At 44.0% G+C, this 111,863-nt stretch overlaps 1 protein-coding gene across 2 annotated transcripts; it reads right to left on the bottom strand.

The window, feature by feature from the left end:
* Positions 1-5,466: 5,466 nt before the first annotated feature.
* On the bottom strand, positions 5,467-97,523 carry Mgat4a (alpha-1,3-mannosyl-glycoprotein 4-beta-N-acetylglucosaminyltransferase A). Of its 2 annotated transcripts, none has more exons than XM_034521797.2 (16): positions 97,437-97,523; positions 92,129-92,495; positions 55,085-55,252; positions 52,425-52,565; positions 46,792-46,925; positions 28,615-28,661; positions 26,563-26,676; positions 25,949-26,024; positions 17,477-17,591; positions 15,406-15,536; positions 14,303-14,410; positions 14,012-14,205; positions 12,077-12,155; positions 11,123-11,189; positions 5,809-5,921; positions 5,467-5,636 (listed from the first exon to the last, which is right to left on the bottom strand). In XM_034521797.2, the coding sequence occupies exons 2-16, from the start codon at positions 92,220-92,222 to the stop codon at positions 5,610-5,612; spliced, it is 1,608 nt and encodes a 535-aa protein (XP_034377688.1). In that variant the 5' UTR covers positions 92,223-92,495; positions 97,437-97,523; the 3' UTR covers positions 5,467-5,609. The 2 variants fall into 2 exon arrangements, with proteins under 2 accessions (XP_034377688.1, XP_076771159.1); XM_076915044.1 differs by having other exon boundaries at positions 12,077-12,140.
* Positions 97,524-111,863: the final 14,340 nt, after the last annotated feature.

Genomic DNA, 111,863 nt, shown 5'->3' with positions numbered 1-111,863 from the left:
CTCACTCTGTAGACCAGTCTGGCCTCGAACTCAGAAATCCGCCTGCCTCTGCCTCCCAAGTGCTGGGATTAAAGGCGTGCACCACCACCGCCCGGCCAGAGGGACTCTTGACTTGAGAACTGCCTGTGAATGCCTGTAGAGATGACAGCCACCATCTTACCAGGATGGCATTCTTACCTTTTAAAAAGATTCAAGAGAAACCAATAACTATCTGAAAGCAGATTAAGTAGACACCAGGTGTAGTAATAGTGTTACAGAAATTCTGTCCACTCATTAGTTTAAGCCATTTTATTAGAAAGAATCTTGATTCAACATAGCTTTTCAACTTCTTTATTTCAAATACACACGGACAGTTGTAGCACAGAGACAGTTATGAAAGGCACAGTCAACAGGACATTATTAGGTTTCAATTATAGCAGCAAACTTGAAAATAAATAATCTGCTTTTAAAAATTCAACCCATGAAGACATTGTGAGCAAAGTATGTGCAGAGGGAAAGAGAACCTAGTACAACCTAGCAGAGACTCCTTGGGCTGCTCCAAGAACGTCCCCCAACACAAAGACAGACTGTGGAGGAAGTGCTCCAAAGTACAATGGAGTCTTTGACTCCACTGGGGGAAACGGGTGTGAGGCTTAGTGGACTCAGACTGTACTGTCCCAGCAGCTGTCTTCAGGTGGACGGCGCTGGAACATTTCCAATAAGGAATGGAATGCCAAGCAAGCTAAAGGACCCTACTCCTCCTATTCTAGGACCGATTGCTGACTCAGCAGCAGAGCAGTTGCAGGAAGCAGCCTCCTTAGCATCACAAGGATTTAGCTGTCCCCACAACACTGGGGACCAGGGTCCACACTGCACACGCAGTGGCAGTGGCTCCCTGCATGGACACTTCCCTTCCCTGCTGAGGTCACTGCAAACGCGGTCACTTGCTGCCTGTCTGCTTTCACACGTGCATTTTTAGGTAGTGCAGAAACTGGAAAAGGGAGCACTTCAGAAACAAAGGTCCGTGTAGCTAGTGATATAGTGAGTATAGGGACACGGGGAACAAAAGCCCTGGGATGCTTTCGTTGTTTTACTTTTTCTCTTTGTAAAAGACTGTGGTCATCTTTGTAGCATTGTATGTTCACATGCATTAAATTTAGCATATTAGTTAGCATGTATGTTAATATTAATCATTTTAAGTCCTCACAACTATCAAGGTTTAAGTTTGACAAGCTGTAAATGTTGCTACGTAGCTCGGGAATGCACTTCTCTAGGAGTCTTGAACCGGGACTTGATCCCTTACCATGTGAAGATGACGACAGTGTTTAACCTCTGGGTTCCTTTCCTTCAGTTCTGTTCATTTTCCTTCAAGGCTATGGCAGCATGGTTAATTATAAGCATGAATGAGTGAACCGAGATAAGAAACCTCATTAGCAGTTAATGGCTCGGAAGTGGAGTTATTTTGGGAAACACATAAATACAAAACCTTGGTCAGAACATACAGGGTTTGAGCCGTGAGCTACTCAGCTAAGTGTTTTTTTTTTAAATTACACCTGTCATAGCCAAAGCTCTTGCAGGTATGTTCAGCCTGTGTCCCAGGATAGCAATGAATGGCACAATACAAAATTGTAAACTTACTCAAAGCTTTTTAACAGTTTCCTTGGTTTTGTAACTGGACCGTGTGTTCTTGAGCATGGACTCTGTAGGTGGCAGCCTCATGCTCCCACTTTCAGAAGGTTGGACACAGCAAGTCGACATGAAGGTGGGAATTTTTCTTCTCCTCAGTCTGGTCTAAAATACTGTTGCTCATCATTCTTGCCTCTGGCAGGCCTTTAAGTCAGTATAACTTAGGAGCATCTAGGGGGAAAAGATGCCTACAGCCCACACCTACAGCCTCATCCTGGCAGTTTTACAGAACAAAAAATAATGCAAGCCTGACTTGTGGAGACGGGTCCTGGCACCAAACATCTTAGCAGAGACCTGGGAATAGGGCTTGCTAGGAATGAGTTAGGTCAAAAACCATCAGTCAGCTGGGCATGGTGATGCCCATCAGCGCTTGAGAGGCAGAACCAGGAGAACCAGCCTGGGGTGCAAGGTGAGACTGTCTTAGAAACTAGTCTACTGCAGGCAATCACATACGAAGACTTCTCAGGACTGACTGAGATTCTGTTGCTTCTTACAAAATACCACAAATCTAGCCACATACAGCATCACCCATTACCTACTGCTGCACATCAGAAGTCGAGGTAGGGCCCCACTTAGAGTGAAGGTGTTTACCAGGCTGGCTGCTCATGCCAAGATTTCCATGTCTAAGTCTGGGTAGGTGTCCGGGTCAAACTGTTCTGTGGCAAAAGGTCTGTAGCTCCCACTTGGTGGGTAACAAAGCCTCTGGATCCTGAAGGCAGGCCACCCACAGTCCTTTAGTGGGACCCCTTCCACTTGGGCCAGCAATGCTGTTCAGAGTTCTGCTGCTGTTGTCCCTCACTTCTACCAGACTGACATGGCTCACAAGATTGGACCAGTCACCCACAGATAATCTCCCTTTTGTTAAGTAATAAGACATGACATGGTCAGAGTTCTCAATATACTTAGGAGGGGAGGATATTATACAAGGTCATGGGAGGGGTCGTTCTTAGAATGCTGTATATGATAGATAAGACACTTATTAACTGGAACAACCTTTGCCAACAACTCTTTCTACACAAGCAAACTTTTCCTTAAGGGACAGCACTGTTGGGGACTGTAGAACTCTAGTCTCCAACTTTCTTGACAGCTTTTGAAATAAGCACACCTAATCTTTTACATATAACCAATGATTTCAAGAACCTTTGTTCAAACTCTGATGGACATAACATATGTTTAACCTACAAGCTAAACCATCCATCTGCATTTACTTCTCATGCTTTTCAAACATACCTCTTGAGAATACTGAAACAATGCATGCTGGGAAGAATGGTGACACAAACACGTAGCTGGGCAATCTTGGCTAGCTCACCAAAATACCTGCACTACAACAAATCCATAGGTCTACTCTCAACCACAGGAGCAGGATGCATTACTCCTCCTTTCTACAATGCTCATGTTTACATGACCAGCAGAACCTTCCACCATGATGTCAATGTCCCATATTTCTGGGATCTAATATGGTGGCTGCTGGACACGTGGCCACTGAGCACTATGAAGGCTGCCAACAGAACGCAACTTTTCATTTCAATAGATGTGTTTTGTGGCTTCTGTAGAAGCCAACACTGCTTTAGAGTCTGAGCTATCTGAAATATACACTGTTTCACAGATACAATTTCACAGATACAATTAGTACTTCACTTGGCACTTTCGCCATTCACTATGTGGGTGAAAGTGGGTTGGTGGCCCCCAAGGTACAATGTGGATGGACACCTTGCAGTCCTAAGCACTCTGTCTTCATCGCCTCCAGTCTTTACCCTCACCAACCCCCAGGGCTCCCACAAAATCTTGCTTGGGGCAAGCACATCTGTTTCTGATAGTCTAGTGCTGAACTAGGCACAAAGGAGGGAACAACTAACACTGGGGTCAGAAGAGAGCCTGATGTGGTGGAAGACAGGACAGCTGGCCTCCAGAGCTTAGCGTGTGTTGAAGAACACACACCATACACAATGAAGACTAGACACAGTGTGTGCCCATGCATGGCAAGATAGCAGGCAAACATCGCTAGGAGAGAGATGGGAGCAACCTGGCTGGTTAATCGACTCATCCCGACGCCAAAAGAGCCAGCCAAGGCTCAGGCATATTCCAGGCACTGGGAACAAGCTCACAGGAAAAGGGAGGGAGTCCTTGAATGAAGGAAAGGACTTGGATAAAAGATCCCTAGAGGCAAGACAGAAGAGTAGAGCACGAGAGGATGTGCTCAAAGACACAGGCAGGAGACACTCAAACGGTCCACTGGATTTTCAAAGCTCAACCTTCCCGAACTCACAGCCACTGAGAAAGCCGAGATTTCAGGGGCCCCTGCACTCATCTGCATGGTTTCACATTCTGTTACCCTGCTGCACACTTGAGTGTGGGAAGATAGTGCTTACATTTTCTAAGGATTTGCTTGTAGGCACAGGGCATAGGAAAGCAGAGAAGAAATTTAAAAGTTGAAAGAAATGAGAGGGGAAATTTACAAAACACCAAGAAAAGCTTCAGCTGGGCTTTGGCATGCACAGTAGTGTTTATCTACATTTTCCCAGTCAGAACATACAAAATGGCTGCTGACTAATATTATGTGTTCCATACACTGGGCAACTAAGAAAGCTCCAGGATGAAGGCCACCAACTGGGACCTCCCACAGCCTAGGCCTCCACCACACCTGCTGGATATGCGCAGCTCCTGGAGAGACAGAGAAGACTGGCAACTGTTGCCCAGCCTTCCTAACTATAAGACTGAAGCACTTTTGCCAACTAGCGGTACTTGGGACTACAAGGTGAGGATGCACACACACTCTGTGGACACAGCATTCACCTCCACGTTCATGACACAGCAGAGCAAATCATGCTATGGAAACAGAAGCCCTACGGTTGTCTTTCACCAGAGCCCCATATTACAATTTTGGTTGTAAAATTATACCCAACAGCATATACCATAACTCACCCAACAGCATTACCCAAAAAACATTATCTAAACTCCAAAACCTACTACAGGTCTATAAAAGGACCAACCAGGGAGAAAAGACAGTGTGTCTAACTACTGATTAAAGACAGAGCAAAAGGGAAGGGAGTCTCATCACCCACATGGAGGAAACTATGAACAGTGAAGGAGTCTGTGGAGACGTGGCAGGGGCCTCCCACCTGGACACTGACGATCACACTGGTTTTCTGTGGCTACACACCATACACAGTACAGTAATATAACCCTCGAGAGGACATTGGTCTTTTAAAATCTTGATTTTTAGGAATGACAAATGCCTCTGAAAATATTTTGTTCAGAATTGCTGTGATTATAAAAGTACTTCAAGTTAAGAAACCCATCTAGAACCAATCTGGAATGGCAGTGCACTGGAAAAAATGGTGTTGATCTATAATGTCTGCATTTCCAAATAAAAATATAGAAAGAACTTAAAAAAGCCAGGGACCGCTTCTTCAAAAAAAGGTGTTGATCCAAAACTTTACTGCACAAAAATATGTACTTCTTAAGTGCTTCTAATAAATTAACTTCATAACATCTTCATGTGTATTTATATATTTATATATATATATATATATATATATATATAATATCCCTGATCATCTATAAAAGAGGGTCTATAATAGTAAAATAATTGAACTTCAAAAGTACCCCCTTCACAAAATGTATTTAACATCAGTTTTCTCAAATTTTAAGGAATGTAACAATATGTACAACTCTTGTGTATTAGTATAATACCAAAATAGTCTCAGTCATGTTAGCAGGCTGTCAGAATTGTAAAATGTTTGTCTCAAGTTCAAATTGGAAGACAGCCTAGCTTCAAATGAACGCAGTTATCCGTGGGAAGAGTCCCTGTCCGAGTGGAGATGACAATCATCTTATCTACAGTAGGCTTCACGAGAGGTAGTGTTCAAGTCCAAACAGAAGAGGACGTGCTAATTATCTTTAATCAAGAGTCATAAGAAAGGACGTGTTGGTTTCTAAGCAGATCAACTGGTGACTTTTTTAATATGAATCTGAAATACAGAAGAATATAAGATTTGATAAAGCAGTTATTTCACAATTCCCAGAAGTCTTCATTTGCAAAATTGAAAGTCAATTAAAAAAAAAAAAAAAAAAAAAAAAAAAAAAAAAAAAAAAAAAACCACGAAGCAGCTAGGCAGCTTCCCTGGCTGAATATACTCATACCTCATTAAGAATGGCCCAAACGGCGGAGTTCTGAATAACCGAAAGTCGAAAGGCTGAAATAGGGTTTAGACCAGGATCCACGATTCCCTCTGCAACACCGTACTCAAATTTTCCTTCAAAACAGAAGATATTTTTGTTGTTTAAGAATTGTTGGAGAGATCCTGGGCAGCAGCTATGTCCCCAATCTCACAGAACCCAGAGGAAGCAGGGCGCCCAGGTGCTTTAACCCGGGAAGTATCTTAGGTAAGCAGACAGCAATGCCTGCCCCAAATGGGGAATAACTGGGACCCACTAGGACCCAGGAAGTCACTTCTGGCACTGGTTCTTTCCTGTCTGCACCTGAGCACTGAGCAGATTTTGGGCCCCAGCTCTTACCCTAGTAGTAACACCCACCCCACACAGTTTTCTGATACAACCAAGATAATAGGAAAGAAAGACTCCAGTCAGAGGCAGGGCAGGTAGCACTAAGGCCACATGGCAAATGGCAAGCGCAAGAACATAAGCATCAGCAACCCGGGGTACTTGGCATCATTAGAACCTAGTTCTCCCACACAAGAAAGTCCTGAATCCCCCATTTTACTAGGAAAGCAAGATTCAGATTTAAAATCACTTCTAATGATAATGATAAAGGACTTTAAGAAGGACATAAATAACACTCTCAAAGAATTTGAGAACACAGGTAAACAGGTAGAAGCCCTTAAAGAGGAAACACAAAAATCCCTTAAAGAATTACAAGAGAACACAACAAAATAGGTGAAGGAATTGAACAAAACCATCCAGGGTATAAAAATGAAAATAGAAACAATAAATCACAAAGGGAGACTACCCTGGAGATAGAAAACCTAGGAAAGAAATCAGGAGTCATAGACGCAAGCATCACCAACAGAATACAAGAGATAGAAGAGAGAATCTCAGGTGCAGAAGATACCATAGAAAATATTGACACAACTGTCAAAGAAAACGCAAAGTGCAAAAAGTTCTTAACACAAAATATCCAGGAAATCCAGGACACAATGAGAAGACCAAACCTAAGGATAATAGGTATAGATGAGAGTGAAGATTCCCAACTTAAAGGGCCAATAAATATCTTCAACAAAATTATAGAAGAAAACTTCCCTAACCTAAAGAACGAGATGCCCATAAACATACAAGAAGCCTATAGAACGCTAAATAGACTAGACCAGAAAAGAAATACCTCCCGTCACATAATAATCAAAACACCAAGTGCAGAAAACAAAGAAAGAATATTAAATGCAGTAAGGGAAAAAGGCCAAGTAACATATAAAGGCAGACCTGTCAGAATTATACTAGACTTCTCACCAGATACTATAAAAGCTAGAAGATATTGGACAGATGTCATACAGACCCTAAAAGGACACAAATGCCAGCCCAGGCTACTATACCCAGCAAAACTCTCAATTACCATAGATGGAGAAACCAAGATATTCCACAACAAAACCAAATTTACACATTATCTTTCCACAAACCCAGCATTACAAAGGATAATAGCAGGAAAGCTCCAATACAAGGAGGGGAATTATACCCTAGAAAGAGCAAGAAAGTAATCCTCTTCCAACAAATCCAAAAGAAGATAGCCACACAAAGATAATTTCACCTCTAATAACAAAAATAACAGGAAAAAACAATCACTGTTCCTTAATATCTCTTAATATCAATGGACTCAATTCCCCCAATTAAAAGACATAGACTAATTGACTGGATACGTAAACAGGACCCAGCATTTTGCTGCATACAGGAAACCCACCTCAGTGACAAAGACAAACTCTACCTTAGAGTAAAAGGCTGGAAAACAATTTTTCAAGTAAATGGTCCTAAGAAACAAGATGGAATAGCCATTCTAAAATCTCCAGCCCAAGAACACAAAGGGAGGGACTCATGGCTCCACCTGTATAGGTAGTTGAGGGTGGCCTTGCCAGGCATCAGTAGAAGTGGATGGCCTTGGTACCTGAAAGTTTGGATTCCCTAGTGTTGGGGAATTTCAAGAGCAGGGAGGCAGGAATGGGAGGATGGTGGGAGCCCACCCTCATAGTAATTGGAGGAGGAGGGATGGGGTAAGGGGTTAAACGTCAGTGGAAGTGGATGGCCTTAGTGCCTGAAAGTTTGGATTCCCTAGTGTTGGGGAATTTGAGAGCAAGGAGGTGGAAATGGGAGGATGGTGGGAGCACACCCTCATAGAAATTCCCAGAATTATATGGATTAGACATGACAGATGCAGGCTGCCAGAAGACTAGATTCCAGAATTCAAACAAAAAAGTATCTTTATACTAAAATTTGTTTTGAGAATTGTATATTGAAGAATACACAGCCTTGGTGTATCTACTCATCAAGCAAGCTGAGCAGACCTGCTCGAACCTCTGATGTCCTGGAATTCCAGCTGGATGCAGTGAAGACACAGTGTCAGAGGCTTATCAATTTACTTTTCACGGACAGCAATGTCCCATGGCCATCATTTCTTGCTGGAAAGATAATGTCCTTCTTAAAATACAACAGAAATGATGTAAGAAAAAGTACCAAAAAATTAAATCAAAAAAGAAAAGATTAAAAAGAAAAAAAGGGAAGGCAGGAAGGAAGGTAAAATAAAATCATTCCGGGGCAAAGTTCTCCAGGCCAATGGTTAACCAACTATTCAGTGAAGAACACTCTGTGTAGGCCACAAGAACAATTGAGAATGCTAGGTGAAAAGGATTTCTGCCTCCTTTCTATAGACAAAACTCAATATACCTTAACACATGTGCTCAGGAACATGACGTAGTGGGGAGATAAATGCAATTCCTTATTCTTGAACAACATTCCACTTAAATAAAAGGTCCAGAGTTAGTTTTCCCTGTCATCAGAACTGGCTGCAAACATCTGTCATTGCTGACCTGTTAGTGATTGATGTTTTCTTGACTCTAACCTTGAGGCATCCCCTCACCCATCCCAGGTACCACCAAGCACCAGTACCAATCCATGCACGAATTTTTTAAAAATCACATTTGTGTTCTGCTTGTGTGGGGTGTGCATACCACAGCCTGGGTATACACACCACAGCCCATGTGTACATGTGTCGGGTGTGCATGCCACAGCCTGTGTGTGCATGTGTGGGGTGTGCATACCACAGCCTGTGTGTGCATGTGTGGGTGTGCATACCACAGCCTGTGTGTGCATGTGTGGAGGTGCACACCACAGCCTGTGTGTGCATGTGTGGGTGTGCTTACCACAGCCTGTGTGTGCATGTGTGGGGTGTGCATACCACAGCCTGTGTGTGCATGTGTGGAGGTGCATACCACAGCCTGTGTGTGCATGTGTGGGGTATGCACACCACAGCCTGTGTGTACATGTGTGGGTGTGCATACCCAGGCTGTGGTACAGCCTATGTGTACATGTGTGGGTGTGCACACCCCAGCTTGTGTGTACATGTGTGGGTGTGCACACCCCAGGCTGTGTGTACATGTGTGGGTGTGCATACCACAGGGTGTGTGTAGATGTCACACAGGTTTCAGGAGTTGGTTCTGTCCTCCCACTATGTAGGTCCAGAGACTTGAGCACAAGTCTGCAGGTCTGGGTGACAAGTGCCCTCACCCTCTGAGCCACGTCAAGAGCCACAGACACATGAGTGCAGTGGAGTATACTCTAGGTTGGAAGTTATTGACATATTTATTCTTTCTGCCTTATTACACTGTGGATGAATCACTGCCAGTTAGAGCAGAGAGCCTGTCCTGCAGTTAAAATGGATTCTGAAACACATCAATTCTTTATCTGCATTGAAGCATCTCCAAGTCTCTGCGGCCACTCGACGTCTGGCTTGGAAGGGGTGTCCTCTCTCCCTCTCTATGTGTGAGTCATGTTCTAAAGAAGCTGATTATACTATTAGTTGTTTATTTTCCTAAGAAAACGAGCTTAGATATTATATTAGCTTAAAAGAGTCCCAAGTTTCACAGTAGGTTTGGCTGTGACTCTCTGCCAGCCAATTATCAACAGTAACTTTTGTGCCTGTAATACCTACTACCAAAGTCCAGCATCGGCTATGGGTCTTTCTTCAAATAACTCCTTTTTTCTTCCTCCTTCTTTCTTTCCTTCCTTCCTTCCTTTTTCTCCCACAGAGTTCAGCCCAATAGGTAAGTATCAAATGACAGGAGGGGACAATAGGAGAGGCTAATGGCAGAGTGGCTACTAGCCACATACAAGGCAGTACCTTCAAGGGCATTTAGCTAAAGTTTAAGAGGCAAGCTGAGCAAGCCAAAGGCATTCCTGCCCATCGTGTTAACCTTATGAGCACATGTGCCATTACCCTAACCCGAGCTTGCTCAGAGTATAGTCCTAAACTGTGCATACTCACGAAGACAATCCGTATCAGGATATATGCTGGCTCACTAAATAGAATCCCCAACACATGTCCTTTATTATAAGAGAGCACTGTTTTGGGAAGCCCACGACCGTCACCTTGCTTGCTGCAGGTCATAGATCTGTCTCCATTCTCTTCTGTCTCGGGGTTGCACTCACCAAGAGGTGAACCCATTGCATTCCGTTAACAATTAAAAAAAATCTCAGACTGTGGGCACCAGAAGGGACTTCAAAGGTCCTATGGCTCTCCTTCCACACATGGGCCAGCGGTGCTTTCCCAGGGTCTGTCTCTCTACCAAAGGTTCTTTCTTCTGTCTTCTCATAACTTTAACCCACTGAAATAAATCTGTTTCTTTTCTCAGGACCACAGCACTTTCCATACCTACCCTCCAAATACACCCAGCAGTGGGCGCAATAACTGCCTGCAGGCTAGCTGCAGCCATGCTTTTTGGCTTAGAAACTCAGTTCAATTCTAGCCCCCTACAGGTTATTCAGGACCTATCTCTCTCCCTGGCTTTCCCCATTAAACATTTAGCTGAACCCCGATTCCATTTACCATCCCTAAGATCCTCCAAGGCTCTCTAGGTGCCAAATATCAGGCAGCCAGCACCCCAACATAGACTGTACACCCCGAGGGAGGGTCAGAACTCCAGGCAGACTGTCACGGTGACGCTAGCTACGGACATGAGAAGACAGTGAAGACCATCCAGAAAGAGGTGGACAGAAAGAGGCACCAAAGGAAAACCCCATGTCAGATACAGCCATGACACAGGTGACAGAGAAAGCTAACCAGACAGGGAATTCCCCCTGCAATCCAAACCCTGTGAAGATCAGAAACCCTCTCTGGTCAAGGGAACGTGACAGCTGGGCATGCTGCTGATGTAACCGTCAAGCTTAGCATTTGACAAGGAGTCAAGATGACTGTAGGACAGCTCAGGGGATAAGGGCCGTGTTATTAAGCAGACATTACCTATTCTGAAATAGCCATCTTCTAATCGTTTGTCTTTGGTTTCTTTGCTGATTTCCAAACTGTCACTCTAAAATTAAAAAAAAAAAAAAAAAAAGGCAACAATTGTATAAGCAATTAAGCCTGTTTAAGTCAAATTTAACTCTCTGAGAGTTGCATTTGTGGCACAGCTATGAAGAAAAATGGCATCTTAGTGAAGAACTCTGAAAAATCTGTTGGCAGAAGTTACTTCACGCTCAAAGAAAGTAAATGACTGTTGAGAAGATTTAAGCGTTACTTAGAGCGGTGAATTAACTGTGCCCCTCATCAGGCACTCAATGTGCACTGGGCATCATGGGACTCAAAAAAACAGTAAACCCTGTGCTAAAATATGAACCCATTTCCTAATACAAACAACCCCAGAAGCAAAATGAAGACTATGGATAAAACAAATGGGCACATTAATATCAGATATTCAACACTTAAAAAACTTAATACTGCTACCATTAAAGTCCTATTCCACATGAGAGTTTTTGTTCATCTAATAAGAACAACCTCTAAGTATCCATTGTGACAATTGGCTTTAACTGGCACAATTAGAGATCACCTGGGAAGAAAGCCTCAATGAGGGACTGTTTATATTGGGTTGGCTTGTGAGCATATCTGTAGGAAGTTCTCTTAGGAAGACCCAGTCCACTGGGGACAGAACCATTCCCTACGCCCTTACACGGTTCAGAACCATGTAAGAGTGAAGAAAATGAGCAGCGCACAAGCACGAATGTGTTTATTTCTTTCTGCTCTTGAGCATGGATATGTTGTAACTTGATATTTGAAATTCCTGCCTTGACTTCCCCACAATGATGATTAGAACCTGGGATTGTCAGATAACATAAGCCCCTTTCTCTTAAATTGCTTTGTGTCAGTGCATTTTATCCCAAATGAAACTAAGACCCTCAGAAGCAGCAGCAGCCGCTGTACCTTGAGAGGCAGAACGTCCACAGTTGTGTTCAGCAGGATGTCTCCTGGGTGCTCTTGATTGCCGCTGTGGAACAAATAACTGAAAATACACACCAAAGAATGAACACCAGAGTCAGACCTGAGTGTTAAAAGACCCAAGAGCACAGCCTCACCCCAGAGTGAGCTCTTGGAAGGTTTCTGAAGGCACAGGCTGACCATACCAGAACTTGCAACCACCCAGCTGACTCAAAAGCACTACAGGAACCAAGACTGAAGGATGCAGCCCCAGGCTATGTGTTATCCTCATCAGAAACCATGTTGCTTGCTGCTTAACTCTCAGCAGACACAGAACTGACCACAGGCGGACTGTTTCCAACACATCCTCTTCATCACAGTGCAGTGCCTTGAGTCACAGAGTTTTCAGGAGGACAGTCGTGCACCATGGCATGTCCAAAGCCTACCTTCAGGGTTATGGGTTTGGAGCAGTGGTAAAGCACACGGCTAACATGTGCAAAGGCCTGGGTTCAGTCCCCAGCTAGAACATACAAAGCATGCCTCATGGTAGCCAGGCGTAGTGGGACATGCCTTTAATCCCAACCCCCGGAGGAGACAGACCTTTGTGAGTTGGAGGCCAGCCTGCTCTACATCGTGAGTTCCAGGCTAGCCAAGACTTACACAGTAAGACCCTGCCTCAACAAACAAACAAACAAACAAATATACACCATTAATGCAGAGTGTGTGACCAGCCTGACAGTCAAAAATCAATGTTAGCCATCATACTAACCAGCTAAAGAAAAAACACAGAATCACATCAACTCACCAAGAAAGTGCATCTGGCAAAATTCAAAATTGGGACTTCCAAGATGGCTCAGTTAGTAAAAATCTTTGTTATGCAAGCACAGGGACCTGAGTTCGATCCCCAGAAACCTTGTTTTTTAAAAACAAACAAACAAACAAACAAACAACAACAACAAAAACAGCCTAGTTACATGAGTGAGTTCTAGGAAAAAATGAGAGATCCTGCCTTTAAAAAAAAAAAAAAAAAAAAGGTGGCGCAGGAAGATGCCTGAGGCTCATCTCTGGCCGCCATGTGCAGACACAAAATAAAAATAGCAAGTTGCACCAAAATTCCAGCCCCACTGACGAGGTCTGTGTCCTCGAGGCAGCAGGATGCCAAGTACAGCATACAAAGTCAGCGGGCATTCCTACGCCCACATCTGGATGGGAACTCCAGTACAATAAGTCTGCCGCTGACGTTCTAGTAAACAGGGGAGAGCTGAAGAGACCATGGATGCCAAATTTTAAAAACAGAAGAAAATAGTCCCAAATTTTATAAAATGGATGTGAGTCCCACAAAACCTAAAAGGGTTGCAAATGCCGCCCCCCCTCCCTGGGGGGTGATGCTAAAAATTACCTGCACCAGCAGAAGTGCTGATTAGAAACATAAACCAGTTTAACCAATTGCCAGTTTAATAACCTGCTCTCCCTGTGTGCAGAGATAGTCTAAGAAAGAGACGTGAAAATTATGAGATCTCAGGAAGACATCTAAATGAGAGCAACAAAAATTACAGATTAAGTTCAGGTCCAGAAATAACAGAATCTACTAACTAGAAGGCCGGGAAGATGGCTCAGCAGACAGGCACTTGCTACCAAGCCTGAAGGGCAAAGTTCAATCCTCAGTACCCACAAGGTAGGAGAGAACCCGTTCCCACATGTTCTCTGGCCTCCACATACAAATAAATGTAGTACTTTACAAAATGTATTCAGAACGTTAGAATAGACGCCATGCCTGGACAGACACGCATTCCTGGTACTCCACGGTGTGAAATTAACTTACAACCAAACGTTCTGCCACCTGCTAATCTCCTCAACCTACTGTCACAGAGCGTATGGCATCAGGAACCACGTTACAAGCAGGTCTGGGTTCGAGGGAAAATGTACCCCATGGTCACTGACCTCTCCACATTGACCGGTTTGTCGAATTTAAACAAGATGTAGTCTCCAGCTGTGGGGGTGATGGCCCAAAAGAAGTCCTCCCCCATGTAGGTCTTCTCCAGCGTGTGGCCTTGGTACACCTTCAGGGAGGTGGAGACCTCTGCAGGTGGGTTCACATGGATCTTGAGAAGCAATGGTTTCATGTAATCTTTATCCTAGGAGGACACGAGTGGGCCATGACGTAACATGTAGCTCATCTGCACACTACACAACAACCTGTATGGCTAGGAAAAACTACGTTAGATCACCAACCGTGAGTTTCTGAATTTTCCCCGACAGAGACGAGTGTAGGCCCACGTGCTGGAAGAGGGAGGGTCGGAAGCGGATTCGAAGGTTTGCCTTCTGTCTGTCGCAGTGTTTCTAGACATTTAAAAAAAAAAAATCTGATTTTACTATTCAATGACAAGGAGCAAGGCAGACACTGAGAGTCCTGTCAGATGGCATACTGATGTCACTGCTAGTCAGTCCTTACTTTCAGGTGTGCTGCAGTCTGACACTATCGCAAAGGAGTTAGACAAAGACCACAGACAGCACAGGAAGAAAGCAGTACGGCCTCCACAAGCCGGCTCTGAAGACCACCGACAGCCAATGGTAACAGGGCAACAAGGCTTTCAAGACCCCACCGGTGTTTCTCGGCCATGCAATGGGAGCCATCACTTAGAAACAAGCTTTGCTTTAAGGATCTTCTACTATTTTGTTTTTAATGCATGATAAGTTTGGTGCCCCCAGCACTGCGGGGGCAGGCAGATCCTGGTGAGTTTGAAGCCAGTGTGATATACAAAGCAAGTTCTGAGACAGCCAGGGCTACACGGAGAAACCCTATCTCGAAAACCAACAACCAAAAAACAAGACAAAACAAAAACCTTTAGAAATGCATCATATATGTATGCACACACAATTGTCATGACTGGAGAATGAACCAAGGGCCTTTATGCCTGCTGTTTAAAGAACTCTACCACTGTGCCAGAGAGAGAGAGACACAGAGACACAGAGAGATAGAGAAACAGAGACAGGGAGGAAGGAAGAAGGAGGAGGAGGAAGAGGAAGAAGAGGAAGAGGAGGAGAAACAATCTTTCTAACATTAGAACTTTAAATGAAGCCAAGCACATGAAGAATGGAACAGAGGAAACAGTTTCCCTGCCGTGGCTTGATTTAACTTGATTTCACTCGTTTAATTCCTTAGTGAGATTGCCTTCACACAAAGTTACTTTCAAAAACTAAACAGAATAGAAACTTCCAGGCCAGCTACCATGGCACAAGCACTCAGGCAGCTGCTGAGGCAGGAGGATCTTCAGTCCTAGGCCAGCCTGGGGCTACACAGCAAGACCCATGGACCCCATAAAGAATTAACTTACGGCATCTTTTTCGGGGTTGCAGACCTTCACCCAGAGAATGTGGTCCAGGAGCCAGTCAATGGGCTTCTCCTTATAGAACATAAGGATGAATTCCACAACCAGAGCGAGGTCCGGTGCCTGAAACATTTTTCCTGAAAAGACATTTCCAGTCAAAAGCTGTCACAAAGAACTGATCCTGGGGCCGCCTGCGGAAGTGACCTCGTGCGCTAACTATATTGAGGTTTCACTCCTAAAGTCAAAACTGAGTCACTTTAGCTGGACAGTCTCTTGACTTGTCACCCAGGTATAAACAGAAATACCCAATTCCCACTGTCAGCTACTACAAAGGCTAACACACAAAGCTGCTTAAAGGATTCAGAAATCAAGTCAGATTTTTTCCCCTTATCTTAGTAAGACTATTCCTATAAGTAAAAAAATTTGAGAGATTTACATTTAAAAAAAAAAAAGTATGTAGGATTGAGAATACAGCTCAATGGTCTCTCACTTTAGCATGTGTGAGACCCTAAGTTCAATCAAAGAAAGAAAGGGAGGGGGAAGGGAGAGGGGGAAAGGGGAGAGGAGGAGGGGGAGAAGAGGAGGGGGAGGAGAGGAGGGGAGGGAGGGAAAGAGGGGGGTCTAAATTGATCAAAAAGAGGAGGGACAGATACAGGAGGAGAAACAGGAGGAGGGAAAGGAAAGGCTTATTAATTTTGTCGTCACTGAAACTTTCACATATTTTTATTGAATCTTAAAACAGGTTTTGAGTTAAAGGATAAACAAGGTCAGAGACAGAGCCTATAGCATTGGGGGGGGGGGGGGGGGGGGGGCGGCAGCGGTTTGAACCCAAGACCTGAGCCTGAGCCTATAGTATCTGGGGAGGTTGGGTTTAACCTGAGGTCTCACACAGGCTAGACAAGAGACCTAGGACTGGGCTCACCCCAGTCCTTGCATTTGTAAGTCAGGATCTCAGACAGCCCAGCCTGGTCTCCTGGGTTTGAGATCCTCCTGTCTTGGCCTCTCAGATGCAAGCATCACAACATTCCACACGTGCACTGTCACACCTGGCTTGAGAAGTTATTTTTAAACCCTGTATATTGCATTCATTCATTCATTCATCCATTCAACTTCAAACATGTTTTGTTTTGTTTTTTCATTGACTGTTAGGGGCATTGTTCCCTCAAAGGCTTTAAAATAAGCACCCCAAATGGTTCATGAAAGAAACCAATGAACATGAAGTCCTTGTCACACAAGAGCTGCACGCTGCAGTGCCAATAAGAACCCATTAGGGCTGCGCTCCCGGGATGAACCCAGTGCTGTTCGCATAAGGGAACTGGGGGTGTCAGAGAACAATCATGCTCCCAGTTCCATGGCAGCCAGTGCGGCTCTCTAGGGGATCAGCTGTTGCAGGATATTTGAAAATGCTGTGAACCCTGGATTGTGTTATTTACTGGAAAACCCCTGTTTTTAGTTGTGGTGTGGCTCAGCCTTGGCACACATTTTTAATCCAAGAGCTTTCTGTTTGAATACTGTAAGCAAGATTAAATAAAGTCAACCATAGATCAAGAGGCGGAGCAAGCAACCAGTTGGCAGGAAGTGAATATAGGAAAAAGCCATACAGAGTAAGAGGAAGTCACGGCGACAGGTGGACAGGTGGAGGCACACATAAGAAGGGGGCGGGGGGGGGGGAGGATTGAATTTGAAGGGTTTTTTGAGATGGCGTGAGAGAGAGGATTCTTGGTGGATGTTGGCTGAGGAGGAAGGTGAGCTAGGTGCTCTCTCTGCCTCTCTGAGCTAGCAGCCTTTCATCCCAGCATCTGTCTCCCGAGTCTTCTTCATTGGTAACAACTAACGATTGAAACTTTGTTACAAAACAACGTGCTACTCCTCAGAAGTCAGAGTCTACAGGAGTTCACAATCACCTGCATAAGGAAATTTACCTACATTTAGTTTTCTCAACACTAAGCAATTTCTCTGGGGAAAGGTAACTTTTTGGTCAAAAAAAAAAAAAAAAACAAAAAAAAAACCAGTTGGTTTAAGATTCTGAGACTTGGCTGTTTTATAAAACAGATGAGACATCAAATGCTCTTCTTACCAATGAAGCCGAGCTGAGAAAACTCCAGAATCATCCATTCTTCTGAAGAAAGTTGAAGTGCAAAATTTTTTATGGTATTAAAATAGTTTTGTTTGACAATAATATCATCTTCAAGCTAGAAAAGAAAATTGAACAATCATATTTAAAAGTCAAAAGGGGAAGGAAAGGGATAAACGAGTATTATTATGACAAATACACAAGCGCGCTCCAGAAATCATGAAAACTATGGCTAAAATCAATTAAAATATAAAAACGGATGCTGTCAAAACAAAAGATATACCCTGCAGATTAACTCCCTCGTGTGAGGACAAAGAAAAGCCTGTGCCTTCCCTCACCTACCTCCCACCTGACTAGTAGAGAGAAACATGAAAACTGGGCATGCATCCATTTCATACCTTCTATATTGATACAGATGCCTCTGCAAACTTCTGTTTCTGTTTCTGTCTCTGTCTGTCTCTGTCCCTCTGCCTCTATCTCTGTCTTCCCTTATCTCTCTGCCTCTGTCTCTCTCTGTCTCTGTCTCTCTGTCTCTCTCTGTCTCTCTGTCTCTGTCTCTGTCTCTCTCTCTCACACACACACATACACACAGAGGTGATAAAACCCAGGGCCTAGCTCAAGCTAGGTAAGGGCTCTACCGCTGAGCCACACCCCTAGAACCCCCCCCCTTTTAATTTTTATGTATATGTACGTGTCTCTGTGTGAGTTTAGGCATGTTACGTGTGCAGGAGCCCATGGATGTGAGAAGGGGCACTGGCTCCCCTAGAACTGGAGTTGCAGGAGTTAAGAGCCACCATGAGGGGTGGGATATAGTGAGGAGGGCGGGGTGGGACCTGCAGCACCTGCCAGTGTTCCTGCAGGCAATCAGCACACTCCGAGTCACTTACTAAAGAACCCCTCCCACCCCCATGTTTTTTTTTTAACAAAGTATCAAAGGAATTTTACTCAAAGCTACGTGATACTACTGATCAGAAATTCACTGTCAAGAATGGCAGTGGGCCACAGGAGTGAAGAGATTCAAGTCTCTAGTTATTATTGCCTGGGGCACATGAAAAGGAGGAATTTGACTGCCAAAGGGGAGAAGCAAAGGTAGCTCTCTGTTTTGACTGACAGATTAAGGTCTATAGTCATTTCTCTACTGTGTATGTGTGTCTGATTTTGATCACATGCATGCCCAATTATGCACAGGCCTCAGATGTGAATAGGGGATTTTCCATAAGAGTCTTAATGACACAGTTCCGCCTTACTGTATATGCACCCCATAAACAGCTCAGCTCAGATTGACCTCTATGTTAGGAGTATGAATGGATAGAATCTGTTGAAGGGGAGAAGAAACTCACTTCATTGCTCCTGTGGAGTGTGCATAGAGCAGGTTGGGGTCCTAGGTTGCTCACAGGTTTAGGGGTACAGTGATAGCAAAGGAGCTTGTGTGCAAGTATGTGCACATAAGTGCCTCAGGCTGTCTACTGCAGTACTATTAGGAGTGTATGCTCAAACCAAGTAGAGTCCCAGGTCACTAAATTATTCCCTACGCTTGCCTGCATCAGTATTGGGATATATGAAGCACTTTGGGACACACTGTAACGGTAAATGTTCACAAAAAAAAAGTGACACTTGAGTGGAAATCTGAACATCATACTGAATGGGGGAAATGCTTGTGAGAGGTGGCAGAGCCCTGGGTCACCTACCATGAGAGCATGAGTTGACGATGGGTAATGCAGCCCTTTAAGAAATGGTTTGACAAGGCCACCGTAAAACATCCCACACCACGGGTATAACCCCAGGCTGGTTGGTATTTTCTTTAAGTATAAACCCTTGATGATGCAACTGACCTGGCTCTGCTCCTCTTTTTTGAAATTACCTTGTATTTTTCCAACGCTGGGAAATGAATACAGGGTGGTGTGTGGACTGGCCAGTTGGCCAGTACTCTCCCCTTGGACCACCTCCTGCCCACAGGCATCCTTTAGAAGCTGGGGATATGAAACCCCCATGTTTGCAACCATGGAGCCACAGCCCTAGGAAACATCTATGCCGAGTGAGATGAATTCCTTTGATTCCCGGTCTCTGGCCCTGTTTTCCTTGGATTTCCCTAGGCGATCCCTTTCCTTTGCAAACATTCCAAGCCCTCAATCTGAAGGCTTTTGAAGCTAGTGTGGTGTCAGTCCTAATATTCTGTAGACAGACAGCAGTGAACTCACTGAGAAGAATCTCATGCTGCCCAACTATGAAGACCAGAATATACAGCAACTGTTTCCTGAGGAGCAAGCTTTGGGGAAATGGATCATTTTTAGAAAAACATCATTAATCTTTTGAGACCTGAAAATTTAGACACAGTCTAAATGGCCAACAAAGGATGATGGTGCGGAATTGTGTTTTGAGGCTGTGCATGTGTGCATGTATGTACATGTGTTTGTGTGTGTATCCCTGTTAGAGATTTAAGACATCAGCAAAACAGTGAAATGGCAAACTCCAGACCCTCCTTTATCCCAGAGATATGGCTTTAAATCCAGATCGTACAGCAGCCAAAGCCCTCCCCTGGGCATGGTTCCCTGGATCTTGACTTCCCCCTCACCAGAGACATTAATTCCAAGTATCCAGAGCTGTTGACTTTCTGGCCTGCATTCTGAGAGTGTTGCTTCTGTCCTGTTTCAAACATGGCCAGCACCCAGCAGATGCCAGGAGTGAAGGCCAGGACTTGGTGCCAGCGACAGCAGTGTCGAGAAACACTCCGTCTGAGAAACCCAGAGAGACACAGGATTCCCATGCACACCCCAGACACAGTGATTTTGAAGCCTGTACAAGACCTGTATAAGCTCCTCCCAGACAAAAGACCCAGATAAAGGGAAGGGTAGGCATGACTCCCCCTGACCCATTACCACTAGCTAAGGAGCTATTGGCATTCTCTAGCTGCTGAGAGAGAACATGGCACTTTCTTTAATGATGTGACCCTCAGTAAGTCCACTACAGGCTCCACTCCCAAGACCAGTTGGTCAACACAAATTAGATTCGATGAGTTTAAAAAGAAGACTCAGTTGGGGGTGGGGCATGGGGAAGAAAAGGTGGAAAGGGTGGTTATGAACAAAGACAGGGGGTGGCATGTTCGAAATACATTTCAAGAAACTCAAAGAATTAGTAAAAATGCTGTTTTTAAACAGGACTCTGGGGCTACATAAATGTGTCAGTGGTGTAACCCACTTGCCACTCATCTAGAGAAAGAAGGTTCAGTTCCTGGCACCACACAATGGCTCACACCATCTATAACTCCAGTTGCAGGGGCCTGCCTGATGCCCTCCTCTGACCTGAGGTGACACCAGCACATATATAGTGCATGCACATGCATGAATGCACTCATACAAAGAAGAACACACACACACACACACACACATTATTTTTTTTAAGTAAAGATCAATATAGATGCAGATGCTTGCAGCCAACCATCAGACTGAACATGGGGACTCTAATGGAGGAGTTAGGGGAGGACTAAAGGAGCTGAAGGGGTTTACAATCCCATAGGAAGAACAACAATATCAACCAACCAGACCCCCCAGAGCTTCCAGGGACTAAGCCACTAACCAAAGAGTACACATGGAGGGATCCATGGCTCCAGCTGCATATGTAGCAGAGGATGGCCTTGTCTGGCATCAATGGGAGGGGAGGCCCTTGGTCCTGTGGAGGCTCGATGCCTCAGAATAGGGGAATGCTAGGGTGGTGAGACGGGAATGGGTGGGTGGGTAGGGGAACACCCTCATAGAAGCAGAGGGGGGGAGCATAGGACAGGGGGTGTGCGGAGGGGAAACTGGGAAAGAAGATAACATTTGAAATGTAAATTAAAAAATAACCAATTAAAAAAAAAAGTAAAGGGCTCCAGAAGCTCTTGCTGACATCATGAGAAGCAGAAGCAGGCCTTCCAGTACACAAGGATGGGGCTGGGGCTGGGGCTGGGGCTGGGGGATGGCTATTATCCCAAATGCCAAAATTCCAACAGTAACAACAACAATGACTCTGTGGTGAGGCTACATAGTAACTCACAAAGAGTGGGCAACTCAAGAAACTGTGCACCCGTTAAATGAGAGCATTAACAAAGAGACAGAAATGATGGAGCTGAAGCAGACGGAAACTGGAACTGAAGAATACAAAGCCCGAACGAGAAACTTCACAGCAGAGCTGGCCAAGCAGAAGAGTCAGCAAAGACAGAGTTTACAAAACTAATGGTGCAGAGGAAAAAAAGGACGAAGGGCGGTGAAGACAGCCCACGGAGCCTGAAAACACCATGAAGAGAACAGCGTATACACATTTACTTCAAGAAGGACAAAGGAGCTACCTGAAGAAATACTGGCTGAAAACTTCCCAAGAATATAAAGGCAAATGAATGTCCAGGTTCAGCAAGCTCAGAGACTGCACTCTGATAAATAGAGAGAACTGCACCAAGGGACGACAGTACAGTCAAGCTGTCAGCATCCTTGGAGAGAGGAAGGCTACCGAAAGCAGAGAGAAGTCACATGCACACATACGCATACATGCACACACGTGAGCACATACATATACACACTCACACACACATGTTCATACATGATCACACACACACTCACATATGCACACACGTGTGCACATACATATACACTAACACACATGCAAACATGCTCACGTACATGCGTATACATGTTCACGCATGATCTCTCTCACATACACACACACACACACACACACACACAAGCTCCTACCTGACTATCAGCAGATATCTCAGCAGAGACATTGCAGGCTGGTGGTGGATTTGAAATTGTAAAAGCAAAAGAATTATCTACCAAGGATACCACACCTGCCTAGCAGAACTGCCATTTGAAAGTATAAGAGAAATTAAGACTTTTTAATAAGTTCAACATTATTTCTCCTGCTTGACTTGCTGAGGGAAGTCTTTCATCTTAGAGTAAAAGGGTATAAAAACCAACAAAAGACCATACAAGAATGTAAAATTATCTGGTAAATGAAACACTCGGGCACATATAGAATCCTGTAGTAAGGTAATATTTGTGTGTGAGTCACTTTGGTTTCTGGGTAATGACACCAGGGCCAACAGTCATCGGTAGCCCATATGACAGAAATGTGGGCCTCTAAAATAGCTTGTAAATTCTTCGTTGTCACTCAGGAAAAAGCTCAGTAGCCTGGATCACATTTGGGTTACACTATAACTCAAAGTATGCCAAACAATTATATATTTATATCTATGGATATGCAGTATGAAAAGAGGCAGGGGACATAGGGGTATGGCTCAGCTGACACAGGGCTCTCCTAGCATGTGATCCCAGCACTTAGGAGGGTCAGGAGTTCAAGGTCAGCCTTGGCTATACAATGAGTTCAAGGTCAGCCTAGAACATGTGAAACACATAAAAAAGTTTATAAACAGGCAATTTGTGTCAATAACAAGGAAGAGACAGAGAACAGATATAACAAAGGTCATTTCCATGGCTTGAACTGGAGGTAAGAGATCAGTGTTAGATAAACTGTTGTAACTGTACTTACTATGTTTCAAGTAACTACAACGATCATATAAAGAAAATCAAAGTACGTAAGTATTAAAAAATCAGTAGAAACTAAGAATGTTTCTGTAAGTATGTGAGCAAAACTTTAGTTATGAGTAACACAGGAGAAGAAAGGCCTCAAAATTACATAGGAGAGGACATAAAAACTCATGACACAGAGTAAAAGCATTATAATTATGAGAGGCTGCCACAGGTATATGCCAGCGATCTGAATTAGCTTAGAAGAAAATACACATTCCTAGAAAGATGTAAATCACCCAGACTTAAGTACAGACAAATAAGTTTACACATGACTGCAACAACTAATAGGGGCTGGAGAGATGGCTCAGCAGCATAGAGCACTGGCTGCTCTTCCTGAGATCCTGAGTTCAATTCCCAGCAACCACATGGTGGCTCACAACCATCTGTAATGGGATCTGATGCCCTCTTCTGGTGTGTCTGAGGACAACAACAGTGTACTCATATACATAGAATAAAATAAAAACATCTAAGAAAATAAAAGTGTTGGGGGCCGACTTTTAGCAGAAAGCGGCTATCAGCTTTGCAGCCATCTTGAGCCATATACCCTGACATGAGACTTGGATTACAATAGCCTACAACAGCTGAGCACACTCTGATAATCTTGGTTTAGATACCTTGAGATTAAAGGTGCGTGAGATTAAAGGTGCGTGAGATTAAAGGTGTGTGACTTAAGAGTATGACTTAGAAGTATAGAGATCAGAGTTAGAGACAAGACCTAAGGGCATGATTAAAGGTGTAACTTAGAGGCGTGGCTTAGAATCAGAATATAGAAGACAGAACCAGACATCAGACTAGAGAGAGAGATTCATACACATCAGACATTAGGTAGAATCTGCCCTCACCCTCGCTCTTGCTGAAACCCGACCCGCAGACCGGAGCAGCTTGGGCCTGGATACAGTGGCCACCCAAACGTGGGTCGGCCCGGGCCTCAACATTTTGCCTGGGCTGCAACATCTATTTTGGCCACCCCAACGTGGGGCTAGATTGGACCCCAACATTATTTTAGCGCCCAACGTGGGGCTAGTGCGGTCCCCAACATAAAAGCAAAGAGAAAAACAAAGTAAAAGAAACAAAAACAACAAAAAACTTCTCGAAGGTCTGGGGATATGGCTTTGGTTGGTAGAACGCTTATCTGGCAAGCATGAAACCCTGGGTTTTATCCCCAACACCACATAAAACTGTGTAGCAGTAAATGCCCATAATGCCAACACTCAGAATGTGGAGAAAGAAGGATTTGGGTTTCAGATCATTCTTGGCTATCTGCTAAGCCCAGGGCCAGCCTGGGCCACATAAGACACTGTCTAGGATGACGACACAAGTGAAACCCTCTGTGACTTCCTTACAAGCTGAGTAGAAAGTCCAGGACCAGAGAGAACTTCACGAAAGAATTTTGAGTAACATTAAAGATTTAACTGATTTTTTTCTCAGTCTCCCAAGAAGATGACACAGAGAGAATTCTTTCGCACACAGTCTGTGAGGCCAGCATTCCCCTGAGGTGAAAATCCAAAGCTTCCCTCTGCTCACCAACAGGCAGGGCTGCCCACTAACTATCAGCAGAACACTGGAAACCCCAGTTGTAGCCATCAGACATCCAAGAGTTAAAAGTATCCAAGGACATTGAATTTGCCATCTAACTGTGTTGCTTCTTACACACACACACACACACGCACACGCACACGCACACGCACACGCACACGCACACACACGCACGCACACTGTGTAAGTGCGCTCAGCCCAGGCTCCCCTGCGCCTTGTCATAGTCCAGGCTGACCTCAAATTACATATCCTCTTGCCTCCTAATACTGAGATGGTAAATTTGTGCCACTACGCTCAGGTAAATTTGTAAAACATGATGCTGGTGTCACGTCCCTGTGTCATGCCTTATGTAACTCCACATAAAAACCACTATAAATAATAAATGATTTCAGCAAAATTACAAGATTAAAAAGAAAATCAACACATCATCTCTTCTACTCAGTAACAATAACCAATGCCCCAAAACTCAAATTTCATTTTAATATCAAGGTGGCCAATGGTGGCGCATGCTTTTAATCCCAGCACTTGGGAGGCAGAGGCAGGCAGATTTCTGAGTTTGAGGCCAGCCTGGTCTAAAGAGTGAGTTCCAGGACAGCCAGGGCTACACAGAGAAACCCTGCCTTGAAAAAACAAAATACCCGCCACCCAAAGAACAAAAGCAAAACCCAAGCCAAAAAATCATTTTAATCTCATTTAGGAGACTGCTTAAAAGGCTAAAATACTTAGAAATAACTTAAGGAAGTGAAAGACTTATTCCACAAGTGCTGCGTGCTTATAACCCCAGAAGTGGGGCAACCCCAGGTCTGAAGCCAGCCTGCTGTACACTCAGCTACCTGAGTTTAAGCTCCATCAGCCATGTCAACAAGCCAGTCAGGGCAGGAGGAACTCTGTGGCTTGCTAGCTAGCCACCCATGCTAGCTGAGCTGACCATTTCCAGGTTCTGTGAGAGACTTGGCCTCAAAAAATAAGGTAACTATTAATTGAGGAAGACCCCCAACATTGACCTCTGGCCCCTAAGCACACACATGTACCATACACATACATATGACCTATACACACTCACACATACAGAGGCTTTCAGACCAGAAGAGATGCTCTCTAATCTACCTTCCCATCTTCCATATCCATGTGAATGTTTTAACATACACCTCTGAACCCAAACATCATTAAACTATATACAGAATGCCAAATCTATTCTGAGCGATATATGCCTGACTTTTACATTTGAAATGTTTTATAAGCGGAGTACATTTCTTTTTCTATTTTAATAAATGTATTTTACTTAAAAAAAAAAAAAAAAGAATTAAAACCACCAAACAAAAAAAGCTGAGCAAGACAAAAGAAACAACCCCAAACACCCTGTAAAAACCCTAACTCTGACCTGAATGTAGTAGACGCCCTTCTCCTGAGCATACATCATCAGAAAACAGTAATCCAGGTTCTGCTTGGTTCTCCATCTGAAATGAACAGCATCAGAGAATACATTAGGACTCAGACTCAAAGTCAACAAACTCAGATCATATGCCTGAACTTCACGTCTACTGTAACATACCCAGATAAACTCAGACACACATGAGAGACGGTAAAAGAGTGGCTTCCTCCAGTGCAGCCTTGATCACTGTGAGTCCTAAGAAGACTGACCCTCCAGATACGCCGTGCACAGAGGCTCTCCACTGAAGGAAATTTGGTCAACCCTACACACACATCCCCTTCTAGAGACAAAGCAGCATAGACAATGCTAACACATCCAGCAGTGTGCACACTTGCTGCGGTACTGATGAATGAACCCATGGCTCCATGCATAACACTCTGCTGAGCTACAATCCAGCATCTTCCAGACTGCCTCGTCCCACAGGCCTTTTCTTCAGTAATATCTTAACATCTCCTTGAATTAGAGCTGGGCCACGCCTGCCTTAGGAGCGTGAGGCTGGTGTCTAGAGTGATGAATTGAATACTGCTACAGATTGATAATTCATATTGAACGCCACTGCTCACCTTACTCTTTCCTTGGAGTCTCCGAAGGTCTCCTTCAGGTTTGTCAAGTCTGGGTAATAGCTTTCAGGAGGAGAGATTATTTCCAGCAGGCCAGAACTAATTTCTCTAGAAAACCTACGAAGAGAAAGGTTAGCTGTTATTATGTTAGCTCTGTGGGATGTCACTTGCCTCAATGCTTAATTTACTGATTTAACATGTAGCAGAAATCCTGGGTAAACTGCAGGCAGTGCCATCTTACAAGCAATCAATTTCCAAACCGAAGCAAATCAAGCTCCCACAGAAAGCAGGGAACTGGAGGGGGGATAAAAGCAATAAACGAATCTGTATGCTTATCCAAAATATATTATGTATGAAAAATCACAGCTCTTGGATTTTTCTGGGCTGGTGAGATGGTTCAGTCACTAAAGGTGACTGCCCCCAAGCCTGGTGGACAGACTGAGTCCAATGCCCAGAAGCCACATTACAGAACTAGAGACTAGCAAATGTGTCTCTGAACTCCACACGCCCGCACGCACGCACGCACGCACGCACGCACGCACGCCTTGGCACATGTGCGCATATACTAACAAAGGAATGAATGTGAGTTTTTCAAATTTAAAAACACAAAGCTCGTCGGTATTCAGGAAGCTTCAGTTGTAGGCTACAGGCTCTGTGTCACTTCAATACAGGGTTTTAAAGCTGAGGACAACTTGATCCCTCTTGGGAATATTCAGTGGGACCTGGAGACATTTTGGTTGTCACAACTAATGACAGTTCTACTGACATCTAATGAGCAGATGCCAAGGGACCTGACACACACCCTATTATGCCAAGAGCCTACAACCAAGAATCACCTCGGCCGGTCAGTGGTGCCTGGGCTGAGAAAGTCTTTCTGAGGCTCTCGAGTCCGTTTTCACTAACTAAATATAGTTTCTTTCACATTCCACACCTTGTCTCATTCTTGGGAACCTTCACTCAGAGCTCATGTAATGCCAGCTTTTGCACAAGTGCATGTGATTGCTCTTACTTCTGGCCTTGGTTTCCCTGCACATCAAGGAAGCCTGTAGAACTAACTGCCCCGAGGCCTATGGGAAGAGGAATGAGTCATTAGCACCCTGCTTTAAGGAGCCGCCACCAGCCTGTCTCTACAGACTACCAAGAGTGTATGTATGTAGCACTTGAGGACATTTTAAACACATGATAACCTGACCCTGAAGTATGCACAGCGTCTTTTTAAATCTCCAGCTTCCATATTTTGATTGACAAGGAGAAATTATTTTAAGTGTGGAGCTAGCAGATAACTACAGCCTCTAAAGTCTTTTCTAAGTATCTTTATTATTTTTAATTATGTTTATTACGTGGAGGAGGAGGTTCTGGGCTGGCAGAGGTAACAGATCTCCCTGAAGTAGTGTCAGGGGCATCAGGGACAATGAATCAAACAAAGAACCTGAACTCGGGTCGTCTGCAACATCAGCACGCACCTTTAACCACTGGGCCATCTCTCCAGTTCCCTACGTCTTTTCTTGTCAAGTAAAAATGTGGCCCCTAGGGGTAAAGTCAGATGAAATTCACTGAAGAAGCCCATCAGGTCTCCCTTTAACACCAGCAAATGAGAGCATAAAACACAGTAACACCTAAAACTCCCTGAGCTTTCCAGCTGTCCCCTGCTCGCAGTGACCTGGGCTCCAACCTTGACAGGACAGAAAGGCATGCTTAGGTATGGTTCGTCTTAACGTCTGTCCTGACAAGTTTGCTTGGCGAGGAGCGGTGGAAGACTCAAACAGTTCTGTACAACCATAACTGTCTCCTCACTTTCAAGACTAAAGTTTTAGTCTTGAAACTAACAAGTTTGTGGTGCTTCCTACAGATGCTATTCAAAGCCTTGCTACAGTGGAATGAACCAAGTTATCCACCAGACTCGTGGATGTTTGCACAGCTGTGTAATGAGACCATAAACGATGCTGACAATAATTAACAGAGGAATGAGTTAGAAAGGAAAGAATCTGCTTTTAACAGAAAGACAAAGATAATAGTCATGAAAACAGTTTCATTTCTGTACTTCAGAAAACTTACTCTTTCTCCAGGTTGGCAACAACGCTGTGAACATAATCAAGATCTGTCTGGGAAAGAGAAAAAAGGTATGGTTTTTATTTCACTTTGCAAAAGATTTTTATTTTATGTGTGTTAGCCTGCCTCTGTGTGTGTGTGTGTGTGTGTGTGTGTGTGTGTGTGTGTGTGTGTGTGTGTAATACACATGCATGTTACTCTTGGAGGCCAGTAGAGGGCAGCAGATCCCCTGAAATTGGAGTAACAAATGCTTATAAGCCATGGAGCGAGCGCTGGGAGCTGAACTCAGATCCTCAGGAAGAGCAGCCAGTGCTCTTAACTGCCAAGCTGTTTCTTCAGCCCCTTCAACTTCTAACCCCAAACTCAAAGTGGGCCAAATGATGAATCACACACCGGAAATACCATTTTAACTTTTTAGACACTTGCTCTATGGAACAGCACCTCTAAATGTCCTTAGGTACTATTACAGAAAGCAAACATGTACATTTTATTATTTGATTTACTAGAAAAAGTGAACATGAAGCAATTCACATTCTCCCGAAGCGTCTGAGCCTTAAGTGTGCATGTGCACAGCGGGGAAGCAGCCTGCTGTGCTGAGACTCAGGATTCACCTCTGCGGCCACACCTGGGTTGCTTCTCTGAACTTTTATGTTCTCTTCTATTAAGGCGGGAGAGGGGGAAGGGGGAAGACACCTCAGGGACATCATTAAATAAACCTATATAATAAAAAGTAGCACCATACTATATTATTATATTGAATTATATTAAATGAACCTATATAATAAAAAGTAGCACCATATTGTATTATTATATTGATACTGAGAACTCAGATCAGGAGGATGAGAACCACAATTTGAACTAAAGGGTATGTTTCAATTATAAGCAATTAAAAATCTAGGCTGGGAATGTAGCTCAGTGGTAGAGCCGTTGCCTTACATGAACCAAGCCCTAGGTTTGATCTGCAGCACCACCAAACACACACACACACACACACACACACACACACACAACAACAACAACAACAACAACAACAACAACAACAACAACAACTAAAGTCCAATATGATTGTCTTAGTCAGGGTTACTATTGCTGTAATAAAACACCACAACCAAAAGCAAACCAAGAAGGAAAAGGTTAATTCAGCTTAAACTTCCATTCACAGTTCATCACTGAGGGAAGTCAGGGCAGGAAGTCAAACAGGGCTGGAACCTGGAGGCAGGAGCTGATGCAGAGGCCATGGATGGATGCTGCTTACTGGCTTGCTCCTCTGGGCTTGCCCAGCCTTCTCCCTTCTATAATCCAGGATCACCTGCCCAGGGGTGGCCCCACCCACAGTGGGTTGAGACCTCCTGTACTGATCGTGAAAATGCCCTATAGACTTGCCTACAGTCTGGTCTTATTGAGGGTCTCCCCTCTCCAGTGACTCTAGCTTGCGTCGAGTTGACATAAAACTAGCCAACACGATTCTCTATCCACTTGAAACTCAGTGACAACTTAAATATTATCAACTCCTAAGCACAAGACCACAGACCAAACCCCTTTCCTCTCCCCTTAGATGAGCCCAACTGCCAGCAACCCTTTATTAAATAAGCATCCACATACATGCTTGACCGAAGAGCATCTGAGGCTATGATTTTGGAGACTGTAACCAACCATAGTTTACATAGACCACAGTATGCTCCGAAACATCCTGAAACTCAGTTTGATGAATACTTGGTAAACTATGGACACAAAGGAATACCAAGAGGCAAAGCCTGCCCTCCGTTCCTGGCAGGCTGATCTGAAGCCAAGAGCCAGCAAGAATTTCCTGTGAACACAGTTCTGCTCCGTGACCTTTAAGCCGGTTTATGAGCAATATATAACACAATCATACCGAGCACTTCTCACTACCCTTACCTATTATCGTATCTAGAGAAAATCTGTTTAAACAACTGTGACTAGTATCTTCTGGGATGAGAGTTGAACCTTTCTGGTATCTACTGGAGATGGGGGGTGGGGGGTGTGGAACTCCTCTGAAGAAAGCTCAACCCATGAGCAGTCTGAAAGCACTGGGCCACACATTAGCCAGGTCTTTTTGGTGGGATGGTGGGACTCCTGGCCCCTCCCTCTGTGGCTGGGGTCACACTGCTGGGCTCTCAGCTGCTCACTGGGTCAAGCATTTTGCCTAAGACATTTTAAACCGCACAGAGAAACTGTAATGAAGGAAGAGTAACCACTCGTCTGTGAACTGCAAACTGGAATATGCATGTCCCAGGGACTGGGATGCTTGAACAGCGGAGAATAGCATAAAAGGCAAAGAAGGGCTGGAAAAGACTTAGTCAATAAGCACAAGAACCAAAGACTAGATCCCTAGAAAGGGGCAGAGGAGCAGGTACAGCAGCACTTGCCCCAAGTCCCAAAGCTCAGGATGAGAAGGCAGAAGGAACCCGTCTCACTAAGTAACTGAGCTAGTGAGCTCCAGGCTCCGGGGCAGAGCCTACCTGTCTTTAAAAGCTAAGGTGGAGGGGCTGGAGAGCTGTCTCAGAGGTCGAGAGCACTGACTGCTCTTCCAGAGGTCCTGAGCTCAATTCCCAGCAACCATATGTGGTTCATAACCATCTGTAATGTGGTCTGGTACCCTCTTCTGACATGTAGACAAATATGCAGGCAGAATACTGTGTATATCACCATCATCATCATCATTGTAAAAAGCTAAGGTGGAGTGTGAGAGGAGACACCTGACTTTAACCTCTGGCTTATACATGCCCTTTAAACCTAGGACTTGGAGGCAGAGGAGGCGGAGAGGCGGAGAGGCGGAGAGGCGGAGAGGCGGAGAGGCGGAGAGGCGGAGAGGCGGAGAGGCGGAGAGGCGGAGAGGCGGAGAGGCGGAGAGGCAGAGGCAGGTGGATCTCTGTGAGTTGGAGGACATTTTAGTCTACAGAGGTCCAGGCCAGATAGGACCACACAGTAAAATCTTGTTGGGGCGTGAGGTGGGGGAAGAAGGAAAGATATCAAGCAAACAAACAACTCAGAAAGAGATATTTCTTCTATGTGTTGAAATATGGATGAATCCTGAAGACACATTATATAAAAGAAATCACAATGCAAAGGACCCTATATAATGTCCAACTGTATTTACAAGAAATATCCCAACAAGAAACCTACAGGAGCAGGAAGCAAAGGGGCAGCTGGCTTGAGCTGAGGGAAACAGAGAAGTGGGGTTTCTTTTTTTGGGCTGTGAAACCATTCTAAAGCACTGGGCATGGCAGCCCCCAGCTTGACTGAAATGGGTGAGCTGAATATAACGCGAACTGCACACAGAAAAGAAAAGCGTTCCATGCTGCACCTACAGCCACGAGGAAGGTCAAGGTTGCTCACTTTGCTCAAGGGTGGACAAACAAAAGCTGAATGTATATATGCACGGGTGGGGCCTAAGAGGCCGTGACATCAGCTGGAGTCAGAAGCTGCAAGTTCCTTTCTCCACCAGGAAAATTTCAACTGGCAATCTCAGAGACCCCAGTATTTGGAGAATTACTGAAGTGTGGCTCCTTCCTTTAGCGCAAGGCCACATGGAAAGGAGGTCCCTAGGTTCATTTCTAGATGCCCTGGCATCTCGAGACATGTTCCAGGAAGCCCATTCTAGTCTCATCTTGGGGACACTGGCTTTAATAACATAACTATAGCAGCTAAGAAGGACGGAATCAAGAGAAAGGAAGTAGAGTCACAGTGGCAAGCACTGTCATGGTGTCATGGTTGGTAGCTCTGTGTAACTGCTGTCTACAGCACCTGATTGAACAGCTGGCATGGTAGCCCGCTCAAAGCTGAACTGTCACTTTCAGAAGCACTGAGAAAACTCAGCTTACCCTGAGTTCCTAAACAGCTGGTCTTCATGCCTAGTCAGAGCCCATCCCAGGGCCTTACCCCAGCAAAGAGACGCTCACCTCTGTATGTCACCATCACACAGCAGACATGTTTGTCCCAAGCAGCCAAAGCAGCAGCTCCTGTCAGCCAAAAAGCCTTCCAAAGACCTTGCTTAGGGACAAGATTCCCAGCCCCACACTCTCCACAGTGGCTCTGGGCCACTGCTGTATGAACTTAGACAGTGTATACCAAACCACACCGCAGCTGCATCCTGGAAGCTGTCTCCAAGCACGCATTTTTAAGGAGCACAGGCTGTCTGCCCACTCATTCTGAACAGCAGCTCTGCCTAACCTGGGATCTTGGCTTACACCTCTCTCCAGCTGCACATTACAATTAGTTTGATTATAAGTGCTTGGGCCAGAAGTTGCCACAGGACCAACTTGCAAGACACCCAAGCAGAGACTGGGACAACTTTGTCCACACTGTCACCAGATGGCCCATGCTACCCAAATAGTGTTCCCCTGCTAAGCAACACCAAGAATGGCCAGAAGAGGGCGCTGTTTCCAAATCACAAAAACTCCAGGGACAGAGGGATGGGGTGGGCATTTCCACTGCCACTGCCTGGCGAAGGCTATGACAGTTCCAATAGTGAACTCTACAGAAAGAGATCTACCAAACATGGCTGTCGAAGAATTCAAAAGAATCTTCACAACAATATGCAGAAACAAATCTGCCCATGCATGGTGATTCAGGTCTATAATTTTAGTTACTCTGGAGGTTACCTAAGTTCAAGGCCTAAGCAACTTAGTAAGACCCTGTATCAGGAAACTAAGAGTCTCAGTGCATATGCCAACATCCATGTACCGACAGAAGTAGTCACCAGTGAAATCCAACCCCAACTATCAAAGCTCAAAAACAAAGGAAAAAAAAATCCCGAAAGCAGAAAGAGACGAGAAATCTAACGCATATAAAGAATATCAATACAGCTATTAGGAGATTTCTTAACAGGAGCACTACAAGACAGGACAATGACGTAATATATTCAAGGAACTGAAGGGGAAAGAATGGCAAGAACATCCTGCAAAGCTGCCTTTCAGAAATGGAGAAACAGGACTGGCAAGGTGCCTCAGTGGTAAGGCATCGTGCTGCCAAGTTTGAGTTCAATTCCCAGGGAAAGGGAGAATGGGCTCGTGGAGAACCCATCCCCAGAAGCTGACCTCTGATTTCCATGTGTGCAATGGCTCAAGCATGACCACCCATACTCTGTTCACAGCACAAATGTCTAAACTTTATATAAACAAACGTTCTTTGAGCTGAAATGAAAATCTTCCAATCATTAGGGGCTACAGAGATGGCTCAGTGGTTAGGAGTGCTGGCTGCTCTTCCAGGAGACCTGGCTTTGATACCCAGCTCCCACATGGTGCCTCATAACTGCCTGTAACTAGTCCTAGGGCATCTGATACCATCTTTTAGCCTCCTCGGGCACTAGGCATGCAAGGAGTAAACTTACTAGCAGGCAAACACCCATACACATTTTTTAAGGTACAGAAGATATCAAAGAACAAACTTGGTGGTAAATGGCACATGACGCATTCTCTCGGCTTGTGATGGTATTTGTAAAACAATCAGCCCTTCGTACGAAGTTTATTAACTATAGTGAACGTAAACCACCCAGGAAACACTAGGAAATGGCGGAAGGTCTCCAATCAGAGGCGCATGGGCGTGCACCAATGTGGGGCTGTCAGGTTGTTCTATGGGAGCCTCACAGAAACTGCAAAGCAAAAACGCATCAGAAGAGGCAGGAAACAAAACCAGAAAGCGTTCAGAGTGCTCAACTACATGAAACCACAAAGGCAGGCAGTAACACAGAACACAGTGCCAGCTGAGCCAGAAAACAATGAGAAAGATGGCAGAAGGAATCCTTACCTATCAGTGAGTGCTGTGAACAAACGGACTCGGGTTTCCAGTGAAAAAGAGTGACCAAGGGGATTAATTTTCTCTCTCTCTCCCTCCCCCCCCAACACACACACACACACACTCACATACACACACTCACATACACACACTCACATACACACACTCATACACACTCACACACACACACTCACACACATACACACATACACACACACAGTATGCTGCCTCATATTATCTTCGATTACATATACAGAAAGTAAGGAGATTCCAAAGATGCTCCAGGCAAAAGGAGACCAGCAGGGACCAGAGACTCCCTGTACTTTGGTAGTTAAATTTAGTAAATGAAGTAGACTGGAAAGACTATTTACCAGTCAAAGGTCATCATCAAGGCAGAGACAGGGAGATCTCTGAGTCTGAGGACCAGACTAGATGCCACAGCGCAGACCAGCCAGGGATACACAGTGACACCCTGTCCCAAGGAAAGGTTGTTACACAATGAGAAAGTGTATTTGTGTACAGCTTTAAATGCCCAGGGATTTCACGTCAGGCCGCATACCACACAGAAGGATCTGAAGAGGCCACTGAGGCTGGCCAGCTCAGCTCTTAATCTGACTTGAGCACTGGAAGTATTGGGCTTCATGGTTGTTGTCTTCCCGCCTTAGAGAGTCTCCTCTGAGCCTAGTGTCCTGACACAGCAAAGGCTGCCACGGGTTATTTCTATATAACACCCTCTTTACAGAACCCTCGTCTGAGATTGTTTTCAGCATCTCAGTTTGGTATTCTCCCTTCTGTACTGATGCAGAATGTGTCACCAGGTAGAAGCCAGGGCTCACAGCACTTATTTCTGTCTCTTGGACAGCCTTACCCTGTGTAGTCTACTGTCTAGTGTCTCAGAATGGTCAACTGGACATTTCCCATCTCTCTAGCTGCTTATGTCTGAAGGCCCACCACTGTCAGAAACACACTTTATTTTACATACTAAGGAGCCAATGAGAATTCCAGAAAGATAATTTGTACGTGACAATCGGCAGGACCAAGAGGACAGATAACATGTTCAAAAATGGGGTTGAGAACTTATGAAAACAAAAAACAAACAAACAAACAAAAAGCCCTTATTTCCTGATCTGAGACAAGAGCACTACTGCCCATATAAATACTTCAGTTTTTTAACTTCAAACAAAGGCAAACACACACCACAGTATTTTTCTGTGAGCTTTACCAGTTTCTAAAATGGTCATGTGCTGTAATATAGTAAGTTAGAAAGAGGAAGTTAAAAGGAAAAAAAAAAAAAAGACAACTACTTCTTCATTTGAATTACCTGTCCTAGCCTTTCCATCTCTGTCTCGTCCCATCTGCAGATGACAGGAGACATTCCCACACAGGTACTCCCTCGGTTCAAATCCATTCATAAACTGACTACCTCTGGGACCTCTTGAGATAGACTAGTCCAGAACTTGCCTGGATCATGACAATGGTCCCTGTCCTTAACAAAGCCGCCAGTGGACACCTTTCAAATGCAGGCCTTGACACCTCAGCAAGGCTCTTTGATGACCTAGAGAGTCCCATGCTCCTTCAACCTATCCCTCCCTCCGGACCAACACCTACTGATCTCTGAGCCAATAAGCCCACTCCATGGTGGCCATGGGTTGTCTCCCTTTCTTCCCCTCCCTGACCCATTCATCCCCCACGGAGCTCCCAAACATCTGCCATGCTACACAAAGGAGCTGCATCATCTCCAGAGTAAGAAAAGGTTGCACTTATCTCCCTGATGTACCCACCACAGATCACTTCCTCTTGTTGGATCATGACCAAACTCCAGGGGATATGAAATAAATACATTTTCTCAGTCATCATTTATATGATTTATAACTAACATGTATTTACATATTTTAAGGGCTTAGCTGCTGAAAAGCAACAGGCCAAGATATTACTGATGCCCAAGTATGGTCATGCGCAGTTTAAAATCCAGAACTGCCAACTAGATCAGTACAGACACAGAGCAGAGAGCCTTCCACACTGTAGAAGCTCCAGCTACGGCCTCCCTCCCCACCTGCCCCATCCTGGCTCTATTTTGCTGCTTTAACCACTATTCCCGCCAACTCCTTCTATCTTAGCAGCTACATTCGACACCAGAGGCACAGAACTGATCAATGAGTGTCTTTATGACTGGACTGAAACTCCCCCAATCACAGGGCAAATCACCCCTCGTTGGAGGCAATTACTTCAGTGGCTGAGGCTGAACTCCAGAGCAGGAACACCATATCCAAAAACCAGACTGCCCCCTCAAATGATGACAGGGACGGCAGTTTCTCCTGAACGCCTTGCAGATTTAGAACTGAGACACAGATCTCAGAGCACTGGCCTGACCTAGATTTCCTGTCAGTCAGTCACGCAAACTCCAGAGCCTCTTCTGTTTCTTCTCTCTACCGAATCTCCGAGTTCTGTTGGCCCCTGAAGACAGACTTGGGGTTCTGAAGACCTTCGATTGTTCTGCATGGCCATGTTGACTGAGGCAAAGTCTTTTCTCTGTTCTCATCAATGATATTCTGGAGGTGTGGCTGAGGCTAGCTAGCCTATTAATGAACATCAGGATGTGTAGCTGAGGCTAGCCCACTGGGATTCTGAAGCCAAGACTTTAACCCTATAATAATAGGGTTAAATCTAGTAATTTTACCAACTCAACCTACTAAACATCTCTATGAAAATATGCAACACGAGCACGCAGGATCCATTTCCTCTGGGCACACACGAAGCATGATAGCCAACACACAAGTACTGAGAAGGTTGAAAGGGCCAACACCACATAAATGGTGTTCTCTGACTACAATGGAGTTGAAATGTAGATCAGTTAACAGTGGGAATGGTGAGAAATTCTCAAATAGGTAAGAATCTAAAAACACATTTCTACATAACCCATGGGTCAAGGAAAAAAATACATAGGAACTTAAAAAGTATTTTGATCTGAATGAAATAACTAAGAGGCAAATCAAAACATATGGGGTATAGGGCCTGGGGAGATGGCTCAGCAGTTGAGAGCACTGGCTGCTCTGGAGGAGACCTGAGTTTGGTTCCTGGTATGTATACCAGACAGCTCACAACAACCACCTAGAACTCCAGCTCCGGGGGAGTCTGCCACTTCCCGCCTCTGCAGATACCACACGTGTGCACATTCCCGTTCATTTCATTCATACCCCCTCCCTTTCTTCAAGCTTAAAAAAAAAAAAGAACTTGAGATATAGCTAATACGGTACTTAGAGGGAGCTCATAGCTTTGAATTGCTTATATTACTAAAGAAAAAAATCCCCAACCAACATCTCTGCATTCATCTTAAAAAAAAAAAAAAGAAGAAGAAGAAGAAGCAGAAAAGTAAAACTAAAATAATTGTGGCTGTGAACGCCACGGAGACAGGACAGAGTGCAGGGTCTGTGTCTTCTCCACCTGCCAACTAAGCCTGAGCCCCAAGACTTCAGAGGTCTCATAGGTGGGCAGATGGGAACAGGACTCGAGAATGGAGCTGGGATAGAAGGTCACAGCCAGGATAAATATCGGGGAGCCAACTGTAGCAGTGCACGTGCTGCTCAGCACCCTGCACGTCAAATTAGAAATTAATCCCCACCCCAAAACAGAGAGCCAATGGTACAGAAAGAAATACTCTTGTACAAATTTCAGTCTGGGGAATTTATCTGTCGTTATCCTCGGCACCTGCTTCGCAGTGGTGCTTCAACAAACGCTCATTCAACAAGAGAAAGTCTGAGAAAACATAATCTCAGTGAGAGCCATGGCTGAGGCTGACGATATGCCTAACGCACTTCACGGGATTGGAAAGGTTTAAAAATACTCAGGTAACTAACCTCACTGAAAGTACACTCGCAAAGTGAAAGTCTAACAGGAAAGACTCAACCTTAGAAAGCTGTGGCCTGGTTAAGAGAGTCATCAGCCTTCCAGGTGCACTCATTCCTGGAACTCACACACCATAATCAGGGAGACGCAGACACAAGAACCACAAGCTTCATTTTGAAATACTAACAACTGAAATTCTCAGGCTCGCAAGGGCGTAGCTTTGTCTCAATGACCAGAGGTGACAAACAAGAAGAGCTCTGTGGCTGAAGGAAAGTTGGCAAGTTTGTTTTCGCAAAGTAGTAGTAGTAATCTAATTACTGCCGAGAACACATCTTTATCCCCCATCAGCCAGTAGCCTAAAAACCCATACCCTCAATGACTCGTAAAAATGCAAGTAGAATACAAAACTACAACAAAAAGGATTTCTGAGTAGAGTCTATCAACAAACTTACTGAGAGAAGAGAGGACAGAGGAAGGAAAAGAAACTTGCAAGCAGTGACCTGACCATTAACTTAAGAAAAAAAAAAAAAAAAAAAAAAAGAAAACCACACTCAACTGAAGATGTTGCCACAGAGAAGCCACTGCAACGATTCTAAAGGTGTTTGGAAACACAAAGGGCTTCAACATCTGAAGAAATCCTGAGGAGACCAAAACTGTAGGACCCAACTGTGCATCTTCAATACACCAATCTACAGGGGCCAGTGAAGCGCTGACATGAGATTTGGCTTCAAATCCAGATAATGAAATACAACAAGAAAAAAAAACCCATACTCAACAGTCACTGTGTTTTCAATAAATACGTCAGAAAGGCCACGGTGTTCTCTCAACACAGGCAACTGTGATAATGAATAAAAGATGGTCAGAACTTTCATACTACCTTATACCTTAACAGAAGCTATAACTCAATGGAGCACAATCCTAACGTAAAAGTTAAAAGCATGACTGTTTTGAGAAGGATAAAAGTGGGCTGAGTTCTCTTAAATCAATACAAAAATCAAGAAAATGCCCCCACATACATGCCCACAGGTCAACTGGATGGAAGCAAATTCGTCAACTGAGTTTCCTACTTCCAAGTCCAAGTTTGTTTCAAGTTGACAAAAACTAACCCTGACAACCATATGGAACCTCAGAGACAACTGTTCACTGGAAGCTTCACTGAGATGAGCTTTGCTCAATCAAGACAGGAGGAAGAACATCCAAAAGACAACAGTCCTTGCTGAACACTGATAACTGCAGCATGAAGCCTGAACAGAATTCGAAGAGGAGAAGGGAGAACGGAATACACCAGGTCCGTGCAGAAAGGCCAGCAAACCTAACGGCAGCGACAGCATGAGAGGCATGGGACAGCATGAGCAGCATCCACAGCCATCTCACTCTCCGGCCAAACAGCAGCCCTAAAAGCAGATTAATCCGATAACAGACACGGAAATGCACTAGGCAAGATAATGGAACAAGTAAGGCAGCTGGGACAGAGGAGGGGCAGGGAGGAAAGAGGAAACCCACCAATTTCAGTGTATTCCCTAGTAGGAAACTCTAAAACCCACCTAAGAAACCAGAAAGATCCACAAAAGGCTTTCAATACAATGTTGCCCAGTGGGAACTGGAGTGGGGAAGGGCATGTACTAATGCACACCTGCAGGTCCAGCTATCTGTGAGGCTGGTGTAAAAGGGATCTCAAGGCCTCCCAGGCACCTCTTTCAAACTAAAGGGTTTTCTTTAAACGGCTGGTTATGCTACTCATCCTAGCAAGCCTGAAGCCTTCAATCCAATCCCCAATCAGAGTGAGTGGGAAAAGAAAGAAGAAGGGGAGGAGGAGGAGGAGGAGGAGAGAGGAGGAGGAGGAGGAGGAGGAGGAGGAGGAGGAGGAGGAGGAGGAGGAAGAGGAGGAAGACTGGAGGGACCAGGCATATTCTAAGCTCAGAGCTAAGTGAATTTTGAAGAGATTCAAGAAGGAAGAAAAGCTAGTGTGAAGAATACTAGACAAACAAGTCAAAAGAGAGTACACGTAACAATGTTGCCATTCAGTGAAACTGAACTCACTCAACCCTGCCCCCAAACCACTAATGTACCAGTGAATTCATGAATACTGGCTGAAGCCAGGTATGGTAGTATACACCTCTAAAATCTCAGTACTGGGAATGTAGAGGCAGGCAAGTTTGAGCCAGCCTGGTTTATATAGTGAGTTTGAGGCCGGCTAGGGCTCAAAACATTAACTACATTCATCAATTTAATTAACTAACTAAAATTGTAGCTGGATAACTGACCATTAAGATGAGTTTTGAAAGAACTTATATTCCTAACAATGTAATGTTGTCATTTATAAAACAAAACTGTAAGAGAAGAATTTAAAACGATAGCGAAGATATTTACTTTGCATCTCAATCCAAATCAGTCTTTCTGAAGCCTTGGCAATCATTAAAGTTATCACCAACATCCCTGCTTGTCAGTCACGCAGGCTGAGTTGTGCCTGACACTGCCTCAAAAATTTATGCATTCTCTCTAATCCACTAAGAGAGCATCTAACCGCCAACACAGCCATGCAACCACACAAACTTTCTGTTCTGTTTGGTGGCCGTCTATAAAGTTCAAGTTGTCTTTTGTTTTTTTTTTTTTAAACAAGATACAGCCCCCATCAGATAGGATCTTAGCTGCAACCAGCAGAAACTGAAGAATAGCTGTGATGGTTTGTATATGCTTGGCTCAGGGAGTGTCACTATTAGGAGGTGTGGCCCTGTTGGAGTGGGTGTGGCCCTGTTGGAGTGGGTGTGGTCTTGTTGGAGTGGGTGTGGCCTTGTTGGAGTAGATGTGCCACTGTGGGGGTGGGCCTTCAGACCCTCAGACCCTCATCCTAGCTGCCTGGAAGCCAGTCTTCGCCCAGCTACCTTCAGAAAAGAGGCAGAACTCTCAGCTCCTCCAGTCCAATGACTACCTGAATGCTGCCATGCCTCCCGCCATGATAATGGACTGAACCTCTGAACCTGTAAGCCAGACCCAGTGAAATGTTGTCCTTATAAGAGTTGCCTTGGAGCCGGGTGGTGGTGGTGCACGCCTTTAATCCCAGCACTTGGGAGGCAGAGGCAGGCGGATTTCTGAGTTCCAGGACAGCCTGGTCTACAGAGTAAGTTCCAGGACAGCCAGGACTACACAGAGAAACCCTGTCTCAAAAAAAAAAAAAAAAAAAAAAAAAAAAAAAAAAAAAGAGTTGCCCTGGTCATGGTGTCTGTTCACAGCAGTAAAACCCTAACTAAGATAATAGACAACAACAACAACAAAAGATTTCTGTAAGCTGACTGGGGTGAATGCAAGCAGCTAGGTTGAGGAATCAGGCTGGGAAGACAGGACAAATAAAATCACAGTGAAGTCAAGCATCACAAGCAGGAAATAAAGACAAGACAATGGCATCTAAGACACAATCTGTCACCAGAATGTCTGATTCTCCACTCCTTTATATTTTATTTTTAATATGTATTTATTTACTTGGACAGAGGGGACATGCCATGGTGTGCATGTGGAGGTCAGAGGGTAACTCGAAATACAATAATTAAACAACAAACAAACAAACAAACAAACCAAACAACAACAACAACAACAAAACCAAAGCCGGGCAGTGGTGGCGCACGCCTGTAATCCCAGCACTTGGGAGGCAGAGGTGGGTGGATTTCTGAGTTCAAGGCCAGCCTGGTCAACAGAGTGAGTTCCAGGACAGCCAGAGCTACACAGAGAAACCCTGTCTCGAAAAAACACAAAGAACCCTCCAGAGTAACTACAGTCCATCCCTCTCTCTACCCCTTTTGAAGTTCTAAACTGAGAGAAAGGACAAAGCATAGCTAATTATTACTCTCCCAAAGATAAACATCTTTGGGTCCTTTCAAAAAAAAAAAAAAAAATAGGGGCTGGAGAGATGAATTAGTGGTTAAGAGCACTGGCTGCTCTTTCAAAGGATCAGGGTTCAATTCCCAGCACCCACATGGTGGCTCACAACTGTCTGTTCACTCCTATGGGATACAGCTCCCTCTTCTGGCCTCCACTGATAGCAGGCATGCACACAGCACCCAGACACAGACGCAGGCAAAGCATCCATGCATATAAAAATACTTCGATCTTTCTCTGCGGTCTAGCCAGAGAAGTGTAGTCCCCACATCCCGGAAACTTCTCTTTGCAATGGATGGAGACCATAACAGAAAACCACAACCCATCAATACGCAGAGCTGTGGAACCCAGCCCACTTACAATGCAACCCCTGCTCTGAAGGCTCAGGGATTACTTCATGAGAGGGGTGGAAAGACCATAAGAGGTAGAGAAATGGACTTTACTTTGAGGTCATGACTCCTAAGAATGTCAGAAGCCACTTGCATAAAGTCTCGTCAGCATGGCTGCCTAAACATGAGCTGAACAAAGACAGCAACAACAGATACAGAAGGGGTAAGGCCGAAGGCCACTGAGGAAGGCTGAGGTCCTGAGAAAACAGTCTTCCTCAGAAAAAGCACACAAATCTGTTATCCAATACCAAAAGGTCAGCCCTGAAAACACACCTGAGTGACATCATACACATCCAGCAGGCCATATTTATGTATGTCGGGTGCACACAACCTATATAACACACACATATATATGTATCTTGGGTGCACACAACCTATATAACACACGTATATATGTATCTCAGGTGTACACAACCTGTAACACACACACATACACACACACACACACACACATATATATATATCCTCTATATAACAGCAATTCAGGCAACATGGAGCCATGGGTTTGAAAGAATGCAAGAAAGGGTATATGAGAGACACTGGGAGGAGAAAGGAGTCTCAAAACCCAAAAATAATTTAAAAACTAAAAGTGAATACTTTGAATTTTAAAATGAAAACTAAGTAATATACAAATAAAAATACAAAGAAGAAAAAGTGACATTAGTGAAGCAAAGATGACCCACGGTGACCTACACATTCTCTTTACAGATCAATACTTCAAAAAACAGATTTTTGTAGCTTTGGCTGGCTCAACATCCAGTGATGCCCCCCTCCCCCCCCACTGTCTCAGCCTTCTCAGGTCTGAGTTTACAAGCATACACAAACATACCCAGCAACGATAGTATCTTTTCATTCTTAATCTCTCCTCACATATTTAAACAAGAGATATTCATGCCTTCATAGAAATCCCTGATTTTCCTGAAAAATACATTTTTATCACATTTTCCTGTTAGCGCTATCTCTAATGTAACTGGGAGACCAGAGGTAGCCTCACAAAAGGTGATCAGCTGGGGCGGAGGAAGAACAGAATGGAAAGGAAGAGGCAGACTTTGGAGTAACACACACAGGACGGAGAACACACAGATCTGTATGAGCCGCTGGGCACAGGATTAGCACTGCACAGAGAACTCCCAGGAGCATATGGACACCCGCAAGAGCACTAGCTGAAGGAGACTAGACTCATAAAGTTCTGGACAAATTAAGAGTTGCCTGTCTTAGTCACTATTCTATTATGGTGAGGAGACACCATGACCAAGGCAAATTATTATACAAGAGAGCATTGAACTGGGTGCTGGCTTACAGTTTCAGAGGTTCAGTCCATTATCATCACAGCAGGATCATAGAGGCATGCGGGCAACCGCAGAACAGTGGCTTAGAACTACATCCTGATCCAAAGGCAAAGTGTTTGCCATGGGATTTTGAAACCTTAAAGTCTCCCCCCACCCCCACCCCAGTGACATACGTCCTCTAAACAAAGCCACACCTCTTAATCCTTCTAATCTTTTAAAATATTGCCACTCTTTGGTGACAAAGCATTCAAACATATGAGCCTATCTATGGGAGCCATTCTTATTCAACCCACCGCCATGCTCATTAGCCATTCATATGGTGCTATCAAGTAGAAAACAGGAGCTGAGGAGGAGTCTGGAGACTTCCAGTCATCCCCTGCACAAACCATGCTCCAGGCGACAGAAGGCGCACCTGGCACTTGACAAACGCCTAGGGAAACACTCCTAACTGACCCATCCGAAACTCAAGCAGACTCAAAAATGACTTAAACTGCCTAGTGGCTGAATCCAGTGAAACACTGTGATTCTTCTGTTCAGGATAGACTTTCTGCATTGAAATTCTAGGGATAACTATGGACAAACACTGCCATCCAAGAGAGGGCACTGCTGACATGGCCTGGCCTGCCCAGTCCCCAGCTTCTCTCCATGAATGCTCACAGTGCTTCCCTGAAGGAATGTTGAGCACTAACAGGGCAAAAGCATGATTACCACACGAGCTGAAGGAAGTGGAGGATCTGGACAAGGAAAGCAACCTCCTCAAGAGGCAGATGCATCCCTGAACGCAGGTCCTCTGACCATACACACAGAGATGTCGCCTCAGGGAGCAACTGAACAGCAGCGGCAAAGGAGACTCAAACACCTACGTCTACTCGTCTCTGAATTATTATTGTTCAAGGGTAGAAAGATGATTCTTTTAGTCATAACCCTTTTCCCCGTTAAAATTAATATTCTCATTATAAGTTAATTCGAACTTTATAAAAATGTTTCTGGCAGAAAGTAGGATCACCCATAATCCTGAGGCTTGAAGGACCTGCTAGCTACTAATAGTTTGATCATATCACAAGCGATAGTTCTTATTTTATTAATGCACATCGAGGGGTTTTATGTGAGTGTTTATCTGCTTAAACATACTTCTGAACTTGCAAATGTCTATGCTGAAATTTGGTTTTAGACACACAGTGCTGAACCAAGAGCATACTTCAATATTCACAGTCATTTCTCAACTGCTTTCCACAGGAGAAGTGCCCACCCTCAGGGCAGACATATATGACAACAAAGTTAATACAAACAACAAACTGGAAAAACTACTTCAAAGAGGACTCTGTTCCTCATCTATGAAAACTTACAAATCGAAGCATAAAAAATAAGCAAAGCTTATACAAACAATTACAAATGCAAATGTTCAGAAATCACACAAACCAACATTTAATTCCATACAGTAAAGAAATCCAAATTAAAGAAGAGCAAAGAATTACTTTTGACCTAACAGTTTCCACATTGAGCTATTTTGGCAAAGGCCAAAGTGTTACTTTATACCCATCAAATTGGAAAACAAAATGCTCCAGTTTGCTTTTCTATTGCTGTGATTAAAAAAAAAAAAAAAAAAAAAAAAAAAAACCCAGGTGGTAGTGGCCCACACCTTTAATCCCAGCACCCAGAGGGCAAGCAATCTGAATCTGAATGCAGGCCAGCCTGGTCTACAGAATGAGTTCCAGGGCACCCAGAGCTACAACAAAAAAAACCCTGTCTTGGAAAAAACAAAACAACAAACAAATATTCTTACCAAAAGCAACTCAAGGGAGACTTTATTTGGCTTAGGCTTCCAGGTCACAGTCCATCACTGAGGGAGGTCAAGACTGCCTGCTGCCTGGCTCTCTGGCTCATGCTCCAGCTTTCTCATATAACCCAGGACCACCTGCATAGGGATGGTGCCGCCCACAGTGGGCTAGGCCACCCCACATCAACATCAATCAAGATAGTCTGTCCCAGATATGGCCACACACCAGTATGATCTAGCCAATTCCTCGAGTTTTCATCGTCCTGTGTGACTCCAGGTTGGGTCAAGCTGACAATAAGACCTAACCAGTACAGACTAATATTACCCAGGAAAAGGGAAATGAGCTCTCTCATAGGCTGTTGGAAAAGGAAGTGTCTCAACTTCTGCAGTGCATGCTGGTCACATATGACCATTCTAATGAGTTTGGACACTGAGCTTCATTTAAAAAATAGTGTCAAGTCAGTAACCGTACAGCTACGCAACACTTCATTTACATGAAGACTTAATGTTGTAGCTGATCACTGCAGACACTCAAAAAAACTTACTCATGGATCATAAATTGAAGGAAAAAAAAAGTCTCTGAAACAAGATTGCAAAATATTTGGAAGCCAGAAAAAAAAAATTCACGATTCAATAACATATACAAAACAACCCTCTGGTATATGTATATACAAGCCATAGAAGAATTAACTTTCTGAAAGCTAATGTTTCCATTTGTATGAAGGACAGGCAAGTTTCATTATGTTTCATGACTGAGTTTAGTGGTACATATGTGTTTACTTTGTCACTGAGACCACGTTCATCTGAAAGGTAAGAATTCTGAAACAGTGGGGCTCAGGGGCCTCAACTAGCAGGCCCCTGACAACTTAAAGCTCTTCCATGTAAGGGAGAAGGTTAGGGACTGACCCCAGATCTCACTGGTACCACCGCCCTAAGCTCCATGCCCAGCCCTTTGCCATTCTAAAATCCAAGAGGAGATATAAGTTAGAGCAGCAGCTCTCAACCTTCCTAATGTGTGACCCTTTAATACATTTCTTCATGTTGTGGTGACACCTACATTGCTATTCTGTAACTGTAATTTTTCTACTGTTATGAATCATAAATACCTGATATGCAGGCTATCAGACATGTGACCCTTTAAGGGGCCACGACCCACAGGTTGAGAACCACTGGTTTAAATGCTTCTAGAAACACATTTAAACGTTTGGTTAGCATCTTAACCCTCAAATCACATATGATGAAAGAAATACCAAGGAATTACCTCTCCAATGAAGACGACTATAACGCAGTCCAGCTTCTCTTCAGGATACAGATTATCAATAAGGGAGTGAAGGGTTTCTATGAGGTAAGATTTAACTTCTCTCTTCACAGTAGGAATGCCCATTACTATTGAAACTGAAAAAAAAAATACAGTAGTTATGTGAAGAGATTTTATAATAACTGGTAAAGACTTTATAATAACGATATAGACAACTTTATAGGGGTAATTGAGGGATTCAATCTGAGAAAGAAGAAATAAAAGGGAATAATATCTATAACACCATACTTCTCTTCCATGTGGCTAGGCCAGGGTGTGTGCAAACAACACAGCAAGTAGGTGGTACTAATAAAAGATTATGCCAAACCAGCTGTCGCAGCTCATTACTCCTCAAGCCAAACTCAGAAACCCTGAGAGGTCTTATGAATGGACATCTTACATATCAGAACCTCAAGGGAACCATGAAGAAACATTGGGCAAATACAAATCTGGGGACAAGCCACAAAATAACCAGCCAACACTCTTTACAGTGTCAAAATAATGAACTGCCCCCAGACAGAAAAGGCTAAGGTAGCTTGATGGTGTAGTGAAACACGAGCTCCCGAGTCAGAACAGACAAAGGAGCACAGCAAAATCTTAAGTGACATCTATGATCCATTAGCAATAGAGCGTCAGCGTGAACTTCCTGGTTTGGGTCCCTGCGCTGTGAGTATGGATGGTGGAAATATCTGAGGGCGGTGGGTCCTCCCCTGGCAGAGGGACCTTTGTAAACTAAAAGTTCTGCACAACACTATAAACTTCCAGTACTATAGTTTCCACCATACTGCTCATTATGAATTCAAACTTACTCCTGCATGGCTGGTGCATTAGGGAACAATTTAGATATAATACACATTTCACATGTGCTTACGTGTGATTTCTTCTCTGAGTCACACAATAGATGGGCACTGGCACAATGAGCCCAGCTAAGCTGAGTTTGGAAAAATGAACTGAACTGTGAGGGAAAATGCAAAATTCATGCGCTTTAAACCTCTACCAGCTGCTGCGAAAGGCGACCGCCCACATCAGCCACACAGGGTTATAAGACTGTGTTGGATTTCAGACAACTCACCCTGGACCACTCACAACAGCCTCTGGACTGCAGCCCTCCTGAGATCAACTCTATCAAGAAGCCTTATGGTGTTCATACTTACTGCAGTTAATATGTGCTATCTTGCTTAGGGTCTTCATGTGTGAATGAGAGAGGTCAGCACTGTGACTCTAACCCCATTACTGTCACTCCGCCACACAATTTAATCTGGCTTAGTAATTTTGGGGATTCCATATATTGTGCCACCAAACTGATTCTATTCCAAAGTCTTTAAAAAAATTTTTTTTATCTTAAAGCCATAAAGAATTAAAATTCTAGGTACTATATATACACCACAGCAAGTGTTAAAAATAATCTTAAACCAGGCATGATGGTGCACAGCTTTAATCCCAGCACTTGGGAGGCAGAGGCAGGCAGAGCTCTTTGAGTTCAAGGCCAGCCTGGTTCCAGAAAAGCCAAGGCTATATAGAGAGTTCCTGTTTCAAACAAAACAAAAGTAAATCTTAATCATAGAACAGCTTACTGGAGATGCCAAGAAATACTTAGGGTTCCAAAGCCAGAAGGAAGTTTAGAGATCACCCACTGTTCTACCCTCATGTTCTACAGCGGAGAATACTAAGTAACAAGTAAGCATGGAAGGAGCCGCCCCTAAGACCCCTCTCTTTTACTTTAGAGACAGTTGCCAGTGCCTCTGAGATTTAATCTACTTCTTCTGCACCTATTAATAAAAGACAGAATTCTAGGTGTTAGGCATAAAATGGTGAGCAACTGAAATAACGTCTGCTTTCATGAGACTTAAGAGAGCTGAGGAAGAACATTCCAGAAGAGGAAGCAGCAGGATGCTTGAAGACAGAACCATCTTGACATAGTCAAAATTCACCAGTAATAAAATGGCTCTAAGGCAGAATAAGCCTCTGAGGGGAGAGTCCAGGGTCAAATTGAGTGTAACAGTCTGAGTTCAATTCTGATAAGAAGAAACACTCATTGTGAGGTTTCGAGCAGGGAACTCACACCCTAATTCTAGAACTTACTTTAAACCAGAAAAAAAAAAAAGTCTAGAAACTGTCTAAATGTAGCCTTCTCAATCTTCGGCTACTCAGTCTACCTTCCATTAGAGCTGCACTACACCCTGCTTTTGGTATAGCCTTTCTTGTTTCCTTCAGATGTGACGTTGGTCAGTTGTCCCTCCAGCTTAGCTTCCTCTTTCACTGGGCATTAGCTGCTGGTGAACTTGAGCCCTGGATGAGCTCACTTAGACACATTTCTTCAGCTACTTATTCGTCATGACTCACAGAATCAAACCTAACGCCGACTTCCCCTGTGAGTCCCAGATCTATCCCCCTGCTTGGCATGTCCCTATGTCAGCAGCTCAAAGTTTCCCCAAAACTTAAGTTGTCCAAGTTTAGCACATTCTCTTCTCTTAAAAGCCAATGCTGCAAGCCGCAGAGATGGCTCAGTGGTTAATACCGAGTACGTTCTGCAGAGGGATCTGAGTTTGGTTCCCAGCACCCAAATTGGGTGGCTCACAATGGCCTATAACGCCAGGGGATTGGACATTTTTTACCTCCCTGGGCACCACACTCACATACAGACATGCCCTATTCAAATACATGTGGTCCATAATTAAAAGACAATACAAATACATCCTAAACAATGCTACAGAATATGTTTACTCTCCTGGGTCTCAGAGTCTGCCATCTGTTCAATTACTGTCTGGAATCTTAGAATTCTCCATGGCCATTCTCTCGAGCCCAGCCCCTGTCAGTCCTTAAGTGCTCAGAAATCACCCAAAGCTCCCAAACCCACCTAATGTCTCAAGTGGATACCTAAAAGAGCTAGAGGTGAATCCCAGGGCAAGTGCCCTATCATTGAGCCACTCAGCCCTCTCCTCACTTCTGTTTGAAACAGACTCTTCTAAGTTACTCAAGTTGGTCATGAACCCAGTCTATTGCCCAGAGAGGCTCTGACCTCAAGTTTCTGGCCTCAGCCTCCTGAGTACTTGAGAGCGCCTATGTCCCCAGTTTATGGGATCGACTCTTAGGCAGCATATCTGAGTTTTAACTGTAACTACTAACGTGAAAAGCAAGCATTCTAATTGATCTCTTCTAATAGTTGGGGGTACTGTTTTATGGGTGTGATTCCCTTGCCCATCCCTCCAAAATAAATCATACCATTTTGTTTCAGCTCAGTTTTCTAGATCGCCAAGTTACTGGCTTTCTTATTGCTGGCCATGCTGAATTTGCAGATGCCGCTGCTTTGCATCTATGTTGGCTATGTTTTTCTAAGCAGAGGTTAATGGCCTTTTGGGGGGGGGGCGGGGGGAGCATCCTAAGGGTTCTTAGCTCTAGAACCACTAAGGATTGTCTAAGGATTTAGGAAAGAGCAGTTTTGTTTTTTAAACTAAATAAGGATTTTCCCCATACTCCAAGGTGACTTCTTTTTTCTATGTTTTAAAAACAGCACCCACTTTATGAGATTAAAGTGTGGACTTTTTAAAAACTAGGTGGTCAAGATCTTGGAGCATTTATAATGGATAAAATGAGTGAGATCAAAGAAATCTGTTTAAAAGGAAGACAGCGTGTCAGTCATTAAACTAGAAGAGCTGACTAGGTAAGAACCTGCTAGAGACCTTCAACATTCCAGATGACTGGGGGACAGAGTTGAGGGGGCGCAGCTGAGGAGACACCATCTGACTGTGGAGCCCTGCTTGGCCTGGGACTCATGGAGATCTGCCTGCCTCTGCCTCTCAGGTGTTAAAAAGACTTTATAAAACACTATCTTCTTTTCATTTGTTACTCGAATTAATGAAAACACAGCCTAAATTGGCTATGGAACCTTACCCAGAGTGGCTATTAAAGAAAGAAATCAATGTTACCTTTCAAAAATAATTAACAACTGATATTCTAAAGAAAGTAGCTAACAGCATCCTATACATATTAGAGTTTCTATATCCAGCCCCTGAAGGATGCCTCGCCTCAGTGAATAGTTCTTGAATTAATAATAACTAAAGAGTTAACCTGAATGGGCTAGCATAAAACGAACAACTTCTATAGGAAGATCACACATTATTGTAAATTATTTATAAAACATAAAGATGGAAGAACCAAAGTAAGATGGATGCAGAATTAGTAACATAATAACAGTAACAAAGTAACTAATAACATAATAACAGCTCAAATGACCAGAACTAAAGAGGAAGACGCTTGAGGTTCCCACTGAGTCAAATCCCCCCAGAGCTTTGGGTACAACTCTATGGAGGACTGCTGGTCTAGCATGCACAAGGCCCTGGGTACACACACATGAGAACTGCACAAAGGAAAAGCCAGCTAAAGCAACACACTGGCTAGGGAAACACCTCAGCCGCAAAGGGCACCTGCTGCTCTTGCAGAGGACCTGGGTTCTACTCCCAGCGTCCTTATGGTGGCTCACAACCACGTGGAATCCCAGGTCCAGGGGAGCCAATGCTCTATTGAAAGGTATGAGAGTGGAAGTTCTGCTATCACTCGGGACATGGTTCAACACATAAAATAAATCTAAAAAAATTTAACACAAAAATGAAACTCATACAGCAAGGGTGGCATACACCTGAAATCTCAGCTACTCAGTGGGGTGAGGGGGAGGTAAGCTTGGGCTACATAGTGAAACCTCATTTTTAAAAACAACCCCAAACAACAACAAAGGGAGAAGAATTTCAGTCTCTCTAGAATTATTGTTTCATCGATTGTAATATTTTAGTCTCTACATTTTAAATCTGTGAAGAAAAAGTCAACCTAAAATGTCTGAGTTCAATTAAGTCAAAAATTGTAAAGTCACAAAAAAATGAAGGACTAGAAAAGCACAGCATGCACAAGCGTCACCATGTGGGAAGCTCGTGAGAGCAAACCCTCTGCCTCTGAGTTTCTAAGGGAAAGCAGGGCAGACTTAAGACAAACCTCCAAGCAGGATTGCGAAGAGCCATTAATGCAGGACTAAGACATTGAGGAGGGGTCATCTCTCTACCTCCCCATCTTTAGAACAGGAATTGACAAAGTTTCAAGAGTTTATCTGCCTGAACTACATGTGTACTGATCCCATTTTGATATATGGAAGAGATGTCCTTATCGTTTAAATAAGCAGATTGCACTGAGCCCCAAGCTGCTGTGCAGATATTAAATATATATTTAATATATAAATATATTATATTAATAAATTACATATAATTTAATAGCTATTATTTACTGTATTATAATTTAATAATATCAATAATTATATATTTTAATATTATTAATATAATTTAAATGCAAATATATTAAATATATTAATATAAGAACATTTAATACATATTAATATGTATAATTTAATATGTATTAATATTCATCAATATATTAATTATAATTTAATTTTAATTATTTAATTTAATTTTGATATAGTAATTATAGTAATATTTCTATACATTAAATATAAATATATTTTTAATTTTACTCCTTTGTCCTGCTAGACTTCCTTCCTAGTGGTCAACCAAGCCCTCCAAATCACAGTTCAGGTAGCAGGCGCACAATGAACACACCTCCCGTTCTTCCACTGCCAATCTGTACCGCAGGCTGAAGGCTTCTTTCATTTTGCAGTAGATGAGGCAAATGATAATAAATACTTGGCACTTGAAGTGATTTTTTGCTTGTCAACTCTTTTAGAAGCTTTATGGTATTATCTGAAACACAGAAAGACAATTAAGTGGCTGGAACCCCTTACCTTCCGGAAGTCACTGTAGATTCTCTTTTGAAACTTAGCTGAGAACACAGAAGAAAAACAACCAGGCAGGCTCTAAATATGCTGTCTACAAAGGAAGTCAGCAGCAAGCATGCTGGCCACCACTCAATTTCACTTTGTCTTTTTTTTTTTTTTTTTTTCCCCCTTAAAGACAGGTTGCTGGTACATAGCCCACGTGGTCTCAAATCTGCCATGAAGCCATGTTCTTCCACGCCAGGCATGTGCCACTGGCCTGTCTGACTTTCATTTTCTTTATGCATTAACATTTCATCAAACTTTTATAAAGAAGATATACTTCCCTAAAATAGTCATTGAAAAGATTTAGAAGTTGGGAACACTCAGCACGTGTCAATCTAAAAGTGGTTTCGGTTTTATCTAGAGGAGCCGATGAGTCACTGAACAGTTACGGAGTAAAAATTTCTGTTAATTAAATGCTGTAAATTTTCATCCAACTGAAATTTTACTTTCTAAACAAGACAGTCAGTATTATGGACTCGTGGTCACAATGCCATTAAAGATATAAAATGAGGGATGGAGAGAGAGGCTCAGTGGTGACAGTACCGGCAGCTCTTTCAGAAGTCCTGGCTAACTGTAACTCCTGTCCCAGGAGATCCGACACCCTCCTCTGGTTTCCCTGGACATCTCTCACATGTAGTACACAGACATAATGCAGACAAAAACACCCATATCAAACCCACAAAAATATATCACATCATACATAAAATTAAGCTTGAATCCCATATTTAAAGGATCAGTAAGTGACAATATCCTATATCCAGCAATCAGAAGCAGCTAGAAGGATACTAAATGTCAGTCGTGGTGTGATGGCTGTCCTAGATATTCAGCAGAATCAAAGGCCCTAACAGTCGGTCCTATGACTCAGTCATTTCCACTTGAGGATTTTAGCTTTCGCTCATTCCACAAATGCCTAATTGCTTTCTGTTTTGTTCCAGAAATGGTGTGTTTAGAAATTGCCTGCCATCAAAACATAATCTAATGAAGATCACAAGAGCTGCCAGAAACGTAACCAAAACACTACGCAAAAATGTTTCTCCCATAGCTATGATTTGGAAGGGCAAGAGTGACCCAGGAAAACACTCATTTGCTAATTATAGAAGGAAATGCTTCATTTGCAATGGTCTATGATTAGCCCATTAGCTAGGAAAGTATTTCAGTCTGTGTGGGGAGTGCACACCTCCAATCCTAAGCATGTGGGAGGCTGAATCAGGAGGCTCACAAGTCTGAGGCCAGCCTGGGCTACATAGTTACTTCTAGACCAGCCTGTGCCATAGAGTAAAATCTTACATTATTAAAATAAAATTTTAATGTAAATAGTATTTTGAAGAGTGATGCCAGACATTGTGGTGTATACCTTTTATCCCAGCCTTCTAGAGCCTGAGGGAGGTGGATCTCTGTGAGTTTGAGGCCAGTGTGGTCCACATAGCAAGTTCCAGGGCAGCCAGAGCTACAGAGCAAGTCACTCTCTCAAAAACCAAACCAACAAAAATGATAAGGTAAAAATGTCCAATAGTATAATTTCAAGAAGTAAACATTTGTTTTAAAAAGACAAAAAGGAACCAATAAAAAGGAGTTAACAGAAATCACTGGGCGATTTCCTTTCAGTTGTATCATTCTGTCATTGTAATTGCTACACAGTGACCAACTACGCCAGTGCCCTCAGCAGGAGAGGGAGAAACACAAAACTAACAATGAGGGCAGGTGTTGATACAAGATGAAAGGCATCCCTGTCCAGCTCTATTTAGAGAACTGAAGCTGACTCTAAAGCACCAGTATAGAAAGAGGCCTGGAGCCCCGGGGCACTGGTATAAAAACACAGAACAACTCAATCAGCAGAGGCAGGAACACAGATGACCAGAATCCCCAAGAAGGGAGTGCTCAGATACTCTCCAGGTATGCGCTGTAACCCAGGTTTCTTCCCTATTGACATTCAGATGCCAGAGCAGCTCACAGATTCCCCAGGGGCCATCTAATGTCAGGTATTAGTTACATTATAAGCATGCTGAAATAAAAGTTAGAATTTATTCATTTTATAACACTTATTCATGTGTATGTGTGTTTATGTGTGTAGGTCAGAGGACAACGTGGGAACAGATTCACCCTGTACACCATGTGGGACCTGGGAATTGAACCAGGGTTGTTAGGATTGGCATCAAGCTACTTTTACCTACTGAGCCATTTTGCTGGCCCAAAAGTTAAAAGTTAATCCCGTATGAATGCTTTCAAAAGATCCAGGTTCTTCGATACTACTGATAAAATATAGGCAACTGAAATATAACAGTGCATGCTGTCAAAACCAAACCCAGCAATTAATAAAAATGCATTTATAATCCGCCAGAATGGCAAATTTTGTGATCCTTCTTTCTGAAAAGGGCAACCATTCACAAAACTCTCAAGTCCCGCTCCATACAAACCCTTGACCATGCTCGCCTTTTAAAGTACCTGAGAATGCACTCAGAGCAGTCTTATTTCCGTTAGTCTCTGCTCCAGCTCTGCGGAACTGCTGGACAATGGTGTTTAGCTCAGAGGAGCGCTGAGATATCCTATGTTCGGCCACTCGAAGACGTTCTTTTAGAGCAAGGAATTCTCGTTGATAAGCAATTAGTTTTTCTAGAGGCAAAACAAAACAAAACAAAAAAAAAACCCGTTAGTACGCTTTGTCTTTTCATATACGTATTTAAAATAAAATAATACACTGTCCTAGCTTATGGTAGGAGGTTAGACATAGATCCTGGAGGGGAATACACTGCTGCCATTTCTCCAAACTAATGTAATTTCTAACTATCCCTCTTCACCCCTCACCAAAGAAGCTTCTTTCGGTAACAGAAGGAAACTATTACAGTCAAATATGCTCAAAATACAAAGGACAAATGACAGAAAGGGAGGTCAAAACGATGGTGAGAGCCAGTGGATATTAGCCTGCTGCTAATACCTTCCAGATGTGACAAGGAGATTTGTACCCATGAAATCTCAATTATATGGCTGTCTAAATGAAACCTACATAATGACACTACCAGTTGATGTACCAATGTGCACGGGGTTAATTTCACAAAGCCCTACAGCCCTAGATAAATAACTATAGGCAGTCAATGGCTGGGGAGGGAGGGAGAGAGGGAAGATCAGTTTTCTCCAGGGATAAACTCAGTGATAGGTTATGCAACTCCAAATGGTCAGCCCTAAATATACAGAATTACAAGTGCATAGAGGTCCTTGTGCTCGCACATAAGCACTAGGGGAATCAGATGTTAGAAACATAGGTTGTTTCTTCAAAGGGAGGGAGACATACAACCTTTTTCCACCCAGAAGCTGGGAACACACTTGCAGAATAGCCTGGTAATCTTTTCTGTGTGGCCAGACCATATCAGATCCTCCCATAGACTCTCATCTTGAGTTTTTGTCTCAATCTATAGCATGATAATCTCCCTCTCACTCCAACCCTGCTTTATCTTGAGTTTGTGACAGAACCTATCTTTATGGAAGATGTCATGTGTTTTTTTACAAAGAATTCAAGGTAGTCATGTCTCAAGCTTTTTTGTACACATGAGATTGAGTTCATTATCACCATGTCTGGGGCTTTACTACTCTGAACAGACACCATGACCGAGGCAACTCTTATAAGAACAACATTTCACTGGGGCTGGCTTATAGGTTCAGAGGGTCAGTCTATTATCATCAAGGTGGGAGCATGGCAGCACCCAGGCAGGCATGGTGAACAAGGAGCTGAGAGTTCTACCTAGCTTCCAGGCAGCTAGGATGAGGGTCTTAAAGCCCATGCCCACAGTGACACACTTTCTCCAACAAGGCCACACCTACTCCAACAAGGCCACACCTCTAAATAGTGCCACTCCATGTGCCAAACATATTCAAACCACCACACACCAGGAAACTTTTTTTAAAAAATTATGTGTGGTAAATATGCCTAAAAAAAAAAAAGCTACTGAGGTCAGACACTCAAAGTCTGTATCAAGATCACCTTGCATCAGGTTGAACTGAACTGCCTTCTTGCCTCCCTCAGAAGGGTACTGTGCTGACCATGGTGGTCACAGGGACCCTGGAGCATTTTACATATGAACAACAGCAAATGGAGTCAGCAGGCTGCATGGTCATACATATAAACACGTATACAATGTAGGCAGCCACGAATTTTACCAGGAGTTGAGGACAACATAGAAGGAACTGGAAGGAAGTGGTGGGGGAGTGAAAAGGATATAAGTACAGTATCGTGCATAAAATTCTCAAAAAAAAAAAAAACTTAATTCAATATAAAAATTATCTGTATGTAAGCACTTTCAAAACTTTTGTTTTGTTTTGTTTTGTTTTTCGAGACAGGGTTTCTCTATGTAGTTCTGGCTGTCCTGGAACTCACTCTGTAGACCAGGCTGGCCTCGAACTCAGAAATCTGCCTGCCTCTGCCTCCCAAGTGCTGGGATTAAAGGCATGGGCCACCACTGCCTGGTGCGCTTTCAAACCTAAAGAAGTATGCTTGTTTAAAAAAAAAAAAAAGCTAACAGAACTCCAGAAACAGATACATTTAGTCAATATCTTTCAAGAAAATACTCACTGCACTAGAACTGAAAATCAAAATAGGTTCTTGTTTGTTGGACAAAGCACCCCAACTAATTCTATTCTTCGTAACCGTACACAGAGAAACCCTGTCTCGAAAAAAACCAAAAAAAGAAAAAAAAAAAAGAAAGAAAGAAAGAAAGAAAGAATGTAAGCACTGTACCGAGCTACACAGAGAAGCCCCGTCTGAAGGAAGAGGAAGATGAGAAAGAGGAAGAGACACTCTGTAAAGCTGGGGGGCTAAGACACTGTCCTTCCTTCAGGTACACACAGCAAACTCTGGAGAAGTTTGTGACAGGGTAATTAGCTGGCACAAGACCCCCACCTCCACTCCCAACCCCCTTCCTTCTGACACCAGGAGCCAAAGCCACATAACCGCTGCATCCTTTTCCCAAGCCTCCTGCAGGAGGACAGAAATCAGCAGTACTGTGCCCAGGAAAAGCTTGTGAGAAAGTTTAGACACCGCGTCCCCGTTTACTGACGTAAAGATGACGTGAGTGAAGATGACATGGTTTATTCCTTACTCTGCATTTCTTGCGTAGGGCACTGCTCTGTGTAAACCCCTACGAAAACAAACGCCAAGGCACCATTTATAAACACAAAACTAGAAGGCGCTAACCATGGTGACTGGAGCTGAGGCCCCAGTTTCTCAGAAGACTAAAGCAGGAATTCAAGACCAGCCTGACACCAGAGCAGGACCCCAGCTCAAAACAGAACCATATGATAATGTGGAATGATTATCACAGGAGACAAGATTTATGAACAACAACTACTGACGTCAGTTGGGGTTTAGAGGAAAGATAGAAATCACCTCTTATCCCTGAATGGGAAGACCCAGGCTTATAAAACAATTTTTCCTCTAATCTAAATAACAATGCAAGTCAACACTTTTCAAAATGACAACTGGGGAAGGAAGACTATGTGCATTCTAAAATTTATCTAGAACAATAGCACCGTTTAAAGTGTCTAAAAAATAATATAGAGAGTGTGATCTGATATCAGATTCTATTCTAAGGGTTCAGATGTATGGGTCCCTGAGTCTGGAAACCATAGACCAGCAAGATCAGCCACAGAATTGCCCAAACCAGCAAGCTGGCCACTCTCCACATAAGCAAGCAGAGTAATGTGTTGTTCCCACACACACACACCAAATAAGACCCAGGCAGTGCCTACACACTGGTTTTTGAATACCAGTTGGCACTCAAAGGAACTAGACTTCACTGAAGAAAAAATAACTTTAAAGTAATAATATTAAATCACAAGAAAGCTAGTGGTATAGCTCAGTTGATAAAGGCACTTGCTGCCAAATCGTGGGGATCCAAGTTCAAGTCCCAGAACCCAAATAACAACAGAAGGGAAGAACCAACTCCCATAGTTGTCCTCTGGCTTCCACAGGCAAACTGGCCTCGACACTGCCCACACATGTTTTTTTCCTGAGAGACAAAAGGCCAGGGCATTAGCAAAAAAAGATGCAAAGCTACATAAGAAACTCTTACTAGCTCCATGGGGTAATTTAAGTAACAAAACCAAACAACTGATGGTAACAGATTATAACCCATTGAATAAAACTAGAATCAAGGAGTTCATACCAGTAATAGACTATAACCTCTCAGATGAGGGGGCAGAGGATCTTACAGGAGAATGCCAGTTACTGACAGTCAGAAGGATGACCAATTGCAGAAGGTAGTAACTGAGTCAGGCAAGAAACAAACATGGATACTCTAAATATCAGGTACAAGTCTGGTAAGGAATGAGGTATTTACATCATCTCAAAGTATCTCCCCACTAAGTACTCGTTTTACACAGGAAAAACGCTAATTTGAGAGTGGAGAAACTTGGCAGACATCCCTTAGGGGAGCAGGCACAGTTCACATGGGCAATAACAGGACTGGTACCAGCACCCCCCGAGATTTACCGAGAACAAGGCTCATTACATGGCGCTCCTGCCAAGACCACGTAATTCCAGTCTAATCTGGAGGAAACAGAAGACTCCACGAAATGGAGACAATGCGGGAAGCACATAGCGTGTACCTCAAATGATGTGAAAGTTTATCAAGATGAAGACCAAGGAAACTCCCAAGACTAAAAGACTTGAAGTCTAAATGCCAGAACAGTAGCACGATCCTCAACGAGATTAAAGAGACCAAACTAAGAAGGTATCAGGACCATTGTCAGAAAGCCATAGAAGAGACTGAGGCTGGGGGAGGGGTTGCTCATGCTTTTTAGAAAATCAGCATAGAAAAATCACACTTTCTGAACGCTGCTCTCAGTCCAAAGTCTATGGTGAGGAAAGACTCCAGGCAGGCCCCATCCCAGTAGCTCTCACACCCTTTGCTTCTGAATCTACCCTTCCATACCAAGGAGTCCCCCACATTATATTTGATCTAGAAAGCCAAGAACTTTCTACAAGTTTTTAGAACATCCTTAGAATTTTTTCCTATTTATATGTCCCAGAAACTTAGTTCAAACTTTCAATAAACACAAAAACTCTGACAAATGTTCACACAATCCCCATTTTCATCACCTGTAGTGAAAACCCTTTATTTGCTTAGTTTTTCCATTCTGCAGGGGGCCATGGCAGGAACCTGAGGGCATCTCATGCTGCCCTCTTCCTAAGTGGACACCTAGAAATGCATACCTTTTTCCATTCTCAGTAGGATCTAAAGTGTAAAAACTCCAAAGTATGATATTATGGATGTTTGTCCCTTTTGTGGAAATGACAATCTTTGTGTGATTTAATGATTTAAAATAAGTTTTAGACCCATTGTAGGAAAAAAAAAAAACCTGATGCATAGTGTAAATGGAAAACAGTATGTATGCCAAAAATAGAAAAGAAATTTAATTTTTTTTAAGAAATAGAACCTTCTATTTAACAGGATAAAGTGGTTTACTAGTGAATTTTGTGAATGTTAAAGTTAACAAAAAATTAGACCCATATGTTTGTTTGTTTGTTTTTAAGAAGTTAAGATTTATCAAACTAAAATTTGAATATTGGTTACTTGCTTTGTCTCTGAATCAAAAATTAATTAATTAATTAAAGAGAAGAACATAACTGTTCCCAAAGTACAATAGAGTTTTATTGTAGATACAAAGGAGAGTCCAGGCTGACCATGGCCAGCAGACTAAACTGGACTATGAAAGGAATGAGTTGGGGAGAGATTAAGAAAGAGCCAAGAACCAAGAGGAGCAGCCTGGGTTAAGAAGCCAAAATGGCTGAGTTATATAGGGATCAGGCCGGGGGATGGAAGCCTAGCCCCTAGGGGTGAGGGCTGGAGTGGGGGCGGGGTGAGAAGTGCTGGGAGGAAGTACTAAGGGATGCTGGGAAAGGCCACAGGTACTGAGTGAGTCCTAAAAGTCCCTCTGTCCTATCTGGCACTCTGCGCACGCACACGCACAAGCACACACACACAGATAAACAACTCAGAAACACCATTCTTAGCTTACAGACTTAATTTTCAGGAACCCACTAACTCTGAAAGATAATCATATTTCACTTTATTAAAAAATAATTCACATTAGTTGTTCCTATACAGCCAACTTAAAACTGAAAGGCAGACCTCTGCAAGAAACTGGGGGTGATTTCCCACTGAGAGAAGGGGAGGGAGCAGAGGGAGAGGGGAGAGGAAAAGAAAGGAGGAGGAGGGAGGGGAGGAAGAAGAAGAGGTGAGAATAAAGAGACCTCAGGCTCCACAGGCAGTTTGGGGAGCTAAAGCACAATGTAAGAGGACCCCAAGTGACACGGATGGAAAAGCTGCTTTGTTAAAGACTCCTCACAGGCCCACAACTTAACTTGGAGAAAGACGAAAACCTGACTCATCTACTCTGATCAGATTCCAGTTTGATTCTGCCTCTGTCTAAAGACCAGTGATGTCTTCCTCTTCAAGACTGAAGGTACAAGGAGAAACGTCTTGGCCCTACACCAGCAATACTCTGAGTTGGAAGAGCCGCATACCTGGCACAACAGACCAACCTAGATAAGGTCGTTCGTTAGGCAAACAGCAAGCCCACACTCGGGTGGAGAGTAAACTTATGAACACCAGATTGGTCCAATTTAAGCAATAACAGCACCACCTTGCGCCCAGATCTACGGCAAAGAGACCACATCTCGACCAGACTGCTTTAACTGTGCATGCTCCAGCTCCCAGTCCAATCCTCCCCTATTTAAACCCAAAGCCCATGTTGGGACGCTGACGACAACCTTTGGGTCACTAGACCCTTAATCTGTTTCTCTTCCCAGTGTGGCCGCTGATGATGTTTTGTTTCTACTTCCTGCCCTTCATCTTTTACTGGCACATATTGGGAACAACCGACTGGCCAAGCAGGCTAGGCTGTTAGAGCTGCGGAGTCCTGACTTTTGCCCTAAAGTCCAGTTACAAACAGACAATATCTACCTAGAACAGACAGGAGATGCACATAAAAATACCAGCTGTCTCCACCTCCTCAACGTCAACCTCCATGTAAGACAGCTGGAAGAGCTGTTAAATCCAGAATTGTAGACTCTTTTCTCCAGGAATGCTGGTTCTCTAGGTGAGAGGGAAGGTCTGAGGTTTGTTGAGGTTTTCCACTGTGACGTGGAAGCTGGAGGGCCACAGACCACCCACTCAGAAGAGGCCAACACTGTCTGAGAACTTAGACCTAAGAAGCCCAGAGTTTATGGAGTTAGCTTTCTCTCCAAGCTCCTTCTTTACCTCCTTCCTGCTGCCCACATACTAGGAGGCACACAGGCAGAAACCAACTAAAACTAAAACATGTCAGGCCACAAAGTACAAGATTTCACAGGGAGGAGCTCTGAGACTATCTGGCACACAGCTATTTCAAAGGTGTCTTCTAAGGGTTCTGGTTCCACTGAATTACCCCAGAAGACACCTGAAGGATCCATCATACACAGGAACTCTAAAAAGACCCATCCAGGCTCACAAGGAAAAGTGGGGCTCATAAGTGCGTGCAACCAGACACTTTCTAAACTTAAGACAAAGAATGAGATTAACTCATTTCCAATTTCTCTATACCCCAGAACAAGATCCTTATTAGCGAGTATCATGACCAGAAAAGCTCTGGAACAGAACTTTTCTTTCTCTCCAGCATCCCTTCGATAGCATCATTAACAGGGCAATTTCAAAACTGCATTTGGGTACAGGTTTGGTAAGTGGCCAAAGAGGAAAAGTGACACTACTGTATAGAGATACGAGAGTAATTTCCTTAGAAATACATTCTTAATCTAAACAGATTTGCTCATCTTCCTTGGGCAAGAAGCAGTCTCTTTTTTCATAATTTCATTTAAAGACCTAAATTCCATTATCATAGTGAAATTGGAGGAGGGGGAGAGTTGTGTAACCTAGGAGGGTACTCATTTTAGTAGACTTAGATTCTTTACAGAGAGAGAGGGAGAAAGGGAGGGAGGAAGAAAGACAGTGTGGGGCTGGAGAGATAACTCAGTGGTTGAGAGCACAGACATCTTCTCAGCACCCACATAACAGCCTAAAGTCATCTATAGCCCCCATCTATTTACTGAAAATGCCGTTTCTAGTTGTGGTGTGGCTCAGCCCTTAAAAACGCACCTTTAATTCCCCTGGCTGGAATACAGATACACTCTTATTACACACCTTTAATCCCAAACAATGAAGGTAAAGTTAGCTTATAGAAGGAAGCAGAAGAAATGAAAGTGATGTCTAATTGAGTGGCAGGCAAAGTGAGAAATCAGAGAAAGATTTGACAGAATAGGATATGCCCAACTCTCATCAGAAGAGAAAGGAAGATGCAGGTGGTTTTAGCATGAGAGTTTTACAGAGATAGGTTTGAGAACAAACTAGACACAGGTGAAATTAGAATGATCCAGAGAATGAGAAGGAGCCAAGAGACTAGAAAAGATTGCCAGAATTAGTTTGAGGCCAAGCAGAACCAAAAGTCAGAGGCTGAGAGAGAAGCCAGATTGAGTCAGTCAGCTCGGAAAGGAGTTTGAGGCAGAACAGCTGAGGTTGAACCAGCCAGCCAGAGAACAGAAAGAACTAGAAAAGGCGAGTTTATTCAGCAGCAAGTCACAGGCTGAAAACACTCTAGGCCGAGATTAGATTGTACAAAGGACAGAAGCTTCCAGGACTAGGCCTAGGTTAGCAGAGAGAGGCAGCAGTAAGCCTCCCAGACAACAACTTCAACAGAAGAATAAAAGTTACTTTTACAGAGGGTGGGTATGAGGAGAGGGCAAATGATTGGGATTGGGGTACATAATGTGAAATTCACAACGAATAAATAAAAACACAAAATAATTTTAAAGGATAAAATTCAGTCTGAGAATTACCATTTGAGTTTACCAGACTCTTTATAAATCGAAGATAATGCAACAGGCTCTAAGGTGACTTGGAGATCCTCACTATCTAGGCTGCCCAGCCTAGCCCAAGACCCTCGCCTTGAGCATGAGAAGGAAAAAGCTTTGTTCTCTTGAGCAGAACACATGATAAAGAAGATGGATGGGTCTCATCTTTGGGATAACGTCTTATATAAGACTGTCTATAAAAGTCCTCCATTTCCACCCTAAGCTGGCTTTGAAGAAACAAGAAGCTGAACTTCAATGGCCTAGGTAACCAAGAGCTCAGAGCTACCTTCAGCCAAGAACTAACAAGAGACTTGGCTTCACTCCTACAACCATGAAGAATGAATTCAGCCAGCAACCTCAAAGATTCTGGACACAAACTCTTCCCCAGGCAAGTCTCAAGATAGTGGTGCAGGGAGCTGGTACCTTCAGTTCAGGTTTCTGAGACCCCTCCTCCCCACACACACACATACAGGACCCTGGTCCACAGACACCAAAATCATACAGTGAATGCCATTGTTAGCCACAAGGGCTGTGGCAATTTGTAAAGCATATAAATTTATAACGCATCAACAGACAACTACTAAAAGACAACTATTAACATTTTATTATGAAGTTGTCCGTAAAGACACACTTATAGACTATGAATTTCCAGTTGAAGGATTTTTGTGAAATCAAGAAGTCTGTAAAAGACACAGTTTCTATACTCACTATGTACCTTTAAAGGCCAGATGTGATAAATGATAAATTATCTGACAAGTAGAAGGCACAAGAAGAGTGAAGTCCTTGGAACCCAGGGAACAACAGACTGATGTCTCTGGATATCTCTTTACCTCATCTGTTCTATATGGGGACTAGGAAAGGGGGCAACCTGAGGCACCAACAGGCACACACACACAAAAGCAACAAAAGAAAAGTCCACAGGGCTTAGCAGTTAAGAGCACTTGCTGCTCTTACAGAGGACCAGAGTTCAGTTCCCAGCACCCATGTCAGCTGGCTAACAATCACCTATAATCACCTATAACAGAGATCTGATATCCTCTTCTGGCCTCTGCTGGTGCAACACCCATGAACAGAGAGAGGGAAAAAGGGAGGAAAGGAGTGGGGAGGGGAGGGAGAGGGAGATGTTAGGCTCACTACAGCCAGGGGCTATGGGTGAGACTACAAGCCACACAGGAAGCTTACAGATGAGTACAGTTCTACTCAGTCACACACACACACACACACCTCAAGAACAATCCTGATCCCATTCCCACCCCATCAATTACAGTCAAATCTAAAACTGCACTCTGTCACAAGGTCCTGGTCACATGAGTATGCAGGATATATTTCATACAACTCAGGGTTGAGGGTCTTCACCCTACTCCAGCAGTAGGATCTTCCCAATGAAGGGATCAGCGGAGACCACATGGAAGGATAATGGGGCACTTCTTCCGGTCAGGGAGTGTCTCCCTGCTGGGAATCAAAGGCCATGTGAGCTCCTAGATTCCCACCCATCCATCCCTACCTGGCAATAAGGAGACTGGGTGCAGCTTTCAGAAATTCCTTGGGTCTCATCTGCGGCTGGCATAGCAGTGCTTAGTGTGAGTTGTCAAACCCAGGACAAATGCTAACGTGCTCATTAACATATCTGAGCGGACTCTGACCTCTGGGTTCTCCCAGCATCCCTCACAGACCCTGTCCTGTGCCCCTGTGGCTAGCATACCCCAGTCCCTACTCTAATCTTCTCTGACTCAGGGACAGGGCTGGGCTGCCGTTTCCCCAGTGGTTCTTCCCTGTATAATCCAGCCATTTTGGTTACTCTGGTCCTTTCAGTCTCTTGATCTCTTAGTCTTCTCCTCCTTCCTCCTCTTCCCCATCCCTTCCCATGGCCTAGCTCAGTCTGCTGGTCATGTCCACCTTGGACTCTTCCAGATGCCTCTGGCTGTCTTCTCCCTAGCACTACAGTGACTCTTCTCCTCCACCGTACCCAGTAGCGGTCACGTTGTCCTTTTTATCTTTTCGTTCACCTAGCCCTCATTCATTTGCTTCCTTCATTCTAACCCTTCAGTCCTCATCAACTCTGGAATCCACTGGCTGACCTTGATGCCCTGCCAACTTTCTCCTCTACAAAGATGCAGCTACAAACCCTTAAGAGGCTCCTGCCGACATCTCTGAAATGACCATAGTGTTATCTGAGATCATTCCTTGCTGCAACATGACCAAACTACTCAGAATTCTCCAAACACACCCAACAACTATAATTAATGTAGGACCATCCTCCCAGCCAAACTGTCTTCATCTTCAGCTTTCTTGGGCCTGATCCCACACCCCACCCCAAAAATCATCCTAGTTGGGCCTGTTGACTATCCCTCATGGATGGAGGGGACAGGAAGACTATCACCTGAGTATCCAGCAACTCTTTCCAGTAGTATGTAATTCTGCCCTAATTTTACAGGGTCTAGAGGAGGGGGGGGGGAGATATAGGGTAGGGAAGCATGAGGAGAGGGTGTTAGATCTACACAATGGGGAGGCTTGGCATCCCTACTGGGCACAGACTTTCCAGTGTAGCTGCTTTAAAGTCACTTCCACTCTTGTCCATAACCCCTGACCCACTGTTCTGTAAGGAAGCCTAATACATTCATTCATTGGTTCCCTTACGTGGCCTCTGAGAATTGTACCTATGTTCCTTAGGCCCTTAGAAGGAAGGGTATATGCTGTTCATGTGCCCCCCACCCCAGGAAGGAACTTTAGCAACAGTATTGCACCCTTAATTCAGCCAACTAACTGCCTCATCCTTCTTCCTTCATTTCCGGAAACTTTGTCTACCTCTAAACCTCCTGCTGGATCTTGGAAGCTACAGGTCTTCTTGGGAACACCTGCTGACAAAACCTCACATTTAAGTAGGGAAAGGAGCTAGGTCTAATTATGCTATAGTGTTTTAGATACAAAGTAGCTAGACAGAGAACAAAGGTCTGGAGAGCTTTGCTGCCTCGCAGCAGGGGGTTGTCTAGGCAAAGCCAGAAAGTCTAGAGGAAACAGGTGCAGCCTGCAAGAACTGAAGGGCATTAGAATTGTACAGGGCACACCTAGGCCCTCCAGCAGGAGGTCAGACAGCACAAAAAGGGTTATAAATCCTTTAGAGACTTAATGCCCAAGGCTGATGGGGGTGGTATGATGAGGATGATGATGACAACTACGATGTTGAAGACAACTATGACTAAGATGGTAATAAAGCTTAGTTAAACGACACAGCTCATCCTATTTAAAGTTTCACACCAGTTCTCAGATGCCAGCTAAAGGCTAGCCATGCAGGTGGCCTTTCTGATTAGTCCCAGGGTCAACTCTTTTCTATACATTAGGAATCCTGCTTCAGTATTTTTTCACTTAGCCCCAAATATCAACAAAGGCAGATCAGCTTAGATTCTTTTTAAACTGTGAGAAAGTGATCAAGGTCAAGACACATAGCTCAGGGGTTAACTACTAGCTTAGCATGAAGCCCTAGGTTCAATCCCCAGTGCTAACAAAAGAAACTGATCAACAATTTATGGAGAATATATCAAATATTACATAGCTAAACTAATTATGGTAATTATATTAATAGAATACTGTGTACCAAGTAAAACACATGACATAGAAAGCAATCATCCTACAGTAAACAATAAAAGTAAGCTAAGTAATGTGCCCGGTATGATGGCCATTTCATTTTAAAGATGATACAGGGCTGGCAAGATGGCTCACTGGGCAAAGGTGCTTGCTACCAAGCCTCAGGACCTGAGTTCGATTCCTAAGACCTACATGATGGAAGGAAAGAGCTAACTCCTCCAAGTTGTCCTGACCATACACACACACACACACACACACACACACACACACACACACACACACACAGTATATCTGTTTTAAAAGTTAATACAAGGGTCTTTGTATATCTAGTTCTCATACATTGTTGTTGTGTGGTGTGCATGTTTGTATGGAGGATGGCGAGCAATGCTATGCTAGGCGTCTTCCTCTATTGCTCTTCATCTTATAAAAACAGTCTTTCACTAAATACAGAACTCAACATTGTGGCTAGACTAGCTGGTCAAGCCCCCCACGCCCCCCAATGAGCCTCCTGTCTCCCCTACCACCAGAATTACCAAAAGGAAAAAAAGCAGCTTTTGCATAGGTACTGGGGAGAATCAGAACCCAAGTCCTCATAGTTATGTAGTTAAGGCTACCCCATCACCCCAACCTATAGTACTCAGATTTTTGTTCTCAAAATAATTAGTGAACCTTAAAGACCTTATATGTGAATTATACCAATATTTATATTAGCAATTAATTTTAGGATCTATCAAAAAATAACATGCTATGAAAGTAAGGACACTTTCAGAAAACCAGCAAAGCTGGGCATGGCGATCCATGCGTGTAGCCCCATACCTAGGAGGCTAACACGGAAGGATTATGAATGAGTGTAGTCTGAGCTACACAGTAATGCCCTTTCCCAATAACACAAAACAAAATGAACAATAAAAAGAGTGACATGTTTTCTCCAATCTCATTCATGTCTGGCGTAACAGAAAACAGCTCTACTCTCCTCGTAACTACGCCTGCTCTTTTACAACAGTGAAACAGGTCTCTCGCTTACATTATGGAACAGTCTTATACTCATGAGCCAGGCTAGAGGTCCTGGTTCCTTCTAGATTACATTTTGAGAGCCACTAGCCCAAAAAAATGAAAGCCAAATGCCACCGTTGCTGTAGATTCCTCTCGCTGGCGTTTTAAAACTCCCAGGCATTTGCATCCCACTAAGAGGAAGTGGCCAGTCCTCCTCCTGTTTCTGTATGCCTGCCCACTAAGGCTGACAGAGTGCTTTTATCCAGACATTCATCTTCCAGTGGGTCTATGGCTGGGCGACTGTGCCTATCTTCAAGATCTACTTGGCAGTCTTTCTGAAGTAGTGTAGAGTGAAAAATTATAAAGGCCATTTTATGAAATATGTGTAGATTTTTCCACCTTACAGAACTCGGAACTGAAAATAAGATTTCAGGCCTTCACATTCCAGGTGAAGGACACTTGCTGGATTACATTCCCCAAGGCAGGAAGGCATTCCTGACTACAGATAAAGATGCTATCACCTAGGTGGGGCCATAGCCCTATAGCCGGAAAAAGTAAAGATAGTAATCTGAAATGGCAGAATAGGACACAATAGCATGGTGAAAACCACATTTTTGAGAAGAATGAGTGTGCAGAGTGATCTCACATGACTCTAGATCATTTGGGCTAGATTCTCTGAAATGTTCCACTGTTCTTGGTTACCCCTCCCTTGGTCTTCCCAGTGCTATGTTCAAAATTTGTAAAACAACCAATCATGTGTAAGCGCGCGAAAATGCCTTCCTGCCCCCACCCCATGCTATAAAAGACCCTTTATCCCACCACACGGGGCCAAAAACCCTGCTCTTGGAGCTAAAGAGCTTGTCGTTTTTGACCGCCGGCTCCTCCCCTAATAAACCTCTGCTGATTGCATCCAGGTATGGTTTCTTGTGATTTTTGGGTGGTCGCGATTCCGGAGGCTTGAGGAAGGGTCTCCCGAGTATGGGGGGTCTTCAGTAGCACCAAAAAGCCAGTCAGCTAATGTTCTGTAATAACCCAATGTTCTCAATTTAGTCTCCTCTAATATGTCACCCGTGAATAATTTCCTTTCAGAGTTAAGAATACATGCAGCATAGATTCCAGACAACCTGGAGCACAGCGCAAGCCTGAACAGCTTTCCAACCTGGAAAAATTCGATTAGGAGACTGTTTTAGGAAATGGCTGCCAGCCAACTAAGCTGAAGAGAAAATAATACCATTCCCAGTCCAAGGGGTCCAACTGTCAATGTTAATACATAAACAAGACAGGCTGCTGGTCAACTTGGCAGAGCTGAGGTCCACACTCAGGCCCCTCTTAGGGCTTGTTTTGAAATCAGGTTCTTATTTATAATGCCTACCGACCCTTTTCACATAGACAGGCAGTGTGGCGATAGCAGTGATCTCATGGGCTAGTTTTTCAGACCCCCCCCCCCCCCCCCCCCCCCCCCCCCCCCCCCCCCCCCCCCCCGCCACATACACACACAAAAGCTGCACTTCACAGCACCTGATGAGTCAGGGGGTGCCTGGCTTCTGGCAAAAAGGCGAGTGGAGACTCACAAATCCTCTCCCCATGAAAGCAACTACAAGGCTGGTTAAGAGTCAAAAACAGCCATTTCAGTTACTCTGGAAATAAACCAGAAGCCAGTCAACAGGCTGGCAAGTGTTTATTCATTTTTTTATATTAAAAAAAAAAAATGCCTGGATTTGAGTTCTAAAGACCAGCACAAAGCCTCCCTCACTTTCTTGCCGGAGCCACCCTTATCCCTCCCCAGTTCTGTCTTGTCAGAAGGTCAGCAAGGGGTGGGGAGGCAGGCCTTGGAAACTACCCTGATCCCTCAAAGGGCTCATCTGATGCCCCTGCTTGTCTGTGCACTTAGCAATTGACAGGCAGGACAAAGACTAGCCCCAGGCTATTGCTCCATTTGGAATGGGCAATGGGCTGGCAGACCAGCCAGACACTCAACAGGAGTCCCGAGAAGACAGCCCTGTGAGGCTTAACATGCTCTTTACAACTGCCAGGTTGACCAGAGGCTATGAGCATGCACAGGAGCAACCAAAACCAGTCTAAGCTACGTGCACACACCTGGCCAATAGAACCTATGCACACACAGAAAAGAGTTAGAGCAGCAGCCAGAGGGAATCCATGCTGGGGCAGACTGAAAAACAGCCCAGAATGCAGCTGTCCACTTGGCCCCACAACTGAGAAGTCTTACAGTACTGGATGATTGCCTTCACCCAAGATCGAGCTGAACCCCACGCTGTGTGGACACCAGTGTGAGTATAACCCCTCCAGCACAAGCTTAACAAGAAAGGCAAACTAAAACCCAACTACAAGGACACTCAGATACAGTGGGCAACACAGATTTTGAGATTTAGTCCAATCCGGGTACTAAACAACTGAGCTAACAAAACAAAGATGGCCAGCACTTTAGGAGGTATTAAGTAAGAATCTTGTTTGCATCAATGTATAGAGTATTCTATACACTGTATACAATGTATACAGCATTCATTAGACTGGTAGGAAAAAAAAAGTATGACCTGGGCCTGCAGGAGACCTCAGCTGGTAAAGCACTTGCCAAGCCTGACTATCTGAGTTCGATTCCTGAGACTCACATAGTGAAAAGAAAGGTGTTCTCTGACTTCTATAGGCACGTCATAGCCCCAAATGAAGAAATGAGAAAAAAAAAAATTAAGTGTGACCTGAACTGGGGGTCGAGCAGTACAAAGCAGTCGATAGAGACGGTCTTGGGAAGCTACAAGCTTTAGAGTTTAACAGACAGACTTCAAGACAGCTACTCTAAATATGCTTTAAAACAAAATAAAGCCAAGCCAGGTGGTAATGGTGTACACCTTTAATCCCAGCACTCAGGAGGCAGGCGGATCTCTGAGTTCAAGGCCAGCCTGGTCTACAGAGTGAGTTCCAGGACAGCCAGGGCTACACAGAGAAACCCCATCTTGGAAACGAACAAACCTAAATAAAACTACATGTAAACAATGGAAGCAAGTGGATGAAGCAGACTCAAAAAAGAGGGAAAAATAAAGAAAGGTGGGACAAAATAGAGACCGGAGCAGCTGCAGTATTTAAAGTGGGAAACTCACCAGAGAGGGTCAACCACGGACTTCAGACAGACAGACAGACAGACAAAAAGCCAAGGACACTCAAAGATCAGGGAATAAAAACGAACCAATCTTAGGAGCAGGAGGAAAAACAGATCAAAGAAACTGAACAGTTTCCCAATATGAGCTGGAACCAACTGTGCCAGTGGAGAAATGGAAAGAAGACAGGGGGATGGACAGGCAGGGAAGGAATAAATGCACGTTTCTACAAAGCAACAGAATCCTACCAGCCAGCAACACAGGGCTATTTCCTTAATTTAATAAAATGAAAACACACCTACAAAAAAAGCCTGACAGTTGAGCCTACACTCACACTAAGATCAGAACCGTTTAATGCTGCACTAGAGGCCTCACGAGGCCAAGACACAGAATGAAAAGCTATATAGACGGTGAAGGAAAACAAAAATATGTCTTTGCAGGTGCCATGCTTATGTAGAAAACCCCAAAGAATAAAACAGCCACAAGATCTCCTGGGACTAAAACACAACTTGAACAAAGCTACTGGATAGAGGAACTATATAAATGAACTATACAGACGTGGTGGGGGTTACAGCTGGGGCAAGTGCTTTCTTGTATTACAGCAATGAACAACCAGAATTTTTAAAAGATGGTATTGTTTAACATTAGCGCACACATATACACCACACACTCTCTCACAAAAACCCTAGAGACAAACCCAACAAAGTATGTGTGGAAAAACTTCAAAATTATGTGAAACAAAACCACAAATATTCAGATATTTCAGGGTGTTAGGTCTTCCCAACTTAATCTGTACAGAAATAACAGTAAAACCAAAAATGAGTTTTGTAGCTACACACAAACACACACAGACACACAGACACACACAATCTAGGCTCAGATAACAATAAATACATGGTTGACTGGGTATCAGAAGTCAATTAAACCACATAACAACCCAGCATTCACTGGTTTTGGTTTTTGTTTTTTTAATACACAATAAACAAACTAGGAACCTCCTACATCCACGAGAGGCAGTTTCTCAAATGATAAAAGATCCCTATAATTTTAACAGGTCTGAACTGAAATTAATTCACACCAGACCTCTTAGGAACAAAGCAGGGATGTTCATTCTGGTCACTTCTACCTGTTATGCTGTTTCTAGCTAGCATAGTCAAGTAAAGACAAAAAAGAAAGAGCATAAATAAGAAATAATAAGAAGCTTTAGAAGTTTCTAGAGCTGGGGATGTAGCCAAGAATCGGCGGCAGAGCATGAGAAAGGTTCTTAGTTCAATCCTCGGGGCTACAAAAACAAAAGATGCTAACAGGCAGATGGGTCATACACAGTGAGTACAGGACTCACCTTAATAATCACCAGAAGGCAGTGAACACACTCTTCTAAACAGTCAGAGGACATCTAAGCATGCTAGTGTGTGCGCATGCCTGTAACCCCACTACACCCAGGAGACTGATACACAAGGATCCTGAGTACACAGCAAGTTTGGGCTACATAGCAGATTCTATGTCCACATACTGGAGACACTGTCCTCAGTGGTTGAGAGCACTGTTCTTCCAGAGGATGCAAGTTCACAGCACCCAGGTCAGGCACCTCGAAGCTATTTTCATCTCCAGCTCCAGAGGATCCGATGCCTCTGGCCTCTGCTGGCACCTGGATGAACTCACAAGCATATCCGCACACTACCCACGATTTACAATTATACACACAGAGAGGGCTTAATTTAAAAAGCATACAACATGGGACTGGGGAGATGGCTCAGTGGATAAAGCACATGCCATACAAGTATGAGGATCTGGGCTCAGACATAAAAATAAAGCCAGCACACCTGGGGTGAGGTGTAAGATTGAACAGGCAAATCCCCAGAAGCTCACAGGCTTGCTAGCCTGGCTTATGAAACAGTAAAAGATCCTGCCTGACAGGAGTCTGAAGGGTAAGGGCTCACATCCATAAGGTTGTCTGCTGACCTCCACATGCACACGGGAGCATATGTGCAAACACACACACACACATACACACACACACACACACACACACACACACACACACACACACACAGCGGGGGTGGGGGGGGGGGAGAATTACCATTTAACAAACTGCCAACAACAGTAAGCTTTCCCTGAAGGCTCCTGATCTCCTGTCTAGGAGAAGTGCGAGTACCAGCCACTTCTCATTACCAGAAGAAAATAACAATAGGAAAGTAATGAGTGTCGAGTCAGGGCCACTGAGAACACTGGGAGAAAGAAAGCAGAGAGGTCCCAATACACCAGTCCTGGGGGATGGTAACAGAAAGATGACAGAACTACACAGGGTCCACAGATCTGTCTCAGTGTCATACAAGCAGGGACAGCCAGGCATCGTGGGAACGAATGCTGAGACCTTTAAGGCAGAACCAGGCAAACAGGTAAGGCTGTGCGGACAGGGCTAGGCTAGGCGACGAATGTTGAACACATGGTTACATCAGGAGAAGGTGGCCATCAACATGCAGTGATATTAGATATTCACAGATACCAAGAACTCAGAAGCTGAGCTGGGCCCTGAGTGCTGAGATCGGGAGCCTCTGAGCTGTGAGCACAACTCATCTCCCTTCACTTCTCACCTGCCACCGTCAGCAGCACCCCTCGCAGCAGCACCTTCCTCTGAGCACCCCCACCCCCACCTCCAGTTTCCTAGCTTTCCTTCCTGCTGATACTCTCTCACTACAGAGTGAGCTCAGTCTTGTTCGCCATTTTGCCAAGACAACCCCTCCTTGCCCTGCTTCATTGGCCTTCCAAGATGACCCTGCCTTCTCAGGGGTTTTCTGACTCTCCCTGCCAATTACCCCTCCCTCCGGCCTCAAACCCCCCCCCCCCAACATCACACCACACCAGCTCGATTTACTCTTAGTGCCCATTTCTATCTGATAGAAAAACTCAAGTCTATTAAGCTGCTCCACTGCTACCTTGTAGGCCCCTGCCCCTCGCCATCTCCACATGTGGCTCTATGTCAGTGAGGGTATCACTTGTCTAACTTTGTACTCTGCCACCAGGACCTAGTGTCCTAGCACCTAGCCTGCTCTGAATAAATGCTAGATGAGTGAGCAATTAACCAGGCAGAAGAGAGAAAAGGAATATCAAGAAAAGCACTGTGCCAATAAAACCACTAACATTCTCTAAGTAAATTTCTCCCAAGACTGGATGGAGCCTTTATCGCAGTAGTTTCAATTAGAGTTATTGTTCAATTACTGCACTAGTTTAGCAGAATACCTCTGGAGGCTGCAGCAGCAGGGGCACAATTCACACAAAGAAAGACACTTTCCTTAAGGTAGGTAACCTTAAGCTGGTCTCTTGGCATTCCAACGGATACTTGACTTTTAATCCCACATACAGATAAGGAAACACAGGCTATCTTGACCCCTGGGTCTCATCAGGGAAGAAGGATCAAAGGTCATTTCCCCCAAGACAGTATGATGTTCAAGACATAGCCTGACCTCACTGAACACAGCTGCACCAGCTCCCAAGCACTGAGCATGGGGATGACTCTCCCAGAGATGGGCTTTCAGAAAGCAGGGAAGCCCTTCCCAGCCCTGGCCACACTCTCAGTTAAGACATTTCTGTTCAAATAAATTTGTGTTTTCACAAGCTGGATCCAGTGTTGGCAGAACTTTTGAACCTTCTGACCCAGTCCTGTGAGGTTTCTTTTCAGGGATGCTGATCTCTGACCTTGTTTCTCAGAACCAGCCCGAATACTAGCTTGTCTTGGCACTTCCTTGTCTAAACAAATAACTCACTATCTTCAAACTCAACTGCTCAGAACATGTGTGAATGCAGCCAAAATTCTAGAGCCAATAGGCCCATCCCACTTCCTGATAAGAGTCCTTGTTCTCCTCTGAATCCTCATGAACCACACCCCAACTGACTTCACTTCTCCCAGAATTCTCAGTCTTCCAAGATCCCACAATAATGGACCCATAATCCTACCATAAAATAGCACTCAAAGGCTTTTTTAGCCCTAAGTTTTAAATTCTTTCAACATTATTTCCTCAAACCATTTCCAAAGGCCTAAGAATCACAACAATGGCTCCGCGTCTCAGGTCAATTTTCAGTCTTAGTTTTAACTCTTTTCCTGTTGCTATAATATGAAGAAAAAGAAAGGCATTCTAACAAAAAAAAAAAAAAAAAAAAAGCAAGCAGCTTAAGGGAGAGTTTATTCTGTTTCACAGCTCAAGAGGAAGTCAAAACAGCAGGAGCTTGAAGCAGATCATCACATCCACAATCAGGAAGCAAAGAATAATTCATGCAAGCTGCTACTCAGCTCCCTTTCTCTGTTTATATACTCCATCCAGCATCCAGCCAAGGAATGGTGCTGCCCACAGTAGACAGTTCTTCCTATGTCAGTTGACACCATCAAGATAACACTCCACCCATCATCCAGCTAAGGAATGGTGCCGCCCACAGTGGATGGTTCTTCCTACTGCAGTTGATACCATCAAGCTAATCCCCCACAGGAATACCTAGAGGTCTATCTCCTGGGGGATTCTGGTGTCTGTCAAGTTAACAATTAACACTAATCATTATAGAACAACTCCAACTTACAACTGACACCTCAGGGCAATGGTTAATAACAGTCCCTTTGCTCTCAAGTACCCTGGATAATAAATTATATATGATGACTCATTGTAAAAAAAAAAAAAATAACAGCCACTAAAAGTTATCTATAATGACTCACTGTTAAGGAAATAATAACTATTAAAAGTTACCTATAGTCAGATCATTATGTGAGTGGCATGAACTTAATGAAAACCCACCAACAAACAATACTATATATTATAGTATCCTATGTATACTAATGAACACTAATATCCAACTAAAACCACTAAACTAATAATCACTAACAAACAATATTATATGCTATAGAATACTATATGCTATTTGTTATATACTACTATATACTAGTATATACTACTATATGCAACATACTTCTATATTCTATATACTATATACTACTATATCCTATTACTACTATATACCACATACTGTATACTATATACTACTATATACCATATACCAAAACCAGCTAAGTGTTTAAACTTTGAAAATGGCAATTACAGTGTGGGTATCGGGGAGACGGATAAAGAAAACAGCACAGGGTCTAATACTGTGTCTTAAGTGTAACTACCACATACAGACAGAAAGCCCAGGTCTGTTCTCTGACCTTCTCTATGACTTGGTATGAACTGTGAGCTACTTGTGAGAAGTTCAAGATACCACACATCTCATGACATCTAGACACTGAGCATGAGCCCCTCTGATAAACGGGTCAAAGTTACAAGTTCCCACCACACAGGCACATTCCCCACCAGCCTAGGAATGTTCTGCACTGCCTAGGTTTACCTCAGCAACTCTGCAACAGACCAGCCTGGAAGGCAAGCCCATACCATCTCCCCTGGGAATTAAATACCAAAGGCACTTCAGCATGCACAGCTGACAACAGACTCCTTATCAGGCTTGTGATAGGAGGAGACTTATAAGATTAGTGAGGTTTTTCTAAATTTGACAGGCAGATCCCTGGCGCTCGCCAGCCAGTCTAGCCCAAGTGATGCTGAAGGTGCCATGAAGACCCTGTCTCAAATGACAAGGTGGAAGGAAGGCTAGAGAGATGGCTCAGCAGTTAGAAGCACAGAGTGTTCTATCAGAAGACCCACATTCAGATCCTGGAACCAAGACAGGTGGCTCACAAGTGCCTGTAACTCCAGCTCTAGGGAACCCAATGCCTTCCTCCGGTCTGTGAGCACTGCACTCATGTGTACATAGCCACACACAGGAACACATGCATACACACAATTAAAAAAATAAATATGAAATAAGGTGAAGAGCAAATGAGAACTGACAGTGACCTTGACAAGGATGTACATATGTGTGTGCACACACACACTCAAACATAGACCCCCACACACAAATATATACACACACACACACTCAGACACAGACCCACACACAGATATATACACACAGATACACAAACACAGATACAGATACACACCTATACACACATATAGACACATACACAGACACACATACAGACACACACAAAGACATACACACAGAGACACAAATACACAGAGACATACACAGAGACAGAGACATACACACTGACACACACAGAGATACACACACATACAGACACATATACACATACAGACACATACAGAGAGACATACATACATACACAGACACAGAGACAAACATACACACACAGATAAACATACAAACATTCACAGACACACACATACCGACACACACACACACACAGAGATACACATCATGGACAGACAAACACACACACACATACACACAGAGAAAGAGAAGAAAAAGACAGAGGGCATAAGATCCAGCTATTGGGTGAAAGGGAACAACCCTGAGATAAAATTCAGATTATGAGAAATGAACAAAAATATGAGTTTTTACACCATAAATCTACAGGTCAAGTTCTCCAGCTTAACCTTCCTTCAGCTGAAAGATCGTCATGTAGGGTAAGGGAAGCCTAGACACCCAGCCGAGGACTGGGACAACTCCTGAAACACTCAACTCTTTGTGTACACCAAGTTTCTTAGGGGTGGGAGAGAGGTACTTTGAAATAACAACCAAGGAGGCAACAGAAACTTCTCTGCATCAAAGCTTGCCACTACAAAGTGAGTTCAGGCGACAGCTGGCCACTTGCATCTTGTTACTTGTGGAGAAGACACAAGGTAGCAAAGCCTTGTGTTTCTATCTGGCTTTTGGAGTCCTTTAAATCAGCCCATTCTGTGAACTCTCAGTGGGCCTGGCAGCTCTTCCTTTGTGGAGCTGGGGCTGTCTGATGCAAAGCTTGGGGTGAGTAGCTCATCCAAAGGGTAGGGAGAGCATAGCAGAGGGTAGGGAGAGCACAGTAGAACGAGGCTGGCTAAACTGAAGCCTGCCATTGCTAAGTCTCAGATTCTGACCTGGCAGAAAGTTCCTACAGAAGAGACTCTTGAAGTATACCCCAGTCCACACTTTCTGATAGGAAAATAATCATGCGCCAGCCTAGAAGCTTAGAAACAGGATAAATCTGTATCTATTTGTGCGTATCAAATGTGGGAGGGAATAGGAAATTTGCGTAAGGTCTAAAGTAAGCCACAGGAATGAAGTAGGAGAAGAAACAAAGACCCTTGCAGAGGTCACACAACAAACTAGGTATTAAAAAAAAAAAAAAAAAAAAAATGCCCTGGCTCCCTGGCTTGATTCCCAACACCACATAAATCAGGTGTGGTGCTACACACCTGTGATCCTAGCCTCACGCCTGACAAGCAGAAGGATCATAAGTTCAAAGGTCATGCCTTGGTTACACAACAAATCTCAAGGACCAGCCTGGGCTACACAAGACCCTGTCTTAAAGGGAAAAAAAAAAAAAAAAGAATCTACTAATATCTAGCCAGAAGGAAAAACAACTTCTCATCCCAAGAAAATTCTAGGCAGCTTTCTATGGAGAAGTGCCCTGAAAAGGAACACTGTGTTTGCAGCATCTATTAGGACAAAGCAGGAGTTAGAGAAGTCAGTTTCCAAGGGGATAAAAACCAACAGAGGAAAAAAGTTGCCTCATTCATTAAAAAAAAAAAAAAAAAAAAAAAAAAAAAAAAAGAGTACACATGGAAATACCAGAAACTTCTCTGCCCAGTGGGAACCAAAGGGCTTAGACACCTAGTAAGTTTAACTGGCAGAAGAGGGAAAAAAAAAAAAAAGGCCCAAATCAGCTTTATGTTAATAAGTACTGAGATAATTAATGTAAAAAGAGGAAAGCTTGTTTTGGCTCAGTTTCCAAGGTTTCGGTCCATGATTGCTTGGCATGTTGCTCTGGCCTGGGGCACACAAAGTAGCATGTTGGGGAAACATCTCACTCACCCAAGGACGAGAAAGAGAAACAGGCCAGGGTCTTACAGTCCCCTTTGGAGCATAAACTTAATGAGTTACCTTTCCCTAGACTCCACCCCTCAACAGTGTCAAGCCTTTAATTCTTGGGTCTTTAGGCACACTTAAAAGCCAAGCTACAGTCTGACCCAATCCTATAGATAGCTCGAAGAGATGGTAATAAAACGGTCTCTGTCTCCAAAACATTCCCTTAGTGACCTCCCCCCAATCCTGCTGAGCATGGTGGTCTGTCTCAGAGACATTTACTGTTTGTTTCCTGCCTATTAGTAGCCCCGGAAAGGTATAAAAATAACAATCACAATCAATCAAATCTTAGGGAAGTTAAGAAACAAAAGAACTTTTCTGTGTGTGGTGGCTTGAACCTGTAACTCCAGCACCCAGGTGGCTGTGACAAAAGAATTAACACAAGCCCTAGGGCAATGTGGGCTTACACAGTGGGTAAGTTCAGGATAGCCTGAGAAGGGTCTGAGAGAGGGTCCAGTACTTTAAAACTCATATGCTACACTTGCAAAGGACTCAGTGTTGGTTTCCAGATCCCAAAAGCATCTCACAACCACCTATATGAAAAAGCAACTTTTTTTCCCCTAGAAATAACTGTCCTCTCAGAGGTTTGCTGCCTCTGTCTGCTAACCGAGGCCCAGTCCTGGAAGCCTCTAGCCTCCGTACGATCTAATCTAGGCCTAGAATATCTTCAGCCTCTGTGACTTGCTGCTGAATAAGCTCACACTTTCTTGTTCTTTCTGGACTCTGGCTGGCTGGTCAACTCAGTTGTTCTGGCTCAAACTCTTCTCCAAGCTGACAGATTTAATCTGGCTTCTGTCTCTGTCTGTCCCTGTTTGTCTGTCTGTCTGTCTGTCTCTGTCTCTCTCTCTCTCTCTGTCTGTTTCTGTCTCTCTCTGTGTGTCTCTCTCTGTGTGTCTCTCTGTCTCTCTCTCTCTCTGTCTCTCTCTCTCTCTGTCTCTCTCTCTCTCTCTCTCTCTCTGCTTCTCCTGAATTGCTCTGCTTGGCCTCATACTAACTTTGGCAATCTATTCTAATCCTCTGGCTCCTCCTCATTCTCAGGCTTGCTCTCTCTTCACCCATGTCTAGCTTGTTCTCTCTTGGCAACCTGTTTCTGTAAAACTCTCCCAGTAAAACTGCCCCTCCTCCTGCCCTCCTCTCTCAATCTCTCTGTCTCTCTCTGTCTCTCTCTCTGTCTCTCTCTCTCTCTGTCTCTCTGTCTCTCTCTGTCTCTGTCTCTCTCTCTCTCTCTCTCTCTCTCAATCTCTGTGTGTGTGTTTGTGTGTATACTGCCCCTCACATACCTTCCCTTCACTCTCCTCCTGAGAGTTCAACACATCCTATTCTGTCAATTCTTTCTCTGGTCCATCACTTTGCCTGCCATTCCATTAGACCTCGCTTTCAAACATGGTGCTTCCTTAACTTCATTTTGAGTCTAAAGGTATGTACTAAGGGTGTGTCTGTAGTCCAGCCACAGGGACTAAAGGTGTGCTAAGGGTCGAGCCACACCACACTCAGAAACAAAATCTCAGGGTTCACAATGTGACTAAATATCCCGCAACACCTTTAAATCTAGTGCCACATCTTCTTCTGGTCTATTCCAGCTCCTGCACTCATGTGCACATGCCTACACAGGAACACAAGCATATACATAAATAAATATATATTATAAATTAATTTATATTATACATAGTTATTTTAAAAATAAGCATGTTTGAGAAAAGAATGAAGCCTGTCACACTGATAGCTTTGAATAATTTTAAACATAAGGTTTTGCTGGATTTGGGCTTCTTTTGTCTGACTGCACTGCTTTAAGCTTAAAACAATAGTCATATCTTTACATAGAAAGGAAAAAAGATACATGCATATTCATGGGAAAGGGCCCCATTAGAATCAGTCCCCTCTGTGTGAGAGAGAGACAGATAGACACACACAAACATTTTACAGGAAGTAAAATGTAGGCCAGATAAGATATAGGTTGCAAACTCCTCCAAGGTCACCAGACCTCCTGCTACATTACCATCACACCTGCTGGGGCTAACAGAACTTTCTAGTCCCTATGACCTCCTGTCTACCCAGGTCACTTCCTGCTTTCATATACTCTTTGTGTAGCTGGTCCTCTGCTGCCGGGTCACACAGGTTACCAGTCAGCCCTCTGCCATGAGGGCACACATAGGTCCAATCCAGCATCCATATGGCAGTGAAGTCTTCTCCTTAATTTCTATCTCCATTCGGAACAACTTGGATGTCACTTCCAGTAAGGATCCTCTCCAGCCATGGCCCCAGGCATAGGTGAGTGAGTGGCTCCTCCCAACATCCATCCTTCATTCCTTCCTTTCCTTTAGGGGGGTCAGATTCTGTGCTTTCCTGTTCCCCATCTTATCACTCAGCGTCAGAGCATACAGACAGCATTCTGTACACATGAGAAAGGCAGGCAGGAGACTTAATTCAAACTCCATTCAGAAATGAAACGTAAGACCAAGTTCCTTCTGAGAGAGACCATGAGAAAACTTCAGCAATTTCCAGGTAAGAGCATCTAACATCTTGTCACCTAAGGCAGGGAAAGTCAAAACATTTGCCTTGTACTGGTATAACATACCTAGCTGTTCCTATGGGAGTCTGACCAAAACCCATTATCTCTGCCTAACCAGGAAAAGTGTTCAGACAAGGGCAAAGTAAGGTGGGGTCTTTAAAATAACCACCAAGTCTCTGCTGAAGTGTCCAGTAGCAGAGTTAATTTTTTGGTTTAGAAAACTGCACTTGTAGGAATTTAGTTAAACTTAAAAATTAACTGCCCCAGGACACAACCTGGAAGGAGCACATTTCTTAGTCCAAGGACACTTGCTGGATTACCCTGCAGGATTAACATTCAGAGAAAGAAGGGATTAACATTCCTCAGACCATAGGGAAGGGAACCCACCAGCAGGTGGGGAAGGCCCAGAGCATGTAGACACATTCAGCTAGATAGACCAACCCTTGCCACTTACAGACAAGGGAGGTCCTTGCCACCTCATTCCCCAAAGACCAATCAGTTTAAAAGTCACACTGTTCCACCAATCATGTTGTGCCTAGTCACTGTTTCTCTAGTCCACCCCTTAAACTGTATAAAAACTGTTCTTAACTTCAACTTGGGGTTCTTCTTGCCTGCTAGCTAGAGAACCCCAGTGCACTGATTATTATTATTATCATTAAACCTCATGTTATTGCAGCAAATCCCTCATCCGTGTGTGTGTTTCTGCAGGAGTGCGTCCCCTGGTCTGGATCTTAGAGTCCAACACACCCTAGGACCAACTTAATCCCTTAATGAATAAAGTCATGTGCTGCCAAGCCTACTGCCCTGAGTTCAATTTTCACACCCACGTGCTAGAAGGAGAGCCAACTCCTGACTTCCACATGTGTGTGTATACACACACACTAAGAAAGAACATGATTAAAATGTGCCCTGTAAGTTGTTACAATGGTAGGTGATGCTGTGGGGGAGTATAAAGGAATTCTGTAGGCTAGGTTTTATAAATTGGTTGCAAATATAAAATTGTTTTGCAACAAAAATGTTTCAAGCAAGCAACAGCTGCTTACTGTTCAACTTTACCTCTATATTGCATTTTCACCCCTCCCCCTCTCCTCCTGTACAGCAGAGTGGGACTTTTTGTGTGATGGGCTTGACAATTAGTCCCAGATTGAGCCTGACAATGCCCAGCATTCAGAAGATGCTCGACAAACCTAAACGAACTCACAACGATGGGGAACTACAAACCTCAGGCTCACCTTTAGCTTCTTCTTCTACTCTGTTCAGCTTTCCTTGCTCTGTAAGAATTAAAAAAAAAAAAAAAAAAAAAAAAAAAACTAGAGTAGAGGAGATAGCTTCTTGTAAAAACAAGAACCAGAGCTGAATCTTCAGAAACTACACTGTCAGAAGCAGAAACAGAAGAACCCCCAGCTCTCCAGCCTACTAGGGCAAGGTGCAGGCCAGTAAGAGACTGTCATTTTTTAAAAAGTGACTAGTTTCCAAGGAACAATACCTGCGGCTGTCCACTAGCATGCACACACACACACACACACAAACATACATCTGCATATATGTAAGCACATACAGACACACTGAAGAAAAAAAACTTTGAGGTGCTGAAGAAATGGCTGATGTTAAGAACATTTGCCATGCTTTAAGAGGATTCAAGTTTGGATGCCATCATCGATACTACGCAAGTTGCATGCCCTGTAACTCTAGCTTTGGAGGATCTGACATTCTCTTCTGACCTCGGCATGGCATATGTGTATACAGGTACATGCAAACAGACACATAAATTAAATCTTAAAACAAAAATAAGTAACTATTTTTGATTACAAATAGAAGAGACAGTTTTCGAGAAAATGTTCCAGAGATCATAAGGTGTCCCCTAACATCTTCTCTTCCAGGATGCATATTTTCTCCTGGGCCTGATGACAACACAGCCAAGACCTGAGATTTGCAGAAGCAACAGGCAGATAGGAGATCTCTCAAGGTCAAACAGCCAACACTGACCTCTGCAGGAACCACAATTTGAATAGTTGGGAGCTGGATGGATGCATGCATTCTCTAGGGCATAGCAATACCTGAGCAATAAAGCAACAACAACCAATAAAGAAATCAGCCAGCAGAATGGAAGAGAGTCCTTACAATGTAACCAGGGAGAGGTGCCTCCTGGATGAGGGAGCAAGACCATAACAACAGAGCCCAGCAAAACAAGTCAACAACCCCAGGAAGGGGCGAGACCCAGCACCCAGAACTGCTAAGATCCATTCATCTAAAATGTCTAGCAGTCGTCGAAAAATAAATAAAAAGAAAAACATGGAGGTGTGCAAAGAAACAGGAAAGACCCATGCATCTGAAAAAGGCAAGAAACAGAAACTGCCTTTGAGTGTAACCAGATGATAGTTGGCAGGGTTTGCTCCAACTTAAAGAAATAAAGGGGACTGGAGAGACAGCTCAGCAGTTAGGGGCACAGACTACTCTTCCAGAGGACCTAGGTTTGAATCCCAGCACCGACATGGTGACTCACAACTATCTTTAACTGCAGCTCCAAAAACTCCGACACCTTCTTCTGGCCTGCAGGACTCCAGATGTACATGTGGCACACAGACTATGCATGCTGCCCAAACCCCATACATATAAAATAATTAAAAGACAGAAAGGAAAGGCAGAGTGTGAGGACACCATGCTCACCTTTAATCCCAACACTCAGGAGGCAGAGGCAGCCAGATTTTGAGGTCAAGGTTATAGTGTGGTCTGTACAGAGAGTTCCAGGTCAGCCAGCCAGAGCTACATAGTGAGAACTTACCTCAAAATTACATTAAAAAACACAAAACACAAAAAAATAGCAACATTATAGTAAATATCAAATCACAATAGGAGGAGAGACTTTTAAGAACAAAACTAGAGCTGAAAGAACAAGACAAGTAAAAATAAACAAATAAATAAAATCACTAGCCAGCCTCCCAATGGGCCGTTTTATGTATCCACTTGGCCGGGTTAAGGATTGCCCAGAGAGCTGGGAAAACATTACTAGCCGTGAGTTCACTGGTTTCTGGGAGAGATTTACATGTGAACTGATTGACTGAGGAGAGGGGAGCACCCTGACCAATGCTTTTTGGCATTTAGTCTAGACTCTGCCCCACAGTTACCTGGCAACAGCTAAGTATGCCTGACTCACTATAAAAGGGGCTGCTTGCCCCCTCCTCACTCTCTTGCCTTCTTGCTCTTGCTTTCTCCCCTGCTTTTGCTCCCTCTCTCTCCCCACTCCCCTCCCCCTTATCTCCGCGTGCACATGCGCCCCCCCCCTTTCTCTCAACTCCCCCTCCCTATGTCCTGAATAAACTCTATTTATTCTATACTATACCCTGTGGCTGGTACCTGGGGGGGAGCGGGGGAAGGGATGCCTCAACATGGGCCCACAGAGGCCCCACACCTTACAGCGCCTCCACCAAACGTAACCCTGGCCTTTCCCATCTTTTTATAAAACACAACACCAACAATCCTGTATATACTGATCCTTTTGCATGGAGAAGTGAAGGGAGTGGGGGTGATGTGGGGGGGGGGGGGGAGACACGACAGAGAAGAAAGTTCCAGGCAAGAACATTCTGCCTTTGGACTTCCTGGTTCTTGGACCTTCCGGTCTAAACAGGGATGGGAGCTTGTACCTTCAGTTTACCATTACTCTTGGGTATTTGGACTTCGACTAAATTAATACCACACCAGTTGCTGGATGCAGTGACTTCAAGTGTCTCCTGGGACTTCCTGGCCAATATAATCCTAGAAGACAATTCTTATAATCAATCTCCCTAGGCTTCACTTTGGATCCTAAATGTCCCTAAAAGGTCTTCACAGTAAAACCTTGTCACCCGCCTGTAGCATCACTGGGAACTGGCAGGCTCTTCAGGAGGTAGGGTCTAGAGAGGACGCTCAGTCAAAGGCAGACACCAGGACTCCAGGCCTTCTTGTCTCTTTGCTTGGAGGGGGGTTTAGGGGTTTTATTTGCTTGTTTTTATGTTTGAGACAGACTCTTGCACTGCAGTCCAGTCTGGCCTTGCTCCTCCTGCTTCAGCTTCTCTACGGCTGGACTATGGACATGTAACATCAAGTTCCTGTCTTTGCTTCCTGCTTGCAAGGGGGTGACCAGGTCACGTTCACCTTACATTCACCACCACAATGATGTACAGCTCCACCAACACAGGCCCAAAGGCAACAGGACAAATGAACCCTGAAGCCAGACCTCTGTAATCACCAGCTCACTGTCTCAGTCACAGAAAGCTAGCACATCTCATATGTAAAATAAGGGAGAAAAATATCACTAGAGAGTTTTGGTTACGTACATATATGTCCATTTACTGCATATGCAGTCCCTATAGAGATGCAGAGATGCCCAATACAACAGCAAACATGAGCAGAATAAAGAATTAGCAAACTTAAGCTAGATCAACAGAGGTGACGAAAGCTGAACCTATGCCTCAGAAAAGGGAACCCCAAATGTCATGCCGTGGTGCATGTGTGCGTGCAATGGGAACAAGAGAAGAAAAACAACAACAACAACAAAAACAAAAAACAAAAAAAGGAAGAAAAACATTCAAACAAATAAAGGCTGAATACTTACTAAACTTATTTAAAAAACAGTCCATGTATCTAGGGAGCTCAAAAAAGAATAAGAAGTGGGCTAACAGAGACTCCGATTTATACTGTGTGAAAATGATAGAAAGTTTATCAGACAATCATCTAGAGAGCAGCGAGAGGAAGTGATGCAGCATCTAAACAGATCAATAGCCAGCTGCCTCAACAGGGATAACACACACACACACACACACACACACACACACACACACACACACACGTCAGGAGGCACTCAAAACCACAACAAAAACACTGCCAAACAAGACTCCCCAGTCCAGGAAGGATGTCTTTCCAAATGAAGTTGGGGGTTGGAGAGACAGTTGGGTGGTTAAGAGCATTTGCTGCTTTTGCCAAGGACGAGCATCTGGACCCCAGCAACCACACAGCAGCTCACAACTGTCTACAACCCCATCTTAGGAGCCTTGGCTCTCCCCCCTGGCCTCAGGCACCAGGCATGCACACGATGCACATACATAAATTCAAGCAAACACTCATACACATAAAATAAAAATGAAAAAAATTGAGGTGTGTATACCGCTTTTACAAAGGTCTTAAGTTCCCAGCACCCTGTCAGGCTGCTCAAAACCACCTGTCATTCTGGTTTCAAGGGATCTGATACCCTCTTCTAGACTCTGTGGGCACCCCCACTTGAGGACAAATACCTACTGTCTGACTGACTGACAGACAGACAGACAGACACACACACTTTTTAAACAATCTTGTTTAAAAATGAAAAGTCAAATAAAAATAGTCTAAAATAAACAAAAGCAGAATCCATTACTAGCTGACCACTTAACAAGAAATCGCAAAGGGTATCAACCTCCAGTCTGACAAAAAAAATTATCTCAAAAGATAGTTCAAACAACCCACAAAGAGCGCTAGTAATTATGCAACTATAACAGACATGATAACTGTATCTGTCTTTTCTCCTTTTTATTAAGCAATTTTAATTTAAGTATATAAAATAACAGCCATAATGTATTGCTGGCTCTGTAATGTTGGGAAATGCATGAATAACTGCCAGTAACAGCACAAGGGGGGTAAATGGTGATCAAACTTCTGCAGGCTGAGGAAGGAAAGACAGATGGTAACAGCATAATTGTAACAATACATAATGGCAAATGTGAGATCATAATTATAGCGCATTGTTGGGTTTGCAACATTAATAGATGTAAATATATGTAACAATAATACCAGGCAGAAAGGGTAAAAGTAAACAGAGGTATCAAGGACTGATATTTCTTTTTAAATTGTGTGCATGTAAGTTCATGATAGGGGACGAGTACGTGTGTGGAGGTCAGAGACCAGCTTTGCAGAGCCAGTCTCTCCATGCACCTTTATTTGGGCTCCAGGGATTGGATTCTAGTCACCAGGCTTGTGTAGTAAAGCTTTCACCCAGTGACCCATCTTATCAGTCAACAAGTAACATTACTACATTGGATTAAAATTAAGATAATAAAGTCTAAAGTTGAGTTTGATATGCTAATACATACAAATATGTATATGTGTGTATGTATACCTAGAAATGGTGAAAAATCATAAATTAATTCTAATTGCTACATTAGAACTTGATTATTGAAATAATTGTAGAGGGAAAGGACATGAAAGAAAAGATGGAAAAAAAATAGAATAAATCTAACTACATCAAAAAAAAAACCAGATACAAATGAACCCACAAAGCAATTAAAAGATGGTCATCAGACTGGGTGAAGAGGTCTAACCACATGCTGTGTGGAGACAGACTGTAGCTCCAGACACACCCAGATAAAAATAAAACAATGAAACACAATGTTTCAGGGTTCAGCCACTTTGACAGTCTGATGTTCCTCAAATGACTAAGTGGAGTTACCACAGGACCCAGAAATTTCGCTTTTCAACAGATCCCACAAAGAAAACCTAAGACAACTTCATGCTCATTATCACCAACAGTGGAAAGGTACAGACAACCCAAATGTCCATCAAGGGACGAACACAAATTTGTTACATTTGTAGGAAGACATCCTTAGGGACTGAAAAGATGGCTCAGTGGGTAAAGCACTTGCTCTGTAAGCTGGATGACTGGAGCCTGGATAAAAGCCAAGCATTGCAACAGTGTCTATAACCCCAGCATTGGAGGGAGATAGATAGGTGGATCCCTGGGACAGCCAGTCAAGCCAAAACAGCAAGCCCCAGGCTCAGTGAATGGCACAGACTCCAAAAATAAGGTGGAAAGGACCAGCTCAATAGTCACAAGCATTAGAGCATGACTGCACTTCTGAGAAGCTCATAGTCCTAGCACCCATGTGGGGTAGCTCAGCCACCTCTAACTCCAGCTTCCAAGGAGCCAATGTCCTCTTCCAGCCTCTACACACATGTATATGTGCACACACAGGGACACATAAAAAATAAATTAAAAAAAAAAAAAGATCAATAGTGGAAGACAGTCAACAAACCTGTGTCCTACACGCATGCCTGTACACATAAGTACACAGACACACAGACAAAACACACGCATACATGCATACACACGCACATGCACACACCATTCGTTTGAAAAAAGGAAAAAGACTGATCTATGCTACATCACAATTAGACCTGAAGCATGCTAACTGAAAGAAAAGACAGTCACCAAGACCACACATTACACAGTTCCACTTAGGAAGAGTCCTGATCAGGGAAATCTGTAGGCAGGAAGTCCATCAGTGATAGCCTAGGGCTGAGAAGACGCTGTGATAACTAATAGGTAGAGAACTCACACCAGTGACCTCATGACTATTCAGCAAGCCCTCCATCACTCGGCTAAATCCCCACCTCAGCAGGGTGACCATTGTTAGTGTAGACACCCCTACCACCAAATGAATTATTATTTGTCAGTATGTTCAATGGTTGAATTGTTTAGTATGTAAATTATAACTCAATAAGGCTGTTTTAAAAATTCTCCATAAACATTCTTGCTGAAGCAACCATTCATTGCACAAGCGCTGTGTCTTAGGGGCGTGACGAGAATGTGGCCCTGAGTCAGGCATGAGGACACAGACCAGCCCGGTGCAGGGATCCGTGATACTTACTTGGTTTTCCTGTTTCTGCATTGTGTTTGAACATGGAGAAAGTTCAATGGTACCCTCTCCACACCAGCGCATGACACTCAGGATCATTCCAGTCCGGTTCTCCCAATACCCGCCTACAACTTTCCCAGCCTCCCCATTCCACGAACCTGGAATTCTCTCTTGTTTTTTATGTGGGAATCTAGTATGCCCTGCTGAACTGGCTCCCTGCCCTTCAACCTATGCCAATTCATGGGCCAGCTCTGATTCTTCCAAGTAGTGAGTGTAGACTATACCAAAGTAGCGCCCCTACGGAGCTGCACACTGTGTAACCCCATGCGCCTGTCAAAATGAGCAGCTCCTAATTACAGAGCAGACATGCCCTATTCCCTTTCAGAAATCAGCTCTGCACCCGATGTGCCCGCTTCCTGGCCTGGCTTTCACACTGTGCCTACTCTATAAAGCACCATGGCACCTCTGCTACAGAATGAACACACGGCCTCCCTAACTAGCTAGAATCTCTAGCACCCTGCTTTGATGTTTCCAACTGCACAGGTGGTAATGCCCCTGGGGTCATGAGGACTAAGTGAATGATACATAAGGAACAGAACAAGCACTGGTATTGCTTCTCTCTCTCCTCCAGATGATCATACCACATTTGTTGCCATTCCTTGCTCAAAGGCATGGAGATTCTTCTCGTTCTTTATTTTCATGGTTTCTAATATCACACACTAGGCACAGGACAGGTACATGTAAGGGACCACACATATGGTTACATGTAAGGGACCATACATCCAGGTATATATAAAGTATCATACATCCAGGTATATGTAAGGGACCATACATCCAAGTATAAGTAAGGGACCACAGTTATATGTAAGGGACCATATCTATGGGTATATATAAGGGATCATATATCCAAGTATATGTAAGGATTTATTCCTTTACCAAGAATGAAGGAAAAATTCTATTTCAATTTGTCTAGCAGTGTCAAGGATTTTAGAAATCTTTCAAAATAAAAACCAAAGCACATGGTCCCTGGAAACACTAGATTGAATATGTGGAATCAGGTCTACCTTGGAAAATCCAGGCTGTCTCACTGCCTGAACCCTCTAGAAAGAACCCAAATACTCAACAGTTAGAGTGGTCACTGATATGGCAGCAATCAACACAGGGGTCTTACACGAGCGAATAACACCTGAGCAGACCCCTGAGCCTGAGCAAAACATAGCAGGAAACCAACATGGGGAAGACTACTCAGCTGCTCGGAGAGCTACAGTGGAGAGACCTGCCTATACACAGTACTTCACAGTGAAGGCACCTCTATTGCTCCAGTTCCCCTCCATACTAAAGATAATCATATAATCATAAATCATAACTGATGGAGCTTTAAGAAAAATAGTACTGTTGCTGATGCCTAAGAAACGAGATCCAAAGCAGAGCCCAAAACAAAACCCACTGGGGAAAGCTGAGTTTCTCTGTTACTAGAACTCTCCCAGGAGTTAAGTTCTCTAATAGGGGGAAAAAACCCAAGTACTTATGCTATGGTCAGTTTTCTTAACAGTGAGTCATTAGCTTTATTTATGTCAAGAACAATCATCTCTTTGACTCAAGCGATTCTAATTATGTCCTCTCATTAGGTGTGATCAAGAAGGAAACCAAGCCAGTGAGTTAGGGCGATTGTCCACAAGCCTATGCCCGAGTTCAATCCCCAGAACCCAAATGGTGGAAGGAGTGACCCAACTCCTAAAGCTAACTTGACATCCAAATTATCCAAGGTAGCATACACACAAAATAACTAAATGAATGATACAATGTATTTCTAAAAGAATTTTAATCTCAGACTTTAAAAGCGTACCCAAAGAACTTTCCTGTAGCAAAATTTTCACCTGTATTTCTCCAGTGCCTGAGCTAGAACCCAACTCAGAGAAAGAGAGAAAGCAGGGGAAAGGATGTAAGGCTTATCCACACATTAAGTGGGTGTTTCTCATGTCCCTCTACTTACGGTATACAAGCAGACGCACATAGCTGCAATTCAAATGTGTAAAGCATATATGCCCAGAGAGGTATGTATTACTAACACAGGTATATAAACACAAATGCACAGCAGAAAGCAATCGTCTCCATGGACCAGGAAGGCAATGTCAACAAGACAAGCTTCAAATCCCCCAGGTGATAAACAGGGCTCTAACAATGAACATGAAGCCTCCCCAACACTTCCAGTCTCCCAACAACCATCAGCACTTCTTTCATCAATGCTGGAAAAGAGAAAACAAAAAACAAAACAAGAAGAGCAAACGATCATCACCCCTTTGAGTAATTTTAATCAACAGACAACAATTTGACACGCAATTATAACTTACGAAACTTCTAATATTGCAATCAGAATTTCTCCTCACTGCCAAAGGAGCAGTCTGTCAGGGCGTTAGCTATGCACTAAGTCAGGACCTTAACTAGTATGTATGTTTCCTGAATGCCCTGATCACCCGCTTCTAAGTGTTTTCTACAACACTTTGGCGTACAAAACTTTGGTTTAGCACACCCAAGCTTTATTGATTGTGATGACCTGGTTTATTTAAAAGGCAAAAAAAAAAAAAGTCTTTGTTACACAATGTGGCTTTCCCAAGTGTGATCTTAAGATACTGAAAACAAACTGGCTGGAATAAGAAGTCTGCACCCGTCTGTCCAGGAAAACTGTTTCGTTTTTGTATCAAAAGAAGCCGCCAGAACAAAGACTGAGGCGCGTGTGGGCTGCAGCATGCAGGCTCAACCTATTTCTACTCAGTTCACTGCTGTGGCACATGGCCCACTCTGTCACCCACTGTGGTTCAGGAACCTCCTTCTTACCTTTCCCATTTTGCCATGTGGTATACCAGGACAGGGTAAGGAAGGATGTGACAAACACCAGCGCAGTGGCCACAGTTCCATTTCGGAGCCTCATCTCATTTCACCATCACACTGGTTCACAAGTTGGCGACAACAAGCAAGACCCCGTTTCTCTCCAGCCTCACGTCAACAGAATCCAGAATGCCTTGGCCCCAGGCCAAAAAGAAAAAAGAAAAAAAAAAAAAGCAACTGATGATTTAGGTTCACTTCAGATGCTGGGCAAGTGTCAGGCAGCAAAGCAACAGTGGGTATTGCTATTCCAGATTGTCTTCGCAGTTTTCAGAGGCTGAGGGCTAAGGGCTGCTGCTTCTTTTTCTTCTTCTTCTTCCTGTCAGGGAAAGAAGAGAAAGGAAAACTCACTAAATAATGTAAAACAGAGGTTTCTCCATTTATTATTCAGCATCAGAGGCAGACTTTTGTCAAGACTAAACTGTACTTATGAAGACCGTCCCCCCATATTAAAATGACTCATTTCTTGGGTGGTTTTTTTGTTTGTTTGTTTGTTTGTTTGATTTTTTTGAGACAAGGTTTCTCTGTATAGCCCTGGCTGTCCTGGAACTCACTGTATAGACCAGACTGGCCTCAAACTCAGAAATCCACCTGCCTCTGCCTCCAAAGTGCTGGGATTAAAGGCGTATGCCACCACTGTAGCCAAATGACTCATTTCTTATAGCAGAATTATAAAGGTCTTTTCCCTCCAAGGAAACAAGCTTCAAAATATATTCCTCCTGGCTGGTTCTGTCTATGAAAAACATAAAAAATTATAGTTGCTCACTTAAAGGGAGAAGTTGTGGGGCTCATAGATTCCCAAAAAGATCTCTGACAACTGAGCCTTGAGCTTCACCAACACCCCCGTTATTACTCAGCTGCATAATAACTGTAATAGTTTGAAGAGTCCGAGGTCCAGCTCTGACTTATGACATTACTTAATGCCCCAGCATGCTCTTCTCATCCAGGCCTCCAAGCTTCATCTATGAAATAAGAAAGCACTGGGCCCTGGTGTCCCACATATCATAAATCACAAAAAGCTTACAATTATCAATATCCTCACCTTAAGTTTTAGAAAGAAAGCTGAAAATATTTACATATTTAGAAGAGGCAGTGATCCAGCCCACTCTCTCTCAGCAACAACTCACCCCATTAGGTTCTTACACTCAAGAAATGAGGAGGAGGAAAAAAAAAAAAAAAAAAAAAAAAAAAAAGGCCGGGCAGTGGTGGCGCACGCCTTTAATCCCAGCACTTAGGGGGAAGAGACAGGCGGATTTCTGAGTTCGAGGCCAGCCTGGTCTACAGAGTGAGTTCCAGGACAGCCAGGGCTACACAAAGAAACTCTGTCTTGAAAAAACAAAAAAAGAAAAAAAGAAAAAAAAGAAATGAGGATGACCAGTATTCGTCTGACTAAAATTCTTTAGAACTGGAAAGACATGAGGTTGCTAAGCAGAATGCCCAGCACAAGATAGTCTTCAACAGACATCAACTGTATCGAAAAGAAAAATAAGCCAACAAATGCAGCCGGCTACTGTGCAGTCCACTCTAGACATAACTGGTCTCACCCCCTAAGGGCTTGTCAGGCCATCTGAGATGTGCATTGATTTCTAGTGGCATCAAGGGGTGGCACCACATCTTGTGGTGGTATACTAAATGAGTCTCTAGTGGGGTGAGTTACTGCACCTCCAAAAACAACTATTGAACCCAAGAGACACATCTCTCAGAGGACAGGCACGCCTGATTAAAGCAGCCATTTGCAGGCAATTCACAAACTACCACCTCAGCTATTTCTAGCACTGTGAATCACTGGGAATCTCCACTAGTCAAGGAAGACCACACAGGGACAAATGACAAAGAGTGATGTCAAGGACAGTCACTGTAGTTTACTGGCTTTTTCCCCCTTCATTCTGGGCCTGTTACGTGACTTAAACCTTCACTAAGTCCTTACAGGGCAAGCGTTACAAACTTTATTTTACACACGAGGAGGTAAACCCAATGAGAAACCCCAGTTTCAATAGCTTCTAAGTTTAAGTTCTTTTTCTATTTGTTTTTCGAGACAGGGTTTCAAAACCTGTGTAGCTCTGGCTGCCTTGGAACTCCCTCTGTCCACCAGGCTAGCCTCGAACTCACAGAGAGAGGTCTACCTGCCTCTGCCTCCAAAGTGCTCGGACTAAAGGTGTGGGTCACCACAGCCTGGCAGAATTCTTATCTGCCACCTTTTGTCCCTCAGATTGACCACATACAACATAGCAGGATGGAGATGCCGCAGGAGATGGTCTGCGGCCCAGATGAGACTACAGAGCCTTTCTGAGTGTTAACTTGGCTAGACAGAAAACATAAATTTTCAAAATTTGTTACAAAACAAATCTGCAACAAAATTTGTTTTAAAAATGGTTTCTGTTGTGTAGTACAAACATGCCTGTTATGGTATAAACTACAGAATGAACAGAGAATTTCACAGTTCTAACATGTAACTCTGAACAATTTTCCCACTTCCTGCAGCCTTTGGCTAATTCCTCTTTCCTGAGTCCCCAACAAAGCATGCCTGTCAGTTTCTCTGGCCAGGAGCTCTCATCTCCATGTGACATTCTACAAACCCTGCATTCCACTGCATCACTTGTGACTGACTACCTGAGCACAGGGCATTCCAAAGTGGTTCTCCAAGTTGCTGAGACCTAATTTATTCACTTCCCATGGTTAACTTTATCACAACTACACCCATGTTGACTGCCTACAACCAAAATCTTCATTGGGAAAACAAAATCCAATAATTTTAAATTCCACCAAGTACCTAATCTAGTAACTCAATAAAACACTCGATAGTGACTTCTGACTATAAGGACAGGGGCGCTACCTCAGTAAACTGTAACCTGGAATTTTAAGCCTGGCATGACATTATTTAAACAGTTTCATTTTCTGTCTATATATAATGTAGTCATATTTTGCTTCAGGAAGGATTTTGTTGGAGGGGGTGGGGGAGTGGAGCTGGTTATTAGAATAAATATCCAGCTGACATAAATCAGAAATTAGAGACATGCAGAATCATTTTTAAATGATAATTTAAAAAGTTTTATTAGTGGGGCTGGAGAGATGGCTCAGCAGTTAGGAGCACTGTGCTCTTCCAGAGGTCCTGAGTTCAATTCCCAGCAACCATATGGTGGCTCACAACCATCTGTAATGAGATCTGATGCCCTCTTCCAGCCTGCAGGGGTACAGGCAGGTAGAACGCTGTATACATAATAAATAAATAAATCTTAAAAAAAGTTTTTATTAAGCTAGTTGGTGGTGGTCCATGCAGTTAATGCCAGCACTTGTGAGGCAGAGACAGACAGATCTCTATGAGTTCCAGGCCAGCCTGGTCTACAGAGCAAGTTCTAGGATAGCCAGGACTATACTGAGAAATCCTATCTCAAGAAACAAACAAAAAAAAAAAAAAAAAAAAAAAAAGAAGAAGAAGAAGAAAAGAAAGAAAGAAAAAAAAAGCTGTTTTATTAAATACAAATAAAGTCTATATAAATGTATAAATGCTATACATTAACCATCCATAATACCTAAAAAGCATATGGAATATTAAATACTGGACCTAAGAAGTTAGAAAACTCCAGTTTAGAGAAGATATGTAGAGTGAATTCTACTAATAAGTTCTGACATCTCAAAAGAAAAAGGAGTGTTATACTCCACTGGAATGCAGCTGTTCATTTTACACCACAGTTTTCCATACTAAGCTTCATCATGAAGCACACGGAAATCTCTAGAGGGTACCCTTAAACTACTCCAGGCAGCTGCAAGCCTGGCTCATTAGACACAGGTGACCTACATTTGTATCCGAGGCCACATATGTGAACACTTATATAGGCCCTTACCTTAAGACTGTCCTGGGCTATCAATTGACACAACTGAGTCTTTAAACAAAAAACAAAACAAAACAAAAATGGCTACATTACTAGCCATTCTCCATCCTCCAAAAGATACTTTCAACTCTAGACTACAGAATGAGGAATATGTTTTGCTAAATAGATTTAACAATCTTGCATCTTAATTCTTACATTACTGGGTTTTTTTTTTTTTTATTAAGTTTTTAAAGTGTTCTCTGAAATTTCCCATATGTTCCATGGCTAAGAACACTTTGGTTAACATTTGGTATAGTCCTTAATCAACATCCCACAGACAAAACAGAAGTGCCTGAAAGAACAAGAGGCACGATTCATGACACCTCGGATCAATGAACACCATGACGTAAGCCTGCACAACTTTATAAACCGCAATTATGAAAAACTCATGCCCTTTCTACTTAGAGAACATAAATATTTCTTTTATACAGCTTACATAATTTCGTTGTCTAGTATATGTTCCGATTTACACTTAGGGGTTAAAGGAACCTATGTCACCATAACCTGTTAGTAAAACTATTCTTGAAGCATTTGGAAGAGAAAGAAGCCTGAACCACAGGGTGCGTGTTACATGATTCTAAATTTAGATTTTTACATTCAAGTGAGCAACCGTGTCATTCTTTATCTTTTACCAAGTAATTTGTCGGGCAGCAAAAAGCACAACAGCAAAATAGATGGCAGGCTCGAAGAAGATAACATACTATCTACTGCTATTTCCTAATTCCGAATGTAAGCCCTGAACCCGCTCCTGAGATCACAACGCTTAGCGATATAAAGGCGGGCGCGGGAAGCGTACCACTGCCACCACATAACGCCAACCCTTCCAGACATCACCTGGCACACCTGGAGGGGTCCAGGGGTCCCACTCGCCGCTTCCAGGGGATGGAGGAAACCCAGGCCTGGGAGGAGGCGGGGGCTCCTTCGATGGTACCTCGGGCACATCTTAGTCCCCCGCAGGCAAGCGGCCCCCGCCCTACCTGCCCCGCGGCGGCGCCACCTCCAACCCCCCAGCCCTCCAGCCCTCCAGCCCTCCAGCCCTCCAGCCCTCCAGCCCTCCAGCCCTCCAATCCTCCAGCCCTCCAGCCGCGGGGTCTTGCCCGCAACTCTTGGCCCCGCTGCACGCACACACCGCACTGCACTTTCCGGGTGCTCCGGACCGCCCGAGGCTCCAGGCCAGCCACCGGGAAGGAGCGCAGCACCGAGGGGCTGCGGCGGCGGCAAGGCGCGGAGAGCGCCCGGCCCGCGCCCCGTTCCCCGTTCCGAGGCCCCGCGCGCGCGCGATCGGACACCGGCCTCGGGATGCCCGGATTCCACCACCAGCAGGTGGGTGCTCCACGGACCCGGCCGTATTCCGCCTGGCTGCCCCCTGCCCGGCGCCCCGCGCTCCTCACCTGCCGCGGGCCAGGGCGCTTCTGCCGCGGCCGCCGGCGACGCTATTGGAGCCGCCTCCGCCGCCACCGGCCGCGCGCCCCGCCCTCGCCAGGGACAGCCCCTGGCCAGACCCCGCCCCAGTCCCCGCCAGCCATTGGCCACCACTTCCCCAAGCTCCCCGCCGCCGCTGCCAGTGGTCCGCCGGCCTGTCACTCAGCGGCGCAATGGAGCAGCCTATATATTTCTCCCCAGCCCTTTTTCCCTGCATCGGTGTAGCGGCCCGGGGCTGGAGCACAGCAGCCACATCTGGCTGGAACCCTCCGGCCTGAGCGCAAGCAACCTTGGGAAGCAACAAAGGCCCCAGTGAACCCACGGCGTACAACCTGGCCACCGTGGTCTTTTCTCCTAGCTCTGGGTCCCATCTTCTGGCGGTCCAGGCGCGGTGACAGGTCCTGGCTCTAATCCAAACATAGCCTCCAAGGCCCTCCGTTCCAAGCATTACACTGCCAGCATCAGTGAGGAGCATCATTATCCTGCAGCTCCCAGGAGGAGGCAGAGATGCAGGGAGGACCAATTGAAGCAACAAATATGACTAGGGTTTAAATACATATCATTCGGTGCTAATGTTCCCGATTTTTTTTTTTTTTTTTTTTTTTTACTATGCTGTGTTAGTCTTCCCTTCTCTCTTGAGCACATGTCAGATTACCATTTCTTAAAGTTTAAAGCTGGCTTCAGATCGAAATGGATGGACATCTATAGAAAACGTAAGTGGCCTGCCCATTTGGGGCCGCTAATAGTTAACTACTCCTGTGCATGTTATCTGTCAGCTATCATGCCTGGCAGGTATTAAGATCTTTAATTGCTTCTTATCATATGTTAATCCGGGCAGATCTTTAATTGCTTATCATGTGTTAATTCTCATTTCTCCCATAGAAGCTCAAAGGTTAAAGAGTTTACCTATGGTTACACAGCTAATAAGATAAGAGACGGTTTGTCCTCCTGGTTACCGTAATACTCCCAACAACCCTCCAAAGACAAGAAATCAAAGAACTAGGAGACAGCCTTGTTCCCAGCAAGCCCCAGGGTAATAAAGAGCTGTATCAAAAGACAGTAATTCAAAAATAAAAAACTCGAGTACACAACATCAGAGTGAGGAATTTCTGTTTTCAGGGGAAAAAAAACTTTGTTTATTTGTCTCAAAATAAGTGTTTGGTAATTAGCTATTATATTTATAGGTTTCTCGGCTCTCCTGTGGTAAGATTTCTCTCCATCATTCCTAAGGTTTTTTTTTTTTTTAAATCCAAAAAGAGACTCATAGTCTGCCTCTCCCCCCCACCCCCCAACCCCCCACCCCACCCCCTCCAGCTCCAGACCAGCTGGGGTATGAAAGAAAATGATAAACCCAATGGCAGCTTTGCTTTCTACTTTAGGGGAAAATGAAGCTAAATTCCCTGTATAACTGTGCCTAAAACATTACCAGTTAGCAACCCAGTGATAGACCTCAAGATGGATACAAGCAATATAGATGGATCCCCTACTAGACACAGAATCTGAAACACAGTTGGGTTGGATTGCAAATTCTGTTAGCATAGATATACCAGGCCTTGCTACCTTTCTACTGTTCTGAATGTCAGATCAGTTCACGGCTTCATGCAGCAGAAGAAAATATTTAACAGGAAAGAAACAGCCCTCGAGCTGTGTTTTGTAGGGTCAGCTAAAAGGCTGAGCAACACAACCAGCCATTCTTCTGATACCCCAATGTTATACAGAGAGAAGCTAGGGAATTTCATGGGTACGAATCGTTATTTAACAGTGATTAAACCCGATTCTCCTTGATTCAGAGCCTTCTAGTGCTCTGCCTCCCTCTGTTTGCATCTTTAGCGATCCATGAGGTTTTGGATGACTGGATGAATATTAAAAAGACCTATTTCCACTTTCTCTATTTTTTTTCTTTTGGTAAAGGAAGGGAATGAAAGTGTTCACAGACATTTTCTAGCAGAGACAATGGTCAGATGAGAAGTGAAACTGGAAAAGATGTGACGTGGATACAGACTGGAGTGGTACATTCAGGACGAGTACATATTTGGGCGGTCTCCCTAGACTCTGTAAACAGGAAAACATCAGAAGTGAAAAGAAGCAATAAACGTCCACGAGTTGAAAACCCCTTATAATATTTTCTGTACATTTATTTAGTGTGGGGGTCACAGGCATGCCACGGCACTCATGTAGAAGGCAGAGGGCTACTTGCAGGAGTCTGCGCTCTTGGGAACTAAGAATTGAACACAGGTGGTTGGGCTCAATAGCTTGTGCCTTTAAAGGCTGAGCCATTAAAAGTCCAAAGGGGAGGGATTCCCTCCCCTTCATTGCCCTTCGTCTGGCAGAAGGACAGCTTTTCTAAGAAATTGTGGAGACCCTGCCATGATTAAATTTGTCTCTATTTACCTTGTTGAGAGGAAGCTGTGGCATTCAATTGGTTGAGCTAAGAAACTGGGATGGTTTGAAACATACCTTCCAGGTGTGAGTTAGAGTCCATGATTCCTCTCAGTCTTTCGACATTTACAACCTTGAATTTGCCAACTAGGACCAAGGCTATCTGCTTAACTACACTTTAGTAGCCACTCATGAATGATGTAAGTTTGATTACTAGTGCATGAAGGGAGACACACGGTGGAAAACAACTGCCCATCCTGTGTTCCATTTCTTGGAAAATGATTAACTGGGGGATGAGTATTAAAGATTGCCTTAATTGCTGGGCAGGATGGCCCATGAATACTCAGGACACTGGGGCGGGAGGATTACAAGTTCAATGCCAGTCGCCAGTCTCGGTAACACGGCAAGTTTGAGACCAGTTTGACCTAAGAGACTCTCTCAAAACAAAACCAAATATTTATCATCACGATCTGCTTAATTAGCAAGCAAAGGCAGTTAGTCCAGATCCTAAGTCTAATCAAATTCTGCTTTGTTTTTGTTGTTGTTTTTAAGTCTCTTCCCCTCTCCTGATACCTTTTCATGGCTTTTTAGTTCCGTAGTTTTTTTTTTTTTTTTTTTTTTTTTTTTTTACCTTCAAGCTGTCAGTGAAACCAGAGCTGAGAAGTTCAGCCTGTAATGTCACCACTGTTCTGTATCCCAGCGATTCTCAACCTTCCTGACACTGCGGACCCTTTAATACAGTTCCTCATGTTGTGATGACCCCTAACCATAAAATTATTTCAGTCACTACTTCATAACTGTAATTTTGCTACTGTTATGAATCATGATGTTAATAGCTGTGTTTGCTGCTGGGTGACCCCTGTGAAAGGGTCATTCAACCCCTGAGATGCCACAACCCACAGGTTGAGAACTGCTGCTTTAACTGTCCCCAACAAAGCTGTTGAGTCATTGCTATATTATATACAAATGTTCGTTCTTCCACGAGCCCACCCCCACCCTCAAAGGCCTATGATTACAGAGGCAGCTGGTACCTCCCCATGGAGTCTCACAGACTAGTGAGAGACTTAGATAAGTAATTAAACCACAGGACTTTGCAGCAAAACACAGGAGCTGGGCAGTGATAGTCTGAGGCCATTAATCAGATTCTTGGGCAGGGAAGACTTCCTGGAAGTGACATTCAAGCTAAAAGTAGACTACACACAGGAAACGAATCTTTTTCTTTTATCTCTTTGATGATGTTTGGCAGTAAGGCCTTTCGTGCATTAATCAGTTTCCAAGAAATCAGGCACAAGACTGCCAGGTTTGGGGTTTTTTCTCCACCCTGTCCTTCCCTGTGTTAGCAATCAGACTTGTGTGGTTTGCACTTGGTTACAAATGTAATCCTGGTGTCCTGGATTGGACCTACGTTCAATATGAGGGCTTCAAGAGGCATCACATCTGGAGATTCTCCCTGGCTCTTTCAAATGTGTATGCAAGGAATCCCTTGTTTTAATTGGGAGACACAAAGATGCTACATTTATCCACAACAACTAGTGCACTCCTCCTCCTCCTGTAGTGAGCTACAGTTCTGTATGGTGTCATAGAACTGAATATTGGGATTGTGAAGACTCTGTAACAGTATAAGGTTCTGAACACACGAAGAGTGAATATAAATTCAAAATGAAACACGCAGTGAATCTTAAGTGTTTATGATGGCCCCTGCCCACGTTACATGTGTTACACATACTACACATGTTACACATGTTACACACTGCAGCTTCTGAACATACAACATGTGTACTCCATACTTGGTATGCCATCGCCCACACGATGCCTATAACACCTCTCCTCTAACAGGAGACTACTGCCTTCCAATGTATTGCACATATTAAGTTGTCTGCTCTTATAGAAACCTGATGCTTTAATTGTGGAAAACAATATCATTTAATATTTACCTACTGTTGTCCCCCAGCGTGTAAACATTAAATTAGCATGTCTTTCATTTATATTGGGTTGATTTTAAAACTTGCTACTTGAGCCAGGCATGACTTAACCTCAATTCCACTCACCCCAGCCTTTTTTGAGGCAGAGACAGGCAGATATCTTTGAGTGCCAGGCCAAACCTGTCTCAAAACAACAACAACAAAAAAATAACAACAAAAAAAAATTGCTACTTGAGTTGCTGACGAGTTTCACTGAAAACAAAACCATTAAATGAATTTTGGATAGGAATTAGGATAGAACTTTCAACAATTTCTGAGATGGCTCTAAACTTCCTTATGCCATTTTGTACTATATGTTTATGCAAACCAATGTTCTCAATATTAGTGATTATAAAATCAAAATAGCAATCAAGTGTGAAAAGCATTGAAGATGCACCATCAAATATCCAACCAAGATTTAATTCTTTATGGAAAAATAAACAAACATGTCCATCTTATTAGTATGTGAATTTGCTTTTGTCTAAGCTAATGTTGAAAACTATGTATAGCAAAAAAATTTATAAAACAAAATTTTTATAACTTATTGTCAATAAATGTTTGGCACACACACACATATATACACATATATGTATATATACACACACATATATACCTGAAATCTATATTCACAGTGTCATGTATAAATTTCTCAGGTGAAAGGGAGTCTCAAGTGGAAAAATTTAAGAAGCGATAATCTAGGTGGCTTGGGATCAGCTGGGACATAAGAGTCTGTTAACCCAGCTGGACTGAATGGTACAGGCCTATAATCCTAGATACTCAAGGGAGGGAAGTAGAAGGATCACAAGTTCAAGGCCTGTCTGGGTTACAGAGTGAGTTCAAGACTAGTTTGGGAAACTTAACAAAACCCTGTCAAGAAACAAACAGTAAAATAAAGGGTTGGGCATGTAGTTCAGTGATAGAGTGCTTGCCTAGAATGGATGAGGACCAGAGTTCAAATCCCAGTACTGAAGGAAGGGTTCCATTAATACTTTCTTATTCGTAGAACATATATGTGGGGAGAGAGAGAGAGAGAGAGAGAGAGAGAGAGAGAGAGAGAGAGAGAGAGAGAGAGAGAGAGAAGAGAGACACAATGATTCACAATGTGACCCCTTAGCTGGTCTGGAACTTTCTATGCAGACCAGACTGGCTTTAAATTAACATAGATTTGCCTGCCTCTGCCACCCATGTGCTGTGTTTAAAGGTGGGTACTGTCATATCAGGCAGCTGTAGAATATTTTAAGATGAAGTTCACAAACCCCTGTTATATAATCAGACAGGACATGCAAACCCAAGGGATTGAAAGAGACTATAAATGGGACCAACCACCACATTTGTCTTGGTTAAAGTCTCTATTGCTGTTATAAAACACCATGACCAAAAGCAACTTGGAGAGAAAGGGTTTATTTCAGCTTCCAAGGAAGTCAGGGCAGGAACACCAAACAGTAACCGGGAGGCAGGACCTGAAGCAGAACCCTGAAGAGGGGCTGCTTACTGATTTGCTTCTTATGGTGTGCTCAGCTTTCGAATACAACTCAAGACTACCTGCCTAGGGATGTCACTGCTCCTTGTGGGCTAGGTCCTCTCACAGCAATCTTTAATCAGGAAAATTCACCACAGGTTTCCTTCCCTGTAGACCAATCTCTGGGGCATTTTCTGAATTGATATTTCTCTTTCCAGAGCAGTCTAACTTGTGTCAACTCAACACAAAACCTACGTGGGACATTTAACAGTCTATGCGCACATGAAGGACCATCCAAATGAGACACCAACAAGTTGTTATTCTTGCTTCTAATTCTTACTCTCCCTCCCCACATCTTTGCTCACCAATGGTCCCTTTCAAAGACACTTCATATTCCCACTCCAGTTCCCATTACTGAGGCATATTGCTTGGACAAAAGCCAGACTGTGTGTCTCCATCACAATGATATTAGAAGACCATGCCGTACTTAAGGACTGTAACAGGCCGTGTTTATATAAGATATACAAGACACTGCTAAACTGTTGTCAAGACACCTCTAAAAAGAGAATTGCCGCAACATATTTGCGGGGAGCAGGGTGCCTCCGGTTTAGGACAGCAGAGAAATACTTTGTGTCAGCTAAAGACTCCACTGCCAAGATGGCTGCAGAGAGGCAGTTCTTCTCTAAGGGAGTTAGTCCCCTCATTCAGGCTGACTCACTTCATGATACTCAATGTATATTCAGAAGGCATGATGGATGAGACTTGAATATGGGAGAATCAAAGCAATGTTGGGATGTGTTCTCCCTCCCCCCCCCCCCCCATTTCTTTTTGTTCCTCTCTGAGTTTGGTACCTGTGGTGCATCTGAAATCTCCCCCATGCATAAAACCAACTGGAGCAATTCTACTCTCTTCTACTCTGACAGTAAATTTCAAACAAGATCAAAACCCTTATTCACACATAATACACCCAGAACTGTGGCTATGATACTGAGTCTATGCTAATTTTCATCCATTACCAGAGCATCCTCCAGTACACGAGTCTATATGAATCTAGCCAGAAAGAAGAGGAAGTGTAAGGAAAGGGAGTGGGGAGGAGGGAGGGAGGAAAGGAAGAGAAGAAACAGAAGAAAAGGAAGAAGGGAAGTGGGAAACAGGTGAAAGGAGAAAGAAAGAAAGAAAGAAAGAAAGAAAGAAAGAAAGAAAGAAAGAAAGAAAGAAAAGAAAGAAAGAAAGGAAGAAAGAAGCAGGGGGGTGGCGCGCGGGAGGCGGGGCAGAACAGAGAAGAGGAGGAGGAGGAACCTGAGTGCTGGGATTACAAGGGCGTGCCACCACACCCCAGTTCTATCGGATGTGTTTTTGCACAAAAAGAACCCACAATAGCCGCTGCATGCCATGGTGCTGACGAGGCCGGGTAAACAAAGTGCTGAAAGGAGCAAAGAGGAAGCGAGGCTCCTGGGCTGGCATCTGCTGGGTACTCCTAGAGAACTGTTGGGGTTGGATCGGAAGGCGGAACCAGCTAGACGGCCAGAGACAGGAGCTGCCCACCCTGGCTGTTCTTACAGCTGTTGCTAGCAACCACACCTGCAGAGGGAGGCAGGAGCAGGAAGCGGCTCTCTTTCCTCTGCCTTCTGACCTCCAGTCATGGCTCCTTGTAGATCTTAACCGAAAAGGCCAGCTGGCATTGGAGGCCAGGAAATGTTACCAACCAACTGCAACTCTTCCTCCCCCTCCCACCCCTGGACAACTCCATCATCATAGGGCAGATATTGGAAAGGCAGCCCATGAGGCTCAATAAGTAACCAGGTAAAAGAAACAAGTTAGGCTTCGTTTCAAGGTAAAACAAAAGTCTGTCCTGGAAATTGAGGACTGGAGAGCCGCCTGCTCCTCTGATCTTCCGGCTCAGCAGGACTACGATAGACTTTTTAAATGGCCTCTATTATTCCCAGTGCTCCTAAAAGAGGTGCCTTGCCACTCTCAGGGCAGCTATCACTATTGAGGCACTACAAGGATTCCCTCTCAAACCCTTATCCTATGATCTGATATTTGCAAGACACTAAAATCTGAGCTGTGATGGGGACCCTCCAGGAGTTTACACTGTGGTTGGAGGAACCCTAAAAATCTCCTGCTCATCTCCGGCCTCCATCACTAGAGCCTCGTTCTATATAGGTCCCTCATTTCCACACAGGGCACTGTGCCCCCGACCCTCTCAGTCCCTGTCCCTTCTCCACCACCCTCATTTGCTAACAGTCTTCAAAGCTAAGCTTGAACATTAACACCTCCCTCACCCAAGCTCCGGAGAGGTGTCCATCACCTAAGCTTCTCAGGTCCCGAGTTTTCAAATCGGGGCACTATTGGAAGATTGAAGAAGGGACAAACCGGAAAGCCTCATCTCAGGGTTGAAGGAGTGCTGGAACACACAAGCAACCATGATGTTCCGAAGCAACGTTTTCTCTGTTTTAGTGAGCAGTACATGCACAGCTCCATGCACCTTTGACAACCTGCTGCCTGGGTCTTTAAGCTGCTCCCTCTTGAGGGCAGAGGCCACCTCATTCACTAGACACTCACCAGGCTTTTCAGAGGGTTGTTGACTGAATTAATGAGAACCACGTGGAAGAGGAAAGGCTGGCTTTGAGCCTGGAAGTACAGGTGTAGGATTTGGTCAGGGGAAAGAAGAAGCCACAGGTACACCTGGTCACAAAGAGGGCAGCACATCACCATTGTTCCCAGCACCTGGCTTGGATGGTCTGATTCAGCAGAGGTCATGAAGAGATGCATCATGGGAAACATAGGTGCAGGGTAGGAAAATTTGCAAGGGAGCTATAAGAGGAGAACACTGAATATTTCTGAATGGACTGACAGGATTATAGCAAAAAATACTCCAAGGTGAATATATTCACATAACATATAAAAAACAAATACCTATGTATGTATGTATGTATGTATGTAATGTATATAGAATAAATTGAATAAAGGACATCTCCTGTCACTGATACCAGCTAAAAAAAACTGTTATGAAAACTGAATAAAAAAAAAAACCTGGGCCTTATTTTGACAAAAACAAAACAAAACAAAAAACAAAAAAACAAAAAACAAAAAACAAACCACCACCACCTCCAACATAAATCTGTATCTGTCCTAAAGGTAAATATTTGTAAATATTTACTCATTAGTTTGATTTTCTTCTTCAAACCTGACAGAGTTCTAAAATTACTATCACAAAACATAAGATCAGTTAAATAAGAACAAAGGCCTGTCTTTACATGACCAAATGTTCTAATGTTCATGTAAAACAAAACAAAACAAAACACCAAAAAACCTGTCATGTCACTCCAGTTGTGAACTGTGGGGGAAACAGGTTTCGCTACAGAAACGAACTTTTGAGAATTATGCACCATGTGATGGTGCTGCCCCAGCCCACAATTACAGAAGGGGTATGGGATGGCAGAAATGTCATCAGACATCAAGGAAATAAAAGTTTGCTCCAAAGAAGCACCGAGAAATCATCTAAGACAATCTCCACAGAGCCCATGAGGAACCTAGTTTTTACCAAATTCTTTGAAATCTTGATTGTAGTTATCAAAGGCTTGGAAGACACATTGTATATATGAACTGTTCCAGTTAGTCAAAGGGACCGGATGACAATGTACTGCTCAGATCCTGCCTGGAGCTGAGAAGTTAGTCCCTCTCCAGCTACAAGCAGGAGAGCAATTTTGTGAAAAATGCATTCATTCACTAGCTGATGGGGATTTGCCAACATTACTAGCCCTTCACGACGGAGCCTCAAGCTGGTTCCTAACTTTGGGGCATCTTCAGTCCACCCCCATTACTCCATACTCTCTTTACAAACAACATTTTGTTCCTTCGGTTTCCCTTCTAAGCGCCTATGCTATCTGAAGTTTTTGCACACAAAACGTGCAAATTTATTAAGTGTCATTTCCCTCAGAATTAATCAAATCAAATCCAGATGGTCAGAATCCCTTTTGTAATCCTGGTTTCTTTATCACAAAGACAGGCAGACACACACAGTCCATTGGGCTGTTAACAGTCAGACTCCCATTCCAGATGACTGTAAAGGGCTGAGGCCAACAGAACTCACCAAAGTCATCTCTGGAGGTCTTTGAAGTGAGCCATGCAGTCTCCTTCACTGTTGGAACAGAGGCAGGAACACAGGCCGGAGTAAGCAGAGGCAAGGTGCAAGCCACATAGAAGCCAAGGGTAGAGGAGACAGAAGAAGGAAACTGTTGGTATAAACGGAGAAGCAGCAACTAGAAAAGATGCAGAGACAGAAAAGTCAACACACAGGGAGGAGTGGGAGCTGCTCATGAAAGGTTGATGCGGGGCATCTGGAGTGTCTGCTGCCACAGACAAAGGACCCAGGGGATTTCAACTAGTCCCCAAGGCTGCAGGACATTCCTACTGTGTACCTGCTCTTCTCAGTATGAATCATAAGAGTGCTGGGAAATGCAGGAAGTGCTGGGAACTGAGGAAGTGTACCCATTTTCTGAGCAGCACCTGACAGGTTTTTGTGGAAGACACATAATTCCTACAATGTCACGTGCATGTATTCACATGCGAACAGAACATTCTAGAACTGCAGGCTTACAAGTATTCCGGATTATCTTTGTGTCTCACTATGTCTAGGTCCAGGCTGGCCTAGAACTTGTGAGCGCATGGGTTAAAGATGTGGGTCACCGTGCTTATTTAGATGATATTTCATTTTGAATCTCAAATCTAAGATAACTGAGCATCTGAAAGAGGAGAGAGCAGAGTAGTTACGTTTGTAAGAACCTTTAAAGCAGCCAGCTGGCCTGCTGTCCAGCTTCTAACAATTCGATATTTATCAGCACAGAATCTAAAGCTGTCACACGGAGAACCAAAATGACCTAGTTCTGATCATTGTCATCATAGCATTTCTGTTCCAAACATCTTACTGAAAGTCTAGATATGATGTCATTAGTTCCCATGATAAACCTTCCACTTCAGCCTTCCCCTGAAACAACAGGCTTGATAGTGGTTTGGGTTTTTTGCTTGGTTTTGTCATCAGATAAAGCCAAGCTCAGGAGCACATATCTACAGTCTAATCCCACAGTTCCTACATCAAGATGAGAGGTGGAGACAGGACTGGAGGCAGAACTCCCCAGAGCTCCCAGAAGACCTAGCCTGGCATCTGCAACGATGAACAAGAAGAGGCCCAAGGAGGAAGGCAAGGACTGACACCTAAGGCTGTCTTTCATCACGCGTGCGCACGCGCGCGCGCGCGCACACACACACACACACACACACACACACACACACACACACACACACACGAAAGAGTACCAAAACAGAAAAGAAATGTCATATGGTAGCAAATAGTTATAATCCCAGCACTGGGGAGGTAGAGAGAGGCAGATCCCTCATGCTTGCTAGCCAGCCAGTGCGCCTAGGCCTGTGAGAGACCCTGTCTCAGCAACAAAACAACATTATGCCTTGGGCAGAGTATTGTCTAAAATATACAGTAAAATAAGGTCTCCTTCCCAGTGTGAGCATCGTTCCTTCAGCAAAAGCCTATTTACTTCTTTCACCTTCCAAACACAGGAGGAAAAAAACTCATCTTGGCCTCTGCTGAGAACAAATATTTAGGAATTACTCTTTGATTATATGGAATATTCCTTCCTGTTCAACAAATATTTACTGAGCAGCTTCCATCTGCTTGTGCACGCAGCTAATATGGCTCTAAATTTTGCCTGAGATGCCGGGTAAGAGCAAAAGAAGTTTGGCAAGAGAGGGAAGAGGACCAGGGCCTGAGGTCTGCGGGCCAGAGTCTGGGGTCTGCGGTCTGGGGTCCGGAGCCCGGTGGGGACTGGAGTCTGAGGCCTGATCCGGTCTGGGGCCTGGAGTCTGGGGCCCATGGCCCAATGGCCCAATGGGGTCTAGGGCCTAGACCCTATAGTCCTAGGGCCAGTGAGGTCTGGGGCCCAGAATCTGAGGTCTGGGGTCTGGGTCCCAGTGGGGTCTGGAGCCTGGGACCCATGGTCTATGGTCTTCTGGTGGGGTCTGGGACCTGGGGTCTGGGGAGTCTGGAGCCCACAGTCCAGGGTCTGGTAGGGTCTAGGGCCCAGGGTCCGAGGTCCTGTGAGGTCTGGGGTCCAGAGTCCGGGGTCTGGGGTCTGGGATCTGGGGCCTGGTGGGGTCTGGAACCTAGAATCTGGGGGGACTGGGGCCCATGGCCTGGGGGCTGGTGGGGTCTGGAGCCTGGGGTCTGGGGATCCCGGAGCCCATGGTCTGGGGTCTAAGACCTGGGGTCTGGGGCCCAGGGCCCAGGGTCCGGGGTCCTGTGGGGTCTGGGATCTGGGCCCTGGCGTCTGGGGTCTGGGCATTTGGGATTGTGATTTTGCTTTCTGGAGTGGAGAAGTGTCATCGCTAACTCTGGAATTTGGGCTACTTCATGCTGAGAAGGCACTTCCGCTCTTTTGAGAATGAGCTGCTCAGAGCTGTGGCTCAGGAGAGTCTCCTGCTGACAGCCAGCACAATAGGTATCAGGAGAGAAAGGGAGGGTGGATCCTCGAAGCAGGAGCCCATGGATCCTCACTCAGGCTGCTGAGAGGCCAGAGAAGAGGAGAAGGCCAAAGAAGGCCTTAGAGAAGTCAAGCCCCGGGTCAGTCTGATGGCTGTATTCCAGATAAAAGCAGCGACTATGTGAAGGCATTCAGGAGGAGGATGACTTCAGCAAGGCCACGGCAGGGCCAGGCTGTTATGAGACACATCATTGCTGCTCGGAAATGAGGATTAGACCTTAAGAGAAAGGAGGGTGTGCACATCGGTGACAGAATGCTCGCTTTACGTCTGCAAAGCCCCTGGTATAATCCTCAGCATAGTGAAACCAAAACAAATAAAAATTAGTAAAAATAAAAAAAGGAAATAAGTAGTAGCATGTCGAAAGATTCAAAAGAAGGATGAAGAGACAGGAGAGAGATGGAGCAAAACGGGCTTGATCCGCCCTTATTTCCACAGGAGCTAATTCAGGGGAGCAGTGTCAGATAAAAGCAACATGGCGGCTTGTCAAGGATGCTCCTCCCACCCGCTGTATGGGCAGTTAGGTGGGAGAGGGAGCCCGCATTATGCTTTCTTTCCTTGGCTGAAGTACTGGTCCTTTCTAGTTTTCATTTGAAGATGAGAGACAGTTGAAGGGTAAGGAAGAGAGGACTACGCTGGGCTGGGACTCAGGTGGTAGATGCTTAACACCTACTGTATACGATGGGTAGGGTGGCCATGCCTGTAATCCCAGTGCCGCAGAGATAAAGGCAGGAGGACCCAAAGCTTAATGTCCTCCTCGGCTACATAGAAAACTAGAGGTCATCCTGGGATGTAGGAGACCCTGTCTGCAAACAAAAATGTGCTAGTTGATAATCATGACCTTTCATAACTGGGTCCTCTCCAGCTAGACAGACCCTTAGGATTCCTTAGGAGTGTTAGCTGCTGTTTCACACACACACACACACACACACACACACACACACACACACACACGGGGGATAATTGGCAGGAGTTGGCTCTCTCCTACTTCCTATGACTCTGTGGATAGAATTGAGGATATCAGGCTTGGTGGCAAGAACTTTTACTCACTAAAACAGTGGTTTTCAACCTCCCTAACGCTGCGACCCTTTAATACGGTTCCTTATGTTGTGATGATCCCCAACCATAAAATTATTTTTGTCATTACCTCATAACAGTAATTTTGCCAGTTATGATTGTAATATAAATACCTAATGTGCAGGAGATCTGATATGGGAGCCCTGAGAAAGGGTCACCCCCCCCCAAGGGGTCGTGACCCACAGCTTGAGAACCATCTCACCTGCTTTTTTTTTTTTTTTTCTTTCTTGTCCTCCACCAGCATCACACTAAGGATACACAAAATACACACGTTAGCTAGTTTAATTTTGACAACAACCTTAACAGGTTGGGCTTTCTTTTTGCCCGTTTCATGAATGAGCAAACCAACCCTGAGCTAAGGAACTTCATCTACAAAGCCAGGAAGCAGCTCAGCTTCAGGGCCAGCCTTCCCCATCTGCTGGAGTCTGGCCTTAATTCTGATGCTGGCTTCTTGGAATTAAGGATTTTAATACACAGTCCACATCAGGCCTCTTCCTGAGAGATGGTTCTGATTTGGCATCTTCTCTCAGCTGTTTAGCACAGCTCCTGTCTCCTTTCTCTCTCCCTTGATCTGCATGTGTGTGAGTGTGATTGCATGAGCCTACCCTGTGTCTGGATTGTGTGTGTGTGTCTGTGTGTATGTATATGTATGCATGTGTTCATGTGTGTGTGTGTGTGTGTGCGTGTGTATATGTGTGCTCATGTGTATATATGTGTGTGTCTATGTGTGTCTGTGTGTATGTATGTGTATGTATGCATGTGTATGTATGCGTGTGCATGTGTATGTGTGTGCTCATGTGTGTATGTGTATATACATATGTGTGTATGTATGTGCATGTATATGTGTGTATGTGTGTGTATGTGTGTATATGTGTGTGTATGTGTGTGTATGTGTGTATATGTGTGTATGTATGTATGTGTGTGCATGTGTATGTGTGTGCTCATGTGTGTATGTGTGTATATGT

This window comes from Arvicanthis niloticus, chromosome 17 (genome assembly GCF_011762505.2).
Source record: "Arvicanthis niloticus isolate mArvNil1 chromosome 17, mArvNil1.pat.X, whole genome shotgun sequence".
In the NCBI taxonomy this organism is placed as follows: Eukaryota; Metazoa; Chordata; class Mammalia; order Rodentia; family Muridae; genus Arvicanthis; species Arvicanthis niloticus.
The sequence above is the reverse complement of the archived record's forward strand: the minus strand, read 5'-3'. Positions and strand labels throughout refer to the sequence as shown.

Coding starts and splice junctions, on each gene's coding strand:
- Mgat4a (XM_034521797.2), bottom strand. CDS start 92,222: ATGAGGCTCCGAAATGGAACTGTGGCCACTGCGCTGGTGTTTGTCACA. Junction 11,190..12,076: donor TGGACGTTCTGCCTCTCAAG/GTACAGCGGCTG, acceptor TTTTAATTTTAG/AGTGACAGTTTGGAAATCAG. Junction 5,637..5,808: donor TTTGGGCCATTCTTAATGAG/GTATGAGTATAT, acceptor TCTGTATTTCAG/ATTCATATTAAAAAAGTCAC.